Here is a 102337-nt window from a genome sequence, read left to right as displayed (position 1 = left end):
GAGGTTCCATTTTTTAAAATCTAACATTCATGTGTTGTTAAGAGCAAAATAATCGCTCTATATTCTATAAGATGTATAAAGTAGATAATGCCTTTTTTGAAAGGTAATTTTTATGTTTTTCTTGATTAAATTTACTTTTAATCTCTTTCTCTGGAAGTAAAATAACCCATGTAATTTTCTGAATAAGGGGATGTAATTTAACGTTATCAATAGTTTCATTATTGAAATAGTTACTTCCCTTTATGTAAGAAATAACGTTAGGTTGAGTTCTTTCTATTAATAACACGGCCTTTGGTCCACTTCAGTCGTGACGTCATAGTCAAGCGACCTTAAACACAGACCGACACATGGGGGATTCTTTTGAATGCAACCGTTCAGATTGCAGTTTACAAAAGCGCGATGTAAAGTGCCTGGACCATATCAAGTTATAAAATTATTATCCAAAGGTACGGAATACATCATAGTTCGACCCTGATCAAAAATTTTGTTTCTAATTTGTGCCAATTTTTAAATAATTCGACCACACCTACTCGAAGAGGAGTGACCTAGATTTATATTAAGGCTTATAATAGGGTTTCCAGTGTTGAATCTTCAGTCAGTGTAGTCAGATTAGATTGGCGTGTGTTCTTGTAATAATAATAGTGCAAGCCACGGGGATTTCTATTTATTCTTTATCAAGTTGGATTATAGTCAACAATTGGTGTGAAATTGTTTTAAATTCCTACAGTGTGTCTAGTTCACTATTTTCTAGACTAGATCTAGAATCTATATCTAGTATCAAAATATTTAAAACCTTGATCTATTCCAGAATTATTTTTTTTTTACTCTTGACAGTCTTGATCTTATTAATCTAGTCTAGTAATCTAGTTAATATTATTAATACAAACCTAATTAAAGTTTGTATCTAAATCTAGTCTCTATAATTATAATACGGCTGTATTCTATGTGACTAGATTATTATCGCGTATCATTACTGTAATTATATTAGTTACGTAAATAGCACTGTAGAAAAGATGAATGTAAGATTAATGATAACTATAAAAGTAAGGTATTTTAGTTCGTATAGAGGTCTATAACAATAGACGTATGTAATGATATTAACTATTATAGGCCTACTTATCAAATAAAGAAATAGAAAATTATTACATTTAGCCTAAATAATTTTAAAATATCAAAGGTCAATATATATATACATCATTGTTACATCATAATATATATAAGTATAATGCACACTGTTAGACAAATTTCTTCACTTCAAATTGAGTTGGACAGATTGTTATTATCAGTTATAGCTTAAGTTTAGTAAAATAATATTTGTCTAAGCAATGACTTTTACAAAAATTTAATAAACTCTAATTAAGATCTATAGTCAAGAAATTAATTGCATTTTACATCACAATTAATAATATAATACCTAGATATATAATATATCTAATAATTAATTAATTGCATCAGCACTTGCAGACATAAATGCACTGATATTATTTAAAGTGTAAGAAATAAATATAATATCTTTTCTTATAATATCACAAAATAAGAAGATCAAAAGGTTATGAAAGGAGTGGAAGAGTTTTAATTCTACTTTAATTTAGAGGTTATTTATGTGCTACTTTATTTTATTTGGCATTAGGATCTATAAATCATCATTATATATATAAAATGAAAATAAAGTTTTGACAAAAATAGGTTTCTAAAGTTCTAAAGTAAAAATATCATGTTAAGATATAGTCTCTATATATACATATCTAGATCTACTATTAAAAATATTAGACAATAAAAAGAACAACATGTAAACTTTAAAATTTTGGTGTGTACTGTAACTGTATGTCATATTTGTGTCCAAAAACACTTTTGCTGTGATTTTAGGAATTTTGTGAATGCATTGTGGGACATGCATTTTTGCTATCCATTTGCATATCAAGGCGGTCAAGCTTCAGATTTGCAATTGGCGGAAATTTTAGGCCTGAGCCAGTTACTTGCAGTTTCCAAATCAACTTTAAAATTGACTGCGCTCAGTAGCCTCCTGATTATCTGTCTTTTGACCTCAAAGCATCCGACATGAGGCCCCAGAATTGTCTCTCAGACCCCTGCAGCTTTAATCATCACTGGTTGTTGCCCACGTTGTTCTCTGATTGCTTTGAACACCATACAGCCCTTTCCCCATTGATGCCCGCTGAATATAATGTGTGCATGTGCAAGCTCTACCCATTCAGTCTGTCCTGCGAAAATTCACTTGGCGACTTTCAACATCTTCGCTCCTGTGCTACTACTGAGTCTTTGCACCTTTTTGGCCCTGAAGCCCGCAGCCAGTGTTCCAGTTTCCCAATTTTTTCCATACGGTCTTCATGTAAATGACAAGATGACGGAGCGCACAGATGATGGAGGTTCAGGGAGGATCAACTTGAGCATAGCCTTTCCCTTCTTTGGCAAACCCCATAATAAGCTTTATGTAAGTACCAAATTTTTAAATTTTCCTTTTTACAATGTTATCTCTTCAAAAAAGCTTAAAACTTTTCTATTAGATTTGTTTTGCAATTAGACTGCTTGCTGAGCAATGCACTATGAAATATTCTGCTAGGTTTTTACAACATCAAATGCTAAGAAATATTTATAGTATTTTATAATTTTAATACTCTTTTTTTTCATAATTAGTTAAACTTAGCTGTAAGGTTTTTATTGTTTTATAAAACTTTTCTGTTCTTCTTTGTTGCTTATAATACTATGAACATACATTTGGTCAAATGTCTATTTTTATTGCTTATAAACATCTTGTATCAACATCTAGAGTACAAATATTATTTTACTGGAGGATCAGATATAAGATTTAACATTTTTATCTTGAACATAACTGTAGTCACCTCCCTTGTCTTTTTTTTTTTCATTGTGATAAGCTTTTTATATAATTTTATTTATTTTTGTTTCATTAAATTAACTTCATAATTTTAAACCCACAATTAAAGCAGACATAAAAAGGCAAGAGCATTTAAACATTATTGAAGGTCATGTGACATCAATCAACAGAATAGTGTAGCTTTGTGTAGTATCAAACATTTGCCTCTAGGCAGTGCAGAACAACTGAAGAAAACCAGCACACTATTTTTCCTTGGCACAGTCTGCAGAAGAGCTCACAGCTCAGCAGCAAAAAGCTGGCTAGAAGAAGAAGATCAAACATTTATATAAACTTTACTTCGAATTGTAGATAATATATATACATCCAACTAGGTATTCAAGTGCCTCATCTGTATAAACTCACATAGGATATTGTTTTATTTTTTTTTCTCTACAGTTTCCTTTGATTTGTTATTTTCGCTTAGCAATGTAATAATAATGTTTCCATGTTCTTTTTAATGTTGTCTTAATATATATATATATATATATATATATATATATATATATATATATATATATATATATATATATATATATATATATATATGTAGTTTCTATATTTATGGGTCTTGAACACTTTCACACTTTTCTTCCCTGACATTTTGACCTTACAAAAATAGAAACCTGAAAATAGGGGTGACAACCTTTTTTTTTTACCTTTTGGCACACTTACACCTTTTTTGTGCAAGTTTAATTTAATTATTAAGAGACAAAAGAGAACTTGTTTGAATGGATGAATATAACTAGTCTCTTATTATCTCTCCCAATGAGTCTCTCTTTTAATTTCACTAATTTCAAGCCTTTTGTCCATACTGGATGTACAGTACAGAAATACACACAATCATACACTTTCAAGATCTAGATGTACTCATTAGTTCAAAACGTTTTTTTTCACATATATCCTCATCTATTTTGTCTATACACTGATGTTCTAATAGTCTGGCTCCACTATCTAGATCTATATTGTCTATACACTGATGTTCTAATAGTCTGGCTCCACTATCTAGATCTATATTGTCTATACACTGATATTCTTGTAGTCTGGCTCCACTATCTAGATCTATATTGTCTATACACTGATATTCTTGTAGTCTGGCTCCACTATCTAGATCTATATTGTCTATACACTGATGTTCTAATAGTCTGGCTCCACTATCAAACTACAAGGGCAAGGGGTAAAAAAGATGGATGGTGGCCAAGAGAGAAATCTGTTGAATGCCGAGCCACACCCAGTTCCTTAACATTTCTTCAGGGCTCATTGTGTACGACTCAGCCTAAACAACTGTGTAGATAATTGGCATGCTTACCTTCTCTCACGAAGACACCAAGATCTAAATCTGTTTTGTCTTGTTCAATGTTTCATTTTTATCCTCGCCCCCCCCCCCCCCAACTATTAAGAAAATGATTATTAAATTGTGTTCTCTGAACACAGAATAACCAAATTTCATAGCCACGAGCTTGAAAAGAAAACACTAAAAAATGTACATTTATTTATTAACCTGTTTACATTTAAAGTACGGTGCAATATGGAAAAAAAAACAAAAACAACGACATATTGAGATCTATGCTGATTAAATAAATTCGACTATAAGACAAGGTCGAATGGGAGGGCGAAAGTTCTCGGTTGAAAGAGATGTTTCTTGTTTCTTAAATTTTCTTATTGCAGTTCTTGTTTACTAAAACTATATTCTAGTTTCTGTTTATTTCGTTACATGCTAAAAGGCTTCAAATAGACTGACTGTATGGTTCTATATGTTCCATAAAATTATTTATTTTTTGAAGTGTTATACGAGTATATAACTAATTGCCTAAATTAGCATAGAAAACCAATGACTTAGCAGAGCCTCATTATCTCATTAACATGAACAACTTAATAGATAAACAATGGGATAATCTTGTTTAAAAGAACTTTTTTTGTTTTTGATAAGATACGATGGCGATTCATAAATATCGATTGTTTAGAGTTAGAAGCATATGTTTTCGGAAGCTAATTGACTACATGCTAGCCAATATTTTTGTCAATTTCCGATATTTAAAAAAAAAGTGTTTGTTTTAGCTTCGAATTTGTGTTGAGGTTCTACCATGAGCTGACTCGATTAGCCAATGAGATCTTAGCAAATATTGCATCATAAAGTTGAACGTTAAGCACGATCAGAGCTCAAAAGATAAGATGATGTCGCCTGGAGTTCAGGCCGTCATGTTTAGGTGCGTGTTGGCATATATGGGTTGCCTGAGCTAGCCAGGAAAACCAGTGACTTGGCAGAATTTTAGTCATTGGTTAATATGCATGACTAAATGCATGACGCGTATGACGTAATCATCTTCTTTTTTGAAGTAACGTCTGTATTATATAAGATAAGATATGCTTCAAAATTAACACAAGAAAGATGACATATTTTTGTTTTCGCATACCGAGCGTATTTGGTCTGTTAAATTTCTGAAGTGCTTCCTGGCAAAATGGCCTACGTTAAACAGCATTGTACATTTCAAAAACACGTTTTGTCTTCGCTAATCCAAGGGCATTACAATTGTTATTTTTGGCTTCATTAGTAGATCTATAACCTTTTTGTTTATGAAACCTAGTATATGTCGTTAAGCTGTTAGGTTGTGACTATTTGACCAACAAGTTAGTAACAAAACTGATTAAAGCTGCCACTATAAAGTCATTGACCAACAGATTGGTCTGCCCCATGACCTGGAAAAACATTTGACCGCGGCACAATGTTCTTCCACTAACTTCCCTTTCATCACAAGCGCTTTTTTTTTCTCTCGCCAATTTATATAAGGGCTGAAGTCAGGCGGTGCGCATAATTCAACCATACACTGGCATTTATCATGGCTAATCAACGCATGACTAATTAATAACACATGTATATACAAACACGATTACAATGCCTGGATAAGCAGATATCTGATACGCCTTGTCCGAGAAATAAAATGCTTGGTTACCAGACCGTTAAACTCTTGTTTGAGACTTCTAATAGGTTCCAGACATTTCTTGGGAACTGTCTAGGCGGTTGGTTTAGTGAAATGTACATTAATAGTTGTATACAGAAATCCGTCAAATTTTACGCCAATTCAGGAACGCCGCCAGAAATATTGGAGCCCCTGGCAACTTGGTAGGTGTAGGCCCTTCCTTTCCCCGGAACATGCCAAATAAACCTTCAACTTTGTAAACAAGATGATCGCAGCTGCACAAAAAAGAGAACCTATGTTGAAACCCCAAAGTCCTAATTTGGCTATATTTGGCATAGGCCGAAGGGTGTCGTAAATTTATCATAAAATGTTTCCATTTCAACAATTTAAATACAGAATTATGGGCGTTGTCAAAGATTTCTACGTTAAGCATCCGTTCGTCAGTACAACGATACATCTATTTAGAGAACACAGACGATTGTTGTGTGACTGGACCATTTTATAATCAGTAGGCCATCACTTCGCCTGCGTTGCACTTTTTGAAAAGTTGTAGGATGCTGAGAACGAAGAACGGCAACTTTTGCAAAGCTAAGAACAGTAACTCGTTAACACACTGTCAACTGCGCCTTCTTGTATAAATGTAAGCATACAAACGCGAAGATAGTCTCCTGCTCGCAAAAACGTTCGCTTTCCCGTTGTTGTGTTTTGAAACACAGCTTGCGGTATCCGCGTCTATTAATATCTTGTCTTCATTCTTCTCTGGCGCAAGAACAAGAGACACGCCCAGGCTTCTGCGTTAGAGTTTTTTTTCTTCCTTTTCGTTCATTACTTTCTTTCGAACGGAAGAGCGTACGCATTTATTAATAATCTCTGCACATAGACATAAATAAATATAGACTGGCCAATTAAAGAGTTTTATGGATTGAAGATTTGTGACTTGCAATTTTGTGTGCTTTATAAAGCATTTATGAGCAGTATAAAAGTGCTTTTTAAACTTTGATACACACCTATATATATATATTGTATATAAGGAGGCAGTGTAGATTTGTTTAATCTCTAAGAATGAAGATCATGCAACTTTTCAGAATTCGGAAATCCGAATACAATAGATCTACATGTTTTCAAGTTACATGAAGTTACTTCCTTTTTCCAGTCTATATTTATTTATGTCTATGTCTCTGCATTTCAATTTATCTCCCTTTTCTTCCTAGCTTAGATTTTGCATGAGTTATAGTATATATTGTTTTTGTCACTCTATTCGCGATACACAATTCTAGCCCAATACATTGCATCCTAGAAATTTAGTGCTAATTAGTAATCAAATAATATTCATGTTAAGGTTGACCAACTCTAATCTCGTTAATACGAACTTGGTTTTATGGAATCGCTACGCATCTCTAAGATTCACCATATCCCAGGAGGCCTATTGGAAGCTCGGTGACGCAATGAGAGATGGGAAGGCGATATTAAAATACGTAAGACAATGTAAGAAATTAATGGTAGATTTTTCAAAAGTCGGACTAAGGAAACAATTGTCAAGGACGCCTTTTTAAGAGATCACTTTTACAACCAAAATATAAAAATTAAAATTGTGGTACAAGCAAAAAGAGCGAAACAAAAATCATTTTGCAGTGCTAACAAATAAAAAGAAAAGTGGACACAAAATTATTGTTGACCTTTTTAAATGCATAGATTAACAATACCGGATGCACCAAAAATCTAGCTGCTATCCTCTTTTTTTTTTTTCATCTCACTCATCTTGTTGCAACAATTATAAACGGTACTTTCTTAACGTAAAGACCTTTAAGCGGTGACCCCACCCTTTCCAAAAGTGCTCTGAGTCCACGCCTCTGTCTGCACTGAAATCACGGTTAGGTTATTTGATCCTTACACCTCGATGACCCACTCTAGACTTGCACTCCGCCCATGTAGGATAGATCTGTATCAGTTTACTATGATTAGACTGCGTGGAGACTTGTCATGGGAAAGCTATGTTGGTATGTCTCTTTAGTCTAACAGCAACAAGTACTCTCCATTAAGTAGTTTACATCAAGTTTGGATTACATGTAGCAAAAGCTTGCCTCTATTTATGACAGTTTTAAAATACATCACAATACTTTAGGGGGCATAATAGTTGAAATCAACTGACTAAAACAAGGCAGACACTATATGCAAGAATACGGGAATCTTCTGCTCACAACAACCTATGACGTAATTCACATTAAATTCCCTTGCCTACACAGATAACCTCAACGCATGGAACTACACATTACATACACAGTGGTAGGATTAACAATCCTTTGTTTCCTTCCCTTTCCCCACACAGACACGGAGTGTAAGTTCAAAGTTCAGCACACACACACACAAATCATATTTATGATATAATTGATATCAAGAACTCATTTTCGACATTATTAAAACGGGCACTCGTCTCTAATCTAGTCGGTGATCATGCCCAGTATATATTTCTTTTAGATTTAGAGGTTTCAGTAACGTTACGAAACCAGCAGCAGGTATACTAAAACTAGAAAGGTATTTGCACTCAATAATACATTCTATAAGTGTCCAGTGCTGAATTTACCTACAGGCAACATAAGCTATAGCTTGCTTAGGGACCTCCGAAATGGTTCCAGGGATATTTTCAATCATTTTGAAGAAAGAGCGAAGGAAACAAAAATCCATACAATGTGGACAATTGAACTCCGTCCACCATTAAAATATTGAGAACCCTTAGCTGCCTTGGCTAATTGTGAGATTCTTCTTTACGAAAAAATAAAAACTACATCTTTAAACATCACCACCACCACAGAGTTTAATCGGCTTGTTTGTAGTATCGTTTAGTGTTTAACTTTACTGTATTAAAAAAATACAACTCAGCTCTGTGGCTTACTAAAAGTTATCAAAGTATTTAACAGGAGCAATAACCACTGAGGGTTTAGTGATTTTCATTCATGGTGGAAAACCTTTATATAGCAAGGTTTTAGGTGCATCCGGTGTGCAAAATGAAGGCAGTGTTGCTAAGCTAGGTGTTTAAAAAAGCTAAAGGACGGTCTGCGTGCACTTGTTAGCACTGCAGAATGACAATTTTCAAGCTCGTCAGTTTTTAACTTGATTTAGTTGGCAATTTGGCAGGTCAACATTGTTTAATTTATCGTTACAATCTCCAATATTTAAAACCTTCAAACAGTGACATTTTTGGACCGTTACAGTTTCTCTTGTGCAGTTCTCTAATAGAGCACAGTGTGTCCAGTCATTTGTGCTCATTGAACTGGAGCGGTGCTTCACTAGCTGTTGTTTTATGAACTTTCTGAACAGTACATAGCTAGATAGTGTCTTAGTCAATGGTGGGTCTAATGTGGGCTATGTTATCGTTAGGTCTTCTGTCATTCTCGCTAGTGTCTTAGTCAATGGTGGGTGTAATGTGGGCTATGTTGGGTCTTCTGTCATTCTCGCTAGTGTCTTAGTCAATGGTGGGTGTAATGTGGGCTATGTTGGGTCTTCTGTCATTCTCGCTAGTGTCTTAGTCAATGGTGGGTCTAATGTGGGCTATGTTGGGTCTTCTGTCATTCTCGCGCAGCGCGCGTGTCTGTTTCCCAATCAGGAATTGAAATGATTGGAGGATAAAAAAAAAAATGAATGAGTGAATCATCCAGGCTTTAAAAAAAGAAAGAATAGAGAGAGGCGTGAATTTAGAAGGTAGAGGGATTTATCTTCCTTTTTTTTAAAACCCAACCATTCTCGCCCTATCCCCCACTTGAATCAACTGTTCCTATGTTGTCATTCCGACTCTCATGTTTGATCTGCGTTGTCTATTCCCGCCTTGAAAGCTAACAAGCCAAAAGTTGATAATCAAGTCAATGATTACACTAACAGAAACTTTGTTTGTTCGAAACTGTATTTAATGCCTGGCTCTCACGAGCTGTCCGTTCATCGCTTTGCGTGCTTTTTTTTTTTTAAAGTCACCTGCATGTTTCTTTTTGAATGAAACATACCTGACTCCAATTCTAAACACGTCCAATTCTAAAAATATCTTTCAGTTCTAAACATTTCTGACTCCAAATCTAAACATATATGATTCAAATTCTAACAAAAATATCTGACTTCAATTCTAAACATAGATTGAACATCTCCAGTTCTAAACATAAATGTCTCCACTTTGGAGAATGTTGTTTTGAAACATATTTGTAGTTATTTCAAAACAAACATTGTGAAGTGTGTTTATGTGGTGGAAATCGTATGAACCAGTATCTCAGTATCGCGCTCAGTTCTCAGGCTTCAACCAGGTTGTTGGTAAAGATTTGATTTCACCAAGCGATTGAGATTTTCCTGTTAAATTCCTAGTCACACCCTGCGTTTGGGTGACGCTAATTTCCTTATATAGAATAGCAGATATTTCCTGAAGGAATGTCCTAATTTGTCAGCTTATCGCCTCTTTGAGTGTCCACAGTTGGCAACGATTCAACTGTCCACATCTCTGTGACAGTATCACGTATGCATACCACTATAGCTGTTCTCCATCATTTGTGCGTGCAGGTCAATGCCTCAAACTGTTGTGTGGTTGTATGTTGCAGTGGTTAGGATGAGTGGCTCTGTTGGGCAAACCTGCTGGTTGTCCTGAGAGGGCGCATTCTCAAATCCAGATTTTTTTTCAAAAGAGGTCAAAATGGGTTTAGACTTAATTGAGCTCCTAAATGTAAATGAATTATACAATAATATAAAACAGTGAAATCTAAATAAATCTTAAATTAATTTTTAATGGCAATGTCTTCGATTTCGACGATTAAATGCTAAATAGAGGTGCTTTGTATGATCGTTTCAATCAGTGATGCCCAACCTTACTTGTCCGGCGGGCCATTTTCATTTCCAACCCTCGTGTCGCGGGCCACGAAAAGATACAAAAACGAAATTAAATTAACCTGAAACTATTTGATTAGTAATAGAAAACCCGTTGATCTAGTACCCGTAACAATCTTTCATTCGCGGCCTAAAATCAAGAATGTCGCCATATTTGTTTCATAATGCCGTTTATATGTTGTTGTATTTTTAAACAGCCACACTTTTCTAATGAAACAAATATATTGGCCTATTATCATGTTCCAGGAGGCGCGGTGGCTGAGCGGTAAAGCGCTTGACTTCCGAACCGGGGACCGGGGGTTCGAATCCTGGTGAAGACTGGGATTTTTAATTTCGGGATCTTCGGGCGCCTCTGAATCCACCCAGCTCTAATGGGTACCTGACATTAGTTAGGGAAAATGTAAAGGCGGTTGGTCGTTGTGCTGGCCACATGACACCCTTGTTGACCGTAGGCCACAGAAACAGATGTCCATTACATCATCTGCCCAATAGACCACGAGGTCTGAAAGGGGAACTTTACGTGACTGTATATTTCTCTTTGACAAAAGAGTTAATATATTCAAAGAGGGCTAAAAGATGAGTGGAAGTCTATGTTAGGCTGGAATCGAACCCATCTTCTTATGGCCAGAACGTGAGCTGAGTCTGTGACAAACTACCAATGGTCAAGTGCGATGAAATCTGAAACTCCTGTTTAATTACAATGGTGTCAGCGGTGACATCGATTTGAGACTCGGTCATCACAGGGCGTAGGTTGAACCAAGTACTAATGTTAAGTGCGATGTTTGTTTCAAAGAAAATTGAAGTGCATGCAAGCATATACACTTTTAAGTATGTTTAGGATGAAAGCTGGGGGGATGGGGAGAGGTGGAGGTGCTGATCCAAAGTCATGGAGATGTGAATTCAACCTTTCTCCCCCCGCTGTATACCAACTACCACTTCGTAGGCTGATGTTTCGATAAAGGCATTTTATTTTGTTTGTTTCTTTAGTATTGAGATTGAGTAGCCATGGCTTCATACCTAGGTGTTGTACTCTCGGATTAATTTTATTGTTCTTGACTAAAAGCAACGCGTTAAATCTCGGGGTCAGCTGTGGAGAGGGGGCTGCCGGGAAGGGTCTCTTGGAAGTGAACTCTGGCCTAAATTAAACAGCTGGTTATAAGTGCTGGCTTCATTAAAAACCTTCTACACACACACACTGACAAACACACACGAAGATCTGATTTTTGAACTGTGAGCATATAATATTTACATAAGATTTTTACCAAATTATTAAATTTTTACTACCTTTACTATTTTAACTGTGAATAGACCTTGTTTTTAATGATTTAACTGTATAGAATTTAGCCCTTGTTACGTAAAGGGAGAGTGATCCTTAAAGGATTACGGACACGACATGGCCTAAATTGTGCCGATGTGCCTAAACTCAAAACTCAAACTCAAAACTTACAAACGCACACACAGAGTGCAGATTTAACTATAATAATAAACTATTTCGCTGCTAAAGAAGATAATGTAGGTCAACGCGCTGTGATAGCATCGAAATATGTTGTCATATTAAAGAAGAAAAAAAAGCGTACAAGAAATGGAGAGGGTTTTGTGTGGAAACGAGAATGAAGTAAAAAGTAAAGTTTCCCTTGCAGAACTTGCGATCTTTTGGTCAAATGATGTAGAGAAATCATCTGTTTCTGTGGCCCACGATTAACGAGGGTGTCTTGTGGCCAGCACAACGACCAACCCCCTTTACTTTTCCCCGATAAATGTCAGGTATCCATTAGAGCTGGGTTGACCCAGATGCGCCTTAAGGATCCGGATATAAAAAAAATCCCCATTCAGAATTCGAACCCGGGATTACCGGTTCAGAAGCCGATCGCTTTACCACTCAGCCACCGCACCTCCGGAAAGAGGATTACGTCAACAATAAGACGTTATCTCTCGCTTTCTGTTCACTTCCTGAGCGTCTAATAATAATAAAGCTTTTCTTCGAGTCCCAAGATTAAGGTGTACAGTGTTTCACGTAACATATACAAAGACTTTAATAGACTGCATTCAGAGAGGGAGAAAGGAAGGGGGACAGTTTTTGAATTCCAGTATGCATTTCATATTTGACTGAAAAAAGTTGCTTATTGCACAGTTTCATGTTGTTGTTTTGGTCATGTCATTTCAGTTTTAGTATGCGGATACAGTTGTCTAAAATCTTTTTTAAAAATCCATTGAAGTAGCAAGCGAAATGACTTTTTTTGTGTTTTTAAATTGAAGAGCAATAGGTTAATATGTTCGACGTGAATGCCAAGGTCAGTCTTTACATTTCTTGAATCTCTCTATCTGGCCTTGGGAATTGGTGGCTGAGTGGGGAAGCGCTTTGCGTACAAACCAAATGGTTTCGGGTTCGAATCTTGATGAAGATTGGGGAATTTTTTATTTTTTTTTTAGGACGCCACCGAGTCCACCCTACTCTGATGGGTATCTGACATTAGAAAGGGAAACTCGGTAGGCCGTTGTGTTGGCAATGTGATACCTTTTGTTAACCGTCGGCAAGATAGAAACAGATGATCTTTACATCATATGCCGTTTAAATCGCAAGGTCTGAACGGGGAACTCGCTATGTAATCCGAAATTTTAGATTACAGTTAGAAGAGAGTGGTGAAACTGCCCTTCAAGTCTGCATGTTTTATCAAGAAACTTGGTCTGCCGTGACCTCTGTGAGGAAAGTCAGCGTTGGAACAACATGCAGCACCTAACCGCATCGTAAAGATAAAATGCATTTAAAATAATTTCAATTATAAACAACGTTCGAATAGCTTGCTCGTTCGCAACATGTTTGCAGGAAAATGACTTTATTTTAAAAAAAAAAATACCAAAGAAGTTATCAAATCTGGTTTAGGACTTTGTCAGTACATTGCCCCAACTTACAACTAAGAAAAATATTTAAAATTAAATTAATTTTTTTTTTCAGAAATTCAATGAGGATTTGAACATTTATATGATTGTCTCTCTTGAACTAGATCTACCCTCCAAAGGGAGATAAGTGTACCGGTCTTGTCTATGTGAGGACAAACCACTTGTAGGTCAGCCACAGGTCATCGCCCCTTGTGCTAACGAGATGGGCAACTCCCTAACCTTGGACTTTTGAATGAGGTTATACAACACAATCCATGTGTTTAGATCCGTATGGAGTTGTTGTTCCCCACTCAAAAGACTAGTTATTGTTGATATTATTGGCTGTATACGTGTCTACAGGAACGGCACTTTCCCCCATACCGTTTATAGTGCATTAATTCGTGTGGTCAAAATATAGTTTTCTCTAAAAGGATGTTTATCGGGGCTCAGTTAATCTGTCTTTAGACAACATTAATGTTATTCCACTTCTGACACCATGTAATTTAACTGCGTAACATAACCGGCAACAAGTATAGTGTGGAAAGACATAATTGGAACGTCTATTTATTACGCGGTGTACACAACTAATGTTATAGGATGTCTAAGGCTAGTCGGTGGCTCTCGCTTTGAGTCCGGCAATCCACTTATTTAGTGTACTTTCACATAGCATTACAATCCTTGCGAGTACGTGTTGGATTTTATTCATCATATCTTAAACCTAAAATACTACAATTATAAACTAATTTTAATCCAAAAAAAAAAAACAATAATCAAGAGACTATTCTAATATCATAAGTAATTCAATATTGTATATGGGTAAATCTGGTGTCGCGGTCGCTCATTGTGCCAACGAACCACTTGGCCGTGTCACATTAAGATCCTGCAAGATTGCACTGCTACAGAACCACTGCTCGAGCGCATTGGTCATGTGACATTAGCGCAACCCCCCGAGAAACTGTGAAGTACTAGATGACCTTACGTCACGTGGGGCTCACGTTTCCATGTTGGCGTGTCCCTCATAATGGACGATGGCTGGGGGTATATTGACATTCCTGATGGGTGCTAAGAACTGGCACGCCCTCTGGTTGTGTTTACAAGTACGGGCAGTTCTGTCAGACGCGGGAACTGGTTGAGTTTTAGGTTGAGCGATTGACAGAACTTAGGATCGAAACCTGTTCATTTGTTTCCTGCCCAGTGTTTATGTATAACGGATTATAAAAAGAGGGAAAGGAAGAGAAGCTTGTGAGAGTTAATAGTCAAAAGTAATGCATAACTCTTTTATTTCATATGTTTATCACTTCCGTTAAAGTTCCGCTACCCTTTTTTGTAAAATTTGAAAGTGTTTAGCAGTTACTTTATTTGTTAAAACTTTCAGAGAAACTTTGTAGCGACTTTCAAGGAAGTCTTCATTACGGCTTTGAGAAAAGTACGTATAACGACTTAGAATTCTTCGTAACGACTTTCAAGAATGTCTTCAAAACGATTGCTGGCCTCCTTCTGTCAACCAAGTCATAAGATTCAGATTTTGTATCACTATGAGCCATGAGCAAAGATACAGTTCACCTTTTTTTTAAAATTAGTTTCACTTGACACGAATGCAGGCCCCTAAGCTGACACTGTCCAGCCTTGTTCTTATATCTAGTTCTGCTGTTCTGAGCTATTCAGATCTGGGATGTGCCCGTTCATCCACCATGCAGAGTGGTCATCGCTTCAATCTTTATCTGTGCTGATGTCTAGATGGGTGGAGTTCATATTCACCTTCACCTACAGCCCTGATGACCTTGTAATATGGCTATAGAGATTTAATTTGCGTTTCGTACAATAGTTTGCAGGTCATCGTGGAGTCCAATCGCTGTAATAACCCTGTTTCTAATCTCATCGTTTGTGATGCGGTATTTGAATGTGTTACCCAGGATCTTTCTGTATCATATCAATTCCATTGCTGGGATCCTCCTCTCTAGTTCTGCAGGCAGCGTCCAAGACTGGCAAGCATGTAAGAATGTCGCCATGACCAGGGAGCGCATCAGTTTTGATATTGGGAACTAGATCTAAAGGAAAAACAAAATGCTGGAGAATGACGAAATGCAACTCTTGACTGTATGATCTCTCGTTTGGGACGGTGAGAAAGTGGCATTCAAAGGGTCTAGATAGCACGTGTTCCCAACCTTTGTTCCAGGTGATGTTTGGAGGGGGGGGGGCGCTAACATTTTTTCAAGGAACTAATTTCTACGGCTTCATAATGAACTGTTGGCGGACGTTTCGTGGGTCCGGATTGCACCGCGCCGCGGGCCTAAAATGCCCCTCTGGTCATAGTTTAAGCATCACTGGAGTTTAGTCATGTGGTATGCTAATTGACAGTACTTTGGAGTGGTTCTTAATCTAACTTAATATGCTCATATTTGATTAGCTGGCGGTGTGTCTATTAAGACAACTTGCCACGTCTTTAAGTAAGATGACCCACGCACGCACACATGCACATGACGTAGGCCATTGTTTCCTGTCTTCTCTTTGATGTTGTTATTTCCCTAATTGTAATCTCTTTAGGGCCAGGTCAGCACTCCTTTATCCCCCGCCCCCCATACACACACCAACCCCGATCCCCTCATCATTTCTGCAATTTTTTTTTGGGTTTCGCTTCAATTTTTATCTCTACACTTCATCTCAGGTAAAACACTCAAACCCTACACATGAACACAGCCCGCTCACACACGTGCAAACACACACACGCGCGCGCACAATCTCGCTCGCGCTAGCACTCCAAAAAGTCAAAGGTACACCCCAACTGGAGTTTATGCGGGCACCGCCCATATGTGTATTTAAAGAACGCGAACGTGCGGCCCGGTTACTTAATGAGAAGTTCGGCTAAACGGGACACACCCGGCTATTCGCCGTGAGCGAAACGTAATAAGGGGGAAAAACATTGATTTGAAAAGAAGCTGATTTCTCTGATGATGTGTGGGGCTATTGGGCTAGGACTACTTGCAGATATAAGTATTAGTTTGTTGACATGTTTCTTTTGACTTTGATAGCTATGCTTGTTTTCGCTCAAAATGCAGTTCTGCAATAGAAACTTGATACGATGATCCTTCACCTTCCTTTAGTCCAGTGATTCCCAAAGTGGTCTATATAGACCCCCAGGGGTCTACGAAGACTTTCAAGGGGTCTACGAAAGTGAAAAAACAAATTGGGGGTCCACGAGATGTCCAAGGGGGTCTATGATAATAGATTTCATATAAGCAGGTCGTGACTTTAATTTTTACATCCCATTAATGTAATTCTTCACACTATATATAATCTGTAACTTAGTTAATCATTTAAATATTTATCCTGCTATTCAAATGAAAAATTGTTGTATTTATTTTCAATACTTTTTAAAATAACTTAATTTTGTCTTCATGTAAATAATGTTTAACAAAAAGAAATGTAGACTGTCTAGCGTTGATTATATAAAATTGTTCATTCTTTCCTTGTCAACCAAGCGTTTACCGATTGCCTTTTTTATGACGATATGAAACTAATTACGCTTGAGGATCATCTGCGACAATATCACCCAGATAAAAAGATATAGATTTGAAAAACTTTCAACATTCAAAGATAAAGTTCAGAATAGACCCACAAAATATCTATTCAACATCATGTAGAGAAGATGGTGGTTTATGAGTCTTACAATATCTGTTCACTTATAGCAAAATAAGGGTGTGGTGGTAGTGGTTAAGCGTTTGGCTTCCGTAATTGGGGTCCTGGGTTCGAATCTCTGTGAATTTTGAATTTCAGGATTTTCAGGGCTCCCCTGAGTCCACCCATCTCTAATGGGTACCTGAATTATGTTAGTAAAAGTAAAGGCGGTTGGTCATTGTTCTGCCCACATGACACCCTGCTCGCTAACCGTTGGCCAAAGAAACAGATGACCATAACATCATCACAATGTCTGAAAGGGGAAGTTACATATTTATGGCAAATTGCGGAAACACCATAGGTAAAACATTGATTTTTATCAGCCGTTGTAGTTTTAAAACCTGTTTTACACAAACCCACATCTGATATTAAAGAATTTCTTTAAGCAGCAATACAGTTCAAGGTTGCTGTGGTGGCATGAGTTATAAAATTAAAAGCTACATATGTAATTCTTTACAAACTACATATATAAGTTTGGGCTCAGCAGTGTCACAGGTTCTAACAGGATGTAGTGGTGTGTGCTGCAAACTGCATTATGGTCGACGGCTCCTTATTTTTCCTCAGGTTAACCCACAAAACCTTTCCCATGTTTGAGTTGCAAGACAGGAGAGTTTTGAATTCAGTTTTACTTCTGCTAGGTGGGTAGCCAGCCAATACTAATGAGCCCTTCATTCTCCAAGCTTCCTGGTTAAGGCGACAGTCACTCGCCTTCGCTATTTCTCCCGATAGTGATAACATCTTCGCGCGGACACAATATTTGAGCAACTCGTGAAACGTCAACAAATACACGAGAAACTGCTCTTTGCGAAAACTCTTACAATGATACTTAAGGCCATTGTGTTTGGAGATTCCAGCAATACATATTGCTATTTTAATTGGTTTTGAATTTTATCAATAAAAAAGAGAGATCTATAAAATCTCTAATATGTAGCTTTAAATTACTTTTTCACTTTTCAACTCTCTGCAGATAGAAATTAGGAGGCATTTTGGCTAAGCGGTAAAGTGCTTCTGAACCGGGGGTCCCGAGTTTGAATCCTGTTGAAGACTTGGATTTTTAATTTCGGGATCTTTTGGGCGCCTCTGAGGCCACCCAACTCTAATGGGTACCTGACATTAGTTGGGGAAAGTAAAGGCAGTTGGTCGTTGTGCTGGCCACATGACACCCTTGATAATCATAGGCCACAGAAACAGATGACCTTTAGACCACAAGGTTTGAGAGGGGAACTTTACTTTACTTTTTGTACAGTTAGAAATTAGTTTTAAAATTGTTGAATTTGCAAAAATGTGAAAGTTAAGCAGGGGGTCTACCGAAAACCAGAAAACATGGCAAGGGGTCTACGAGACAAAAAAGTTTGGGAACCACTGCTTTAGTCTGTTGGTCCGTTGGGGCACCACACAAGATTTCTCATCCATCTTTCTCCATTCCTGTCTTTTGCCTTGGATAGAACCTCTTTCAATGACAGGCCCGTCTATTCATTTAGGTTGTCTCCCCATCGCTTTCTCTGCCTCGTCTTCTTTTGCCTGGTACTGTTCCCTGAAGGAAGGTCTTTGCAAGCCCCTAAGACCTTGTAATATGGCCATAGAGTTTTTGTTTCCGTTCAATCGCTGCAGTAACCCTGTCTCTAATCTCTTCGTTTGTGATGCGGTATCGTTCTGTAGCATCTCAATTCCTTTGCTAGGATCATCCTACGATCTTAGGTGTTCTAAACACAATTATCTTGACTGTGTGTTGTTGTTTTGTTTTTTTTTTAGTTTTTTTTTTTTTTTCTGTTCATTCTGTTACGTCACACTTTCAAAAAAGCCAAAACAAAACAAAAAATTGCTTTGTTTATTTTGACAACTTTTCATTTTCCTATCGAACTGAAATTTGGCAGATCAACTGGAGCTCCATGCCAAGACATTTGATTAAAATTTCAAAGGAATCACTTCATTAATTATTGAATTAATTAAAAATAAATTGTTTACGTTATCTGGATAAATGTTAGAGCAAATGACATGGGGTTCGACCCTCAGACTGGCCAAGTTTCTTTACTTTGATCAAGTTTTACAACGACAAATGAAATATGAATGTGCGTGTGTGAATGGCGGATACGGTAGTGATGTGGGTAAACTAATGGCTCGTTACATTGTGGTAGTGATGTGGGTAAACTAATGGCTCGTTACATTGTGGTAGTGATGCGATTAAACTAATGGCATTGTGGTAGTGATGTGGGTAAACTAATGGCATTGTTTTAGCGATGTGGGTAAACTAATGGCTCGTTACATTGTGGTAGTGATGCAATTAAACTAATGGCATTGTGGTAGTGATGTGGGTAAACTAATGGCTCGTTACATTGTGGTAGTGATGCGATTAAACTAATGGCATTATGGTAGTGATGTGGGTAAACTAATGGCATTGTGGTAGTGATGTGGGTAAACTAATGGCTCGTTACATTGTGGTAGTGATGCGATTAAACTAATGGCATTGTGGTAGTGATGTGGGTAAACTAATGGCATTGTGGTAGTGATGTGGGTAAACTAATGGTCTTGTAATAGTCCTGATTGTTGTTGTTTTCTAGCTAGATGTTTCTGAACATGGTGTTTACGACAGGTGCGATTTTGAATTCATATACACCCACATAGCTGCATCAGGGGTGTAGCAACAACTATACGCAAGAACAGAAAAACTAACCCTTGTGAACTGAAATGTTATGAAAAACAAACCAAGAAGAGATCGTTTAGAATGATGACCACATAGGGCCAGGCCGTATTTTTTTTTCCTTCATGTGACTATAAACAGATTTGATCACTTGAAATGTCCACGCATCCGTGAACACTCAAGACACCTTCTGCCAGCCACTGAAGGATACAGGCCTAGACTAAAATACGATTTGGGGTTCATACATTGACAGCAGCCCTGAAACGCTCTTACGTTTCATCGAGACTCACACCTGGCAGCAAATCATCTGCTGACTCTTCCGCGACACCTTTTTTTTTTACTAAAAGCGGAAGGTTAAAAGTCAAGTATGGCTGGTTAGTAGCTGGGTCATCATACTTGTCTTGTTAGTATGTATTGGTCAATGTGCATGTGTGTGATGGTGTTTAGATACTGGACAAAAGCTTGATCATACTATCGTTATGGTTATCTTAAAAATCGTTGCATAATTATTAATACAATTAACTCAGGATTTTATTTTTAGACTACTGTCGGCAGTGGAAATAAATAAAAGGTGGGGGAAAAAAAGGGGGGGGGGAGCAAGCAGTTTGATCTTTGTTTCCTAATTGTATAAGCATCAGTGCATCCGGCCCTGAGGTATTATGTCCTGTGGTGTCCTGCCGTGACACGCGATGCCTTGAAGGTCCTGGTGTGTTGAAAAGTTTACATAGTGACGTCACGTCCTTTTGATATAAGAACGTCTGACACTGGGATGATTTACATGCCAAACTAGCGCGTGCTGGGCACATGCTTCCATAGGCACTGCAATATCTGTGTGAATGTAAGGAAATTTGGGGGGGGGGGGGTATGCAGTGACCTTGGAAAGAAGAGGGCATAAAGTTTTTAAAAAGAATACCGGATGTCGCCACTAACGAACACGACTTTTTTTTGTTTTCATTGTTGTTTGTTAAGAAGAGCTATTTCAACTCTATAGATTTCCTGGTAGTTTAAGACTACTCTTGCATGCTTGAATGAATCTTGGAACTTCAATGTCAGTTTATCCCAGAAGGTGGACAAAGAAATGGGGGGTTTAGCCTTGTGTCTATCTGATTATTTTACTATGTATTCGTATTATTTTGTATTTGTTAATTCTTCTTTAGCGTTATCGCTACTTTCTATTATAATGTTATGTCTTCGAGTGCCCCTATATTTAGTAACGCTGTTACACTTGCTACGTTTGAATATTCAAGTGTTATATACCTCACTGCTTTTTTTTTTATTTCATTATTCTATTGTGGAATGTAGTAGCTCTTTGAATAAAACCTAGAGATGTGTTTAACTCTTTCCGTAATTATTTACCACATTCTGGTTGAATCAACGTTGGTTTCGTCAGTTAGGAGAGAGAGAGGGTTAAAGCTCTTAACAATGTCCTTTCTTTTAAAAAAAAACTGTACTGCTCCGTCCTGAAGACTTGCTATGCTCTTGCTTTGAACCGTTCCTTCCTGAAAACTTTTGCTGCTCTCATCCAATCGTTAGTTATCATTGCATTGTATTCTAAGTGCAGTCTCTTGATGGGTAAGAAGAAAGATGGCATTGGGTGTGGCAGTCATTGAAGTCATTAGTTCCCCAACAAGAGGATTAGAATGTGACCAAGTCACAACAAACAGCAGGATTATACATGGACAGCTTTTTTGTACGTCGAGACGAGATTTCTCTTTAATACCTTGTTGGAGGCTGGAGCTGCTGACCACAAAAACACGGGGACCAGTAAGAAGCATTTCTCTAATTGGCCGTTCCCCCCCCCCCCCCCCCAGATTTGTCTGAAGTTTTTTTTCATGGTCGACATCTATCTGGGTTTCGACCCAACAGACATTTACTGCGCTTTTTATTTGACGGCGCACTTCACGCTCACCTATTCTTAGTCCGTTGGGGCACCACACCTGATCTGTCGAGCGACTTCTAGTCTTTTTCCTTGACTAGAATCTCTTTCAATGGCAGGCCCGTCCTATCGTTGAAGTGTATCGCACTACAGGAACTGAAAACCGAATTTTTTTTTTCCGAAAATGAACTTGAGATTTTCTGGATCTCTCCATTGCTCTAGATATATAGTGGTACTATTATTAGAAACGTTGGGTGTGGTCATGATAATACGAAGGTCTGTTTAGCCGTGTACTCATTGGTAGTATTACTCTGGTACTTGTAAACAGTCCGAGTAATGCAAAGAAAAAACAATGATTTAAATAACGCAAACACAGACACTTGTTTATGCAAACACTCCAGCAAGAAGTTACGCGTGTAGCGGTGTGCATTACAAGGAAATGAGCGATAATCTTTGTTGAGTTGGTTAAACAATACATCGGAGTAGGCTCTCTTTCCTGCTCTTCTTGTTCTCTCATCTTCAGTTAGCACCATTGGTCATAAGAGACAAAATTTTCGGTAGTACTGCCGTTAAGTGCTTTCATAAAAATCTTTTCATCCGCGACTCTCTTCTGGGACTCTCTTCTGCATTCTAAGGCTCACACTTGGAGTCGCATAACGTTACATGGTGCCCCCCTCTACCCGTTGAGAACCCTTGCTTTGAAACAGAGTACATTCGTGTTGGCCATATTACAGACAAGAGACAACAAGGAAAATAGCGACCCCGCCCAAAATGTGGCTTTAATTACATATTTCATGACCTTATTTCCGGGATCCTTTGACAAGAGAAATGTGCCCGAGGTTATGAGAAATTAATTTACTTAATTAGGGCAGTATCCTGTTCTGTGGATTCGTATGTGCAAGTGTTGACCACGACTTACAACGTGTAAGTGTTGACCACGACTTACAACGCGCAAGTGTTGACCACGACTTACAACGCGCAAGTGTTGACCACGACTTACAACGTGCAAGTGTTGACCACGACTTACAACGCGCAAGTGTTGACCACGACTTACAACGTACAAGTGTTGACCACGACTTACAACGTACAAGTGTTGACCACGACTTACAACGTACAAGTGTTGACCACGACTTACAACGTGCAAGTGTTGACCACGACTTACAACGTGCAAGTGTTGACCACGACTTACAACGTACAAGTGTTGACCACGACTTACAACGTACAAGTGTTGACCACGACTTGAAGTTCGTTATAACGTATTTAAAAAAAAAGGGTTGATAATTGATCGATTAAACTACAGAAGAGATGCAGAGTCCCAGTTTAAGAAGTTGTCCAATGCGATAAACTCACCCTCAATTGAAATACGGCATGTAAAACACATGCTATGTAGTTCTCGTATACTCTGCCATCACTTATCTAATTGTTTCGTGTAGCAGGGTTTATTCCTAATTTTTAATGCACACATTAAAACACGTGGAAATAAAAAGGAAGGGGGCAATTAAAGTAAAGTTTCCCATTCAGACCTTGCGATCTATGAAGCAGTCGATGTAAAGGTTATCTGTTTCTGGGGGGGGGGGGGGGGGGGCTATTAAATAAGAACAAAGTTGTGGTTTCTAAATAAACTTTTTTTTTTTAGAGGACGATGTATCAGTGTGACGTGCTACAAATTTAAAAAAAAAATATTCAAGATTATTATATGAACTGACTCTAAAGGACATGTTGTTTTTTTGTAGAGTGCACCCTTTTTTTTTTGCGCGAACCACAGTTTGTCCACCCATCCACATCACATTCCTAGACTGATACTATTTCCTGCCTGATCCACCCCCCGACCCCGTTCATGTTACGTTCTATCAAGATAGTAAGTATTTTTTGTCCCCCCCTCCCCCCTCTCTCTCACGTCACTTCTGCGTTACTTTATCTAAGTAGGAATACTAATGTCTTCGCCCTCGGTAAATACACCCAGAAATACCAAGCCCCGCCCTGATCACACACACACGCACGCACGCGCTCTACTCACGGACTCCCTTGTTTACTTGCCTCCTCTTGCACCTGTGAGTCTGCGCAAGTGTTACGCACTAACTACCATTTCAACAACAAACATTTCTTTTCCATCGGCGTTTACATCGAATACTGTCTGGGTTAGACCATAACAAAGACGTTCTCTCTCTTGTAAAAAAAATATACACACACACACATAAACATACATACATACATACATACATACATACATACATACATACATACATATATCTATATGCATACATAAACGCTAAGCTGACTAGGCATAACAAAAGACCCATTGTTGGACAGGGTACAACAGATTAACTTTCCCTTGCTTCGTTGTGTGTGTGTGTGTGTTGAAGGCTTGTCTGTAAGATAAACGTATTGAAAAGAGAAGCCAACAATAGCCAAAACGTGTTAAACACTCTCAATAGTCTGTTTACCATATTCAGTATTTAAGTGTTGTTGTTTTTTTTAAGGAGCTGTTCATATCTGACGTCAATGAGATCAGTGACGTACTGACCGGATACTTCTCAACGCTATGCTAGATTTTTTTTCCTCGCTGTTTTAACTTCATGTTTATGTGTATTGTCAGATTGGAAGTACGATGTGTGTCCTAAATAACATTCAAACTCTGTGTGAAACTCTCTCTGTATTTAATTATATCCAGCCGAATTTTTTTTTTTTTGGTGCTGACATAGTGTGGTTGTTGTTAATAACCCCCGTATGACGTCATGAAACGGTCTCTGTCGTGAAGTCTTTTTAAGGTATAAAGAGGTGGTACCAAACAGATATTTGCCCCAGGCTGCATAACTAATTTTAATCACGTTTTCTTTCTTTCTTTCTTTAATTTCACCCTTAGAACTGAGCCTGGGAGTGAAGCGTGTGTGTGCTGTTCTTTCTTAGCCCTACCTTGTTTTATTTTTTTCAATTTCATCATTTCTATGAGAAATATCGGGGTTTTATTGCGTAATGTCCCAAACGCAATAGGTGAATTAGAGCACAGTGAAGGGATTGGGGAGATATATCAGGAGATGTTTTTGTCCTTTTGTAATTAGAAGTGTATGCGGCCTATTTCTGTTTAATCGTTAGGGACGTTTTGGACATTATATTGGATTTTTTAAAAATAAAGACAATCACAGTAGTTTGCTCTTTGATTTATCTTATCTTCTTATCTTATATAATACAGACGTTACTTCAAAAAAGAAGATGATTACGTCCTACGCGTCATGCATTCAGTCATGCATATTAACCAATGACTTAAATTCTGCCAAGTCACCGGTTTTCCAGCTCAGGCAACCCATTCCATGCTCTAATTGCACTAGGGAAGAAGGAGCATTTGTACAAATTTGTCCTAGCATATGTGGCGAGGAATGTGCCTTTATCTTTGTGTCTTTCAGAGTATTTTATTAAATTTTGTTTTTGTATTTGAAGATTATGGTTCAGTGTTTTATGCATAATTGCTACTTACTTTTGAGTCTTCTGTCCTGAAGGCTTTCTAAATTTAGTGATTTTACTAAATGTGAATATTCGTTTGTTATGAATCTCACTGCTCTATTTTGTGTCTGTTCCAGTTTTTTAATGTTTTCTTGAGTTGAAGGGTCCCAAACAGAGGATGCATGTTCTATTATTGGCCTAAACAAGGTTAAGATGTTTAAGATTCAAGAAGGCATTCCAGTATGCATTAAGACACAGATAGAACATTTAGAGAAAGCATTGTGGAGACGTGCGGGGGGATCGTGATAATAAAACGAGCAAAATACTTTAAATAAAAGAACAAAGCATATATGAAGTGTGTCAATTGGTTTGGATCAGTCATGTAATTTAATTTGTGATAAGCCTGAAACGACAACCTATAAAGGGGACTAATTCAGCATATACCACCACTTCAGTCAAGTACTATATCTTTCCCTTGGAAAGGGGACTAATTCAGCGTATATCACCAGTTCAATCAAGTACTATTTCTTCCCTGAGATACCAAACAAAGTAATTTACTACCAAAAGAGCTCAGACATTCTGTAGTGATAAAAAGGGCAAAAAAAGATTTCTCCGTAAAAACAGGTAGCTTATCAACACTTGTAAGCTCTGCAAACCGGATATACCAATATATACCAAAAAAAAACAACATTTTTTTTTATCTATTTGTCTCTATATGAAAATCTTTTATAGAGAGTTGCCAACGTTTTTTCACTCTACATCTTTGTGCTCTTCTATTGTGGTCCATTCTTCAAACTATCACAATCAGATTTCAGTCTCGTTTTGAAAAAGGAAGTCACCCAAGCACGGAAACGCAACCAAAGGGAAACAATCTTTTGATATCTCCTAGTTGGTTTCTCTCTGTCCACATCCAGGGAGTGCGAGTTGATTGTGTTTACAGTACACTCTTATCTCTGGACGACAAGGGTGCATCACCATGAAACACCTGCCTTTGTTTGGAGGGGGCCAACGATACTAGACTCTAGAGCAGGGGCTCTCAACCTGTGGGTCGCGACCCCCTTGGGGGGTCGATTGACGATTTGCCAGGGGTCGCCTAAGACCATCGAAAATATGGATTGTGTTTGTCTATTCTTCTATTGCTGTATGTGTGTGCGTGGTGTGGGGGGGGGGGGGGGGTCGCGGTAGAGTGGGGGGGGGGTATAAAAAGGGGTCGCCAAGCTAAAAAGGTTGAGAACCGCTGCTCTAGAGCTAGCGGTTTGAGCTGCACAGATCCGATACGATTGCAAGGAGGCGTAGAGAACGTTTAGATTTGAGGCCGAGGGGAGCGCGAAGTGCAGCTAGAGCAATGGGGGGCTTACATGTTATTTATGTGGGGAGGGGGGGCGGTCACGTCAAGGCGTTTGAATTTATCTGGATAGGTCCTGAGGAGAAGGGGGGGAGTACATGGAGCCATTTAGAATGTATTTGAAGAAGATGAATTGCTTGTGTGTTGCTACCTTGAGTTTGAAAACAGAATATAAATAAATAAAGCATGATTTAAAAAAAAAAATGAGCCTTTCAAATAATAATAAAAAAAGATTATTAATGATGCAAAAGCTTTCTATTCCTTATTCTAAATATATATTTTTTAAATAATAATAAGAATCATAAATCATTATTTATTCTTTACATGCCTTTTTGTGTAAGTCTTATAGTCGTTTCTTAAAAATATCATAAGGACAACAAAGTAACCATTGAACAGAATAGTTCATTTCTGAGACCTTTCCCGTTGTGTCACTCTTTCCTTTCCATGAATATAACTGTCCAGAGTCTAGGACTCAAGGTGAATGTCATTTAAGAAATGTATTTCCAGTACCTTGAGCCTATGTTTAGAGGTTTCACCTGCCCCAGGTTGAGAAACACTGGGCTAAAGATTCTCGCGTTACTACAAAGGTGCTAAGAATAACTAAAAGGACACCAGTCAGCGATTAAGAAACACGAGAGCGGAGTACAGGGAAAGACAAATGTGCAGTAGCAAAATGAGTTATGTTTCTTTTCATCAGGCTCAGATTATCTGCCCCTGACTGATATGCCACTCTAGTTTATCTGTCTACGCCCTCCTGCAATTAACATCTGGCTTTTTAGGGAGCTAATGCATTGGGCATATCTAGATCTACGTGTGTTTTAGGTATCGTGTTAGCTTTGTACTATTTTTTTTCCTGTATTCTTACGCGCCCTCTTAGCAAATCTGTAATCACTGAACTCGTAAACAGTACTAAAGATGAAACCTCGTATTTCAAATTTAGAGATGCCCGGAACATACCTTTTTTTTTCAAAACGGTTATATTAACTCTTTCTCTCCATAATTATTTACCACATTCTGGTGGAATCAACGTTGGTATCGTTAGTTAGGAGAGAAAGAGTTAACTCTCCCTGTATCTTCCTTGTATGTTTAGAGTTTCGTTCTTTATTACAGATACAATTTTAGGTACTTTTTGTCTATTTTTAGGGCCCTCCGGTTGTGGGAGGGACATTAAACATACACTACGGTCTCCTCCATGTTGTAAGGAACATTTATGACAAGCTTTATCAAGATTGCTCAAACGGTTTGGATTTTTATTCGTGACATATCAACCACATGCGCCTTATTGTTTGCTTTATATCATAAAAGAAAAGATAATTGTGTAATGGATTTGGTGATTAACGCAGTATTTACTATTTTCAAAAATTGAGCTTGCCTTAATGTAAGCGTTGTGTTTCCATTTCAAACAAAGGTGATTAGCACACTATAGAAATTCCGTGAAGTAGGTGCAATATACTGCTGTTTATACTTAATCCAAAGTGTGAACGTGGTGGCTTGTCAGCCATAATTGTTGAGCCTTAGTTTCAGTTTTGCCCTTGACAATTACAAACCTGACGTGACAGAAACTGGCGAGAGTGACCGCCCTTTCACACGTCTTATCTATATATTTTTTTATTCATTAGCCGTTATTTAAGCGCACAGGTGGACAACTGAGGACTTTTTTTTTTAACCTTTTTTTTTAAACGTATGTAGAATTAAGTAGAATATATCAATTTAAGACCAGAATAACTTTATAGCATGATCCTTTGTGTGTGGACACTTTATTTTTGTTTTTAAAGAATTAATTGAAATTAATTAAAATGACTGTTAACTTACAATATTTCTTTATGTAAGTCAATATATTTAAAATTATAACTAACCTATATGATATCTATCACTGTGGTAATAAAAGGTCTAGGTATTATTAAAGTACTCTTACATGAGCTGAGATGGTAATCGAGTACATTGGTACCCTTTGTGATTATCTGGTATAAACTTTTCGCATGTAAATTATGAGTGAGTCTGGTGTGAATGTATATTTTTGGTTTTCTATAACTATAATGATTTGTTTGGTGTAATGCACAATTTGTAAGACAAATTTCCTTATGGATAATAAAATTATTATTATTAATTCAAACGGACAGTCATATAGCAACGCATCAGTTTAAAATATACAAAAATTAAGATAGGTACCTTCATTAATTACATAAGATTGTATTTGTATGAAATTTGGAAAGACGGTATAGTGCACCACTTAATAGATCCGGTCATATATATCCGCGTATCTATTCTTGTTTACATGAAAAGGATGTTGTCCGCGTGTAGGAGCGTGTCTGTGTTTATTTAAAGAGGTTTCAATCGTTGTGCTTTTTTTCCTTTGTTTCATTTGTCGCTTCTCTCTCTCTGTCTCTCTCTCTGTCTCTGTCTCTCTGTCTCTCTCTCTCTCTCTGCGGTGACACAGTTTCTGTTTGAAATATGTTTCAAGGTCAGTGACAGACGGGGTCAGCGTTAAATGACCATGACACACATTTGTAGCTGAGCTGCAGAGAACGCTGGCTGCTGGCTCAAAATGACGCTTTGTAATTTTTTTTTTCGCAGTCAGCAACTAGATATCGCCATTCTGCTTCTCGTGCTCTCTCTCTCTCTCTCTCTCTCTCATGTCCACATTTTAGTTGTTGCTTTTTCTCCATTTTTATCTTATCCTATATCTTTTTTTCTCTTATTCATTATTTGTTCCTTTTCTCACTTCTTTCTCTCTCCTCTCTCCATGTCTCCCTCTCCTTTACTCTATTTCATTATCTCTTATCTCTCTCTATATATCTCTCTTCTCCTTTCTACTATGCAGTTTTTTAAAATCTATTCTGTTAACTATCAATTACAACATTTCTTTCCCTTCTTTATTTTGTTAGGGTATTGCCCCAGTCTCTGGAACTATCAATCACAACACTTGTATTCCCTGTTTTAGTATTGCCCCAGTCTCTGGAACTATCAATTACATTTCTTTCCCTTCTTTCTTCTGTTTGATTATTGCCCCAGTCTCTGGAACTATCAATTACAACATTTCTTTCCCTTCTTTATTCTGTTTGAGTATTGCCCCAGTCTCTGGAACTATCAATCACAACACTTGTATTCCCTGTTTTAGTATTGCCCCAGTCTCTGGAACTATCAATCACAACACTTGTATTCCCTGTTTTAGTATTGCCCCAGTCTCTGGAACTATCAATTACAACATTTCTTTCCCTTCTTTATTCTGTTTGAGTATTGCCCCAGTCTCTGGAACTATCAATCACAACACTTGTATTCCCCTTCTTTATTCTGTTTGAGTATTGCCCCAGTCTCTGGAACTATCAATCACAACACTTGTATTCCCCTTCTTTATTCTGTTTGAGTATTGCCCCAGTCTCTGGAACTATCAATTACAACATTTCTTTCCCTTCTTTATTCTGTTTGAGTATTGCCCCAGTCTCTGGAACTATCAATCACAACACTTGTATTCCCCTTCTTTATTCTGTTTGAGTATTGCCCCAGTCTCTGGAACTATCAATTACAACATTTCTTTCCCTTCTTTATTCTGTTTGAGTATTGCCCCAGTCTCTGGAACTATCAATCACAACACTTGTATTCCCTGTTTTAGTATTGCCCCAGTCTCTGGAACTATCAATCACAACACTTGTATTCCCTGTTTTAGTATTGCCCCAGTCTCTGGAACTATCAATTACAACATTTCTTTCCCTTCTTTATTCTGTTTGAGTATTGCCCCAGTCTCTGGAACTATCAATCACAACACTTGTATTCCCCTTCTTTATTCTGTTTGAGTATTGCCCCAGTCTCTGGAACTATCAATCACAACACTTGTATTCCCCTTCTTTATTCTGTTTGAGTATTGCCCCAGTCTCTGGAACTATCAATTACAACATTTCTTTCCCTTCTTTATTCTGTTTGAGTATTGCCCCAGTCTCTGGAACTATCAATCACAACACTTGTATTCCCCTTCTTTATTCTGTTTGAGTATTGCCCCAGTCTCTGGAACTATCAATTACAACATTTCTTTCCCTTCTTTATTCTGTTTGAGTATTGCCCCAGTCTCTGGAACTATCAATCACAACACTTGTATTCCCCTTCTTTATTCTGTTTGAGTATTGCCCCAGTCTCTGGAACTATCAATTACAACATTTCTTTCCCTTCTTTATTCTGTTTGAGTATTGCCCCAGTCTCTGGAACTATCAATCACAACACTTGTATTCCCCTTCTTTATTCTGTTTGAGTATTGCCCCAGTCTCTGGAACTATCAATTACAACATTTCTTTCCCTTCTTTATTCTGTTTGAGTATTGCCCCAGTCTCTGGAACTATCAATTACAACATTTCTTTCCCTTCTTTATTCTGTTTGAGCTTCTATTCCCTTTCTACGTTCAATGCTTCACGTTGTTGAGACGTTGATAAATGAATGCAGCCTCACGCTTCTCGCCTTAAAACCGTCCTGGAAAGTGCAGACTTTTTTTTCTTTAGTTAATTGGAACGTTAAGTCTCTCCTTAAATCACTATCTTCCTTGGCGGGGTAGATATTTGTGTGATAGCGGGGGTGTGGGGCGCGGTGACACGGACTGTCTGATAAGCATGTCATCAGAAGATGCAGCAGAGAAGACAAAAGGCCGACTGGAAGAAGGTGCTAGGGCAGAGATTGCGCTACTTCTTGGAGTTAGGAGTTTTCTGGCACAGTGTCACATCAAGGTGATACCAGCAGACGTGAACTTCAGGAGGAAAGGTCAACACACGCGCACAACGTTGTGATTAAATGATGACCAGGCGATTTAACTGAGTTGCAACTTTGGCACCTCTGTTTGTTGACCTTACACAAGTATCTCAAAACGTAACTCTATTCGTTTTCTAGTTTGTTTCGGATATTCCTACAGACTTGAAGATGACTACATCCTAGCCCAAACCACCCGCGCGACTGCGGGTATGTACCGATGTAAAAGTCAGTAGAGCATTTGAATGTTGCTTGTTCATGGCGTTCGAGTGTGATGGCAAAGTTTCAACATTAATGGGTGATGTGTAATCTAGATTCTATTCATTCAGTGTTAGTCGACTGTTTCTATCGCCCTTGACTGCAGGCGTAATGATGTGTAACCAGACATTTGGGGTCGCTGTTTTCGCCTCTGCTTCGGGCCATTCCCCCTTATATTGAGAGAAAGCATTGCTGGAATGTCTTTCCTGACTCGTTCATTGGGGACAAGGCATCCCTTCCACGCCATGTCTTTCCTATTCAATACGCCATCATTTACATGTTCTTGCTTGCTGAAATATTTTAGTTTTTATAAGGCCAAAAATGTGGGCTGAATTCTTCTAGTAAAAAAATAAATAAATGAGCTCCCTTCTGTGCTTGGCGAAGTGTTGCATACAAATATACCATTGAAGGTTTAACATAGATTGATCTATTTATCTCACGAATGTGTATATTGTTGTTTTTAATTTACTTTATATGGCTTCTTCTGTCCATTTGAGTCTCTGGCTTTGGTTTCGTCTTGAGACGGGGCAGAATCTGGTGTGACTGATCAAGCCGATTCTGGAGCGGCAGAGTTTGCCACAGTTCGTGCATGTGTATGCATCTGTCCTAGGGCTAGCTGACAGGGCAGCTTTCTTCTTCTTTCTCTTGACTGATGCAGCTTCGTTTCTTTTGCACTCGGCGAAGTTCGTAACAGCTCTCCATGCTGTCCGGTCTTGGGCTATCTCCTCCCACATACTTTTTGATATGTAATGATTCAATTAAAGCTTTATATATATACTCTTCTAAGTCACAGGTTTTCCTTTATGATTCGGCCAACCCGTTCCTTCTCTAAAGGCACTAGGCAAAGAAAAAGTAATTAAATGTCCCAGCATATGGAGGTACCTATTTGTTCTGTCATTATGAATATTTTATTCGTTTTGGGTTTTTATATTGTTCTACTACCGTGCTTCTCATACCTCTGTCCTGGAATTTTCTTAAGTTCTGTTTAAAGATGCACCGGGTCATAATAAGCCATTCCCAATTCACCCTTTGTTTTTAAAAGACGGGCGGGAGCGGATACGGGGCAGTTAAAGGGTAACACACAACAGGCCCAACTGCAAGACCTTCGTACTGCAACGCTCAAGTCTCTCGTGAGTCTCAGAGAACACAAGAAACGGTATATAAAAAACGAAAATATCAGCTCTGCAAGTGGCGGAAGTGACGTCAATTTGCGGCCCAATAAGACAGACAGGATGGGAAAAAAACAAAAGTAATTGTCCACATAAATCTGGAGTTAGGTCTAGGTGTGGTCTGTGGTAGGTTTAGGTCTAGGTGTGGTCTGTGGTAGGTTTAGGTCTAGGTGTGGTCTGTGGTAGGTTTAGGTCTAGGTGTGGTCTGTGGTAGGTTTTCCGCTGTACTCCAGCAAGATGTCATTGTGTTCTATCCAAACTCGTTTGAAAAGGTCTTCTGCATGACTTGAATGGATCTGGCCATTCAGCACAACTAAACTGGGCGTTTCCTTAAGTTGTTATTTTAGGCTAATTTTCGTGGACTTTTTTTGTTTAATGATACTTAATATATTGTTTTCTTATATTACCTGTTTTGTTTTTGCATTGATCAGTCTCGTCTGCTATCTGTCCTTTGACTTTCTTCGTAGCGGCCATGTTTGCCCAACAATATCCCTCCATTCTTCCCGGTCAGCCGCTGTCCTTAGCAGAATATCACTTTGCCTGGCCAGAGTTTAACGACCCTTCATGCTCCTTCCCCTATATCCTGAAGCTAAGAGATACACAGTTTGGACTAAACGAGGCTTAAATACCTGTTAAAATACAGAGTTAATACGCTTCAATTTTACGGGAATTTGAATGTTCTTGATCTAAAGAAGACATCAGACTTGCAAGTAACTTCATTCAACTCTGAGACACCTCCGGACAGAAGACTTAACAAGAATAATAAAAACAATACTTTAAAAAAAAGCTTATATTGAGTGTAATTGTATATCAATTAGTTTGGATCAGTCATACATGATTGACCTAGACATATAAATCTGTGTGATAGAAATATTTTTACCTCTTGTTTTTGTGTTTAGCTTTTAGCTTTCTCGATGCGTATGATCCTATCACGTGACTGGATCAGTCTTGAAAGAGGAAGGGAAGAAGAGGGTAACGTGGTACTCAGGGCTCAAGATTTTTTAAGTAGACTAATTCCACTTATGCCACCACATCTGTCACATACGATTTATTAACCTTGTTCAAGATACCTAACAAAATAATTAATTACCAATACTTCATTAACTAATTGGTTAATTTGTTTCATTGATTCTCGTGTTGTCAGGCAAAAGAAATGATTGTGCGAAATTTCAGCTTGATACGAGATTTGGTGTGGAAGAAACAACGTGGACACACTTTTGGCCAGACAGAGTTGATATAAAAGTTTTGTTAAAAGCAAAGTGCAATAAATGTACTTCATTAGAAATGCTTATCTTGACTCTATGTCTGCATATTGCTATTCTATATATATATATATATATATATATATATATATATATATATATATATATTTTTACATACGCTCTATGTACATTAGCCACTGTTTGAACCCAGAGTTTGTCGTATTGGGAACAACGCTAATCATTGTTAATATTGACATTCTCCCATGACTTGAGTCGTCTGTTGTATATCATGAAAAGTAATACTTAATCCTAAATATACATTTTAAAACGTAAATCTATTTATTGATTTTGTAGATCGAAAGCTCTTTGAAAATAGTAGGAAAGTATAGGGAATTTTCATACAGAAATTAATCACAGTTATCTGCTCTTGGTTTACATTTTCATATTTTTAAATAATCCTGTTTATATTCTTGAAAGAAAATACAGTAGTAGAGGTAAAGAAGAGAACGTGATGTGGAGAAATGTGGGTGGCTATGTGCATGGTCCAATGTTTCTGTGGTATTTCTTAGTGCTATAAGCGTGTTTGAAAGTGCACATCAAAATAGGTGCGTTGACAATGCATAAATTCACAATACTTCGTATTTTGTGCACAGGATACACCAAGGAATCCATTTATGAAACTTTCCCTATAGACAAACGATGACGATTTTTTTTATTCTTCTCTAATTACCTAGCTGGAGCAAATTCATTAAAACTTTAAAAAAATTTAACATTGATTTTCTCCCCCCCCCCTCCCCGCTCACACTTGCATGCAGTGCGCATGTTTCTCGTGGCGTCACTTCCCTTGGCCATGGAGCATCGCCATTTGTTTTCAATTAACGGTTGTTAATTTCAATTAATTGTTTCACCTGCGAGCTAATGGGTGCACCTATGCCTAGTCTGCGGCCTGCTAGATTACAACTAATACGTCTTGGGTTCAAGTGCAGACCTTCTGCATTGCAAAGTGTTAACAACAGGGCAAATATAGATCATTAAAGCCATAAGAAATCTTAGTACAATCATAGACTTTAGAGAGCGGTACCACAGTCAATGTTTTTAAACGTTGAGATTGCTAATACAACATGTCACAGTTTTATGTCAACGGCACAAACTTCATAGAATTCTAGTTTCTTTTTTTTTTCTTCTTCTCCTAATTAATATAATTTAAGTAATCTGACTTTATTCAACCACTTCGCGAACAAAAAAAATTAATTAAACATTTTTGAAATTATATTTTCTGAAATGTGTCAATGAAAATTAGAAGTTTGAAGTTGCCGTTTGATATGTTTATATTCAGCCTGACTGTTGTATGCATCTTTTCAGCTAGTTTATCCGTGTACATCTGGGTACTGACAAATATGTGTATCAGCGTGTTACTTAAGTTCAATGCATTCACGTCTGGACTCAAGTTGTTTTCAACGTGACTTCTTGACAAAACTGTCCCTACATATGAGAAACTTTACATAGTTCAGTGATGTGAATTTGTGTCCCTTTGATTTACGAAGAAGCCCCCCCCCCCTCCCCCCCCCCCCCTAAGACTTGACAATAAAGCGATCAAATTACAATCGGGCGATGTCTTATGAAACTAGCTTCTGAAAATGTCAACTTGTCATCTCTGTCTATGCAACTGAGGTGATGTCTATACAGCTGGGGCGATGTCTATGCAACTGAGGTGATGTCTATACAGCTGGGGCGATGTCTGCACAGGAGACTAGTGTTTTGAACCGTCACTTTTATTTTTATCATTGGCGATGAAGCGACAACAACAGACTCGATACATGAACGAGTCAATAAAATTTCAATGAAGAACAGAAGAGAAAGAAAAAAAAAGGGGGAGGGGGACAATGCACCTTTTGGAGTAAAGTTCCCCGTTCAGACCTCGTGGTCTATAGGGCAGATGATGTAAAGGTCATTTGTTTCTGTGGCCTGCGGTAAACGAGGGTGTCATGTGGCCAGCACAATGACCTACCACATTAACTTTTCCCCAACCTATGTCAGGTACCTATTAGAGCTGGGTAGACTCAGAGGCGCCCAAAGATCATAAAATTAAAAATCCTAGTCTTCACCCGGATTCGAAACCGAGACCCCTGGTCTGGAAGCCAAGCACTTTACAGCTCAGCCACCCCGCCTCCACTTTTTGCGGAACAGCGCCCGCATCTCTCTGCATTAAACCTTGAAGCTGCTTCTTACGAGCGAGCTTTCACGTTTTTCTCTCTGATTATGTAACGTATAAATGTGTCTCCCCAGACATGGGTCTGCCCCCTACTTAAAATGTATTTCTTTTCACTGGTTCCAATTCAAAGTGTGTTCACGTTTCTCCCTTTCCAAGATTTATTTTTTCTTCCTAATTGCCATGTGAGTTGAGTCTAAGACTCTAGGCCTATAGAACCTTGCCTCTATCTTCCTGTCTGAACAAAAATCTGTCTGGGAAAGATTTAAGCAGATGTAAATTATTACATCCCTATTACTGCTGGCTCGGATTGGAAGCGATGCCAAAGTCCGGGGAGACTCCCCCATGTTTCTTCTCTGTACCACATCAGCCGTGAAGGTGTCCGCCGTAAAAAAAAAAAAAAAAGATGGACCCTTGAGTAATAGTGTGTGAATAGTGACATGTTTGTTTAGGCTTGCTTCCATCCCCGCCAGTGCAATGGACTCGGTCTTTAGGCACCCCAATAAGGTTGTTTGTTTGTTTTTAACCATGTCCACCTTATCGTCATGTCGAGGCTGCTAAAGATTGCCCGAGTCCAAGATTTATAAAACTATTTTATTCTTTTCGAATTCCGATCACTTGAAAGAACATACTCTCATTCTCACAGGATCGCGGTACTGGGTTGTTTTTTTTTTAAGTGTTCAAACTATCACACAATTTCCAACATTCCCATTTCATTGTCAGCCTGCCTGGTCTTGAGGTTTGCGTTCTGGGAACATCCTAAACATGTCAAAGAAGACAAGACGATCATGTAAAGTTAGTGAATCAAGAGTTAAAGAAATATTAAAGAAACGGATAAATATGAGCTCATTGTCACAGGTGGGTTAGAAATGATATATTCATGTATTGAAAACATTTATAAAGTGTCAGATTCGTGCTAGCCCCAGGGTGCCGCTGTACCTTTTGAACCCTGAGTAAGAATCCCTGCCGTGGATCAGTTCTATCAAACACTTTACTTGTCCTTGGTGTGAGGTTTCTTGTCATTGGGGAGCATGTCAGATGTTTGGGTGCAGTGGAGTGTGGCACCATGGTGTCATGTGGGGGAGTCCGCTTGTACACTGTCAGTGCGTTATCATTCATATATTTTGTTGTTGTTGTTGTTGTGTCAAGCCCAACTTCACTGAGATATTCCTAGCAATCCTGCATACCTGTAAAAGTACCTTGACTGTTAGAACTCTTTAGTAGCGTTTTAACCAAACTGAATAAATTAAATAAATTTTTAATCGGAGCATTGAATTGTTTATAGTTTCTTTACATTTCCATATCCCCATATTAATGCATATTTGAGATGATTTAGGGCTGTCAGGGGAAACCTAGCCTACAAAATTTGCCTTTATATATATATATATATATATATATATATATATATATATATATATATATATATATATATATATATATATATATATATATATATATATATATATATATATATATATATATATATATATATATATATATATATATATATATATATATATGTGTGTGTGTGTGTGTGTGTGTGTGTGTGTGTGCCGCGCGCGCGTCTGTCTCTCTGTCTCTGTGTGTGTATGGGGAAGCCTAGCCTATAAAATCTGCATGTATTCCCTGTGTGAATAATCTCAGTAAATCTTCCTGTAAAGACAGCAATGACAATGTGTTTACAAACAATCGTACACAGTGGTGTCTCTTGAAATCAGAGCAATAAAAAGACTCCACAGTTGCTTTTTTTTTCTTCTCTATCTGGTGCATTTTATCCAAATCGTTTATCGCCAAACGAGAGCATGTAAGCAGATGTGTGTGCGTGTGTGTGTGCGTTCACACGTTTGATTTTGTTGCTTTAAGAAGTCAGGCAGGAAGTTTAACCAGGCAATCATCGCCAGCGCTGCTCTACAAACCAACGGATACTTTGTTGAATGCTAATCAAGAAGGAAGTCATCAAACTGAAACCTTTGCTTCTGTGGCCTGTGCTCAGACCATTGTTCTTGGGTCACGCCTCGTACCCACAATTCAATAGCATGCTCGAAGTTTGGGATTAACTTGGATACGGAGCTGCTAATTAGTCAAACATACTGGTCAAACTACTTGAGATTGTTTTAAACTCGTTCGCTCTTTCATAGTAATACTTAGCAAGAATAGAAGAAGAAAAATGTCATAATCATAACCTAATGTTCAACTGTGTCCACAATTAATTCATCATTTTTATTATTAGATCTTTGTACGTAATGAGGTGAGATTTAAACTGTCAAGATTAAAGTCATGGGTTCGAACATTTTCGGAACTTGGCATTTTTACTTGGAAATTAGGGGGAAGTCTGGAATGAAGCATCTCCATAGTAGAACATGCTGATAATTTTACAGATCTAGATCTATTTAGGGGGCGCGGGGGGCTGAGTGGTTAAGTGTTTGGCTTCCGAACCTGGGATCCTGGGTTCGAATCTCCGTTTAGACTGGTATTTTGAATACTGGGGTTTTTAGGGCGCCCCTAGTCCACCCAGATCTAATGGCCTGACTTTAGTTGGGGGAAGTAAAGGTGGTTGGTCGTTGTGCTGGCCACATGACCGTCCTCGTTGTCCCCCCCCCTTTTTTTTTTCTCTTCTGTTCTTGGTCGTTGTGCTGGCCAATTGACACCCTGCTAGTTAACCGTTGGCCAAAGAAACAAATGACATTAACATCATCTGCCCCATAGATCGCAAGGTCTGAAAAGGGAACTTAGATCTATTTGAGCATGGCCAATGAAACATAAAATAAAATCACATCAGAACGAACGCATATTGTATTCTGTACTTCAATAGACTGAAGTCATTGGAAATACTTAAATTCTAATTTAGTCAAAGAGTTGTAACCTCTTCTTTCCATTACAAGCTACAACGCTTTAGTTCAGTTTCACTGTCAAGTTTTATCTTTTAAACAATTCTAGATCTACCTGTTATAAAACAGAGAAGTAATAACTCCACTCTTGTTGCACCCTTTACAAGACTTTCCACTATTGTTGCACCCTTTACAAGACTATCTCGGCGCCGACCAAGCGTTGCTTCAAATTTTGACGGTTTCGGCTGTTTGCTCTCCGCGTGAATGTTACGTCGGTACTAAGGGAGAGAAGAATAGGACATTGATCACAAGCTTGACACGGACAATTGCATGCCCCTAGGATTAAGATATGGAAACACTCCCGCCCCACTGAAATCTTTTTATCTTCTTATATTTGTATGTATTTCAATAGGAAGTGTGTCTAAGTGAATGGCTTTCTTTTCTTTTTTTTTAAGAGAGAGAGAGAGAGAGAAATAGATCTATAGGCTTAGCGCGTGCTTACGTATATTTAAAAAAAAAAAAACTAAATATGTAGATGTTTGTAGCAAGTGTAGAGGTTTAATCCAAACAGTGGTTCTCACTATGGTGTTGTTAGTGTCCCATGCTCAGAGACTTATTTACTTTAGTCTTTAATCAGTTACTGTTTAAGCGTTCTTCACTCATAGGCCCACCTCGTGAAGAGTGGCGTAGTTAACGATTTTGAACCCGAAGGGAAGTTGACCTCTTTAGGGACCCCTGCATTTTGACATTCGACATCATGACATGAGATAATGGTGTAATATTTAATGAAAAGAAAAAAAATTTCTGACTCGAAGAGAGTGGGGGGCCCGGGGGAGGATTTTCAACTTCGGACCTCCCCCTCCCCCAATTGTAGCTACGCCACTGATGGTGACTTTGCCTCTCAGGCTGGATATAGCCCTCGGGTCGTAGTTTGGACATTTATGTATAATTTTTACGTTTTATTTGTGTATTTTCAAAGAACGTTTTGAGAAGGACGGCGGAACCACTATAAAGATCAATTCCGGCGCCATTTTGCCCTCACTGGCATAGAGGAAAGCAGCTTTAAGCTGATAGCCTCTGGAAGAGACTGTTGGAAGCTCTATTGAAGGTTGAGGGACACACATTTGAGTTCCCATAAACGCCTTTTCAGAAGACATGCGCAGATGAAAAATTAATTTAAACAGACCCCGGCGGACAACTGCTTTGTCTGTGTTAGGTGTGGCAAATATATGCAGGTCGCAACTGGTTTTGCGTGGCCACGTGAAACACTGCACTCATCCTTAATCTTCGAAATCGAAGACATTGTTTTATTTGTGCTTTGTAGTTTTTACGATTGTTTGCTTAGTTAGTGGGGAAAAAAAGCATGAATTAAATGATCTACATAAATGTATTAAAGATAACCCTCGAGGTAAGTCAGTGTGACCAATCTAATCAGAAGAAAAATCAAAGCATTATAACTGGTCGAGTTTGAATCAGTTCTTCTATCTTATCTACAGATTGTCCTCGCTTGGTTCTCTTTAATCTCTTTATTCCTAGAAGCGTTGTATAAGATAGCATCGGCCGAGGTTACGTCAGATTGCTAAATAAAAATGTAGGTTACATAATCATCTCGTCTTTCCTCCACTGCAACTTCATCCGATTCCAAGGTTGCTGTAGTGTTTAGTGAAAGCAAACTAGACAAGACTTCCAAAAGTCTACACTCGTCAGCCCCGCGAGAACACTCGTGTCAATGTTAGCTTTACAAAGCTACGTCATGTCCGCCATTGAAACGGCTCATCTCGCGACGTAGCTTCCAAAGGGAGATTATTTAGTCGGAGACTTATTTGCATATTGTGTCCACAGAGTTACCGCTCTGCGCGACGACAAACAGTCCCACACCTTGCATCTGTGAGAGACGTGAATGAATCCGACTGTGCACTGGGAGATTGGGGCATGCAATTAGTACCGTACAGAGAAACTTGACCGAGTTCATGGAAAAACGCAACATAACCACCTTTGTTCATACATTTTCTGTAATGGTCAACCAATAAATGAACTTTCACTTTTTTTTTTTTGTAGACAGTGTCTGGTGAAGAAAAATCATACGCTAAGTAGGCATAATCAAAGAATTTCGCTATATCGAAAGCGACAAACAGACAGCTTACGTTCTAGCTGTTAAATTTTGACCCAAAACACCCTAAATACTAAAAATAAAAAAGTCATATTGTTTGTTAAACCGGATATGTAGTTAAGTTAGTGCGGCCGGTGTGGCTTGTCGTTACGATTTGTTTAAAAAAATGTAACTTTGTTTTTTTGCGTCCGCAGTGAATGAGATTATTAGTAAGATCTTTGTTTCGTAACAGATAAAATAGTTTGTTATTGAGTGTGTGTGCATGTGTTTCTATGCTGAAGTTTGGCGGTTGGTTGGTGGCTATGCAGTGTTGGTTGGTGGCTATGCAGTGTTGGTTGGTGGTTATGCAGTGTTGGTTGGTGGCTATACAGTGTTGGTTGGTGGTTATGCAGTGTTGGTTGGTGGCTATGCAGTGTTGGTTGGTGGTTATGCAGTGTTGGTTGGTGGCTATGCAGTGTTGGTTGGTGGCTATACAGTGTTGGTTGGTGGCTATACAGTGTTGGTTGGTGGCTATACAGTGTTGGTTGGTGGCTATACAGTGTTGGTTGGTGGTTATGCAGTGTTGGTTGGTGGCTATGCAGTGTTGGTTGGTGGCTATGCAGTGTTGGTTGGTGGCTATGCAGTGTTGGTTGGTGGCTATGCAGTGTTGGTTGGTGGCTATGCAGTGTTGGTTGGTGGCTATGCAGTGTTGGTTGGTGGCTATGCAGTGTTGGTTGGTGGCTATGCAGTGTTGGTTGGTGGCTATGCAGTGTTGGTTGGTGGTTATGCAGTGTTGGTTGGTGGCTATGCAGTGTTGGTTGGTGGCTATGCAGTGTTGGTTGGTGGCTATGCAGTGTTGGTTGGTGGCTATGCAGTGTTGGTTGGTGGCTATGCAGTGTTGGTTGGTGGCTATGCAGTGTTGATTGGTGGCTATGCAGTGTTGGTTGGTGGCTATGCAGTGTTGGTTGGTTGTTATGCAGTGAGAATGATGAGACTACATGTAGAAGGGGAGATGACTCCAGGATGCTCAAGTGTAAAGGCGTGTTTTGTTATAAGTTTAAAAATATCAGTTTATTTCATTTTATCTCAAGTCGACTTTGTCTATATTGTAATGAAAGTTATATTTAGTTTTTTGCACATAATCTTAGCCAAGTTATTTGAAGTTTTATCAGTTAAAATATAATACGCCTACAGTACAGCTGTCAAGTTGACTACTAACAGTTTGGTGCTATAAGTCAACGACCGTCAACAGCTGTGCTCACACCTTCCTTTGAAAACATTACAGTCAATGTCCCACGTCACAGTTCAACTCTTTGCCATTATTCCACAGTCATTTAGTGCTCCACACGACAACACTTAAAACGGTAACTATACAGCGAGAATGCATTGATATTTGATTTTGAACGCTAGATGTCATTCAGAATTCAGTCAAATGAGACAGGCATTGCTTTTGACAGTCATTAGCTGTGCCATTCACGAATGTACTGCCAACCAGTTGAACTATAGTCTCCTTACGGGAGTGTGTGTTACGTTCTGTTAAAAAAAAAAGCCACGCCCAGATAAATAAATGACAGATCAATCGCGACCCGAGAGAGTTTACAAATAGAACTGAATTGAAAGCCAATCGAATGTCTTGTATAATCGAGTGGATTGTAACTTTGCAAGTCTGAAGTGGCCATAAGGCAGACATAAAACGTTAACTGTCGTGGGTTTTTTTCCCCACTCCCGCTTTTTTTAATTTATGATTTTTTATTCGGAAACGAGACTTTATGAATGGTGGTCGTTATCGTCTGCTGTATAGCCTTGAACGTATACTTCTATGAAAAATGAGTTGTCGCCCTGAAGATATAATTTCTTGACACTTCACGTAATTGCAAATATTTTGGTTCAATTTTTTGTTGTTAGGTAATGGTCTTTATGTGGTATGGACTAATCGTGTATTTTGTAAGGTGAGGCTTATCCAACTAAAAAGTATTGCTTGCGATTGGTAATGAGACTTGTGAATAGTTGCACGACTCACCGAGGCAACTTGGTCATTGGTTATTTCCCCTAAAAAATTCTTTTGTTGAAGAATAAACACGTCAATGATTGCACTTTGGCGGCCAAAATGGAAAAAAAATGTTTTAAATTTGTGCCACGAGAAGTCAAGGTCAAATGTTTTGTGCTTGTCAAAAGTGTGCACCGCGACGCCATTTTGTTTTTCCAGATTGTGCGCCTTGGTGTTTTGAATTGCCACAAGCATATCTAGGAACAGCGCAATGGCTCGTAGTCGAATTAACTCCCCTCCCCTCTTTTTCTATCTTCTGCTGGATCAGGTGATTACCTTTAGTCCCATTTCTTCGAAACCCAAATTTTGTTCATTAATATTTATGAAGAAGCGCAATGAATCTTTTTTTTTTTTTTCTGCCTCTGATAAAAATCAACTTTTCTCACCTCCTGCAAAGTGTTAACAACAGGGCAAATATAGATCATTAAAGCCATAAGAAATCTTAGTACAATCATAGACTTTAGAGAGCGGTACCACAGTCAATGTTTTTAAACGTTGAGATTGCTAATACAACATGTCACAGTTTTATGTCAACGGCACAAACTTCATAGAATTCTAGTTTCTTTTTTTTTTCTTCTTCTCCTAATTAATATAATTTAAGTAATCTGACTTTATTCAACCACTTCGCGAACAAAAAAAATTAATTAAACATTTTTGAAATTATATTTTCTGAAATGTGTCAATGAAAATTAGAAGTTTGAAGTTGCCGTTTGATATGTTTATATTCAGCCTGACTGTTGTATGCATCTTTTCAGCTAGTTTATCCGTGTACATCTGGGTACTGACAAATATGTGTATCAGCGTGTTACTTAAGTTCAATGCATTCACGTCTGGACTCAAGTTGTTTTCAACGTGACTTCTTGACAAAACTGTCCCTACATATGAGAAACTTTACATAGTTCAGTGATGTGAATTTGTGTCCCTTTGATTTACGAAGAAGCCCCCCCCCCTCCCCCCCCCCCCCCTAAGACTTGACAATAAAGCGATCAAATTACAATCGGGCGATGTCTTATGAAACTAGCTTCTGAAAATGTCAACTTGTCATCTCTGTCTATGCAACTGAGGTGATGTCTATACAGCTGGGGCGATGTCTATGCAACTGAGGTGATGTCTATACAGCTGGGGCGATGTCTGCACAGGAGACTAGTGTTTTGAACCGTCACTTTTATTTTTATCATTGGCGATGAAGCGACAACAACAGACTCGATACATGAACGAGTCAATAAAATTTCAATGAAGAACAGAAGAGAAAGAAAAAAAAAGGGGGAGGGGGACAATGCACCTTTTGGAGTAAAGTTCCCCGTTCAGACCTCGTGGTCTATAGGGCAGATGATGTAAAGGTCATTTGTTTCTGTGGCCTGCGGTAAACGAGGGTGTCATGTGGCCAGCACAATGACCTACCACATTAACTTTTCCCCAACCTATGTCAGGTACCTATTAGAGCTGGGTAGACTCAGAGGCGCCCAAAGATCATAAAATTAAAAATCCTAGTCTTCACCCGGATTCGAAACCGAGACCCCTGGTCTGGAAGCCAAGCACTTTACAGCTCAGCCACCCCGCCTCCACTTTTTGCGGAACAGCGCCCGCATCTCTCTGCATTAAACCTTGAAGCTGCTTCTTACGAGCGAGCTTTCACGTTTTTCTCTCTGATTATGTAACGTATAAATGTGTCTCCCCAGACATGGGTCTGCCCCCTACTTAAAATGTATTTCTTTTCACTGGTTCCAATTCAAAGTGTGTTCACGTTTCTCCCTTTCCAAGATTTATTTTTTCTTCCTAATTGCCATGTGAGTTGAGTCTAAGACTCTAGGCCTATAGAACCTTGCCTCTATCTTCCTGTCTGAACAAAAATCTGTCTGGGAAAGATTTAAGCAGATGTAAATTATTACATCCCTATTACTGCTGGCTCGGATTGGAAGCGATGCCAAAGTCCGGGGAGACTCCCCCATGTTTCTTCTCTGTACCACATCAGCCGTGAAGGTGTCCGCCGTAAAAAAAAAAAAAAAAGATGGACCCTTGAGTAATAGTGTGTGAATAGTGACATGTTTGTTTAGGCTTGCTTCCATCCCCGCCAGTGCAATGGACTCGGTCTTTAGGCACCCCAATAAGGTTGTTTGTTTGTTTTTAACCATGTCCACCTTATCGTCATGTCGAGGCTGCTAAAGATTGCCCGAGTCCAAGATTTATAAAACTATTTTATTCTTTTCGAATTCCGATCACTTGAAAGAACATACTCTCATTCTCACAGGATCGCGGTACTGGGTTGTTTTTTTTTTAAGTGTTCAAACTATCACACAATTTCCAACATTCCCATTTCATTGTCAGCCTGCCTGGTCTTGAGGTTTGCGTTCTGGGAACATCCTAAACATGTCAAAGAAGACAAGACGATCATGTAAAGTTAGTGAATCAAGAGTTAAAGAAATATTAAAGAAACGGATAAATATGAGCTCATTGTCACAGGTGGGTTAGAAATGATATATTCATGTATTGAAAACATTTATAAAGTGTCAGATTCGTGCTAGCCCCAGGGTGCCGCTGTACCTTTTGAACCCTGAGTAAGAATCCCTGCCGTGGATCAGTTCTATCAAACACTTTACTTGTCCTTGGTGTGAGGTTTCTTGTCATTGGGGAGCATGTCAGATGTTTGGGTGCAGTGGAGTGTGGCACCATGGTGTCATGTGGGGGAGTCCGCTTGTACACTGTCAGTGCGTTATCATTCATATATTTTGTTGTTGTTGTTGTTGTGTCAAGCCCAACTTCACTGAGATATTCCTAGCAATCCTGCATACCTGTAAAAGTACCTTGACTGTTAGAACTCTTTAGTAGCGTTTTAACCAAACTGAATAAATTAAATAAATTTTTAATCGGAGCATTGAATTGTTTATAGTTTCTTTACATTTCCATATCCCCATATTAATGCATATTTGAGATGATTTAGGGCTGTCAGGGGAAACCTAGCCTACAAAATTTGCCTTTATATATATATATATATATATATATATATATATATATATATATATATATATATATATATATATATATATATATATATATATATATATATATATATATATATATATATATATATATATATATATATATATATATATATATATGTGTGTGTGTGTGTGTGTGTGTGTGTGTGTGTGTGTGCCGCGCGCGCGTCTGTCTCTCTGTCTCTGTGTGTGTATGGGGAAGCCTAGCCTATAAAATCTGCATGTATTCCCTGTGTGAATAATCTCAGTAAATCTTCCTGTAAAGACAGCAATGACAATGTGTTTACAAACAATCGTACACAGTGGTGTCTCTTGAAATCAGAGCAATAAAAAGACTCCACAGTTGCTTTTTTTTTCTTCTCTATCTGGTGCATTTTATCCAAATCGTTTATCGCCAAACGAGAGCATGTAAGCAGATGTGTGTGCGTGTGTGTGTGCGTTCACACGTTTGATTTTGTTGCTTTAAGAAGTCAGGCAGGAAGTTTAACCAGGCAATCATCGCCAGCGCTGCTCTACAAACCAACGGATACTTTGTTGAATGCTAATCAAGAAGGAAGTCATCAAACTGAAACCTTTGCTTCTGTGGCCTGTGCTCAGACCATTGTTCTTGGGTCACGCCTCGTACCCACAATTCAATAGCATGCTCGAAGTTTGGGATTAACTTGGATACGGAGCTGCTAATTAGTCAAACATACTGGTCAAACTACTTGAGATTGTTTTAAACTCGTTCGCTCTTTCATAGTAATACTTAGCAAGAATAGAAGAAGAAAAATGTCATAATCATAACCTAATGTTCAACTGTGTCCACAATTAATTCATCATTTTTATTATTAGATCTTTGTACGTAATGAGGTGAGATTTAAACTGTCAAGATTAAAGTCATGGGTTCGAACATTTTCGGAACTTGGCATTTTTACTTGGAAATTAGGGGGAAGTCTGGAATGAAGCATCTCCATAGTAGAACATGCTGATAATTTTACAGATCTAGATCTATTTAGGGGGCGCGGGGGGCTGAGTGGTTAAGTGTTTGGCTTCCGAACCTGGGATCCTGGGTTCGAATCTCCGTTTAGACTGGTATTTTGAATACTGGGGTTTTTAGGGCGCCCCTAGTCCACCCAGATCTAATGGCCTGACTTTAGTTGGGGGAAGTAAAGGTGGTTGGTCGTTGTGCTGGCCACATGACCGTCCTCGTTGTCCCCCCCCCTTTTTTTTTTCTCTTCTGTTCTTGGTCGTTGTGCTGGCCAATTGACACCCTGCTAGTTAACCGTTGGCCAAAGAAACAAATGACATTAACATCATCTGCCCCATAGATCGCAAGGTCTGAAAAGGGAACTTAGATCTATTTGAGCATGGCCAATGAAACATAAAATAAAATCACATCAGAACGAACGCATATTGTATTCTGTACTTCAATAGACTGAAGTCATTGGAAATACTTAAATTCTAATTTAGTCAAAGAGTTGTAACCTCTTCTTTCCATTACAAGCTACAACGCTTTAGTTCAGTTTCACTGTCAAGTTTTATCTTTTAAACAATTCTAGATCTACCTGTTATAAAACAGAGAAGTAATAACTCCACTCTTGTTGCACCCTTTACAAGACTTTCCACTATTGTTGCACCCTTTACAAGACTATCTCGGCGCCGACCAAGCGTTGCTTCAAATTTTGACGGTTTCGGCTGTTTGCTCTCCGCGTGAATGTTACGTCGGTACTAAGGGAGAGAAGAATAGGACATTGATCACAAGCTTGACACGGACAATTGCATGCCCCTAGGATTAAGATATGGAAACACTCCCGCCCCACTGAAATCTTTTTATCTTCTTATATTTGTATGTATTTCAATAGGAAGTGTGTCTAAGTGAATGGCTTTCTTTTCTTTTTTTTTAAGAGAGAGAGAGAGAGAGAAATAGATCTATAGGCTTAGCGCGTGCTTACGTATATTTAAAAAAAAAAAAACTAAATATGTAGATGTTTGTAGCAAGTGTAGAGGTTTAATCCAAACAGTGGTTCTCACTATGGTGTTGTTAGTGTCCCATGCTCAGAGACTTATTTACTTTAGTCTTTAATCAGTTACTGTTTAAGCGTTCTTCACTCATAGGCCCACCTCGTGAAGAGTGGCGTAGTTAACGATTTTGAACCCGAAGGGAAGTTGACCTCTTTAGGGACCCCTGCATTTTGACATTCGACATCATGACATGAGATAATGGTGTAATATTTAATGAAAAGAAAAAAAATTTCTGACTCGAAGAGAGTGGGGGGCCCGGGGGAGGATTTTCAACTTCGGACCTCCCCCTCCCCCAATTGTAGCTACGCCACTGATGGTGACTTTGCCTCTCAGGCTGGATATAGCCCTCGGGTCGTAGTTTGGACATTTATGTATAATTTTTACGTTTTATTTGTGTATTTTCAAAGAACGTTTTGAGAAGGACGGCGGAACCACTATAAAGATCAATTCCGGCGCCATTTTGCCCTCACTGGCATAGAGGAAAGCAGCTTTAAGCTGATAGCCTCTGGAAGAGACTGTTGGAAGCTCTATTGAAGGTTGAGGGACACACATTTGAGTTCCCATAAACGCCTTTTCAGAAGACATGCGCAGATGAAAAATTAATTTAAACAGACCCCGGCGGACAACTGCTTTGTCTGTGTTAGGTGTGGCAAATATATGCAGGTCGCAACTGGTTTTGCGTGGCCACGTGAAACACTGCACTCATCCTTAATCTTCGAAATCGAAGACATTGTTTTATTTGTGCTTTGTAGTTTTTACGATTGTTTGCTTAGTTAGTGGGGAAAAAAAGCATGAATTAAATGATCTACATAAATGTATTAAAGATAACCCTCGAGGTAAGTCAGTGTGACCAATCTAATCAGAAGAAAAATCAAAGCATTATAACTGGTCGAGTTTGAATCAGTTCTTCTATCTTATCTACAGATTGTCCTCGCTTGGTTCTCTTTAATCTCTTTATTCCTAGAAGCGTTGTATAAGATAGCATCGGCCGAGGTTACGTCAGATTGCTAAATAAAAATGTAGGTTACATAATCATCTCGTCTTTCCTCCACTGCAACTTCATCCGATTCCAAGGTTGCTGTAGTGTTTAGTGAAAGCAAACTAGACAAGACTTCCAAAAGTCTACACTCGTCAGCCCCGCGAGAACACTCGTGTCAATGTTAGCTTTACAAAGCTACGTCATGTCCGCCATTGAAACGGCTCATCTCGCGACGTAGCTTCCAAAGGGAGATTATTTAGTCGGAGACTTATTTGCATATTGTGTCCACAGAGTTACCGCTCTGCGCGACGACAAACAGTCCCACACCTTGCATCTGTGAGAGACGTGAATGAATCCGACTGTGCACTGGGAGATTGGGGCATGCAATTAGTACCGTACAGAGAAACTTGACCGAGTTCATGGAAAAACGCAACATAACCACCTTTGTTCATACATTTTCTGTAATGGTCAACCAATAAATGAACTTTCACTTTTTTTTTTTTGTAGACAGTGTCTGGTGAAGAAAAATCATACGCTAAGTAGGCATAATCAAAGAATTTCGCTATATCGAAAGCGACAAACAGACAGCTTACGTTCTAGCTGTTAAATTTTGACCCAAAACACCCTAAATACTAAAAATAAAAAAGTCATATTGTTTGTTAAACCGGATATGTAGTTAAGTTAGTGCGGCCGGTGTGGCTTGTCGTTACGATTTGTTTAAAAAAATGTAACTTTGTTTTTTTGCGTCCGCAGTGAATGAGATTATTAGTAAGATCTTTGTTTCGTAACAGATAAAATAGTTTGTTATTGAGTGTGTGTGCATGTGTTTCTATGCTGAAGTTTGGCGGTTGGTTGGTGGCTATGCAGTGTTGGTTGGTGGCTATGCAGTGTTGGTTGGTGGTTATGCAGTGTTGGTTGGTGGCTATACAGTGTTGGTTGGTGGTTATGCAGTGTTGGTTGGTGGCTATGCAGTGTTGGTTGGTGGTTATGCAGTGTTGGTTGGTGGCTATGCAGTGTTGGTTGGTGGCTATACAGTGTTGGTTGGTGGCTATACAGTGTTGGTTGGTGGCTATACAGTGTTGGTTGGTGGCTATACAGTGTTGGTTGGTGGTTATGCAGTGTTGGTTGGTGGCTATGCAGTGTTGGTTGGTGGCTATGCAGTGTTGGTTGGTGGCTATGCAGTGTTGGTTGGTGGCTATGCAGTGTTGGTTGGTGGCTATGCAGTGTTGGTTGGTGGCTATGCAGTGTTGGTTGGTGGCTATGCAGTGTTGGTTGGTGGCTATGCAGTGTTGGTTGGTGGCTATGCAGTGTTGGTTGGTGGTTATGCAGTGTTGGTTGGTGGCTATGCAGTGTTGGTTGGTGGCTATGCAGTGTTGGTTGGTGGCTATGCAGTGTTGGTTGGTGGCTATGCAGTGTTGGTTGGTGGCTATGCAGTGTTGGTTGGTGGCTATGCAGTGTTGATTGGTGGCTATGCAGTGTTGGTTGGTGGCTATGCAGTGTTGGTTGGTTGTTATGCAGTGAGAATGATGAGACTACATGTAGAAGGGGAGATGACTCCAGGATGCTCAAGTGTAAAGGCGTGTTTTGTTATAAGTTTAAAAATATCAGTTTATTTCATTTTATCTCAAGTCGACTTTGTCTATATTGTAATGAAAGTTATATTTAGTTTTTTGCACATAATCTTAGCCAAGTTATTTGAAGTTTTATCAGTTAAAATATAATACGCCTACAGTACAGCTGTCAAGTTGACTACTAACAGTTTGGTGCTATAAGTCAACGACCGTCAACAGCTGTGCTCACACCTTCCTTTGAAAACATTACAGTCAATGTCCCACGTCACAGTTCAACTCTTTGCCATTATTCCACAGTCATTTAGTGCTCCACACGACAACACTTAAAACGGTAACTATACAGCGAGAATGCATTGATATTTGATTTTGAACGCTAGATGTCATTCAGAATTCAGTCAAATGAGACAGGCATTGCTTTTGACAGTCATTAGCTGTGCCATTCACGAATGTACTGCCAACCAGTTGAACTATAGTCTCCTTACGGGAGTGTGTGTTACGTTCTGTTAAAAAAAAAAGCCACGCCCAGATAAATAAATGACAGATCAATCGCGACCCGAGAGAGTTTACAAATAGAACTGAATTGAAAGCCAATCGAATGTCTTGTATAATCGAGTGGATTGTAACTTTGCAAGTCTGAAGTGGCCATAAGGCAGACATAAAACGTTAACTGTCGTGGGTTTTTTTCCCCACTCCCGCTTTTTTTAATTTATGATTTTTTATTCGGAAACGAGACTTTATGAATGGTGGTCGTTATCGTCTGCTGTATAGCCTTGAACGTATACTTCTATGAAAAATGAGTTGTCGCCCTGAAGATATAATTTCTTGACACTTCACGTAATTGCAAATATTTTGGTTCAATTTTTTGTTGTTAGGTAATGGTCTTTATGTGGTATGGACTAATCGTGTATTTTGTAAGGTGAGGCTTATCCAACTAAAAAGTATTGCTTGCGATTGGTAATGAGACTTGTGAATAGTTGCACGACTCACCGAGGCAACTTGGTCATTGGTTATTTCCCCTAAAAAATTCTTTTGTTGAAGAATAAACACGTCAATGATTGCACTTTGGCGGCCAAAATGGAAAAAAAATGTTTTAAATTTGTGCCACGAGAAGTCAAGGTCAAATGTTTTGTGCTTGTCAAAAGTGTGCACCGCGACGCCATTTTGTTTTTCCAGATTGTGCGCCTTGGTGTTTTGAATTGCCACAAGCATATCTAGGAACAGCGCAATGGCTCGTAGTCGAATTAACTCCCCTCCCCTCTTTTTCTATCTTCTGCTGGATCAGGTGATTACCTTTAGTCCCATTTCTTCGAAACCCAAATTTTGTTCATTAATATTTATGAAGAAGCGCAATGAATCTTTTTTTTTTTTTTCTGCCTCTGATAAAAATCAACTTTTCTCACCTCCGATCCACGGCACCCCCCTTTTCCGCCTCAGTTTACTCTGTCACCGCCACCTATCACCAAGTGGCGCCAAGCGTTCTATTGCCTCGCCCAGGCTCAGTCCTCTCGCAGACGACACTTTGCATCTCTTTGATGATTCGGTTCACAGTCACCATCCTTGAAGGCAAATAACTTTCTCACTCCTTCTTACATCGCGCAGCATCCGCCCTGAAAGTTGTTTTTTTTTTCCTTATCAAAAAAAAAGTTCTTAATATAACAGGATGTAATACTATAACACAGTGGCGGCCCTTGTGTTGGCTATGTGGTGGATTACGGTTTAGAGTTCACTCTTCAATGAAATACGCCTCTGCTTTTGACAAAGCTTATATCAACTCTGTCTGTGTATCTGTCTGTCTGGTAAAAAGTGTGTACACGTTATTTCTTCGGGGGGGGGGTGAACCACAGCCCTCCACATGACTACGCCCATGGCTTACTATAAATTAATTTGATTTTTGGTGGTTTCGACTTCATAAACGTCACAAAAACAGATCTGTAATGAGTTTGAGTACTCATTAACTCACCCCTCACATTTGAACTAATTGCGTTTTTTAAATTTAATGAATACATACGCACAGTTTCATCGTTATCCTAATTCATTATCTGCACGCCTTTTAACGCCTAGATCTCTCTTGCTAATGTATTGAGATTTTAGGCGGGGTTTTTTTTTCAAGCTTGTTGAATCTAGGTTTTATTTTGTCTCACATTTGTGTTTTTTTCCCCTCCTTGTTAAATTGAACAGCTATATGTTGATTCTCCCCCATCGACCTTTTTCTTCTTATTTTTTTCCCCTGTACCTTTTAGAGTTAGCCTGGGTTTTATATTCATGCCTGGGTTTTATATTCATTTTTTTTTCAAGCTAGTTGATTCTAGGTTTTATTTTGTCTCACGTTTGTGTTTTTTTTCCCCTCCTTGTTAATTTGAACAGCTAAATGTTGATTCTCCCCCATCCCCCTTTTTCTTCTTCTTTTTTTTCCCCTGTACCTTTTAGAGTTAGCCTTGGGTTTTATATTCATGCCTGGGTTTTATATTCATTTTTGAACTCCTTCCCCTTTCCTTTTTTATAAGCGTGTGCCTCTTATTCCTGTTAAAGTCAGTTCTCTTTCAATCTGCTGGTGTGGTGCTTACTATCAATGTCTCTGCCAGCTCCCGTGATTTGTGACTTTCTAGAGCCACGTTTGGACTTGTCAGTGCCAGCCCCAAGTCGGGATGCTGATCAGCATTGCACCTAATGACCTTTTGGGTGACCCCCAGGGAGGGGGATGGTGAAGAAGGAACTATCTTTTCGCCCCGTAATCTCACCCAAGTGGGAAATGTCTTGGCGCCACACCTTATGCACCAAGTAGGAAATGTTTTGGCGCTTAACATCTCCCCAAAGAAGGAAGTGTCTTGGCGCCCCACCCATTCCTTCCTTCCAGTGGCAATGAAGAATTTTTTTTAGACATCTGGCGAAAGTTGATAAATGGGAGCTATGTAAATTTGTCTCTTCACGGCTTTTTGGTAATGAGAGTGATGTATTCAGCTTGTTACTATGGTTGGTCTCAGACTTCCGGTCTTGTGGTTTAAGGCCTGTCTCACGTGCGCTCAAGGTCACACTAAAAACAAGAGTACTCACACACATGCTTTGGTTTGTTTGTTTATTTCTTCACGCGGGTCAGAATGTAGTTTAACTGTGAGGTATATACAAGGCAATACGCTGGACGAGGTTCAGAAGGGTCACGTGACATCATCACCCCTTGAAAAAGATAAGTGTGCATCCTGTTTCACCCATCCCGACATGCTTAGCTTCAGACCTAGTCTTGTTTGTGCTGATTTCTAGGAATCAATCAATCACAAGTCAAACCAATTTACAGTCTTTTTTTTTTTGTGACAGAATCTTTTACAAAATTAAACATAAAAACAGTTCTCAAAATACTGAACAAGGAGGCATCGGTTTGGGTGTGGAAAGGTGGCCTTCTTGTTTCTTCTGATAGGTTACTATCGATCCCGATATTTTAAAAGCATCTGTAGATGGATTAATCTTCCAGTGATATGATCAACTTATCGATCCTGAAGGGGGGGAAATAGGAATAAAGAGAGATGAGCACAATCGGCATATCTCCACAAAAACATGTTGCAAATACCAATCTCTTGTACCTTCATTCTTTCCCTTAAAGAGCCAGCGCGATTGTCTGCCCTCTTTCTCTCATTTTTCTTTTTCGCCTCGCCTGGTTTGGAGCGGTGCCACAGACTAATTACTTAATAGAACATTTGGCGGCGTGTCGAGGGTGGGTCCGCCTGTTTGGCGAGCCGATGGGCTTGAGAAAAAAGTGTTGGTCAGTGGGCGACAATTTGGAGTAATCGAAACATGCTGCAAATACCAATCTCTTGTACCTTCATTCTTTCCCTTAAAGAGCCAGCGCGATTGTCTGCCCTCTTTCTCTCATTTTTCTTTTTCGCCTCGCCTGGTTTGGAGCGGTGCCACAGACTAATTACTTAATAGAACATTTGGCGGCGTGTCGAGGGTGGGTCCGCCTGTTTGGCGAGCCGATGGGCTTGAGAAAAAAGTGTTGGTCAGTGGGCGACAATTTGGAGTAATCGAAAGTGTGAGGAGACAACTTTTGGCCTGGAGATTAATGAGCTGGTCAAACCAAGGGAGGTCATCTAAAAGGAATAGCAATCCACTTATAATCTACGTCCAGAAATACATGTATGTGATCTCCCTTAAAGTGTTTCAATTTGAAGGCGATGCCTGTGTGTTATTAGTTAGTCTGAAGGGGGTGTAAGTTTATCACTAGAGCAAAAAAACAAACAAAAAAAGTGTATGTTATTACTGACCTATAAATGTTTCATCTCCTCACTTCTAATTTTTAAAAAAAATTAAATTAAATTCAGGTATGATGAAAAGATGCTTTGGTCTCACACACCCCCCTATCTTTTTATTTTGTCAACCCCCCCTCCTCCCAAACTGGATTTTCCTCAATGTACTTTTATATTGCTTTGGTCACAGCCACCCCTTTTTTCCTACCCCCCCCCCCACCATTCCTCCCAAAATGGATCTTCCTCATTCTACTTTAATTAGCGTATTTAATCTCTACACTTCTCGGGCCGTCCTCTCCACCTCTTGTGTTCCCTCGTTTTCCCACTTAGGTTTTTCTGATCAGTTCTAGGTAGTTCTAGATGTGACTTGACTGGTCATTTCTCAAATACTCTCTCGACTTCTCAAAATACATCGTCGTCCCTCGGGGTGAAAAAATGTGGCACTGTCCCGCCTGTTCCCACGTCCCATTCATTAGCACGACCTGACATTCAAATAAATACGCTCACATAATCACGCACTCACTCACACACACACACACACACACACACTTACAACTCCGTTGAAATAATGCGAGCATTGAAGTCAATGGAACACGCAGAGCGACTCGAACACACACTCTCGGACGTATAAACACACACTCTCGGGACGTATAAACACACACTCTCGGACGTATAAACACTCGCATACAGAGTTTGGGCGTTGCCCCACCACCATTTTGTGTGTGTGTGTGTACGTCTAATTTATCGCAGTACACACCCGTAGGGCGTGGGCTTGGTGTGTACATGCCTCGTGTTGTTGATGTGTGTGAGCAGCGAGGAAGCACACACCAGGCACGTGTTTTTTTTTTCCACGCCACACAATGGACTGCTCAGAGCAGGCCTACAAAACAATGCACTCACACATAACATGCACGCGTACACAAGGTTGAGCTGTTGTGACGTGTGCCCCAGTGAAGCCCAAGCACAGCCTTTATGTCTGTGTTACATTCTTTAACGGCTTCAAATAGAAAAGAAATTATTAGATCAAATTCGTCGCTGATTTCAACAATAGTTCTATAGTCTTCCCTTCTTAACAGGCATATTCTTCTTATATAGAAGCGCTTAGAGTCTCCTTTCTCCTTTATTCTAGGTTTATTTCGTTGTATTCTATGTTTTTCTCGCTGTAGCATAGAAAGTGTATCCTCAATATAGTTGACTGTAATATCCTAGAAAATATTCAACTATTTTGTCTGTATCGTCATAGAAAGTATATCCTCCATATAGTTGACTGTGATATCCTAGAAAATATTCAACTATTTTGTCTGTATTGTCATAAAAATATGTCCTCCTTATAATTAATTGTCAGCTTCACTTATCCCTTAGTCTGTTTGACCGTTGGGGCACCACGCAAGATCTGTTGACCGTCATTCTACATTCCTGTCTTTTGCCTTTGATAGAAATGTATTCATTGACATGCCCGTCCATTCTTTTATGTTGTCTTCCCATCGCTTTCTCTGTCTGCCTCTTCTTTTTTTTTCTTTTTCCTGGTACTGGAATATCCCAGAATATATTCAACTATTTGGCTTAAAGTCTGTAATGTTATAGAAAGTATACCTCCATATAGTTGACTGTAATATTCTAGAAAATATTCAACTATTTTGTCTGTATCCTCATAGAAAGTGTATCCTCCATTCTACTAGACTGTAATATCCTAGAAAATATTCAACTATTTTGACTATTTTCTCATGGAGATTATATCATCTAACTCAGTGGTTCTCATACTTTTTCCTTTACGGAGCACTTCGAAAATTCTGAGTATTTAGCGGAACACTTTGCTTATTTTTTTTATTTTTTTTTTTAGAGAGTTTACATTTTTCTAGAGTGATTAATTCACGTGGTGGCTACTAGTTAATTATTCCAGTAGTTCGCGGAACACATATTGAGGCCTCACGGAACACAGTTTGGGAAACACTGATCAAACCATTTGACTGTTACAATATGTATTTTGTATTATACAGTCTCACTAAAATATCTGTTATACAGGTCTTCCTATAATATCACGTTCTAGTTTGTTGAGGTGTTAGTTTACATACTCATATATTTTTTTTGTATTGCGTTAGACTTATTTTTTATTGAAATAAATATACAACTTAAACACATAGTAAAAAAAAAGTGAGGAAAAAATCGCCACACGCAAACATTTCTGAATGTAAAACTCGTAATTTTATCACATATAGGTCAGAGCTTTATAATAAATAGCAAATGTAGGGGAAAGAACTCTCCTTTCATACTGTCTTCCTTTCTAGATCTATTTGTCTGTTTCGCCCACTCCCGCCAGGACTTTCATTTGAAACGTGGATGTCGAGCACTAACCTATATAACTTACAATAACAAATATTTATATGCAAGCCATGTAGAAAGTTAAAAAAAAAAAAAAAAAAGTACTTTTTTTTTACACTTAATAGCTGGAAACATCGCAATCCTAAGGGAAAAATAACACTCGACCTAAACACTTTTAGATCGAATTAGATTTAGAACACATTTATTTTAAAAAATACTCTTTTATATTCCTTTACTTCTTAGTGTGTGTGTTATATGCACAAATAGCTGCACCATTTGTAGGATGCATAAGTAGGATCGTTTCATTCATGGTGTATCACCTCCCCTACGCACTACTCTATCTAGCAAAAACTTTCATGTTTACATTTTTTTTTATACATCTATTTAATCCGCAAACTTTAAAGAGCAAACTGGCAACCACAACAGACAACGAACTCCCACACGCACACACACACACACACACACAGAAGCTATGCACACTTACCGACGCTAACAAATATTTTGATACCGTGATGCAATCATTACTTGTCATTCCTTGTGTAAATAAAAAAAAACAAAAAGCTTGTTAGGTTTGAGATTTGTAGTTATTTATACTAGATCTAATAGCTTGCTAGGATTTGAACGCCCTTCCATTTTAACATTCCATACTGCGTCACACTTTTGTTTGTCAAAGAGCAGGACCGGCGTTAATATTGTGGACAAAAAACAAATAATTGATATCTTTAGAATACAATTTAAGATTGTAATGCAAAGTAGCTATGATTATATTTAAATACTATCGTAGTATCATTCCTTTATTTGGTAATTTTAAATTATACTAAATTTATTATCCTTCCAGATGTACAAAAATGCATTATTATTTTTTTTACATAAAGTAACTAATTTGAAGCTTAAAGTTTTTGTTGTTGTCAAATATATGTTTGTCGATTTAAAAAAAAAATGTTAATTACAAACTCTCATTAAATCGTTTGAAAGACGTCATCAGCTTACTACTCTCTAAGCCCGAATGTTTATCGCCGCGTGAAGATAGCAGCAGAGCTGAAATAACCTCGCTAACAAACAGCTAACGAAATCTCACCAGAAAGATTTCCCCCGTTGTCTAAAAAAAAAAAAAAAGGTGTCAATGAAAAGTTGTTGAGAGGAGTTATTTTAAGTTCAGGTATTTCTTGATAGAAATGTTTTCTTTAGATGCTGTGACAAAGTTGTAACGCTTTGCTTTGTTCAGTTTTTTGAATGGGAACTTTTTTTTTTGGGGGGGGGGGGGGGGGGGAGGGGGACTCTGAAACTCTAAGCAAGCGAATTCTTTTGGAAATGTTTTTGTTTTGTTTTTTTAAATTCACTTGACAAGTGGTTGTTATGCTTTTGTTGTTGTTGTTGTTTTTCTATCTTAGAGTTATTATTAGTGTTGTTATTATTATTATTATTAAAAGTAGCTCCTTTTTTTTAGTTCGTAATCACTTTCAGAAATCACACTGGGAAGAAAAAAAAAGAAGAACAGATTGATTTAGAAAGATAAAGTGCTTGTCGTTTTGATCGTAAAAAGTTCTTCTTGTCGTTTTGATCGTAAAAAGTTTTTTAGTTTTCTAGATGGTGTATGAAAAATGGTGTACTGTGTTTACACACGACAATGATTTAAACTGGTGCGACTTTTTGAAACGGTTGCGCCGTGCAGATGTTGGCTTGCAGACACTTTGTTAGTTGGTTATAATTGTTGTGACCTTTGAGCTGACTAAACATTCAATAAGATTAAAATCGTTGTGTGTCTGTGTGTGAATGTTAAATCTCCGGTAACATATTTTATTTGCTTGATTTAATTCAAGGTCAGTGCCGGATAAGGTCAGTGTCAGTCAGCATGAAAGAGTCAGTGCCAGATTGTGTCAGTGTCAGAGTCAATGTCTTGCCAGATAGAGTCAGTGTCGGTTTGGGTCAGTGTCAGATAGGGTCACTATTGACATTTGCTCACCTTTAACGTTACTACTACCATTGCCTTTATGATCACTGCACTCTCCCCCCCCCTTTTCTCTCTGTATTTTTTAATCTGGTATGTCACTCCTTACACCCCCTCCCCTCTGTGTTTCTAGTTTATTTTATTTGTACAAAGTTTCTATTAACTCTATCCGTCTGTCCGGCAGGATTCTTGTACACGTTTTTGTGTCTCCCACTTCCCATTCCCGGATCACGTTGAAACTTTGTATAATTACTCATTGTCAATAACAAGGCATGAATCATTAACTCTTTCACTCCGTAATTATTTACCACATTCTGGTAGAATCAACGTTGGTATCGTCAGTTAGGAGAGAAAGAGTTAAAAATAATTAACAAATTATTGGTAATTAATTAATTTTGCTTTATATGGAAAAAAAGAGGAAATATTGCAGTTTTAAGATATGTAGCAGTAAATGTGTCGTTCTTTCCCTTATATATAAACTTTTATATATATATTTCACAATGTATTTTCCCTGTTAGTCTACGTCTATTTCTGTTTCACGTTTTTCCAGACATGTCCAAATTTTAACTAGACTTTACAAAAAATATGAAAATATCTTTGTGTCAAGGTAAATTATATATAAAAATAAAACGTGTGTTTTTTGTCTGAGACTTCCGCTGTTTTGTTTTTGTCGAGATAATCATGCTAACCTTAATGTCTGTCTTGTGCTGGTTTGAATGTCACTCTGATAACCTGCAGCAGCAAGACCTACTATCCGTCATCTGGGATATATTCAAGAGAAGGTAACCCCTGACAGTAGCAGTCTTACAGAATACTAACGGGAATGTGTCAAGGTTGATATCGGACAGAGCCCCGCGCGAAATGTTTGAGCCCCAGACAACTGGCTACGCGTGGGACCTTCTACCACCCCCCCCCTCCCACGAAGGACTTTCAAATTTGTATACAAGATGCATAAAAAGCACCAAACCCCTCGCCTCTTTTTTTTTTATTGCGTCACCGGCTTTGCATATTGTCTTTTATTTGTCATTGGATTTTTATCTCCCAGTTTCATAGTATCGAATTATCAATGTACGGGTGTTTAAAAATCTCAAGACATTGCCATCCAAATTGAATACAAGAAACTTCTTTTGCAATATAGTCTCGATTACTCTAGATATGGTGTAATTTCTCAACATTTATGACTGCCAGGAGTGAAAGAGTTAATCAGTAACGTTGGCCCGCCCGCCATAGCTATTACAAAGTGGAAGCACACACGATTGTTTGAAAATAATGATTACGAGTAAGAACTGATTCTGTGTTGCATTGGTTCAGATTCGGATTGAGTAATAGCAGACAGCAATTGTCACTTGATGAACGTGTCAAGGTCGCCATAACGACAACACTATGTTTACACACATTTTTGTAAAACTTTAAAACCCAGAAGTCGGTGTTGGTTTCGTCACCATTTTGGCGTCCCAGGCTACGCTTGGTTAATGTGTTGTCATCGGACTTTCGCTGGAAATAACTGATCCGTGTTAAACCAGGCCATTGTAGTGTCACGGCAATGAAAGGCATAAGGCATGTCCAAGCTTTCCTTAATTGTGCTGAGACAATAGTTTTAGGTGTACTGTTAAAATAGCCCGACGTTTAAAAAGTTAAAGTTGAGACTGTACCGTCCCTGTCATGTCCCCCCCCCCCCCCCGCAATCCAACTACCGCCCTACCAGGCGTGCCGCCACATGATTGGGACACTGCACTCCTGACAGATGGGTCACCCCCACCTGTGCCTAGGCTTCACATGCTCAGTGCGTAGATTTCTCCCGCTTCTGCTTTTATCTGCGAGCTCCCTCGCGCGCGTGTGCGTGTGCGCGCGTGTTTGTCTTGTTAAATAACGATGCCATCCTTGTCCGCATTCTTCGCTCCTGTACATCACCTGAGGGCGGGGTCCAATAGGGAAAAGGCCAGGGAAGGGGAGGCCTAAAAAAAGGGGGGTGGCGGGGGGAGGAGAACAACGAAAAGGAGAAGATAAAAAAGAAGTTGTTAGTCGTATGACGTCATTGCATACCCTATCGATTAAGAGTTACCTTACCTTGACGCCACCAGAGGGCACTGTTCAAGAAGGAGTATTCTAAATTTAGCCTAGCAGTAACTAGCATTAACCTCTTGCAACATGGCATGCCTGTAGAATAGTCTAGAACTGTTGCCCTCGTCTTCAAAGCATAGCGGGCTAATGAGAACCTTAAGGTCTCAATAACTGAGTCTATAAATAGCCGGCCTTTGGATAAACTTTTATTTATCTCCCCTTCCCTATGCTTTTTTTTTCCGACTCGAGGGTAAAAAAAAAATAACCGTGGGGAACAACAATAGTAGACAAAAACATAGTAAACATATCTACATATATATATGTACACAAATGACATCCCGAATTCTAATAGATAAATTCCTAATTTTAATTCTACAAGTCTATCAATATAGTATCAATGTCATAATGGTTGATCGGGTTCACTATTTTGAATGTTAGGAAGCAGCTTGTGTTACTATCTCACAAAGGTTGCCGTGAGTTTGTGTCTCATGCATAGTTCCTTCGTCACTATGTCTTTACTATTTCAAGACAAATTATCAGCTTTGTAATGGTATTTACAAGTATGCATATTGTTCTCATATACACCAGACAGTTGTGTTTAGTTTATATCGACACTTTATAGCGGTCGGTCTTTGAAATGTTTGAGTCTGCCTAACTAAATAAATCTAGATCAATCTAAAATTGTAGGAAGATTGATAATACAATTCGCACTATGGGCACTTGTGATTGAGTTTTGTATGTACACAAATAGTCAATGCAAAGTACTTCGCTCAAGTCTTCGGAATCGAAGGCATCGCCTTTATGATTAATTGCTTCAGTCGTAGTTTTTCATACGAAGGTTGAAAGTTGAACACTCGTACAGTCTTGATACGGTCATTGTTTTAAAGTGAACAATGGTGTCGGTGTGGGGGATGGCCAGGAATGGTAAGAGCTTGGCCGTTGGGTTCTCTGTGCTGGGAGGATGATGCCATGTAAATACACAAGCCGTCGTTTAAGTTGGTTTACTTAGCGCCTCTCATCCTTCCTCTCCCCGTCCGCTCACCAGGACCACACCCAACAACGAATCCAACATTCCGATCTTAACCCGCAAGTCTCAGCACATCGCCCTTTGGCTCTTTGCTCCCCCACCCCTCTCTCTCTCTCTCTCATCATCTCCTCGTGAATCATATGTGATTATCCCAAGCCATTGTGCTTATCCTTGTGCTTATCCTTGTGGTGTATATCCTTTCTAAAACACGTATTGTCTCAACAAGCGATCACTCAAACACGTAGCTATCTTAACTTTGGTCCAAGTTCAAGGCTGCAGAGCTAAACGTACCCCCTCCCCTTTTTTTTTCCTTTTTTTTTTTCCACATTTGCCTCAAGGAGTCAGGATTTATCTACTCGGCCCTGTTCACAACATGCTGCATAACGCACACCATTTCGCTCAACATTCTATCAGTATATATTTTTTTTTAGTCAATAGTTACTAATGATCTTACGGGCGAGCCATTAAAATCACGATCTGAGGATTTAATTCAGCTGATGCCAAGGCTTATGCAAGGTATCTTTCGTTTCGTAAAAAGTACTGAACTGAAATAATAATTTAAAAAATAGAAGTAGATGGTCATGCCCTTTAATTAATTTCACGTTTTATTATTATGCTTCCAAATCTTAACAACTATTACTGTAGTTTGTTTGCTTGATAATCTGAAATGAACTTTATTGTTTAAAAATAGATCAACGAAACTAACTGGATTTTTTTAATTAATTAATTTTCTTTTACATATTACAAACACTTTTTTTTTTAAATCGTGTTTCTCTTATTTACGTTTTTTTCCCCCATCAGATATTTCCATTTCTTCTCCGGTTATTTTCGCTTGTCTTTAAACTCCCCCCCCCCTCCCCTGTGTTTTACCTTACCTAACTCTTTCTGTTTCCTGATAAATGTCAACCGGAAATACGCCCAGGTTCAGATGCGTAGACAAAGATGTCCGCCTTTTTGTCTTAACCAGAGACATGGGTGTCACGTGTCCCCATCTGGAAACTCCCCTTCCCTCCCCCCCCCCTCTCGTTTCCTTACCTCCGCTCTCAGACACCTTTTCTTCAACGTCACGGCTTGCTTGTATATGTCAGTGAGATAGGACTTTTTAATGGACTTAAACACGTTGTCACCTTGGGACGAGTGCTCCCTCTTCGGGGTTTGTGAAAATATCCAGAATCTAAGTTTTTACGAAACCTTAAAACACACACACACACACACAAACCTAGTCTTTTTCCTTCCTAGATCAGGCAGTTGAGGGGAACAGGCTAGTTTTTAAAAGATTCTGCAACGATCAACTTAGGTCACAGGTCTGTATGGCGTGATAACGAGCTATTGGTCTAAACTGCCCACAGGTTGTGACGTTGAAGGTCAGTGTTCAGGCCTTCTGTAACGAATGGCCTCGGTTAGACACTTTTGCTTTGTTACTGAACATATCTTGATATCTCCATTCTACGTTATAGCCAGATCTAGCCTAAAGTTACCTAGCCCTAGCAGCGCCTGTATGTTCTACATAGAAATGCAAAACGTCTTTGATTGTCCTGGGAACTATAAAAACCTTCCACTGTCACCGACTGTCGTGTCACATCCCGGTATTTAGTGCATTGGCTTTAGACTCATAAGTTAACAGTCCTAACATTTCGTCGTCTCTCCCCCCCCCCCTTTTTTTTTATCTCTCCGGAAAGCTAAGCATTTTGATGCCATCAGTGACATTGGAAAGTTTGTTGCTGTACAGTACTGGACGAAATGGAATGGAATGTACCTGTATAGGTTTTGTATTCTGAACTTCAATCTAGACCTTCTCCAACAGACTTGTGGCACTCTTCTGTACAGCAGCACGTACCTTATTATGTTACATAACTGACAGAATGAATGAGGGTTTTTAACATACCGTATCTCTGTGTTTGTAACATACTGTATCACTGTTTTGTAACATACTGAATCATTGTGTTGTAACATACTGAATCATGGTGTTGTAACATACCGTATCATTGTGTTTGTAACATACCGTATCACTGTTTTGTAACGTGCTGTATCACTGTGTTTGTAGCATACTGTATCACTGTGTTTGTAGCATACTGCATCACTGTGTTTGTAGCATACTGTATCACTGTGTTTGTAGCATACTGTATCACTGTGTTTGTAGCATACTGTATCACTGTGTTTGTAGCATACTGTATCACTGTTTTTGTAGCATACTGTATCACTGTGTTTGTAGCATACTGTATCACTGTGTTTGTAGCATACTGTATCACTGTGTTTGTAGCATACTGTATCACTGTGTTTGTAGCATACTGTATCACTGTGTTTGTAGCATACTGTATCACCGTGTAACATGCTGTAACATTTGGGCATACTGTGTTAACAAATAATCGGCCTACTTACAATGTTTATCGACGTTTACAGAAAAAGTTTTCTTTCTTAATGTTTCAACTGTTTGTGTTCTTTGTGCCACTATTTTGATCTAACCTCCATTAACACTACAAATACATTTCATGTGAGCATTAGTAGTGCAGCTTTTATTTTATTATTTATTTTTTTGCCCTGACTAAATCTTCCCTGCTATCGTTAATGAAAGTATTTCACCACAATTCGCCGCCAACTAAGATGGTGAAATCTGTGACGTCGCCATTTCCATCTGTATAGAGATTCTGTTTCAATTAGTTAATTAATTATTGCTAATTAATTATTTCGTTTGGTATTGAACAAGGGAAAGAAATTGTACTTGACAATAGGTTGAATTAGACTCCTTTATACTTTGTGTAGAGAATTAGTTCGTCGCTTTAAGGTTCGAAACTAACAATAGATAGCTATGAAACCGTCTATTTTCATTAGCACTTCGCTGGCACAGTGGTTAGTGTATTGTCTCGAGGAGGCTTGAGCCCTCGAGTTTGAATTGAAGTCGAACAATTTTTAAAAATTAAATACATTTATTTCTTATTTGACATGTTTTTTGTTGGCTATACATTTGTTCAAACCGTTGCAGTCAAATCGAAAAAAAAAATGCTTTGCAATGTAAATGTGGTCCTCTAGTGTGTTACAAAAGTTACACACGTAGAAAGAATGTGTAGATCTTAGTGATGTCACTGTCATCTGGATTAGGCAATCGAATAAAATGCCCCTTTAACTCTTGAATGGTAAACACACACAAGAGTTGGCAGCAATACCAGCTCAAAGGGGACGGGTGTGGTTGGGCCGGGAGGGGGTAGGGCTAGAAAACGAACAAATGCAGTGTATAGCCCAACCAATAGGTCCGCAGTGAATGTAAACATCCAGGCTACTGCTTGTTTATTCCAGCCTTTCTTGTAGGCGAAGTTTCTAATCAGATCTCAAACTCTACACACTTAGATCTAGGATTGGGATTGGATAGGCCTAGTAGAAAACAAAAAAACACCTTCTAGAATATAGCGAAACAGATAAAATGGCTAAGTTGTTGGCTCTGATGTGTTGACAACTTGAGTTCTAGGAAACAACATAAAGTCATTTCCCTCGTATTCATATTGAATCATTAATATGATTGGCAAAGTAAACACAGGTCTCTACAGTGGCGTAGCTATAATGGGGGGGGGGGAGATGGCGAAATTTGAAAATCTCCCCGGGGCACAAAAGGAGTGTTCGAATTTTTTTACATTACATAATAAATATTACGCAATTATTTCATGTCATGATGTAGAATGCCAAAATATTAATTAACTAAAGAGGCCAAGCCTCCCCCCCCCCCTCGGGCCACCAAATCCCTTGCTACGCCACTGGGTCTCTAGTACACATGTGCTGATGTTAGTACAGCGTATTTATAGTATTTAAACGTGTCCGACACTAAGATAACATGGGCTTGGGGTTAGGGTAACATCGAAGTCAGAACTGTACTACATACATGTCTATCTCAGGGCGTGGTTGGTCTGTCATTATCAACAGATTCTCCTGATCACGTGACTTCCAAAACATGTTAAGTGAGAGCTTACCTAATATAGAAGAGGCTTGGCCATTGGATAATTTTGGACTCCTTTAGATGTCGGGGGGGGGGGGGGGGAATAGGAAAGTATCGTTAGTGCATGGAGGTAGGCCTACATAGCTGATACCAGCCCGCCATGCCTCGCGAATTCATGCGGATCTATTAGAACCCAACGAATCTCTAAACAAAAACAAAAAAATAATTAAGACAATATTTTGGGGATATAGGAATTAAGTCTATCTTTACACGACAAAGCAGTCCAGGAAAAGACTGTTAGAATGATATTTTCAGCGTATCTTTACGAATAATGGTTTGAGACTCACTGGGTTGGTCTGTGAAGTCGCCTAGGACAACGCCTACACTTAGATGAACAAAGGGGAAGACAACTGTGATTGACTTTTACTTTTAGATGAAGTCCCCATCATTTCCAGGCGGCGCTATTGTTTACCAGGCCTCTGTTTGGAAGTTAAGTACCGGTACGCACTTTGGTGATCGGAGCTGCTCGGGTCTATCTATCTGACCTTCGCACTATGCATATTTTATTCCAAAAGTTGAATTCTGGCCAAGCTGTCTTAATTTACCCACTTTCTTTTCTCTGATTACATTCAAGACTTTCTATTGTGAAAAGTGATAAGCATAACTAATACATATCAAACAGGATACTTACAAGTGATACGACCCAATATTTCTCGTTGATAAAATTTAGAAGGCAGTTTCCTTTTTGAGTTAAAATTATGAAATAGAATCAGATTCCCCCCCCCCCCCTTTTTTTTTTAAATTTGGTTCATATATTCCGGTACATTAACATCAAGAACAAATCACTTTGAGTAATTTTTACATTGTTACTAAAAAGCTTTCCAGTATTTGAATTATATTATGCTAAAGATGAGAAAGTAAAAATTATCCACGCTATGGGAATAATATGTTATAATGTGTGTGCACCTAGATCTAATTTTTCTCCACTAGTAGATCCATAATGTGATGAATTATGTGTCTGTTGCGGAGGGGAGATGAGTCTCCTCCTATTTTCTTTCCCTCGTGTCAAGGTTTCAAACGGCAGGGCGTGTCCTCCCTAAGTAACAGCTGATCAATAAATTACGTGGCCCACAGCCAGACTCCCTGAGCTGACGTCAGAGGGCGAAGGTTGTTTCAATGCATCTCTTACCGTAGTAATAAGAACGAAGATGTCCAGCGAAATAGAGCGCGGATAACTCTGTTACAACCAAGATGTCCAGCAAAATAGAGCGCGGATAACTCTGTTACAACCAAGATGTCCAGCAAAATAGAGCGCGGATAACTCTGTTACAACCAAGATGTCCAGCAAAATAGAGCATGGATAACTCTGTTGTTACAACCAAGATGTCCAGCAAAATAGAGCATGGATAACTTTGTTACAACCAAGATGTCCAGCAAAATAGAGCATGGATAACTCTGTTATAACCAAGATGTCCAGCAAAATAGAGCATGGATAACTCTGTTACAACCAAGATGTCCAGCAAAATAGAGCGCGGATAACTCTGTTACAACCAAGATGTCCAGCAAAATAGAGCATGGATAACTCTGTTATAACCAAGATGTCCAGCAAAATAGAGCGCGGATAACTCTGTTACAACCAAGATGTCCAGCAAAATAGAGCATGGATAACTATGTTACAACCAAGATGTCCAGCAAAATAGAGCAGGATAACTCTGTTGTTACAACCAAGATGTCCAGCAAAATAGAGCATGGATAACTTTGTTACAACCAAGATGTCCAGCAAAATAGAGCAGGATAACTCTGTTGTTACAACCAAGATGTCCAGCAAAATAGAGCGCGGATAACTTTGTTACAACCAAGATGTCCAGCAAAATAGAGCAGGATAACTCTGTTGTTACAACCAAGATGTCCAGCAAAATAGAGCATGGATAACTCTGTTACAACCAAGATGTCCAGCAAAATAGAGCGCGGATAACTCTGTTACAACCAAGATGTCCAGCAAAATAGAGCATGGATAACTCTGTTATAACCAAGATGTCCAGCAAAATAGAGCATGGATAACTCTGTTACAACCAAGATGTCCAGCAAAATAGAGCATGGATAACTCTGTTACAACCAAGATGTCCAGCAAAATAGAGCATGGATAACTCTGTTACAACCAAGATGTCCAGCAAAATAGAGCATGGATAACTCTGTTACAACCAAGATGTCCAGCAAAATAGAGCATGGATAACTCTGTTACAACCAAGATGTCCAGCAAAATAGAGCAGGATAACTGTTGTTACAACCAAGATGTCCAGCACGATCAAACATGGACGACTCTGGCAGAACTAATTCTGTATCTAGAATTATGTGTTTTAAAACTTTTGGCTTTTTTTCTCTTCTTCATTTAGTTTATATTTCTGTCAACGTACATAATTTACATGTTTGTGCAGAGAATAACTGTTTGAAATAATATTATAATTTCTACTTTCAACTAGATCAATAAACTGCAGCTCTTGGAAATTTCACAGTTGGTGGCAGTTTAAAAATGTAGATACAGATTGCTGTATTCAGTGTATTGGAAACGAATATTCCTTTATTAAAGGCTTGAATATTATACATTTCCTCAATGAACTCTTCAAGCCAATAGCCAACTTCAGTTTGATCACGTGGTGCTCAGTGGGAACCCTTTTAAAGGAAATATTCCTGTATACAGATTGTACTAGTTTGACGTTGATTGGACCTTTCTTGATTACAGTCACATTAACTGTTGCTCTACAGCTAGATCTTGATTTTGGTAAATACAAATATGGGCCAAGAGTCGGCATGCGAGCTTATTATGGCTACATGTCGTTCTACATCTACAACTTCATTGTTTAAGTAACATTTACTGCCGATATGATGCGGTATTAAGAAACAAAATTTGGCGAACGATTTGAATGGGTCATGACATGTTCATCTCTCTCTCCCTCTCTCTCTCTCTCTCTCTGTATATATATGGTGATTTTTTTTTTCTTTAACATGTAAGTTGAACTAAAACCAGGCGGGTCGAACACTTCGCACTTAACAAAATCTTTGATTGCTTTCACGTGCGCAGGAATAGCGTGAAAACTAAAGATATAGCGAATGCAATGACGTCACTGTCCACCACTCCCCCCCCCCCTCCACACATATACACACATGCAGGAATGTATTTATTTATATACAGATCCGTTGGGAGGGGAGAGGGTCTCGTCTTTTTGGGCGTTTGGTGGAGGTGGAGTATCATCAGATGCAGATTTCCTGTAGATACTGACGTCTACATTTTTCTCCATTGTGAATGTTGTTGTTTTTTTAATTTGTAAATTTAGGAAATCTAATCTGAATATGGACATAGAAATAATTTTGAAAAAAAAAAAAGTTTGCGGGATTCGTGGGGATGGGGAATGCTTCCCAATCTTGACGTTTCGACTAGATAGCTCTATGTGATTGTCTTCTGTAGACATGCTCAGTTTATTTTAATTTTTTAAGGTGTTTTGATTGGCCTCTTGTTTAAGTTAGCATAAAATAATGTTTAAAAAAAAAAACACGCGGAGATAACTCGTCTAATAATTTCGCTCATCGGAAAGATTGAGGGGAGACTATTCTTTCTATGTTCATGGTTTCATGCTAAATAACATTATTGACCTTCCAAACCTAGCTGTGATGTGAACCTTGTCTACGTGGTATTGAAATTGACACCAGATGTAGTCATTTTGTACATTTCTATTCCTAGCATAATAAGGGCGTATGTATTGTTCCTTATAGAAATGAACATCATTTGACCAATCTTAATGTAACGTTCTATGAATATTCCTTTGACCAAACTTTTTTCCTTAACGGAACACAGACACATTTAGAGTAGCTAGCGTAACACTTTGCTCATTCTTTAGGTTAATTCATGTGGTGGCCTACTAAGCTAATTATTCCAGTAGTTCGTGGAACACCTTTTGAGGCCTCGCGGAACTCCAGGGTTCCTCGAACACAGCTTGGGAAACACTGCCTTAAAACATTGCGTAGACCGTTGGATATTTTAAAACTTCCGCCACTCCCGTGAGGAAAGGAGTCCTAAATTTAAAAAAAATTTTTTTTTTAAATTATTACTTCAGTTGTATATGCTTGTTTTTTTTTTTTTAATGTTTCCAATGAACACGGGCATTGAATTTCTGCTAGTACATATATAAACAATGTCTTAACAGCATGTGAATAGAAGTGGACGTTGCTATTTGATTGAAGATGTTGTGTATGTATTTTGAGGCCCACATCATCTTAGGTAAAGAAAACATACGAGTTTTTTTTCTTTGTTTTTTTTTTTAAGTACAGATTCATCAGTAAACATGACAGTAAACAGATCCGCAGCAGAAGATGACAGTGTTTATAGATGGGGCTAGGGAGATATTTTTTTCTCTCTCTCTCTGTTTTTGGCCACACCCAGTTATCTAGAGGTCAAGGTCGTGGAGGAGGTCATTGAGATATCCAAGTTTTAAATACAGTCACGTGTGTGTGTGGAGAAGAATTAATTTGTGCTGGACGTACAAAGAGAGGGTGGGGGCAGGGGCGTAGAATTAGTTATTGAGTGGGAACAATTATAGATTGATGCGTAGCCTATTCATTATTCTCCTCTAGCATTTAGCAAAGTCCACTTTTACTGGTTTTCAGATCTAAAGGTGGGATACACATTTTTTTAGAACATTTTTGCGATCTTGTTGTTTTTTTTTCCTCGTGGTAATACCACTGGTCACTGATTTTAACTCCTTCTCTCCGTAATTATTTACCACATTCTGGTGGAATCAACGCTGGTATCGTCAGTTAGGAGAAAAAGAGTTAAATTCAGCATACTTAAGATTATTATGTTTTTATTGTTTGTTTGTTTGTTTTTGTAAGAAAAAAAAATTAAATACTCTGCTAAATAGTATTTGTTTTTGTGAGTGTAGTTAAAGTATCTTCATTCCATATAGTCTACTTTCAAAAAAACCTGACTTAAATCAATTACCTATAAAATGTGACATGGAAAAAACAACAACGTTTTGTCTAAGTCTCTAGGGGGTAGGGGTTTTTTTAGAGAGAGAAAGGGGGGCGATTTGATACTTCACTCCACTCAATGTTTACACGTGTAACTGCCTATGAGTCCAACCCCCCCCCCCCCCTTATTATTTCCCTCTTGTCACCGAGTTGTGCCGCCTTTGAAAGTATATGCTGAGATTTAACAGTTCAATTAAGTAGCTAAAATGTCACTGCTACTTAGACTATATCTAGGCTGAGCGGTAAAGCGCTTGACTTCCGAACCAGGGGTTCTGGGTTCAAATCCTGGTGAAGACTGTGATTTTTAATTTTGGATCTTTGGGCGCCTCTGAATCCACCCTGCTCTAATGTACTTGACATTAGTTTTGGAAAAGTAAAGGCGGTTTGTCGTTGTGCTGGCCACATGACACCTTCGTTGAACCCCCCTCCCCCCCGGGACTACGCCCATGATATACGTATGTGCATACAATATCGCACACTTATTTATTTTTGTCTGTAAGTTCGCGTTCGGAAGCACTTTTGCCAGGACGCCAAAGGCAATAGTAAAAATTATATTTTATCTAGCGCTTTTAGTTTTCGAGATCTAGACTGGACAGCCACACCGTAGTTACACGTCATAATAACGACCTTTAGGAGTTTGCTAAAACTCAACAGTCATACATAAATATCAACTTTACCAATAGCCGCAACCGTAAGTAATTATTATGGAGCCCCATAAGATACCAAATTAATGTGATTTTTGTTTACAATTATTTGTACAGTTTTGATTTTATTAACACATACAATGTAACCGAACTACGCGTGGTGTTCTTGCGCCGTGAGAATTTGGTGATCATTGATATGTCCTTCAAAGTATTTGGTTACTAGTGTAACATTTGTCATCGTTTCTTTTATGGTGTGGGGGGGGGGGTTATCACGTGACCTCAGCTGATGACCACATGTCACAACTTGACGACAGACTTAACAACATGGCAGACGAGATAAGACAGGCCTACAGACGACAGACAACTGGGCGTAGCTCATTATGTCATGGCCAGCTTCCCCGTGGTGCCGTGACAGAAGTTTGTCGACGTAATTTATTTGCCCTCGCTATCGTCTAGATTTCTAGTTGCGACCCGGTGCTGTAATTATTCTCATATTAAACAAATGCCTAAATCTTTTTAAATTTGCGGGAAATTTAAATTTAGAATCAGTACATACTACATAGACACCTACGTCTAGTTCCATATAATCAAATGCTCCTTCTTCCCTAGTGCTATTAGAGCATGGAATGGGTTGCCTGAACTAGCCAGGAAAACCAGTGACTTGGCAGAATTTAAGTCATTGGTTAATATGCATGACGCGTAGGACGTAATCGTCTTCTTTTTTGAAGTAACGTCTGTATTATATAAGATAAGAGGGAGCAATTATTATTTTTTTTTTTTGAAATATAGATCTAGATCAAGTCACGCCATTCAGTGCTGTTGTTCAGTGCTGCCACTCTTATCTTTTTGTGTTTGTTTAAAATAGCCAGAACACTGGTACTTTTAAGATCAAAACATTCACCAGATTCTTATCTTCATCCTTAATCATTTCATATAAGTGAAAAAAACAAAAAAACAAAAACAAACGAGGATCCAATATACACCAATGGAGTCACTCGTGGCAGTGAGTGAAACAAAAAAAGTTTTGTTATTTATCATTGTATCCTAGTTGGCACATGAAATGTTTACTTGATCTAGACTCCTTTGTTTTCTTACAGGTCAACAACAACGGAGTTATTTCCTTCTTCCAAGAACTGTCAATTTACAAACCAGCCAAATTTCCCCTCAGCGACGAGACACCAATAATTGCTGCCTATTGGGCCGATGTGGATATCTCTAAGTCTAACGGCACTGTCTACTACAGAGAAACTAAGGACCCTGTGGCACTGACTAATGTAAACTTTTAAATTGTACTTTTAACTTTATTATATAACTTAGATCTAGATCTAGCTCTAGAAACTTTTTTAAAAAAGTGGAAAGATTTTAAACATGGACCTTAATTCTTAATAGATGGATTAGTGAATGAACAACAATGCATGATAAGTGATACAATTTGAAGCTTTCACTTTTTACAAAGCTTATATTAACTCGCTTTGTCTGTCAGGCCAGAAATGTGTACACATTATTTCTCTCACACCCGTATCTCAGATCAAGCTGAAATTTTGCAGTTATTTCTTTTACCTGAAAAAACAAGAATCAATTTTAAAAATTAACGAATTAGTTAATTAACTATTGGTAATAAATTATTTCTTTGGTATTTCAAACAAAGGAAAGAAATTGTACTGAAGTGGTTGTATAAGCTGAATTAGTCCCCTTTAAAGATTGTTGTCTGAGGCTTAGTGAACACAAACATGAAATAGAAACAATACTGACTATACAATCTTATCTTCCATGTTCATAGACTCTTTGCTAATAGAGTGGTTACCGCGTTGGCTTGAGAAGCCTGAGAAGGCTTTAGCCCACAAGTTCGAATTCATGTTGTTCCCTTTTTTTAAAATACATTTCAAAAGCGATCACCCAGTTACCCCTTTTCATAGCATATTGAGAAAGCTAAAAGCATAAAATTGAGCTAAACAAAAACAATATTTCATATCACACAGATGTATTATTGTTAGTCTAGATCTATTACAAAATTAATTACATGACTTATCCAAACTAATTGATACACTTTATCAATTAACATATATTTCTCATGGCTTATCCTTTCTTAACTCAACCTAAAAACTATGTAATAAGCAAATGTCAATATTTTGAAATTGTGCATATTCATTGGAACCCCAGCACCTGAAAATTATTTTAAATTTGATTTCTGTCAGTGTTGAATTTATATCATTTCAACATAGTTTCTAATATGTGTTAATGCTGGATAAAAATGCCTCTGCATCATTTATGTTTTCAGGCATCCAATGAAATCAAGGCTTACCATTATGCTTATAAACATTTCCGTGCCTGTTGGGTGTTTGTTGCCACATGGGATGAAGTGGGATATTATGGTGCCAACAATGAGGGACTGCAGAAGGTTAGTGCCACATAGCGAAATATCAATATGCTGAATTTTATTGGGCTTGGAGTCTTTACATGAATACATTCTGCTGCAGAATTCTTTATTTTCACTGCAAATATCTAAGAAATTTTAGAGTCAGGCAAAATTTTATTTAAATCTTCACTTGATTACTGTAAAAAAAAGGTTGTTAATATATTCTCGTTAACCACAGAGTACCATTATTATTACATGATATTTAAATGAAAGAAAAAATAATGTCAGATTTTCTAAATTATTTATATTCAAAATATAAAAGCATTTTAGTATTTGTACATGTTTTTAAAACTGATACGTAAAATAAGTCTATGTAATTCTTGTCATTAAATATTCATAGACCCTTTGACTATATACATATATAACAAGATTAAATTAACTAGTTTTTAAGAATGCCCCATACATATATTACACCACTGACCTTAGATAGTATTATTTCAATTTCTCTACATCAATGAGCCATACTCTACAAAATGTTTCTTATTTCTCATAGAGACCTACAGTTAATATTACTGTCATTATTTGTTAGGTAATGGGTCTACCAATTACAATAATTTGTTTCATTGTCTAACAGAAAAACACATTCCAAGCAGTTTTGGTACTGGACGTAACAGGCAGACTTTCTTTTGTGATACTCAATTATGCAAAAATAGAGTGGACGACTGGAGCCAACAGTCGTGGAAATTCAACGTCCGGCCTTGGCGGTGAACCCGCCCAGGTATGGAAGGTAGATACGGCGTAAGACTTGGTTGTCTCCCCCTAGTATATTAATCTTTGAAGCCAAATAGGTTTCACAATATACTTTTTTAGATCTATACTTATATCTATACTTATTCGAAGAATTTTTTTTTGCTCTTTATAGAGTGCATTTTTAAAAATATTGAAATAATTTTTCTTAGAATATTTACTCACATATTATCCAAGGCACTAAGCTTGTTTTCAATGCTTGTGAATTTTTTTTTCTTTGATTTGATACGCATTATTAACATTTTCACATTTCATTGTTTTTTAACACCAAAATCTTATGATTTTTTATGTCACATCAGTTATCAGATTTTTTTTTTTATTTTGTTCAAAGTTATTTTAATACTTTTTTTTTAAATGTTTTAGTTTTATGAGATCTACAACACTAGTATTAGTTGTAAACAAATATTCATTTCATCTTTTTTTTTTATCAAAAAGTTTCACATTTCTGAAAAACAAAACGGTTGCTTGTTGCCTGTTTTTTTTATGGGATCAAGAGTCCATCACAATGCTTTATAATAAATAAAAAAGCACACATTAGTAGCTTTGAGTTTTTTTTTTTTATTTAACATGATTTGCATTATTATATAGATCTATTATTTTGTATTCTCTTAGGCCATTTTGTGCAGCCATTTCTTTTTTCTGCAGATGTATACTAATTCACTGCTGCATGTCCATTTTGATTATTCTTCATTAATAACGCACACATATAGTTAAATAATAAAATTAATACATATATAAATATAATAATTCATAAATGTGTCAACATTTTTTTTAATAATGGAAAAAAAAATTTTTAAATGCTTTTTATAACCTTGATTTGTTTTTCAGAATTGTTCTTTTTAAAACATTTTTGTGTGTTCACTGATTGCTTTATGTACTGATATATTTTAATAATTTTATTATTCATGATATTTTATACACTGTATTTATAATGGAAAAATATGTCGCTATCAGATTATCTCCCTGACCCCTTTTTTTTTCTTTTTATGGAGACACCAGTCTTATGCATGACTCTACCAAAAGTATCATGTCTTGTTGATTATACTTAGGCTAAGTTTTTTTTTTCTTTCAATGGAGACACCAGTCTTATGCATGACTCTACCAAAAGTATCATGTCTTGTTGATTATACATGGGCTAAGTTTTTTTTTCTCTTTGATAAAACCCTGCATACATATTTACATAGTTAGTCATGAGAAATATGTTCACAGTTCCTGCTGCTCTATATTTTAGCCTTAAATAGAAACTATTTAATTATCACCAATTTATTTTATTTGGTTTGTTTTTATTTTATTTTTGGCTTTAGAAGCTGCAAACTCCTTTAAAGTAGATTTTTCCATGCATTTGATTATTTAAAAGCAAAAAAAAATTGTGATGCCATGCCATAACATTTTTCACTATCGAGAATGAAGAAAGAGTAGTGGATAGTTTGCTAGCTGCCTTATATCTAAATTTGCAAAGCCTTAGTTTGAAACTTAGATGTTAATTAAAAACTTTAACATTTCAATTCCTTTCCAAATATGAGAAATTGATGGCTTAAAATTTTTTTTTAAGGCAAAAAGGGGTTAAAATCTTTTTTTTAAATAATGTTTTAAAAAATGAAACATGATGCAAAATATAAACAAGTAAAATTGTAATATTTATAATCAAATTTCTGACTTCAGTTTTTTCTGAGATAGTTTGTATTGTCAGTGAAAAAAAGATATGTTAAAAACCCAAAGGCTGGAAGCTTTGACCCCAAACAGTTAAAACATTTATATCTATTTATAACTATTTCATTTTCACTACACTTGATTTTTCTCAAAGTAAGCACCAATATAAAAACATTATTCAGTGTAGAAAATATTTATTTGACATTAAAACATTGAGAAAAACAATGTAATGAAAAAATATAGATGTAAAAAGAGAATCACCTGAACTGACCTTTTTTTTTTAATTACTGAGAAAGTACTACAAAAAGTAAATTGATTGAAGAGTTATAGTGAGTAGAAAACAATAAAAATAACAACTGTCAGATTGACTATTGGCCATTTTTGGATCACATTTAATCAGAAATTGTTCCTAACTTGTTTCTAACAGGCTGGTTTCAACGCTGGAAACAAGGTGAATTATTATGAAATAAATGGAGCCAACACAGATGCTGTCATTAATTTGACCCAGACTTCCAATACTGGAATCCCTGGGAAATGGATTTTTCGCATTGACTCTCTGGAAATAGAAAACTCCTGTTCTCATTCAGGTATGTATAAAAGTTGCTGTTTGTAATAGAGGGCAGGAATTAGAATAACACAATTCTGTTAATTGATTTTTTTTTTAAGTTTAAGCTTTTCAACATTTATCATTAACGTTAGATATTGTTTGGTTTTGTTTTTCACAATAATTGGTTATGAAGACTAAACTGTGTCTTCATTAGTTGCCTTTAAAGTTGCTTTGGTTATTTTTTTTTCTGTTTAGAAATCACAATCAGGTTTTTACCTGTGGCTTAATTTTTTTTTTGGGTGGGTACATTAAATGTTATTTTTATAACAGAGAACAGAAACAATGGGTAGCCTTGACTTATTTACGAGACTTCAGTTAAATACAAAATTGATGAAATTAATGAGTTAATTAAAATGTTGGATTATTTTTAATCAAATATGTTAATTACTATCAATCATATCAACCAGTTTCTGACATTTCATAGTTATTATTTGTGTAGCACAGCTTCAATCTCTTAGGGGGGGATGGGGAGTTTCTGGGGGAGATTCTGGTAGCTTTTTTTTTTTCTGTACTGCTTGTAGTGGTCATCTGAAGTAAAATGTCAAATTTGAGCAAATTATACCACTCAACCACAGACGCTACATATCTTCTATGATGCATATCTTGAAAATATGAAAGAGAATGATGTTAAATTTTCTGTCATTTTTTAATTATCTTCAGTACAGCAGAGAACTTGTGAAAAACTTATGATATGTAGCAATATCACCCAACCATCCTATCCCCAATGGTATTCACTGGTAGAATGAGAGGTTGGACAATAACTTTACAAACATTTCTTATTAATCTACAATTGTCTTCTGCACAGGATCTGGTCAGGTGTTCTTTAAACCCAACTTTGGCTCCATGTTAGGAGGAAGTATCATCAATGTGGATGGCCCATGTTTGAACTCCACCTCCACAGTGCATGGCCGCCTGGAGTCTGGGGCCGAACTGTGCTGCTATAACTTCGAGGACAATGCTTACTGTATCTTCCCTCCAGTCTTTGAGACAGGCAATGTGAATGTGTTGATGAACTTTGATGAACGGGGATGGAACTACACTGGTGTCTTTGAACTGAGTGAGCTGTTCTTTCATCTAAATCTGTGTTTCCCAAAGTGGAGTGCGTGCAACCTGGGAGCAGGCAGGGTTTGAACCCGGGACCATTGATAAGTCCGAACAACAGTCCAGTGTGCAAACCGCATGACCAGGCAGTGATTCTGCTGGTGTTTAGATTACAGAAATAAAAGACCCATTCAATTCTCACATTTCTCAATGTCTGAGTCTACAAAACTTACCAAAGAATCCCAATATTTAATTATGGCTAACTAATTTTTTTTCCTCTCAGTCATCTCTATATGTCATCAAATACATTTTTTAATGCTTCTTGTTTGACCTTTACACTTTGACCTTTAAAGTAAAAACTTTACTGAATTCTGTAAAGCTGTGCATCATTATACTCTTGAGACAAAGAATGTCTGGAATAATTCAAACCAAGCTGAAGTCCATCCCATCCTCTAGTGTCATCATATATTTCAATAAGAAGATACAACTCAAAATGCCATTTTCTTGTAGAAAATAGAAAATCAGATTATGGAAAATATTTCTTGTGTTAATAGATATCCCAGGGGTGTGTTAGCTGAGTGGTTAAGCGCTTGGCTTCTGAACCTACCTGAGTTCAAATCTCTGTGAAGACTGGAAGTTTTTATTTTGGGATTTTTAGGGCGCCCCTGAGTCAACCCAACTCTTATGTCTTTAGTTGAGGAAAGTAAAGGCGGTTTGTCATGTGCTGAACACATGACACCCTGCTCTTTTAACATTGGCCAAAGAAACATGATCTTAACATCATCTCCCCTACAGATCACTAGGTCTGAAAAAGGACTTAACGGATATCCCAAGAATAATGAATATATTCATCTTAGTTACCATGTTAGTTTTTTTTTTTATATTACTTAAGCATCTTGCAGCTATTAAAATATTGTTATATTCTTGCTTCATTTTCCAGAAAATGTAATGGATCTATCAATCCAAGTTACAAGATTAGAACCTGAGAATTGGTTAACAGGTCAACGAGTCTTTGTCACATGGGATGTAAACAGCTTTAATTCTAGCAGCTATGAGATTGAGATATTAGAATACAGGGTAATAATAAGATACAATTCTAGCATTTTATTTAGAGATAAGTTTTCTTGATACAGATAAAATAAAAAGAAGAATTACTTTAAGCAACTGTTTGAAAGAAATGTGAAATCACTTGTAATAGCCTTGTCAATAATTTACAGATTGTATTAAATGTTTTTTTTTTTTTTTATTTACTTTGATGTTTTGATTTAAGCTTTCTCTAAATATCAGTTTCTTTTCTTTAACAAACAGGAACACAAAAATAGCACAGAAATGTATTCAGTGTGGAAAGAAAGTATACAAAACATTAATGAAGGACTCTATTCTGTAGTTATACCCCCTGCTTCAATGTTTTCTGGTCTAAGTGTTGCAATAGTGAGATTGTCTATACCTTCCTTATATTGTAATGGGTGAGTCATTTTTCAGTCTGTTGATTGGAATTTAAAGACATTTTGTTGAGTGTTCATGGAAGCATGTGTGTGCCAACTGAAATACTCTGTGTGATCTGCTTCTCATTAGATTGTTTATTGTTGAAATCAGAAGAAATTCTATTACATGCTTGTCGAATTAGAAACCCCATTGTTAGTGAACCATGCTGAGAGTTACTCCCTTAGAGCCTGTGAAAGGAAGCAGGCAATGAGTTTTGAGTTGAGGTCGCCTTGTCCCCGTACAAGGACAGCCCTAATGACGCACACAAACCAGTTCTCTCTCTATCAAATCCTTGTCCCGATCGTCTGTCATGCAGAACATGACATATTACATGCTTATCAGACTGAGGCAGAACATGACATATTACATGCTTATCAGACTGAGGCAGAACATGACATATTACATGCTTATCAGACTGAGGCAGAACAGGACATATTACATGCTTATCAGACTGAGGCAGAACAGGACATATTACATGCTTATCAGACTGAGGCAGAACAGGACATATTACATGCTTATCAGACTGAGGCAGAACATGACATATTACATGCTTATCAGACTGAGGCAGAACAGGACATATTACATGCTTATCAGACTGAGGCAGAACATGACATATTACATGCTTATCAGACTGAGGCAGAACAGGACATATTACATGCTTATCAGACTGAGGCAGAACATGACATATTACATGCTTATCAGACTGAGGCAGAACATGACATATTACATGCTTATCAGACTGAGGCAGAACATGACATATTACATGCTTATCAGACTGAGGCAGAACATGACATATTACATGCTTATCAGACTGAGGTAGAACATGACATATTACATGCTTATCAGACTGAGGCAGAACATGACATATTACATGCTTATCAGACTGAGGCAACAAATTGTGCTCAGTTGTGAAGTTGATTTCTATTCTTTGACTAACACATCATGGATAATAACTACCAATACATTTTAATGTGTTTACATCATGAAAAGTTTTAAATTATTACTTGTAACAAGATGATAGCTTGAGATATATTGATAATTTGTATGCTTTCAGAAATCATTAAAAGTGTGGGGGGTTTTTAGTTCATTTAATTGTATTTTTTGTTTATTTCATTATATTTATTCATAATAATGTGTTCTTTATTTTTTACTGTAGTCCTTAGAACAAAATATCTTTATTTTCAGTTCTGGGCAAGCAATATATTCAGACATATTTCCTGTGCGGTATGCCAGCCAATCAGACTCAGAAAAAGTGTGCTCTGATTGGCTGAGTGAACAGTCTCTGGAACCCCCTTTAGATGTCACTGGTATCTGCCCATGCACGTTGAAGCAGGCTGAGGGGGACACTGCCCAGTTCAGTGCAGACCCATTCTGCAATGAGAACTCTTTTTCCCCATTGAACTGTCTGTACAGGTCTCACTCAGCTAGTCGTTGTATAACCCCCAACCTTGGCAGGTAACTTTATTTTCTTTATACATAAGACATTGAAAAATGATGACAATTTCTAGTTGTTACACTTCATACTTAAGGGATATGTGGCCCCAGTGCTGGCCTAGAGAGCTAAATGTCATGGGGTTTAAGTCTTGATATAGGTCGGCTGTAATGGGTACTTGACCTGTTGGGAACATAAACGTGGTTGGTCACTGTACTAGTCAGATGACACCTCTATATACCATAGACAAAAACAAGGGTGAATTTCACTCCACTAATAGGTAGACCTTTAAATCTAAAGGAAATTGCTCATGAAGTCTTTCAACTACCACATCATGGTGGTTTCACTTCTAAATACTCCAATACTGAAACAAAATGTCCTTTTGCACTTGAATATAGTCCCCTCATCAAATCTGAAAAAGTAAAAAAACAACTCTGAACCATTGTTTAAAAAAAAAATTCCACTGTGATTTCTTTTTGTTAGCTTGACATTAGCCCTTTAAAATGTTTGCTTTTATCAGAGTTGTACGTTGTACAATAAAAAGTCTGTATCTTCTTGTCTCTGTAGTGACTCTGACCCAACATTTGTCTGCTGCTATGACAAAGACAGTGGAGAACTATTGAACGCACTAGAAGGTAAAGGTGGAGGCACAGTCGAGCGCTACAGGTACTACCAACGAGGAACAAGTGGAGACCATAAGATCATCCCCTACTTTACATACATGCAACAGGATATTGCACCTTATTTGCATTGCTGTGATTTTTCATCCAATCATACTCTCTGTAATCAGTTTCTGCAGATTAAAAAGCCTGTAGAGTGCAAAGGTTATGCACCTCCTTCAGCAGGTAGGAACAACTTTTTAAACATTTTTTTTGTCGCAAAGGTTCAGAAACCTAAAGTTGTTTTAACTGTAAGTTCATTTGACATTGAGATCCTAGAAATAAAGGACAAAAATATGATGGTTAAGGTATCGAAACAGTAGACAACTCAGTGGTTTTTAATTTTTCTTCAAATTAAGTTGAAATATAAGTTAAATGTAGGATTATATAAACCCATAATTTATGGTTATATAAACCCATAATTTATGGTTATATAAACCCATTTATATTGTAAACATGTTTTTTTTATTAATGATAATTTTTAATGAGTTTTTTTTTATTAATAATATGTCTAAAAAAAAACAAAAAAAACTAAAAATACTTTGCTTTGTCCATTCACATATCTCATAGTTTTTAGTGCTGTTAACTGATCCATTCCACTTTTTTGAAACACCATGAGGCCTTTCTATCATTTCCTTTTCTCACAACTCTTCTTTTTTTCTTGTTACTGTAACTTGCAGGAATGCTTTTGCAAGTTCTATAATCATGTGCTTTGGCCTATCTCTCTGGGTTTACATAGTTTAACAGTGGTCTGGGGTTCTCATAAGGCATTATCAATGTTTCAATCCTGTTTTGTGCTTTTTCTTTGTCAATTATACATACTATAGCCTCCTAAAGAGTCCAGGAGTCTCAGGTAAATAAAAAATGTGCTCATGACCGTGCATCACCCTTATGTTGAAGGCTATATTTTGGTCATCTCATATGTTCTTATTAACATGAAGGACTAGAGCAAAGAAGCTCCTGAATAAGTGTAGCATGTAATAATCCCTTATGAAGGAGCATCTGTAATTTGTAACATAGTATAAAACAGATTGACTACTGTGTTGTTGTGGTGAAAGGTGTTTCTAGCAAGCATTTCAGGTCTCAATATTTAGACAATCTTCACTATTTCATCTTAGACAACCTTCACTATTTCATCTTAGACAATCTTCACTATTTCATCTTAGACAATCTTCACTGTTTCATCTTAGACAATCTATTTTGTTTATATTTGAATATATAAAGAAAGCTGTATTAGCTGTTGGCTAAAGATGATATTGTTGTCTGCTTGTAAAGATAAATGTTTACATAATGTGACCAACCTTATTCCTTAACCAAACTCTTAACATAACCCTAATCTATTGATCCACAGCACAAGCAGCAGGAGACCCCCACATTGAGACGCTGGATCGTTTCAACTACACATTTAATGGCCTTGGAGAATTCGTTTTACTCAGGGAAAAAAACAACAGTGGAGCTCTAATACAAGTTCGGACTTCACAGGCAACCGATGCTTTAGGTAGGGGAACAAGAAGACTCATTTACACTAAATCAATTAAAATCTGTTCTTGAAATTATACATTTTGGGATAGGTTTTCTTCACAAATATTTAAGACATGTAATATCATCATGTATATTTTGGTTTTCTTTAGTTATAATGTTTTGTTTGGTCTGGTGCACAAATTGTAAAACAAATTTCCTTATGGATAATAAAGATTATTATTATTATTAAAACACACAATCAGTACATAATCTTTAATGTAAATGCTGTAGACTGATGGAACTTATGATATCTCATATGTAGAATTTAATCTTAATTTCTACCTATTGTTGGAATACATCCAGGCCATTAAACTCTTTTTTTTCCAACGCTTTTTCACTTTAAAAAAAAACCCACTCTTTTCCTCTGTATCTTTATACTTGTCTTAATGAAGACCAAAAAGATAACGTTGATCAAGTCCTAATTCGTTTATATTCTTTTGCTCTAGGTGCCCAACAAAATGCAACAGTCTTTACTGCAGTGGCCATGATGGCCAGTCCAAACTCTTCCATACTAGAAATACGAGCCATGGATCCCAACCCGTACATTTACTCCATCTTTGTTGATAAACATTCTTTTGAGTTGACATCTAACACATCAAAACTAAATGGTAAGCATACTTGTGTTTTGTCTAAAAATTACAATAATATACTAAAGATACTTAGATGAACAATTCTCTATTATATATAATTTAAGACTCTATTGTCAACACATTGTACAACATTCATTGCTCAAGTACTTTAACAATACTTACTAATTTATTATAAGTTATTAATCTTGTCATGAAATCATATACTAAATAGGTCAATGTCAGTCTGGCTATATTTCAGGCTTCACCATCTACAGCACTGACTCCAGCAACAGTAGTGTAGAGTTCACTGTGGTCATAGAGCAAGTGGGTTTGTCTCTCTTGATACAGGTAACAGAGGAAAAACTGCTGAACATAATGGTCATTGCTTCATCAGGACTAAAAGGTTTGTTGCAGGTTTTCAAATCATTGAAGTTTTAAAAACATTATTGTGATGTAAATAAGTTAAAGTCATTCTCTAGCACAGCAAGGATCAGGAAGGGAAACATTGTAGTCCCCTTTAAAATGTCCACTTGGGAATTTTCTAATTATGTGGGGGTTTGCAGCACTATCACTCTCTTATTATTATTATTATTATTTGCTATTGTATGGCACATTCTCCATGTTCCAATAGCATGTTTAGTTTGTGTGAGTCCAATCTTTTTTTTTTTAGTCTGTGGGTAAGAGGGTATCTGGGAGATGCCATTGTTGCTATAATAATTTGTTGCTTAGATCTTGGCCATTGCGTCAGATTAAACTAGTCCAGCTAAAAGTCTTACATAGCCCTCCATTCTTTAGGCTGTACTACATACTACATTTTTTATTGAGGACCATCACTGTCTTCCAGTTATTTCATTTTATGATCTCTTTCCTCTTCTTGGTGCAGGCCTACTTTGTTGTTAAGACTTTGCCAAAAATGATGAACATGAATTTGAGTCTTAAATTAATCAAGGGGCCGACCAATCACTGATATTTCTATACAAATTCTTCTTCGGGCCATTGATTATTTTTGTCTCTACAAACTTGGCCATAGAGCAAAAGAATGCATCCACATGCCTGCAAATTCTCACTTGGAAGATGCATAAAATTTTTTTTATTTTTTGTGTGTGATATTGATCCTTTTAAATGATTAAATCTCATTGCACAGCTTTAATCATTTTTTTTAATCTTACAGACAAACTTGAAGGACTTCTGGGAAATTTTAATGGAAATCCACAAGATGACTTGATGGCAAGCAATGGGATTCTGTTGTCTCCCTTTGCCAGTATGAAAGATATTCACAATGAGTTTGGTTTGTCATGTATGTACTTTTTTTGTTGTCTCTTTATATTTCTATTATTTAAAGTCTCCATTTAAAGCCATTCAATAACAATTGTTTTGCCATTTATTGTAAAATGTGACATTCATTATTCTTTACTAGCAATGATAAGGCTAGTTTCAAAACACAGTTTCAGACAAGTAGTGTGCGAGATAGCTGTGTTTCTAATGAAGTGTTCATGATGTGTTGAGATGGGTTTGGTCAAGAGAATGTATGATTAATGGTCATGTTAAGTATAAGGGTGTGTCAGGCAGTTGTCTAGTTTGCTGGGAAATGTATTTATATGTTATTATAATTTTTAACAAATATTCCTTTTCTCTTTGGAGACAAAAATCCTAGTTGTGATTTTTTTTAAATTGATTTAGGAACAATGAGTAAAATTAACAAAATTACTCCAGCTTGTTTCTCTTACATGTTTAAACTAGCAACAACATCTTCTAGCCTACAAATGAATGTGTTTAATTTATGTTTAAAGCTTGCGGTTTGCCTGCAGCTTATGTGAAACATATAGATAATATATAAAAGAATAGAAGTTCATTAAATAATATATCAGATAACATTCAGCTACAAGATGTTTGAATTATTTTTAGTCCCTATTGTTTGTTAAGCCTTGTAGGCTGCTCTACTTCTATCATTAATATTGTGTTTAAAGACTAGAAAGTGTTTCCAACTTTATTTTCTATTTTATATACTCTCTGCTTATGTAATTGTTTTCTTGTTTTCAAGTTTTGTTTTTTTAATTTGCTTTTCATTGATTTGTAAAATTTCAGGGGAGGTCAGTCAGAATGACAGCTTGTTTACAGAACTTGTATCTGATAATATGTCTGAACAGTTAGACTACACGCCAACATTTGCGGATGAAATCAAGATAACAAGAAACGACACCCTCAAAATATGTGGAAACAACAACCAATGTAAATTTGATTATGAGGTGACCGGGAAGGAGTCCATCGCCTTGAGCACCAAAAACTTCAATGAACGTTTTGAAGAAAGAATCAATGAAATTCAACCTGGTAATTTCTTTTTCTAAGCTCATACCAATCTGACACTGTTAAATGAGGCTGAACGGTCATGTCATATAAATTGCTGATGTTTAAAAGAGATTATTATGTAATTATGCTGGAATCTGTGAAATAGACTATTATTATTGTTTGAATATTTGTCAGTTGATCTGTTACACTTGTGGCAAAATATAGAGAAGTGACTCCATTGATTCAAACATTAAGAATGAAGATGTACTATTCATATACAGGAGAAACTCAAACACAGTTATATCAACGTGTAAATTATTTCGAAACTAGTCTGAAAAATAATCACTATAGAAATTGTAACAAATTTTGGTTATAGATGAACATTAGAAGCTTACAAGCGTTAACAGCAGCCATTCTTTCTGCTTCACGTTTTAAACATTAAAAAGATTTTGAAAAAAAAAAAAAACAGAAACTTAATTTCAACTTAGAGCTGTTCACAAAAATAGAGAAAGCACATTATTTTGTTTATCATACTTGCAACTTCAAATAAAAAAAAAAATTTTTTTTTTTAATTTCCAAACTTTTTTTTTTTAGTGACACGATGTGACTATGTCCCTGATATTGACAATGGGAACCGTACGGTCACAGGTCTGAAGGTTGGTGACACCATTACTGTGGAGTGTGACCAGGGCTATTCATCCGAAGGCAATAGCACAGTCCTAATTTGTGGCCCTGATGGTCAGTGGAATAGCTCAATGCCTTCATGTGTCAAAGGTGAGGTTAATTAGTGGGAATTTATTATTTTATATTTTTATTTACTCTGTTTCTGTTCGTTTGTTCACTATAAAATATTCATCAACATAATTACCATATTTTGTACTATATGTTTGCTTGCCTTTCTTTCTCTAGTTGAACGTATTGAACCCAAAGGGACTCTTATAGATTTGGTCTACATAGGCATTGGAGCAGGTGCTGGTGGTTTTATTCTCCTAGTAGCCATAGTGGTCATCATCCGAGCCGTGTGCAAGAGAGCACATTGTATGAACCAGAAGATGACAGATAAAAGGTTTGTTTGCCTATAATAATAATAATAATAATCTTTATTGTCCATAAGGAAATTTGTCTTACAATTTGTGCATTACACCAAGCAACATTATAACTAAAAAAAAAATGTACATTCACACCAGACTCACTCATAATTTACATGTGAAAAGTTTATATCAGATTGTTTCTGTTTAATGATTTTATTGCCAGGAAAACAAAAGAGTGTTTGTGTCTTGTTTGTCTTTGCTATTGGTGTCTTGTATCTCTTTTGTGATGGTAAAATTACAAAATCCTGACCTAAAGGGTGATTTTTTATTTCTAGAATCTTGTTAGCTTTTTTATGGATGTTTGTCTCAAACAGCTGCACAAATTTGGTTTGTTTTTTGCCAATGATTTTACTATGATTTTATTACTCTCTGTATCTTCATGTCTCTTCTTGATTTCTTCTGCATTTCATGCAATGAAAATATTTTGTTTCATGTATTATTAGTTTCATCTTTTCACATTTAAATTTGAATTATTTTTTTTATTTTACTAAATAGTGTTCTTTTATAACTGACATTGGAACTTGTAAATGTTGAATTTTTTTTTTTACTTCTCAGCTCTGATTATGACCAGGCTTTAGATCTTCCAACAATTTTCCCCATCTCTGACATTCCAACTCCAGTGTTTGAAAACAGTCTGTTCATGTCCAGGTAATGTCCCTTTTACAATTATATTTGTTTCATGTTTAGGGCCATCATGGGAAACAGATTATCATTCTGTTTATTGTAGGCCTAATATCTGAAGCCTACAAATGAAAACTTTTAAGGTCTTGAAGACAATCAGCTTAGCAAATGATCCACAGTTGTTTTGTTTTTTTTACATTGCATGCACCTATTATTTGTTGTTAAATTTTTCTATAATTTTATGTACGCTTCATTATAATCATAATTGCACTATAGATATTACATCATTTCAAGCTTACTCATATATGTAAATCATTATCTCAATTAAATTTGTTTTGTTATATAAACATGCTTCTAGTGTATACAAATTTTCAAAGAGGTTTTGACTACTTATTCTTTTGCTCTTCCCAGCCTCCAGAAGTTAAACCAGAAAGGAAGTTTCCATATTCCTCGGCCTACTTATGTGGATCCAAATATTTATTCGGAATATTTCTGAGACGAATGTCAACTTGTTTGTTGTTAACCTCCAGACAAACTGCCACACTATGAAAAGTTGATGATCATAATGCCAGTCAAACCTGACCTAAGGCATAGCTGTATTACTGAAACTCATCATGCCCTGAATCCTGTGCCTTAGCATAGTACACTTAGTGTCCAGCCTCAGGCTGCTGTATTGGCATATAGAATGCCATGAATTCATCAAAGAGGCTTGCATCGTAACATCATAGATTTCACTTGCATTCATCAAAGATGCTGACATCATAACAGCTAAGATTTCACTTGAATGGATGTTCACATGAATGTTCACTTGAATGTTCACTTGGGTCCTGATCAGATACTCTGTGGTGGCACACATCAGTTTTCTTAACCCCATTGATTTGTACTTCCTTGTGGATATTTTTTGTGAAAATACAAGGTGTGACGCAAGAAAACACAATGCCATGAGCAGTTTCATATCAATCTCTTAGGCCACTAACTACTAGCATGACTTCAAAAATCTGCTTTACACAAAAGCTCAAAATAAAATTCAAAAGGACCTTGAAATGTTGGGAATAAGGATTATTTATAAACGTTGGATGGATTCTCTCCTGCTTTAAGTCTTGAGAAGAACAAAGCTGCTACACAGATTCATTTTTGTTTTTTTTCCTAAATAGACATCTGAATTAGACTTGAAAGAAATCTGCTTTCTGATAATTACTGCTGTAAAGAATGAAACAGTCTGTGGTGTGTGTTTATTTAGAGTGTGTTATCTACTGTGTGCTGAGAGATCACTCAGAGTGTGTCTACCATGTGTTGAGAATGCTTTTGTAGAGTACACTTGATGTGGATCAATTTGAGTGTATGTACTGTATGATGAAAGGGATTTAAAGTACTTTGTACTTTATGTTTAGATTGCTAAGTCTACTTACTGTGTGTTGAAAAATGATGGTATATAATGTACTTACTGTAAGTGTGTACATAGCTATTGAGTGTGATGATTTACAAGTTTGTGTGTGTCTGTATCATGCTGTTATACCTTATGATGTTAAAAGCCTTTCTATAAAGTTTGTAAAAAATGGATTGTTTAAACCACATATATAGGCCTACACAAACCAATGATCATATTTTATTGTCATTGAAATGGTTTTGCTGGAGCTTAATTTTACCTGTAAATTAGTAAATAGTTTGTACATTTATTGTGGCACAATTCATTCTCATTGAAAATGAATATTGTAGCATTTGATATGCATAATCTACAATTGAACAAATTTTTTTTTCATCAAAACTTCTTTTTTAAAACTGAAAAAAAGCTTGGGGAGGGGAGGATAAGGGTGGTTTTTCTTCCTCATTCATTGTGCCATAATATTAAAAAAAAACTATTTATTTAGCAAACCTATTTGTTTCAATACAATGTCATACACTATTTATTTCATTTTTCTTTTGCACATCAATTAGTAACAACTATAGAACTTTTATTTGAATCATTCTAGTAGGTTATTGCATAATGGCGAATTCTCTTGGTTCATTGAGATTTGGCTGCGTACACTCACATTGCACCTTGCTGTTCATTGAATATGTACATTTATTACAAAGCTTCGTCATGAGTGTCAAGTCTGTGTACTCGCTTCTTTAATTTGATACCAGTCATGCCTTTTAATATTGATTGGGTTGCCAAAGAAAAAAAAAATAAAGGGTTAACTTGGAAAATGTTAAAGCGATTGGTAAGAATGTGCAGGAAATTCTGGTCTTGTTTAAGTTTTGCAAATTTATACACACAAAAAAAAGAGCATTCTTTCTCTGTGATAGTTCACCTACTATTAATTTGTTTGTTAGGATCTGGTCTGTTTTAAAATACAGACATGAAAGTTGAGCCTAAGCTGCTAATAAAAAGCTGTAATTGGCAAAATGAATGCAATAGTTTATAAGAAGGAAATAATGGTGTAAATATATGGTATATTTCATAAATATTTCCTGCCTCTATGATTTTAGAGAAAAAAAAATTTAATCATTTGACAAATAATATTTTTGATTATATGTTGTACTCAAATTAATAGCTAGAGTAACACATTATTCTTATTTCTGAGGGAATACTTCTACAAAAAAAATGCTACTTATATAAATATAATTAATTAAAATTCTCAAAGCATTGTACTTTAGACATCTGGTCAGAATCTGTCACAGTTGAAGTCTTGATCCATTTTGTAATCTATTTAAAGGGATATTAGCAACAGAAGAATATTTACTGTCCTTGAGTTGTAGTAGAATCAATAATGTAGTTTAACAAAAATGAATGTGGTAGACTTAGTAATGCATATATTTCCACTGTGTTCGCTGGTCTTGTCCTCTAATGACAATCTCTTTTCATTCACACATTTCATTTGCTTCCAAGAGAAAGTTGAACTGTGTTCAATGTATAATAAAATCTCTTTCTAGTCCCTTGTTGGTTCAAGCAGTGTGTACAAACTAGAACCAAAGTGTCCACAGATTATCTGCTACGTTTTGCTGCTTGTTTGTTGATGTTTTCTTTTCATTCTTGTACATTGTACTATAAATAGTCTTCGCCATATTGCCAATTTTTTTCTTGTCTGGCATTAGAACAGAACAATTATTCTTGTTTTCAGATTGGAGAAGTGAAGTTTTTATATAGACATTGTCTTGTTGCAGAATGTTTTATATTACATAAGCTTTAGGTCTGCCATAGATTTGAATGTATTTAATAGCTGATTATACAATTTTAAATTATTCTAGGCAACATGTAACAGTGTAATTCTTGCACAGTAATTAGTGTGATACACAAATACACAATATCTTGCTCATGTCTTTTTACTTTGGTAACAATTAATTTGATTAAAACTAAATTTTATTTTTTTGTTTAATAAAATATTAAACTTTAAATTAAAAAAAAAAGAACATTTGTTTTTAAATATTTTTAACTTTGTCATATAACTTTTTTCTGAAAAATATTAAATGTATGGCTTGCTATTTATAAATAATTTATTTGTCATAATATCAAAAGCCTTTTTATTCAATGTGCTATATAATCTTTAAATAAACAAAAATTGTATTTATTGCTAAAGCATTACACACTATTTTAATGATATATTATAGATGAGTAGCAAGTGATTAGTTTATCTGAGATCAATGCCAGTATACATTTTGTTTTTGCTTTTTTTTTTCTCTTACTTTAATATAGCCACAACTGAACTGTATAAAAATAATGTAAGTAGCCTAAACTAGTTGATTCTAGTCACTTTTTGTTACTGTCATCTTTTATTTCACATGTGTGTTGTTTTTTTTCCTTTTACACATTCAACCTGAAGGCTACTTAGTGTTGTAAAATAAAATTTGTACCATGTATAAATACTTTGAAAGTTTTTAGTATAACTAAAAAGAAAGTCTTATTTTGTTAATTTAGTAGATTGTCATTGCAAATTATTTAAAGTAGAATGAAAGAAAGCTTACCAATCATACATTTTAAACATTGACGGGGAAAGGTGTCTGCTTAGCTATTTTAGTTTTGAATACACTTTTTTTTGTGTGCTTCTATTTCTATAGTTATTTTATTTGACTTCTTTAAGTTTTAATGATCTCTGCACCTCAAACCCCCCCCCCTCCCCTTCATGTCTCCCCCCACTTACTCTGTTTATGCCGCTACCGCCAGTGTTGTCTTTTAATCTGTATTAGGAAAATCAAAGGAGAAAGCCAAGCCTTATTGTACCGGTGCATCTATTAATTTGTTATCATATTATCAGTATAAATATATACATATAACTATTGAATGACATGTTATGCATATGTTCTTGAAATTATTGTAGTGCTATTTATTTAGTTGCATACAGTAGACACAGCTGAATATGTTTTCAAATTACACTTAACTCTTGATAGTCCAACATTCTCAGTAATTCAACATGGCATTCACATAAACTCATGTAGTTCATGTATACTGTAGTAGGTATAGTTTTTAAATGTAGGTAGGCCTAAATTATAATATAATACAGTATGTGAAAACTGAAGTCATATAATTTTTTGTTTATATAAATAAATTTTCCTTTTTCGTTCATTATTTATTTTTTACCCTAAAAAGTCTAAAAGAAAATATCATATCATAAATAGACTTTTCTTGACATAATTAAAGTACCCCTTTTTAGACCTTACAATCTATAGGTCAAAATAGATAAAGGTTATCTGTTTCTATGGCCAATGGTTGAAGAGGATGTCATGTGACATGCACAATGACCAACCTCATTTTCTTTTCTCAACTTAAATCAGGTACGGTTCCCATTAGAGTTTGGTGGATCAGGGGGCCTAAAAATGTCAAAGTTCAAAATCCTAGTCTTCACTGAGATTCTAACCCGAGACCCTTCAGCTCTGAAGCCAAGTGCTTTACCAATCAGCCACCACACCCACTTTTCTTGACATATATGGTGAAATTCTTTGAAGTACATCTAACCTTTGCTAATTCGACATTTTCAGCAATCCGGCTCTTCCTCATCCTATAATTGTCAGACTATCAAGAGTTAAACTGTATTCTTTTTTGAGTTATCCCACGAAAGTTTTTATATTAGACTCACAATTTTCTTTTTTTTTCATAAAATTTTGCTGACTCAAGCATGATTCTTGCTACAAATAGATGCAGCTTTTCTTATGTAAACCTTTTAAAAACTGAATGCAAACCTCCCACAAGTCCCTCTCTTTCCCTTTGTAATATACATAACTTGTAACACAATTTTTTTTTTAAACATTTTTTTCTTTAAAATCTCAGCATCTTTGTTGTTATTTTAATGGTAAACTGTAGAGAAATGTCATTTTCAAATATTTTGATGAATGAGCTATGAAGATAGGGTAAATCATTGTGTGGCCAGATTTAGCAGCATGTGAGAGAAAACACATTATTTTGTTTACTAGTCTAAATTATATTTCTATTTATAAAAGAAAGTTTTTTTTCCTGTGTATTTTTTTTACTTTTATTCTTCTTCTTTGCATTTTGTGTGTGTGTGTGTTAACTTGTTATTGTCTTTTCTTTAATCAAACATCTATAATTAAAAAACCCAACTAAAACACATCAGAAATGTATTATAATGAAGACCTTCTTTGTCCTTTCAACTTTTCATTTTAACCACAAACTGTCAAATGAAACAAATGAATAGAAAGATGCATTTGAATATCACCATCGTTATGTGAAATATTTATTAACCTTTTTTAATTGTATTTGTTGTAAGGGGTTGCTAATAAATTGTTAAGTAGGTTTTCTTTAGATTAAATTTTTTTTTTAAAGCTAGGCTTTCAATCTGATTTTCAATGCAGCCTTTTTAGTTACTACTGTGAAGAAGTTTTTATAATTCCATGAACAATGACATATTCTTAGCAAATGAAAGATAAAAAAAAAGCTCAGCTATTATGAAAAAAAAATGTCTTACAATTTTGGTTTTGACTTTTATTTAAAAAATTATATTCCAATAATTAAGTATTTGAAAGTGTAGTACGTACCACAAAATACCTAAAATGCAAAACATATAGATAAGCTTCTAAAACTTAACCATTTTTAGTACCAAATCAATAAATATTAGTATTATGAAATGAACTTTAAAAAATACAAATAACATGTAAAATCTACATATATTTAGTCTGACAAAAAGTTATCTAAAGAAATTAGATGACAGTTTTAGTTTTGAGTTTTAAAAAAAAAAGTTATGAGCTATTTTTATTCTGTGAGTATGGAAAATGTGATGTAGCATATGTAAAACTCAAGTCAAACTAGTCTTCTTTCATAGGTAATGATCAGTGTGCATTATTTCTGGTATTCTCTCATATCCAAAAAAAACTCAAACCTTAAGTACAAAAAAAACACAATTTCTTTAAAGAACACACAATGACAGTCAACAATATAGTTAGTTTGCAAATGCACTCATTTATAATTAGATTGAGATTTTTTCATTTAAATTGCAAATTAATTTGCTCTTCACTAATGGCAAGAATTGATAGTGAGAAATTTAAATTATAAAGTTAGCTTTCAGTTTTATTTGTAAAGGTAAAATCATCAAGTATTAATTATAATATAAATCTGGTTTTTAACTAAATTCACAAAATATACTTCAAACAAAACTATTTGTTTTAACAAGGACCAAAAAGGGCAATGTCTAAAATGTAGAGGTAAAAATTATTAATGGCTTCTTTCTTTGAAATTAGATTATGAAAGATTATTTCAACATTTAAAGAATACAATTGACAGCATATTGAAATCATTTAGTGGTAAGAAATATTTTAAATTATAAATAATTATTGATTCACTTGTTTTTCTTTCTAAATATGAGATGAAAATATAAATATAAGGATTTGATTCATCGAAGAGACCTAGCATTAAATGATGGATTGATGCTATTTAGTGCACTAGAACACTGCATGTTTTTATTGATAGGACAAAAATTCCACTTTTTTATTTTCATTGAGATTTAAGGTGGAAACTTAAATGAAAATTTTAAAATTGCATACATTTAAAAAAAGAAAAAAAAAAAAAAAGCTGAAAATGATACATTAATTGAAAAGTTAAATATTAAACTTCTGTTACCTTCTATAATATACCTCAGACCCAATGTCACATATTTGTCTTAGCCAATGTGGTATCTGTGCCTTTTTTTTTCCCTTATTATTTCTCTGTGTTGATAAGAAGGGTAAAATTAAGATCAACCTGATCCTGCTTCTTTTTTTTGTGTTCCTATTTAACTTATTAACTTATCCTATTCATTAAACAGTTGAGGTTGGCAAATCACAAGTATAATAATATTTTTTTTTTACAAAGACCCTTACTCTTCACCTTCCAATACTGCATATGTCTGATGCACATGTTCCCTTTACAGTAATAAATAGAAATTCTCTTTTTCTTTTACCCGTGACCCTGACTTTCATTCATAACGTAATTGTCAGAAGTAGTTTAAGTAGTGAAACTATTTTGGACTGAAACTAGAATCTGTATATTACATCCTATTGTTAAGTTTGACTTATCGTAAATGCATCTAAAGTCATTGTTTTCAATGGTGTCATTTTCATAAGCAATTGCACATTACTATTAGTTTTATTTTTTAACTACTCAAAAAAATACAAATTATTCTGCATTGTAAAAAAATGAATTTTAAGGACACTTAAAATATGTAATATTGTCTATAAATATATTTAGATATTAAAGACTTGTCATCAAGGCTTTTTCTTCAAACCTTTGTCCTGGAGCTAATTTTGTGTTACATATATGGCTGCATTGATATTGTCCATTTAATAAGCCTTTGCATTCATGTTTTAGTCTTGGTCTTCATCAAGCTGCATTTACATGTCAACAACTTTTATTTAAACCCCCCAGGTATAATGAATGTGAATGTCCAAAAGTTGCCCAAAAATGGTTATTTCCTTCCGTAATGAACATTTCCTTTTTTTCCATCTCCCTATATTAGGAAATCATTTTTTTTTACATCTTTGTCTCTTATAAATGTTTTACCAGACTCAGACTTCATGTGACAGTCCTAGTAAGTAACTTAACCTTTCACCTTGCGAGGAAAACAAAATGGGAGAACCACTTCTTTTGTATGTACATCATTTGCTGACATCAACTAATTATAGATGACATCAAAGTTTTACTGTTTTATTTTTAATCTCGACTACATGCCCATCTCAGGAGTTAGCGTTAACTTATAAATAATGTTCAGCATAACATTGTAGATAGTGGTGTTTGACTAGATTTCTTGTTATTTTTGTTGTTGTTGTTTTAATGCTGTTTGGTGTATTGTTGAAATTGAATTTTATGTATTCTCTGAGAAATGTTTGATTATTATCTTAGTTGAAAAAACAAAACAATCTTTTCAATCGACTTAAAACTTGATGTATTTATTGTACATTGTTGACTTAGTCAAAAGATGAATTGTTATAAAAACCTTTTTTTTTTTAAGCAGACATAAACTTTTGCCTTTACCTGGCCATTTTGTTTGTGACTAGGCTGATTGGCTCTTTATGTTTGCAACCGCCCCTAAAAGCATAACGTCATTATAAATATCATTCAAAGTTTAGTCATTGTTTTTGTGTTTACCCTTTGGGGGTGTCTGTGGACTCGATTGTTTCATCAATTAAAATCTACATGAAAGACTATATAAGGTGTTTGTTATTTCATGGTTAATGAAAGACTATATACGGTGTTTGTTATTTCATGGTTAATGAAAGACTATATACGGTGTTTGTTATTTCATGGTTAATGAAAGACTATATAAGGTGTTTGTTATTTCATGGTTAATGAAAGACTATATAAGGTGTTTGTTATTTCATGGTTAATGAAAGACTATATACGGTGTTTGTTATTTCATGGTTAATGAAAGACTATATACGGTGTTTGTTATTTCATGGTTAATGAAAGACTATATACGGTGTTTGTTATTTCATGGTTAATGAAAGACTATATACGGTGTTTGTTATTTCATGGTTAATGAAAGACTATATAAGGTGTTTGTTATTTCATGGTTAATGAAAGACTATATAAGGTGTTTGTTATTTCATGGTTAATGAAAGACTATATACGGTGTTTGTTATTTCATGGTTAATGAAAGACTATATACGGTGTTTGTTATTTCATGGTTAATGAAAGACTATATACGGTGTTTGTTATATCATGGTTAATGAAAGATTATATACGGTGTTTGTAATTTCATGGTTAATGAAAGACTATATACGGTGTTTGTTATTTCATGGTTAATGAAAGACTATATACGGTGTTTGTTATTTCATGGTTAATGAAAGACTATATACAGTGTTTGTTATTTCATGGTTAATGAAAGACTATATACGGTGTTTGTTATTTCATGGTTAATGAAAGACTATATAAGGTGTTTGTTATTTCGTGGTTAATGAAAGACTATATACGGTGTTTGTTATATCATGGTTAATGAAAGACTATATACGGTGTTTGTTATTTCGTGGTTAATGAAAGACTATATACGGTGTTTGTTATTTCATGGTTAATGAAAGACTATATACGGTGTTTGTTATTTCATGGTTAATGAAAGACTATATAAGGTGTTTGTTATTTCGTGGTTAATGTTATTTCGTGGTTAATGAAAGACTATATACGGTGTTTGTTATATCATGGTTAATGAAAGACTATATACGGTGTTTGTTATATCATGGTTAATGAAAGACTATATACGGTGTTTGTTATTTCATGGTTAATGAAAGACTATATAAGGTGTTTGTTATTTCATGGTTAATGAAAGACTATATAAGGTGTTTGTTATTTCATGGTTAATGAAAGACTATATAAGGTGTTTGTTATTTCATGGTTAATGAAAGACTATATACGGTGTTTGTTATTTCATGGTTAATGAAAGACTATACACGGTGTTTGTTATTTCGTGGTTAATGAAAGACTATACACGGTGTTTGTTATATCATGGTTAATGAAAGACTATATACGGTGTTTGTTATATCATGGTTAATGAAAGACTATATACGGTGTTTGTTATATCATGGTTAATGAAAGACTATATACGGTGTTTATTATTTCATGTTTAATGCTACGCGAAGGGAGGGCCACCGAATGGGTTTACTTATGTCAGCAGGCTCGAATTACTTTGCAAAAGCTTATTCAATATTTCCTATTAAAAAGAGGCCATAGCTCTACCTTTTATAAAAGATGTGTTAAAAACTTTACAGTGTAATTCAAGCCCTATACATTAAAACTGTGGTCCTATATGGTTGTGAAAGTTGAACGCTGAGGCTGAAACCCTTAAGAGTAAATGCTACAGAAAAAAATGCTGGGTGTCAGTTACCAGGAAAAGAAGACAAATGACTTTGTATTTTTACAAGTCAACAATCTGGCTGGCAAAAAGTAAGAACTTAATACTGTGAAGAGACATAAGCTGAGCTGGTTTGGCCATATTGTAAGACATGACTTACTATCAAAAGTCATTCTTCAAGGTACAGTGGAGGGAGCACGAGGAAAGAAAAGCTGGCTGGATAACATAAAACAATGGGCCAGTCTCTCTCTTGATATCCTGCTAAGAACAGCTGCTGACCGGGAAAAGTGAAGGGATTTGGTCACAGCACCGCTAGGACGAAAGTCTAAGGACATATGAGATGAGATACATTTTGTGGATCCTGTAGATTTTAAATCTTATAAAACACCACAAATTGATGTGAGGAATCCATAAAGTGATCTACACAAACTTGAACGAGGTTACGGGGAAGTATAGAGTTCCATTGTTAGCGAAATAGACTCAGATGGCATGCGCTGTGACGTGAATTATTATTTGTTACATGGCCTCTGGATTTCCGCGCTTTGAAGACATTCACAAAACACAGTTATAATTAAAAACAGTTTAACACTGTTGACCAAAATTAGATAAGAGCAGTGGCGTAGCAATGTACCCGTGGGCCCAGGTTCAAGAACATCTTGGTGGGCCCTCCTCCAGCCAATAAGAAAAAATTAGTGTGTGACAAAAAATGAGTAATCTAAATGTAAAGATATTCCAATGTAAAGATCGTACCTTTTTGTTAAAAAAATAAGTAATTCGAATGGATGGTTTTAAGGTCATACGATATGAATGTGTGGGCATTGCATCGTAGTGGTTTCAAAATCAACCACCGCTAGAAAAGAAAACAAACAAACTTCGAATGGATGGTTTTGAGGTCATAGGACGTGGATGTGTGGGCATTGCATCGTATTAGTTTCCAAAATCAATCACCACTAGAAAAGAAAAAAACAAGTAAACAAACACAAACTTCGAATGGGTGGTTTTGAGATCATACGATGTAATTGTGTGGGCATTGCATCGTATTGGTTTCAAAATCAACCACCGCTTGAATCCGCTGTCAGAATAATTTAAATTGGCACTCGCTGAACCTCCAAGAAAACATTTAACATTTATATTTCATTTGTCCTTGACAAAAATTGTTTAGTATGGGGATCGAACCCAGGACTTGCGTGTCAACAACCAGTCATTCTAATATGTGCAGCATTTTGTTTTTGAAATAAATGATTCAGTCTTTTACAATACCTAGATCTGCATGAGTCTAACATGTTGGTTCTAGAATCTATTTTCTTTTCTGTTCTGAAACAGATATTGTTAATCTGAGTTAGTGCTTTTGGAGATTTTGGAGATTATGGCCTTATCTATCCTCTGTCTCGCGACCCCCAGCCCCCCCCCCCCTCCCCACCTTTGAGGGGCTGTCGGTGATAACGTTTAGAAGCTTAACGTGTAAGACAAAAGGTTGCCACCTAAAGCTAACGAGTTACTCCTGCCCGAGGGAGAAGGAAAACTCAGAATTCAAACCTCTGCTGCCTCCACATAAATATGATTTTAGATCAAGGCATAGGCTATTTGATATGAGATACAGTCCGCGCTTTTTTTTTTTCCTCGGCGCTATTTTAAAGACACCATTTTGTCAGCGCTACTTTGTTGTACGAAATTTTGGCATGCAACTTAATTTCAGTAATGTGTGCTTCTTAAAACAAGATTAATTCTAGGCAGTTCTATTTATTATTCAAGTCTATCTTTGTCCCGAGCATGCTACGTACTCTGTCTCATAGTGGCGCCCGGGTGGAAAAGATCGTAAGAGGAAACGATTAGGCTAAAGGGTAGCAAAACAAGACTCCCGTGGGGGTGCCTAAGGGGGTGTGAGAGCATCCTCATTGCGCTGCGCGGAGTTGTAAAAAAGCTCCCACAACCTTGTCACAATCCAGGCGCTGTTCCTCAAGGGGCCGTTACATAATAAATGGCGTGTCCCGCACGGTTAGCCTGGTATAGAAAAGAAAAATGGCGGGGATCTTAGTAGATCTATACGCGGCCTCTTGCCGCGAGTCTGACCGGCGCCTTCGACATACACTGTCACGGAGGTCACGATCTGACCCACCCGCCAGACAAAACAGTGTACACTGTTTTCATACAGGCCGGTGAGAAGGAGCTCTTTTTCACTTTTGCTGGCCTAGAGTTCCAAGAGCCGAAGGCTCAACTCTACCTTAAGAAGTCTATCTTTGTTCGTCCTTCCTCGGTTTGAGCGTGAAAAGAACACGTAATGTTGCTGTCTCTTTGTTTAAAGTCTAAAACTATAAAATTATATAGGTCATGTTCACGTCGGATCTATTCAGACAAGAGTTAGCAGGCAGGACCTTTTGCTTTGATTGTAAACTATCGCAGCAGTGCCGGATTTAAGGGAGGGCAGAATAGAGACGCTTTGAGTAGAAGACTCGACGACCATTTTTCCTGTAAATAAACGTTTTAACGGTTTACTAAAGCGATATCCAGTTCTTTCAAGAGCGTCTGAAAAGATGTGCGGACTCGCATGTGTGTTATAACTCTTGATTGGAGCATAACAATTTATCCAATGTGATAGCAGTCTGGGTGAAAGCACAAACAGTAGAGACTGGATTAGACATAGCTTAAGGAACTATAAAGACAGACTCGAGCTAAATGGGAAATGGCATAAACACGGCTTGGTGTTGGACCAAATTGATGTTGGAAATCAAGTGCCAGTGCTTTTTGTGACTGAATTAGAGACAATATTATAAGCGCACATTCTTAAAAGAACGGGATAAAACGATATTATTAATTAATATCTATTCGTTATATGACACATTAGGAAGTAATATGTAAGCATGTAGTTTAAATATTGGACTATTAGTGTTAAGTTAAATTTTAATTTCGGTGATGGCCAGAGACGGTAGATCTATACGACGTAACAACTGCCTGCTACACAAGTAAATATCACACCAGTAGGCCTACTGCGAGGACTATAGGACGTAACCACTGCCTGCTACACAAGTAAATATAATACTAGTACTCCGGGTTCAAGAACGTCTTGATAGGCTCCTCTCCAGCCAATAAGACAAATTTAGTGTGTGACAAAAAATGAGTAATCTAAATGTAAAGACATTCCAATGTAAAGATCGTACCTTTTTGTTAAAATTAGTAATTATGTCATAACGTTTGATTCAGTTAGGACTACATATAAGTAATAGTGTCTTAAAAGTCAATGTTTTTACAACTTCTTAACAGGGTTAAACGACTTAAAAGTGTTTCAAATTAACAAACAAATGTTCTTCCTAAGTTCTAATGTGGGCCCCAACTAGTCTTGAGCCATGGGCCCAAGCGTAATGAGCTCCTTCGCGCCATGGTTGCTACGCCACAGTTGTGCTTAGAGGGAGGGAGTACCTGGGAGAAAGTATTCCGTGGTGCTTTTAGGCGCTCACTAAACACAACTCCGCTCAAGTCGGGTGTCGAACTCAAGCTCCCTTGTTAGGGTAGCTAAGCGGTTTAAGCCTCTTAGCCACACATCCCAAACGAAAATTAACGTAGTAGCCTACTTCATCGTTGGCGCAAAGGCAAATATGAGTGTGGAATTCAAATCATAGTTTCCTCAGATTGTACTTTGAAGTCTCTCGTGGAACCAGAATCCTGTGATCAGCACTAACGCTCTTTCGAAGGTATCATTATTCCCGTGGTAATATATATATATATATATATATATATATATATATATATATATATATCATGGGCGTAGCCAGGATTTTTTTTCGGGGAGGGTTTTGGGGGGGGGGATTCGACCTCCCCCCCCCCGCGAAAAAAAATATATATGTGTGTGTGTGTGTGTACATAATTAATCTTTATTACATTCTGACCCTTTCGGAAGACGTTTATTGTTTATTGTAGACTCCCCGCCCTTGCTAGCAATGGGGTCTGGGGGAGTTCGCAGCGCTCCCCCAGCGCGGGGCGAAGCCCCGCCGCCGAGCACTATTTCTGGTACTGAAAGCCAACAAAATGCATATTCTGAGGTATCTACAGTGCACTATCTTGCTATTGTTATAAACCTGGTGGTGGCACAGATGGGGGTAGTGGTGTGAGTGTAGTCAGCCGACGCAAATCGCCCCAGGCCAGCGCTAGACGAGCGGTCAACCGTGACGAGCTACGACGGTCAACCGAGTCGAGTATCAACAGGACGGTAC

General features: G+C 37.0%; 1 protein-coding gene across 7 annotated transcripts; it reads left to right on the top strand.

The window, feature by feature from the left end:
- Positions 1-318: 318 nt before the first annotated feature.
- LOC106074522 (sushi domain-containing protein 2-like) lies at positions 319-96500 on the top strand. Of its 7 annotated transcripts, none has more exons than XM_056040130.1 (20): positions 319-446; positions 1867-2449; positions 72861-73037; positions 74042-74161; positions 74754-74906; positions 77004-77163; positions 77989-78240; positions 79165-79301; positions 79533-79690; positions 80895-81164; positions 81709-81986; positions 83152-83298; positions 83768-83929; positions 84150-84293; positions 85062-85187; positions 85976-86218; positions 86771-86950; positions 87086-87242; positions 87823-87915; positions 88300-96500. In XM_056040130.1, exons 2-20 carry the CDS (start codon positions 2183-2185, stop codon positions 88382-88384), a joined length of 3309 nt encoding a protein of 1102 aa, XP_055896105.1. In that variant the 5' UTR covers positions 319-446; positions 1867-2182; the 3' UTR covers positions 88385-96500. The 7 variants fall into 7 exon arrangements, with proteins under 7 accessions (XP_055896105.1, XP_055896109.1, XP_055896102.1 ...); XM_056040134.1 differs by having other exon boundaries at positions 1750-2449; positions 74754-74897; XM_056040127.1 differs by having other exon boundaries at positions 1750-2449.
- The last annotated feature ends 5837 nt before the right edge of the window (positions 96501-102337 follow it).

This window comes from Biomphalaria glabrata, chromosome 9 (assembly GCF_947242115.1).
Source record: "Biomphalaria glabrata chromosome 9, xgBioGlab47.1, whole genome shotgun sequence".
Taxonomy (NCBI): Eukaryota; Metazoa; Mollusca; class Gastropoda; family Planorbidae; genus Biomphalaria; species Biomphalaria glabrata.
The sequence above is the reverse complement of the archived record's forward strand: the minus strand, read 5'-3'. Positions and strand labels throughout refer to the sequence as shown.

Excerpts from the sequence above, each read along its gene's own strand:
- LOC106074522 (XM_056040130.1), top strand. The coding sequence starts at position 2,183 with ATGTGTGCATGTGCAAGCTCTACCCATTCAGTCTGTCCTGCGAAAATT. Across the intron at positions 83,299-83,767 it reads ACAGGCAACCGATGCTTTAG|GTGCCCAACAAAATGCAACA; the intron begins GTAGGGGAACAA and ends CTTTTGCTCTAG. Across the intron at positions 85,188-85,975 it reads CAATGAGTTTGGTTTGTCAT|GGGAGGTCAGTCAGAATGAC; the intron begins GTATGTACTTTT and ends GTAAAATTTCAG.